The 144179-nt window shown below is 41.4% G+C and overlaps 2 protein-coding genes across 6 annotated transcripts; both read left to right on the forward strand.

The window, feature by feature from the left end:
• Positions 1-467: 467 nt before the first annotated feature.
• On the forward strand, positions 468-91391 carry arih2 (ariadne homolog 2 (Drosophila)). 3 transcript variants are annotated; one of them, XM_072581840.1, is made up of 16 exons: positions 483-609; positions 15755-15851; positions 21556-21897; positions 36018-36085; positions 39572-39635; positions 39756-39903; positions 44118-44239; positions 48687-48796; positions 56640-56757; positions 61421-61471; positions 61572-61593; positions 65620-65771; positions 66240-66383; positions 70971-71039; positions 79741-79824; positions 81880-91391. In XM_072581840.1, exons 3-16 carry the CDS (start codon positions 21664-21666, stop codon positions 81955-81957), a joined length of 1464 nt encoding a protein of 487 aa, XP_072437941.1. In that variant the 5' UTR covers positions 483-609; positions 15755-15851; positions 21556-21663; the 3' UTR covers positions 81958-91391. The 3 variants fall into 3 exon arrangements, with proteins under 3 accessions (XP_072437940.1, XP_072437941.1, XP_072437942.1); XM_072581839.1 differs by lacking the exon at positions 15755-15851 and having other exon boundaries at positions 468-609; XM_072581841.1 differs by lacking the exon at positions 15755-15851 and having other exon boundaries at positions 496-698.
• A 14756-nt stretch (positions 91392-106147) lies between these two features.
• On the forward strand, positions 106148-116735 carry LOC140483598 (cytokine-inducible SH2-containing protein-like). Of its 3 annotated transcripts, XM_072581844.1 has the most exons (4): positions 106148-106352; positions 106721-107001; positions 114990-115231; positions 115799-116735. In XM_072581844.1, the coding sequence occupies exons 2-4, from the start codon at positions 106982-106984 to the stop codon at positions 116278-116280; spliced, it is 744 nt and encodes a 247-aa protein (XP_072437945.1). In that variant the 5' UTR covers positions 106148-106352; positions 106721-106981; the 3' UTR covers positions 116281-116735. The 3 variants fall into 3 exon arrangements, with proteins under 3 accessions (XP_072437945.1, XP_072437946.1, XP_072437944.1); XM_072581845.1 differs by lacking the exon at positions 106721-107001 and having other exon boundaries at positions 106149-106352; XM_072581843.1 differs by lacking the exon at positions 106148-106352 and having other exon boundaries at positions 106387-107001.
• The last annotated feature ends 27444 nt before the right edge of the window (positions 116736-144179 follow it).

The raw sequence follows: 144179 nt of genomic DNA on the forward strand, positions 1-144179 counted from the left end.
TGGGCTGTATGAATCAATCACTGCTGACGGGGTTGCATGTATAACTCCAGAATGATATTCACCTGTATGCATCAACATGGGCTGACACTAGGCTCCATGTATGACTCTGGGCTGTAAGAATTAAGCAGGGTTGCATGTATGACTCTGGAATGACACTCGCCTGACTGTATCAACATGGGCTGACACTAGGCTGCATGTATGACTCTGGGCTGTATGAATTAAGCAGGGTTGCATATATAACTCCGGAATGACACTCGCCTGTCTGCATCAACATGGACTGACATGGGGTTGCATGTATGACTCTGGGCTGTATGAATCAATCACTGCTGACAGGGGGTTGCATGTATAACTCCGGAATGACACTCGCCTGTCTGCATCAACATGGGCTGAACACATCCCTTGGTGTTGACACTGGTTTGCATGACTCAGGGCTGCCTGCTTGATTCGGTTTCCGGTTTGCAGTGCCCCGGAAGTGACGCTGGAGGAGGCGGACGGGCCAGTTCCGCTCGCGCTGCGTTTCCCTAACGGCGGCTCCGAGCGACCGGGAGTCAGTGGAGCCCGAGCCCAGGCCGTGCGTCTGTCACTGCCCCCCCGGGGCCGAGCGGCCGGGTGAGTACCAGGAGCCGGGCTACCCCCCAACCTAGGCCGGAGGGTGGGAGAGGAAACCACCGGAGCCCCGTAATAACCCAGAGGGGGAGGTACTGACTCATAACCAGCACTAACTAGCATAACTAATGTTAACCCAGCAGCACTGGTTCCAGGATGAACCACCCCAATGTGTTCTTTTCCAGAGCAGGAAGCACCTTTAGCTTGATAAATGGTATCCTGTCATTAATAACCAGCCTTAACTAAAATTAAAAATAGCCAAGCCACTAACCATATGCTAACCATTGTGGTAAACTGTTTACCTTTAGCCAGGTGACTTAGCATTTGTATTCATTATTAACTAGCATAATTATCACCAAGGGTGCTAATAGATGGTACACTAGTTTTAATAACCATTACTAACTATGATAACAGAGCACCAGAAGCATTTATAACTAGTTGAAGAGTGTGGTGCTGGACAAGCACAGGCAGTAACCCTCCTGCTCCTCAGATGCCACACTTTTCAACTGATCTGCAGTCCTGACTTTCTCCTAGCATTTATAATCAGCAATGACTTGAATAATGAAGAAGCAGGAGTATTTATAACCAATGTTAACTATGATAATAGAACACCAGGAGCATTTATAACCAGCATTAACTGACGTAATAAAGAATAATAGCATCAATCATCAATTGTTCGTTGGATTTGGCATCAGTAATGTTAATAAATAATGCACAAATGTTAACTAGTATTAATGTAGGAATGTAATTATGTTTATGACAATATTAGTTGTTCACATTGATTACTGCACTGAACAGTTGTAGTTGTGAGAGTGATGGAGGTGCTAGTATAGCTGGATGATAACAATTCTGTATTTAAGTAGACTAATAGCACTGATGCCTGCAAGTGTGTTATGACGAGTATTAGTCATAACCGAAAGATTAATCATCATCAGTCAGAAGTCTGAGGAGACCCACAATGTTTTCAGCTGCAGTGATACTATCACGTTACAATATTGAGAAGAGTGCATGTTGGCAATCTTGGCTAGGTAACGGAGAAAGTGCTTTGTTTTCAGACTGCTTTCTCCAACAGTGGTCTCCTGTATTCTGCTTAATATTGATGTTTTTAACTTTTCCTGTCCTATGGCATTCATGCAGGAAGTACACAGCACAGTCATAAATTAATGATGATATACAGATGTTCTGAAAAGAGGGGCTCAAATTTTGGGATGATGTTTTATAAGAATGTCATGGAAAGTAATTTTGCTGAATCACTACTTTTGGAGAATTTTTAAATGTTTTTGCGAAGAACGTAAATGTGTAATAAAGATTGACTTTTGTGCTCTCCCTCCCACAATTCCATTTTCTTTTTTTCCCCTCCTGTAAGTTTTTCTGATCATAATGATACAAAATCACAGATGCTGTGAGCCACGGTACTAATCTGGTTTCCAGCATCTGCAGTCATTGTTTTTACCTACGGTACTAAGTGTTATCAGGTTATTCAACTTTGCAGTATTACTCCTGCATTTGGTGTTGCATTCTCTTTTTGAGCTGGTTAAATAGCAACAATTTCCTAACACTACCTTTCTCCTTTCCCTGCCTCTATTCACGGTTTAATTGCTGATATAAGGTAATTGGATACATGGAGTCATGCTTGATAGTGGCAGTTTTTTCATTCTCATTCAGAACAAGAGTCCTAAGTGACTGGAGGCAGAGTTGCCAAGGATGCGTTGAAGGGGTGGAATGTGTTTTGAGATATGACACAGCCCAGGAAAGTTCTGGGAGAGGCGATTTGTGGGACGTTAGAGGTCACGGAGAGATTTAAACAAAAGGTTAAGAATTTAAAATATGAGAAATGGGGACACTTGGACCTATGCAGCTGAGCACAAACAGGGTGAAGATTCATTAGCTTAGTGAGATAGGTTAAAGGCTGCAAAGTTTTGAGTATTAGTCATTTACTGCACAGAGGCTATCTGACCCATCAACTGTGTGCTGTCACTCCATGGAGCAATCCAGACAGTCCCATTCCCTTGCTCCATTGTCATTGCTCTGCAAGTTTCCTTCAAATGCCATCCAATTTCTTTTCACCATGATTGATTTCTGCTTCCATAATATCCTGTTCTATTGTAGAAGATTCTGGCTGATAGGGAGAACATTTGATTCTTGAAGTGCCTCGCGCATTTAAGTTATTGAAGTGGTGGATGATACAAAATACTTTGAATTATGCTTCAGGCTGCAAAGGAAATTTGGAGTCTTGTGTGCTTTCCCAGGGCAAAGTGGTTCCAGAACATTAATTTCAGACTGTTTCAAAGAATCATATTCAACTCTGTGTTAACTGTTTTTCTCTTTCTCCTAAGAAGCCACTAGAATTACTGAGTTTTTTGAGTACTTTTTTTTTCGAAAAATTTGGGCTATCCTGGATATAACAGTGATAGTTTGTTCTTAAACCTGACTTTGTATCAGCGACCAGAATAATACCTCTGAGGCAATATTGGCAAATGTACTTGGTCTCTTCTCACCAGAATAAAGAATGCAGTGGGTGTCTCTCGGCTATAAATACTGCATAGTGCTATCCAACCAGACCAGTGTACAGCTTGGGTGGGACTTTATGCTTTTGTATCCTGCTGTTGTTTTTCAGTGCTTGTTCAGTTGGTTTTCTTGATTTTTTTTTGCCCACAGTGGTTCAGCTTTTTGTGTTGAGCCTATTGCAACTCTCAGGTTTTTAATCTGTGTCTGTTTCAGAGTTTAGGTTTTCTTCCTTTGTGCAATTTGTTCAATTTGAATTTGCATTGTTGTGTTTGTTGTAAATTATTTGGGCATGACTGACAACTATGTAAACACTGTCAAAAAGGCCATTTGTTTTGCCGCCCTGGTGTGCAACCTTGATTGTGGTTGAGATTTCGGTTTCACCAGTTAGTTGATGTGCTACTTAAATTTTCTTCAGGGTACTGGAGCTGTTGCAATCTTGGATAAACATAGAATAGTTTTGGCCTTTGATTTCTTATCAGGATATTTGGTTCTGTGAACAGACTTGAAGTCTGAGCACACCAAGTGTTGTGAAGCATAAGATAATTTCTGTTTGGAACATTATCAAGGTCTTTCAGGTGTTTGATTTCTGTGGTTGAGTTGGTGTATTTTGTGCACTTCAGCTGTAATAAGTACGCTGTTGGATGTGAGTTGTGTGGTGCATCTATTGGTTAATAAGCAATTGGTTATACTGTAGAACTATTGAAGCTTTGCTAAACCATGCTGATCGTTAAAGAGTCATACAGCATGGAAATGGATCCTTCAGTCCAACCAGTCCACACTGACCATGTTCCCAAATTAAAGTAGTCCCACTTGCCTGCGTTTGGTCCATCTCCTTCTAAATCTTTCCTATTCATGTCCTTATTCCAATATCTTTTACATGTTGTAACTGTTCCTGCATCCATCACTTTGTCTGGCCGTTCATTCCACACAGGAACCACTGTGTATTAAAACAAAAAGTTGTAACTCACATCCTTTTTAAAACTTTCTCCTCTCACCTTAAAAATATGCTCCCTTGTTTTGCACTTCCCTACCCCAAGGAAAAGACCCTTGCTAATCATCTTATACCCCTCATAGTTTTATAAATCTCTATAAGGCCACCCCTCAACCTCCTATGCTCCCAATAAACTTTTGAATAGGATTTCGTTCCTTTGTAAAATGCTGAGAGGAGATAGATGTGGAAATTCAGCTTGAAATTAAGCTATTTCATACTTTATTTGTATTTTATTCCAAAATTAAACATTGATAATTCCATATGATTTTGCTTGACCATTTGCTTTCTCCTTCTCTGGATGTAAGAGCCTATTTGCAAAAGTGAGAAAGCTGAGGGTTGATCTAATAGAAGTCTTGAACATTCCTCACTCTCTGGGCGGAGCAGGTAACGGCTGTCTGATGGTGTTTTTTTAAGTCACGGTATAGTCCAGTTATTGTTTTCTTAACTGCTAAAATTTAAAGTTTTTTTGAAGCGCCTAGCGGACCCGGAAGCTGGTGTCGCGCTAGCTTACCTGGGAAGGTTTTTTTTCTTATAAAAGCGCGCAGGCGAGGAACCCGAGGCACTACAGGGGTAGAGCCTCCCACCCGCCCTCCTCCTCTAACCTAATAATAAGACCCATTGTGACAAGCAAGTAAGTGCTGCATTTTGCTTGTTTGTTTCTTTAGATCTAGTTTTTAAAGTTTCTCTTTTAGAGGGATGGCAGCGAAGGCAGTGCAATGTTCCTCTTGCAACATGTATGAGGTGAGGGAAGCCATTAGCGTCCCTCCTGATTTCACTTGCAAGAAGTGCACCCATCTCCAGCTCCTCCAAGACCGTGTTAGGGAACTGGAGCTGGAGTTGGATGAACTGTGGATCATTCGGGAGGCAGAGGTGGTCATAGATCAGAGCTTTAGGGAAGTAGTTACTCCGAAAGTTATAGAGAGACGGGTGACAGTGAGGGGAAGTGGGAGGAAGCAGCCAGTGCAGGGACCCCCTGCGGTCATTCCCCTCAAGAACAAGTATACCGTTTTGGATACTTGTGGGGGGGGATGACTTACCAGGGGTAAGCAACGAGGTTCAGGCCTCTGGCACGGAGCCTGTCCCCGTTGCTCAGAAGGGAAGGGTGGAGAAAGGTAGAGCGATAGTTGTTGGGGACTCAATAGTAAGGGGCACAGATAGGCGGTTTTGCGGGGGCGACAGAGACTCACGATTGGTATGTTGCCTCCCGGGTGCAAGGGTACGTGATGTCTCTGATCGTGTTTTCCGGGTTCTTAAGGGGGAGGGGGAGCAGCCCCAGATCGTGGTCCACGCTGGCACCAACGACATAGCTGGGAAGAGGGGTGAGGATGTTAGACAGGCTTTCAGGGAGCTAGGTTGGAAGCTCAGAGCTAGAACGAAAAGAGTCGTTGTCTCTGGTTTGTTACCCATGCCACGTGATAGAGAGTCGAGGAATAGCGAGAGAGAAGAGTTAAATGCGTGGCTACAGGGATGGTGCAGGAGGGAGGGATTCGGGTTTCTGGACAACTGGGGTTCTTTCTGGGGAAGGTGGGACCTCTATAAACAGGATGGTCTACACCTCAACCTGAGGGGCACCAGTATCCTTGGCGGGAGGTTTGCTAGTGCTCTTTGGGAGTGTTTAAACTAACTCTGCAGGGGCATGGGAACCTAGACTGTAGCTTTAGGGTACAGGACCTTGAGTGTAGGGAGGTTAGGAACAAGGCATCGATCTCGAAGGAGGGTGCCTGTAAATAGGAAGGTGGCTTGAAGTATGTATACTTCAATGCCAGAAGTATAAGAAATAAGGTAGGTGAGCTTGCAGCATGGGTTGGTACCTGGGACTTCGATGTTGTGGCCATTACAGAGATGTGGGTAGAACAGGGACAGGAATGGCTGTTGCAGGTTCCAGGGTTTAAATATTTTAGTAGGGTCAGAGATGGGGGTAAAAGAGGGGGAGGTGTGGCATTGCTTGTCAAGGATAGTATTACAGCAGTAGAAAGGGTGATGGAGGAAGACTTGCCATCTGAGGTAGTGTGGGCGGAGGTTAGAAATAGGAAAGGTGAGGTCACCCTGTTAGGTGTTTTCTACAGGCCGCTTAATAGTCCGAGAGAAGTAGAGGAAAGTATTGTGAGGATGATTCAGGAGAGGAGTGAAAGTAGCAGGGTGGTTGTTATGGGGGACTTTAACTTCCCAGATATTGACTGGGAAAGCTATAGCTCGAGTTCGTTAGATGGGTCGGTGTTTGTCCAATGTGTGCAGGAGGGTTTCCTGACACAATATGTAGACAGGCCAACAAGAGGTGAGGCTATACTGGATTTGGTTCTAGGTAATGAACCAGGCCAGGTGTTAGACTTGGAGGTAGGTGAGCACTTTGGGGGCAGAGACCACAACTCGGTGACTTTTACTCTAGTGATGGAGAGGGATAAGTGTGCACTGCAGGGCAAGAGTTATAGCTGGGGGCAGGGAAATTATGATGCGGTGAGGCATGACTTAGGATGCGTGGATTGGAAAAATAGGCTTCAAGGGAAGAACACAAATGATATGTGGAGATTGTTCAAGGAACAGCTAATGGGTGTCCTTGATAAGTATGTACCAGTCAGGCAGGGAGTAAAGGGTCTTGTGAGGGAGCCGTGGTTTAATAAGGAATTGGAATCCCTTGTGAAAGAGAAGAGGGCGGCCTATGTAAAGTTGGGGCGATTGAGAGTTGTAAGGTAGCCAGGAAGGATCTAAAGAGAGAGCTAAGAGCAGCGAGAAGGGGACATGAAAAGTCCTTAGTTGGTAGGATTAGGGAAAACCCAAAGGCTTTCTATAGGTATGTCAGGAATAAAAGGATGACTAGGGTAGGTATCGGTCCAGTCAAGGATAGTAGTGGGAAGTTGTGTGTGGAGGCGGAGGAGATTGATGAGACACTAAATCAATACTTTTCGTCAGTATTCACTCAGGAACAGGACACTGTTGCTGATGTGAATATTGAGTCACAAGTGATTAGAATGGATGGCCTTGAGGTACGTAGGGAAGAGGTCTGGGGAATACTGGAAAGGATGAAAATAGATAAGTCCCCTGGGCCTGATGGCATTTATCCTAGGATCCTCTGGGAAGCAAGGGAGGAGATAGTGGAGCCATTGGCCTTGATTTTTATGTCGTCGTTGTCTACGGGAATAGTGCCAGAAGACTGGAGGATAGCGAATGTGGTCCCCTTGTTCAAGAAGGGGAGCAGGGATAGCCTGAGTAACTATAGGCCAGTGAGTCTCACTTCTGTTGTGGGCAAAGTCTTAGAGAGAATTGTAAGGGATAGGATTTATGAACATCTGGATAGGAATAATGTGATCAAGGATAGTCAGCATGGTTTTGTGAAGGGCAGGTCGTGCCTCACAAACTTTATTGAATTCTTTGAGAAGGTGACCAAGGAAGTGGACGAGGGTAAAGCAGTAGATGTGGTGTATATGGATTTTAGCAAGGCGTTCGATAAGGTACCCCATGGCAAGCTAATGCAAAAACTACGGAGGTATGGCATTGAGGGTGCATTAGAGGTTTGGATTAGGAATTGGCTGGCTGGAAGGACACAGAGGGTAGTAGTTGATGGTATAGGTTCATCTTGGAGCGCAGTTACTAGCGGTGTTCCACAAGGATCTGTTTTGGGACCATTGCTGTTTGTCATTTTTATAAATGACCTGGAGGAGGGGCTTGAAGGCTGGGTGAGCATGTTTGCGGATGACACGAAAGTTGGTGGAGTTGTGGACAGCGAAGAAGGATGTGGCAGGTTACAGCGCGATATAGATAAGTTGCAGAGCTGGGCAGTAAGGTGGCAAATGGAATTCAATGTAGCTAAGTGTGAAGTCATTCACTTTGGTAGGAGTAACAAGAAGATGGATTACTGGGCTAATGCTAGACTACTTGATAGTGTGGATGAGCAGAGGGATCTTGGTGTCCATGTATACAGATCTTTGAAAGTTGCCACCCAGGTAAATAGTGCTGTGAAGAAGGCATATGGTGTACTGGGCTTTATTGGTAGAGGAATTGAGTTTCGGAGTCCTGAGGTCATGTTGCAGTTGTATAAGACTCTGGTGCGGCCTCATCTGGAGTATTGTGTGCAGTTTTGGTCGCCATACTCTAAGAAGGATGTGGAGGCATTGGAACGAGTGCAGAGGAGGTTTACCAGGATGTTGCCTGGCATGGTAGGAAGATCGTATGAGGAAAGGCTGAGGCACTTGGGACTTTTCTCATTGGAGAAAAGAAGGTTTAGGGGATATTTGATAGAGGTGTATAAGATGATTAGGGGTTTAGATAGGGTTGACAGTGAGAACCTTTTTCCGCGTTTGGAGTCAGCTGTTACTAGGGGACACAGCTTTAAATTAAGGGGTGGTAGGTATAGGACAGATGTTCGGGGTAGATTTTTTACTCAGCGGGTTGTGAGTTCATGGAATGCCCTGCCAGTAGCAGTGGTGGACTCTCCCTCTTTATGGTCATTTAAGCGGGCATTGGACAAGCATATGGAGGTTATTGGGCTAGTGTAGATTAGGTAGGCTTCGATCGGCGCAACATCGAGGGCCAAAGGGCCTGTACTGTGCTGTATTTTTCTATGTTCTATGATAGACATAAAAATGTTCTCACTACTATGGAAGACCAAAATTTACATTCAATAAACAAGGTTAGGTAGATTGGCCATGCTAAGTTGCCCAGTGTCCAGAGATATGTAGGCTAGGTGGATTAGCCATGAGTAATTCAGGGCTCCAGGGATAGATTGGGGGGGGGGGGGGGAAGGGGGGAGGGAGCGGTGTGGGGGTGTGGGGGATACATCTGGGTGGGATGCTCTGTGGAGGGTCAGTGTGGGTCCAATAGTCAAATGGCCTGCTTGCATACTGTAGGGATTCTATGAAAAATAGGATAATAATAAATAAATCCAAGAGGGAAGTCGGGGGATATTTCCTTTACTCAGGCTCAGCAGTATGTGGAGATTGCTAGCATGTGACATGATGGTCTAATGCATAGATACTTTTAAGTGGACATTATAAACATAAGGGCGCAAGAGAAATAAAAGGTGGCATGAATAGAAGTGAGAAGAAACTAATTAGAAATGTAAACCGGCCATTTGGACCAAATGGCATGCTCCTTTGGTGAATTTGCGTAATCCGAAATGATGTACTCTTCCCTTGTCTAGGTAGATTGTTCCCAGCACATGCTTTCACTCCTATTTGAAAGTAGCTGTTTTGAGATTTTGAGGCCCAACAAGTCCACACCGATTTTTTGAAGAATAACCCACCCGACCCATTTCCCTCTAACTAATGAACCTAATACTATGGGCAGTTAAGCAAGGTCAATTTACCTAACCTGCAAATCTTTGGACTTTGTGAGGAAACCGGAGCACCCGGAGGCAACGCACACAGACACGGGGGAGAATGTGCAAACTCAACATAGACAGTTGCCCCTGACTGAAATCGAACCCAAGTCCCTGGCACTGTGATGCAGCAATGGTAACCACTGAGACACAGTTAAAGTTCACTTGAGAATGTAACTTTTTTAAAAATCTTTTGCGATTTACATATGAAAGAACTCAAATCAACATGGTCATTCTAAAAGATGAGAGACTTAACAAACAATCTAGATTTTTTTCAATCTATAATTTCAGTTACATCATACTGTAAACTTTTGCTATAAATTCTGTGTCTTACGATCTTATATTCCACAACCACCTGATGAAGGAGCAGCACTCAGAAAGCTAGTGCTTCCAAATAAACCTCTTGGACTATAACCTTGTGATTTTTAACTTTTTTAACCTTGTCAACTGACTTTACATAATGAATGCTTTTTCACCTTGTTAAATGGCTTTACATAAAGAATACTTGTTCTCCTCGTCAACCCACTGCCCTTGCCTCCAGCACCTCATTGTTTACTGCAAGTTCTTATCTGAACCAAGTCATGCTAGCTGAACCTTTTGTCAAGCAACCCTAAACTTAACTCTTTCCCACCTGCTCATATCTTGTACACTTTCTCAGGGAGAACAAAATAACGATGTTATTTAGGTGGAGAAAAACTGCAGAAAGCTGCCACACAAAAGGAGTTGAGATCTACTTGTGCATGAAACAAAAAGCTAGAATACAGATGCAGCAGGTACACAGCAAGGTTTCACTACAGCTTTTCCCACACTGTAGGGATTCAATTCAATGACTCTTTACTCCAATTATCACAACCTTAAAAATAGATTCTTGCTTTTTTTCCCTATCACTGATGTCAGACTAACAGGTCTGTAGCTCCCTGTTTTCTTTATCCCTGCTTTCTTAACGGTGTTATATTTCCAATTTATTCAACTACAGAATTTTGGAAGATAACCATCAACACATCCGCTATCTCAACAGCCGCTTTCTCAGCACTCTGAGATGCAGATTATTAGGTACAAGGAGTTCGAGTTTTTATTCTCAGTAATTTGTCTTCTCTTTTTTCACTCTTACTGGATATCTTTCATTTCCTCATTCTCACTAGTCCTTAGGTTGTCTACTATTGCAGGGAGGTTTTTGTGTTTTTCTTTGTCTAGATGGACACAGTTTTCTTTTAATATATCCACGATTTCTTTATTCCTCATGATTTGTTCTCCTTTCTTCTGTAATGGACCCTTTTTTAAAAAAGTTAATCTTAATTAATCTTTTTTACCTATCCATAAACTTTCAAGGTCCATTTCAAAATTTTTGCTACTTTATATTCTGTTTTCTCTTCATCAGTTTCATGGTTCTCCTCTGAATTCTAAGCTTTTCCTAGTTCTCAGGCTTGCTACTTTATTGGTAACTTTATTAGGTTCTTCCTTTTGGTCTAATACTGTATCTTCAGTTAGGCGAGAGTGAGGTCTGCAGATGCTGGAGATTAGAGTTGAGAGTGTGATTCTGGAAAAGCACCGCAGATCAGGCAGCATCAAAGGAGCAGGCAAATCGATGTTTCGGGTTAAAGCCTGAAAGGTCGGTTTTCCTGCTCCTCAGATGCTGCCTGACCTGCTGTGCTTTTCCAGCACCACAGTCTTGACTCTAATATCTTCAACTGTTGACCATGACTGGAACACCTTTCCTTCTGTGCGTCTCAGGAGTTAAATTAGTTGTACACCATTTGTTAGTTTTTAAAATCTTTATTGTTTGGCTACCATTGTCAATGAAGTTTCTAAATTTATTTCACATTGCGCAATGCAAGTTCTAAAATGGCCCAACTTTGTTGATTCTTCAACATACTTTTCTAGAAAACAGTTTAGTGTACACTCCAGGAATCTGTCCTCCACACATTTAGGTTTGCTAGACTAATTAGGCTTGCCCAGGCTCTATGTAGACTGAGGTCCACCATGATACTGTATTACCCTTGCTACGTGCATGTTTAATTTCCTGATTTATGCCGTGCCCCTCTTTGCCACTACAATTGGGTCACCTTTGTTGCTCCTTTAATGTTACTCAGTTCTGCCTTACTGATTCTACATCTTGATCATCTGATCCTTCTCAGTAATGTACTGATCCCATCCTTTATAACCAATACTTCTTGGCCTCTATTTCTTTTTAGCTATCCTTCCTAGTTGTTGAATCCTCCTTAATGTTTAACTTAGACAAAAATAGAAGTTGCTGGAAAAGCTGAGCAGGTCTAGGTTCTTGTGACCAATAATTATTGCTCAGCCTACATTACTAACACAAATTTTTTGATTACTTTCAAATTGCTTTTAACCTGGCAGTTGCATTCCTACATTACAATTGAGTACCATTCAAAAATATTTCATTATAAAGGATGCTACAGAAATGCAAGAGGTCTGTTCTTTGCATCAACAAATGCCATCCTGAATTACACTAACATGAGAAAAGGATAAAAAAAATTACCAGAGGAAATAATGAATGTGTTCAAAAGAAATTGAGGGAGAAGGCAGCTTGATGTCTTCTGCGTTCTATCTAGGCTTTGTCCCATTTCAAGTTTGCAGCTTTAAAGGAGGTAAAAGTTACTCTTGAGTGGTGTTTCCTGCAGCTGTTGGACTATTGGGGTTATTTTAAAATAATGTTATGGTGAAAGTCAGATATCATAGAGCCACAGTATTTTTACTGTATATTGCATATGGATACAGAGCTCCTTGTCATGTTCAATTAGTGTATTAAGATGAGTTAATATCTCCTTGCCCATTAACAAGTAAATTGTAAGGTTAAGAACAGAACATCATTATGAAAATGATAACTGCTGTTCTGGCACTGTATTGGAGTTTAGTCAGAAAAACAATGAGCAATAGTAATGCAGCTAAGTTTTAAATCCCAGGATATATTTTAGACTTAAGCTTACTTGCCAGCAACATGTTAATTCCTCTAAATGTTTCCAAGTACAGTATTTGTACATGGAGAGTGTTAAATGAGACTTATAAATGAAATGTCAATTTTCAAACCATTCAGTGTTAAACTAGTTGAATGTTAACAGTTGCATCTCATCTTGGAAAACATGTTTTCTACCTGAATCATAAGATTGATATTGAATGCGGGTGTTACTGGCTTGGTATGTCATCAACGTTCATCCTTGACACCAAAGTAGAAAGGGAGAAATGTTGTTTCTAGTCACTTGCGGGACGTGGGGATTGCTGGCTGGACCAGCATTTATTACCTATTCCTAGTTGCCCTTTGAGATGGTGATGGTGAGCTACTTCACTCGATGGCTGCAGTCCATGTACTTTCAGTCGGCCCATAATGCCATTAGGGAGGGAATTCCATGATCTTAACACAGTGGCACTGAAGGAACGGTGATATATTTTCAAGTCAGCATGGTGTGTGACTTGGAGAGGAACTTGCAGGTGGTGGTATGCTTGTGCATCTGCTGCCCGTGTTCTTCTAAGTGAAAATTAGATTAGATTACATTACAGTGTGGAAACAGGCCCTTCGGCCCACCGAAGCTCAACCCACCCATACCCCTACGTTTACCCCTTACCCAACACTACGGGAAATTTAGCATGGCCAATTCACCTGACCTGCACATCTTTGGACTGGGGGAGGAAACCGGAGCACCCGGAGGAAACCCACGCAGACACGGGGAGAACGTGCAAACTCCACACAGTCTGTTGCCTGAGGTGGGAATTGAACCCGTGTCTCTGGCGCTGTGAGGCAACAGTACTAACCACTGTGCCACCGTGCCGCCCACAAATGGCTATGGCTTTGGAAAGTGTATAAGGAAGTACCCTTGGTGAATTTCTGTAGTACAATGTTTAGTTAGTGTACACTGCAGCAATGAGCGTTGTTGGTGAAGTGACTTTTTGTGGATGTGCTAACTTACTTTGTCCATGGTGTAAAACTTCTGATTGTTGTTGGAGGCATGTGAGGAATATTCCATCACAATCCTGACTTGTGCCTTGTCGATAAAGGACATGCTTTGGGAGTCAGATGTGAGTTACTTGCTGTGGTATTCCTAGCCTCTGAACTGCTGTGTAGCCACTGTATTTATATGGCTTGTCCAGCTCAGAATCTGGTTAATGGTAACTCCAACAATATGGATAGTGGGTGATTCAGTAATGATGATACCATTGAATGTCATTGAGTCATACAGCATGGCATCAGACCGTTTGGTCCAACTAGTCCATACTGACCATAATGACAAACTTAACTAGTCTCACCTACCAGCACTTGGCCCATATTCTTCCAAACATTTCTTATTCGTGTACTTACCTAAGTGTCTTTTAAATGTTGTAACAGTATACATAACCACGTTCCTCTAGAAGAAACCTGCCATTCACCTTATCTATACTCCTCATGATTTTATAAACCTCTGTAAGGTTACCTCTTAACCTCCTACCTTTTAGCAAAAAATGTCCCACCTTATCCAATCTCTCCCCTTAAACTCAAAGCCTCCATTCCTGGTGAGAATGTGTATAGGGTATAAGCAGGTAGGGAAAGAGTTAAGTTCTGAGTTTTGTGGGAAAAAGAGGTTCAGCTGAGCATGACTCAGATCAGATAAGAACTTGCAGTTAACAATGGGGTGCTGGAGGCAAGGGTAACTGGTTAACAAGGTGGGAAAGACATTCATTATGTCGAGGTATTTGACAATATTGGAAGCATTCAGTATATCAGATAAGTTAACCAGGTGAAAAGTATTAATTATATGAAGCCAGTTAAGGTTAAGAGCATTCATTGTGTAACTGCAGATGGCTTATCCTTACCGTTGATTGTAACGGTCAACCAAGCAATATTTATGTTGCCTTATCTGGATGCTTGTCACTGTAAAATGACTAAAGTCCTGTGTGCCGGACACAGTTCTGTCGCTCAATCGCTGTCTATCCTACGGATTCCTCGAATGATAATCAGTTCAGTCGAGAGACGCAGTTTGACAAACAAAGATTCAAGTCCTTGGCGCGATATTGGCGTTTGAGTCCCCTGGGAGGGTGTAATTGAGGTTCAAGTTCTCTGTGTGGTTTTGGGGTTTGAGTCGTGGGTGGTGGGGGTGTAATTGAGGATAGAGTCTTCTGCGCGGTACTGGGTTTGAGTCCCCTGGCGGGTTAATTTGAGTTTCGAGCTTTCTGTTTGGTTGGGATTTGAGCCCAACAGGTTCAATCAGCTCCTCTGTCATGAGCACGAAAAGTGAAGAAACTAATGACAGTGAAGAGGCGTTCGGTACACTTTTTGTCAGTAGCCTTCCTATGGATGTTAAACCATGTGAACTTTACCTTCTCTTTCGATCATTTAAGGGATATGATGGTTCACTATTCAAGCTAACACCACAACAGTTTGTTACATTTAACAGCAGAGCAGGAGCATACGCAGCAAAGAATGCTGCGTTCACCTAGCCTGCAGCTGCAACTGCTGCACTGCACGCTCAGATGTGCTGGTATCCTCCATCTGAAGCAGTTCTGGAAGGATGGAAGTCTCATTGGCTTTGTGAGGCGCTGAACTGCCCTGATCCAAGAATTCAGATTTCTCTTTGGAGTGGTGTGCAAGGACAGACTGAATTTTGTTTTTGGGTTGGATTTTATGGAAGGGGAGATTTTGGGGAACTGGCTCATTTAAACTCGACTTGTGGCATGGTCACTAAGGACTGTGTATTTAAAACTTTACTGGTGAATTTTTTTCCACATGGGAGGATTCTTCAAATACTGTTTACTGTAACGGACTAGTAATTTTTGTTGTTATAATCATAGTATGCTGTGTGTCAATAATTTGATTAAATACTAGCTTTTGGAGTCTTCCGAAAGCTGGTAGTTCCATCTAGGTAGTTATCATGAAATGATAAAAGGAGGGGATGAGAATGTGAGTAGGGTATAAGCAAGCAGGGAAAGAGCTAAGTTCCGTAATTTGTGAAACAAGTGGTTCAGCTAAGCATGACTCAGATCAGATAAGAACTTGTAGTTAACAATGGGGTGCTGGAGGCAATGGTAATGGGTTAACAAGGTGGAAAAAACATTCATTACGTAGAGCCATTTAACAAGATGAGGTAGCATTCAGTATGTAATGTCAGTTAACAAGGTGCAAAATATTCATTATGTGAAGCCAGTTAAGGTTAAGAACGTTCATTGTGTAACAGCAGATGGCTTAATCTTTACTGTTGATGCTCACTGATTGAAACGGTCACCCAATCAATATGTGTGTTGCCTTATCAGGATGCTCCTCCCTGTAAATGACTGTATAATTCGTTAAGAAACTGCTGTTCCAGAGAACTCCTGTCTGTGTGCATATGGACGATCATTCTCTCTCCTTCCAGGGTCCGGAATAAAGATGAAGGAGGTGAAACTGCTGTGTCTCCAAGCGTTTTGCTTTGACTGACGGGTGGGAAGCAGGACAACACTGGCAACATGCTGGTAAATCTCTTCTGAACCATCTCCACCTTAATAATTTCTTACCTGTAACAGGACCACCAGAACTGTACATAGTACTTCAAAAGTGGTCTCTCAAACATCTTGTACAGCTGCAACATGATGCCCCGATTCTATCCTCAAAGGTCTGAGCAATGAAGGCAAGCATGCTAAATGCCATCTTATCTACCCTATCTACAATGCAAAGTTCAAATAATTTATGGACCTGAACCCCTCTATTTTTTGCAGCACAACGCAAGGCCCTAATTTTAATTGTAAAAGTCCTGCTCTTGTAAGTTTTACCAAAAAGCAGCACCTCACATTTATCCAAATTAAACTCTGTATGTCACTCTTCACCCAACTGATCAAGATCTCTTTGTAATCTTAGGTAACCTTCTTCACTGTCCACTATACCACCAGTTTTGGTGTCAAACTTGCTAACTGTGTCTTCTATGTTCTCATCTAAATCATTTGTATAAATGAAAACAAAATTGGGCCCAGCACCGATCCCTGTGGAACACCGCTGGTCACAGGTCTCAAGTTAGATTGACTATCTCCATTCAGGAAGATGGCATTGTTTGGCATTTGTGTGGCATGACTGTTAACCTTTCAGCCCAAGGTTGTCCAGGTTTTGTTGCATTTGGACATGGACTACTTCAGTATCTGAGGAGTCCTGAATGGTGCTGAACATTTCCTAGTCATGAGTGAGCATTTCCGCTGCTTACCTTTATGATGGATCTTGTACATGGACCTAAACAGTGAGAATTGGGGTGGTTATGAATGACCACCTGTGCCTGGCATATGTGAGGTTCCTTCTGTTGATACCTGTATTCACTGGTATGAGGATGTGTTTTTTAGACAATATTACTAGTACAGGAACGTAACATTTGCTCCATGAGGTTTATGTACATGCTGTATTTGAGCATCCTACTCCTGATCTCCTGGTTTTATTCTTCCTCATCTCTTACTCCTTCCTCCTCTTAAAAGAAGGTATGCTATTCTCCTCAACTAATCCTTGTGGTCAGAACATGGAACTCATTATGTCTGCATTCTTCTGCATTCCCTATTGGATATAAATGTGACCGCTAGTTCAGATATTGTCTGTTCTCCATATCCCCTGTCAAGCCCTGTGGAGGATATCTTATAAGGTCTTCAGTCTTTCCTTTTCTGGAGAAGAACACACCAAATTGTAAAATCTTCCTTTTGGACCCGTTTGCAATTTTTATTGGTCCTGAAATCATGTGATTGTTGCAGTCAGCTTTCACCACCTAAAGTTCGATTCAACCCGAACCAATTAGATGGATGGAAGTTCTCCTCTTCATCAAGATTCTGAAGAGACTTTAGGCTTTCTCACTCTGGTTGCTTGCAGGTGTTGAGCCACGGCATAAAATCAAAATGACTTTATCTTCCAGTACAGCTGGTTCTTTGCGGTGTGAGCTACTGAGAAGAATTTGGAGATATAGTAAGCTGCTACCCTGGTGTAGGCATGCACCTGTAAGGTTGGAGTTAAAGTAGAGATGGCTTGTGCCTTTCTGGTATGGGTGTGTGTATGCGTGCGTTCTATGTGTATATGGAGGGGAGTTATGTTCAACAGCTGACAATGTTACTCTTGGGTGAGTCATAGAGATGTACAGCACAGAAACGGACCCTTCGGTCCAACTTGTCCATGCCAACCAGACATCTAGTATTGCATCGTTGTGAGTGCAGATGTGGAAATGACAGTGCAGCTGAACCAAACAACATTCAATGATTTTGCAAACTGTTCAATTTCAGCTTAGGTAAAATTGAGTACTGTCTGTAGGAGGGAGACAATTGAAACTTAATTGTGAAATGAAAACTGTCAATATTAAACTATTTTTGCTTTGAGGTTTGGTTGTAAGGGGCTTTTTTTTTGGCATTTGAGCATATCCATGGTATTATCTTGTTCTAACACACCCAGAGAGACCATGTGTCATCAATGTGCTCCCAATGTCCTTGACACCAGAACAGTTCCAGAATTTGGCTTTGTTCCAAAGTCTTTGCCAGAGCAAAGCCAAAAAAACCAGGAATGTAAAAGCTTTGACCCTGCTGTCTTTCTGCCCATGATATAATGTGGTCAAAGAGCTTATCCTGAACCAAATTAAACTGTTTTTAGAAGCAACTTTTTCAAACAAGTGTGTTAAACATGTAGAGGTCCTCTGTCTGTATGCACCCTTCAATGCAGTATTATCTAGACATGTTTTACATCAAAGTTTTAATTTGGTATAAATTCTATACTATCAGCCGTATATTGAAATAAATCTGAGTAGGGCAGGAGTGCTTACTACTGCAGATTTGCATAAATTTTACACAGCCACCATTAACCTGCACATAAGTTTCTGTTAGTGCAAGACTGTGATAAGTAATATCAGCTAAATCTAACTTAGGTGTTTAATTTGCAAGTGCCTGTCTTTTTAGAGTTTCCCATACTGTTCTCAAACTTTTTTTATTTAACTGTGAAATAATTTAATCCAAGTGATTCTACATGGTTTGTTCGGGTATTTAACCAAAATCAGCCCTTGATTGATGACTTCCTCTTGTGATAAAGAACGCAGAATGTCTATCTGATTTTATTTGTCCTTACCTGCACTTAATCAAGAGGTGATCAGTCCAATTGTTGAACATCAACCTACTCTGCCAGGAGATCAGTTAACTCTGCATCTATTATGGCAAAGCATGAAAACTTTGTTGTTATGATCCCAGCTGATGGTATCACTAGACAAGTTAGATCCCAGAATGAAATCCAGCTTCAGTCAACCACTGAAATGCAGATACGAACTTAAAGTTTCTTGAGCAACAGAAGTTTATTACACACAAGAAATAAAAAACATGCTATTTAAATATACCTTTTTTTTGCTGTATTTTAAGATTTGCCTAGCTAAGTTTTCAACCTACCTCCCAACACCTTCACTTAGATTCAAATACATTGAAATTACACCTCTGTACACATCAGCTTGACTGATTTTCTGTAGTTTCTGTCTTGTGAACTATTGAGTCTTGACATGAATATTCACAGAACCGGGAGCTTAAGCTTCCTAGACTTTCCATGACCAGATTTCTAATCAAACACTTGTAGTTTGGAAGATTCACAAATTAATCTGAAATGACTGTGCCCTACATGTGTGAGAAGAGGAAACTAAATTTACTTCTGAACTGATATTTAAACACTGGGGTTTCTCACTCCAGTTGATCCTTGATTATTCTGAACTGGAAACATGTCAGTGACCTTCAACGTTTCCCCACCTGTTATAAAATAAACATCTTTTCCATTAACATGCTTGGGGGTTCCTGATCTGACATAGTGGATTAGAGCAAGTAATGCATTAAATTTTAAATGTTAATAAACCAGAATTAAATCATTGAATGTTTTAACACAAGTGTTACACCAAGGTTGCATTATTTGTCATGAATGCTGACCATAATTGATTGTAATGTATTTAACTATACAGGCCATTGGCCCATGTACACATTGGTGTTCATGTTCCACAAGAGCTGCTTGCCTCGCCACCACATTACGATGGAACCTTGTATCTTTTCTCGCTCCATTATGTTCTCAGCAAGCTTCTCCTTAAAGCATCTGTGTGGTTTACTGCTACTGTATGCAAGAGAGAATTTGAATTTGAATGCATTATCACATCTTCACAATGTGCTGAAGTATTTTACTCTCAAAATATTTTTGGAAGTCACAGTGGGGAAAAAAATGTAGCAGTTAACTTTGCACATAACAAATGAATGACAAATATTGGCCAAGAAATCAGAACACTCCACTCTTTGATTAATACCATGTGACTATGAGGGTCTACCTGATCAACCAGATAGAGCTTTAAGTCAGAGTAACACTTGCATCATCAGCACTGTACTGATGTGTCCTTCAGAGTACATGCTGAGCTAAACTTAACTTGTGATCTCTCACTTTAGGGGTTTGAGTTAATTAATAATCTAAATGTAACTACCACGTTATAGGAAGTATGTGATTGAGTGAGAGATGATGCAGAGGATATTTACCAGGATGCTGTCTGGGCCTTATTTTGATTCATTCACTGCATGTTGACATTGCTGGCTTGGCCAACATTTATTGCCCATATCTAATTTCCCAGATAAGAATCAGCCACATTGTTGAGAGCCTGAATGCGCAGGGAGGCCAGGCCGGGTAAGAATAGCAGGTTCTTTCCCTAAAGGACATTAGTGCACCAGATGGGTCTTTGTGACAATTCGAAATTGTTTCCTGGTCATTACAAGACTCTTAATTCCAGAGTTTTATCAAATTCAAATTGTACCATCTGCCATGGTAGGATTCGTACTTTGTCCCCAGAATGTTTTGTGCATTTCTGGATTAGTAGTTTGGTGATGCAAAGTTAAAAATCTCACAGCACCAGGTTATAGTCCAACAGGTTTAATTGGAAGCATACTAGCTTTCGGAGCGACGCTCCTTCATCAGGTGATAGTGGAGGGCTCAATCCTAACACAGAATTTATAGCAAAAATTTAGTGTAATGTAACTGAAATTATACATTGAAAAATTGATTGTCTGTTAAGCCTTTCATCTGTTAGAATACAGCGATAGTTTCACTTCTTTCATGTGTAAATCACAAAACCTTTTTTAATAAAAAAAGTTGCCTTCTCGGGTTAGCTGTTAACAATGGTGATAGCGAGACAATATGTTGAAGATGTTCGCCCCCTGTGTTCTCTGTCTATGCCATGATGTTTAGATTGATTCTAATCTAAAAAGTGAGATAATGGAGTTCTACATGCATGCAGTTTTTGAGCTCAGAGTTCTACATGAGTGCATGCAGTTTTTGAGCAAAGTATAATGTAACCCTGAAAGTACAAATTCACCCCACAAAATATATGTGTGCATATGGGTCTTTGTCTGTCTGTCTGTCTGTGTGTGTCTGTCTGGGTTGGGGGTTGAGTGTGTGTGTGTGTGTGTGTGTAGTGATTGCAGAGTGTCTTAAGTCTGTGAGGGTGTGTGGGAGTGTGTGTGTGTGTACAGTGCAATGGTGGTCACCTGTAATGTGACATGAACCCAAGGTCCCAGTTGAGGCCCTCCCTATGGATTCATGTAGAACTCTGAGCTCAAAAACTGCATGAATTTATGTAAAACTCCGTTGTCTCACCATTCGAGAGGAGTCAATATCCATGGGAATGGATTAAGGTAAGAGATAAAAGGCTGAGATTAGAGTTGAGAAATTTATTTTATCCAGAGGCTGATGGTAGTCTGGAACTCACTGCCTGAAATGGTGATTGTGCTCAAAATTCTGGTAACATTAAAGCAGGTGTTTAGATATTTATTTGTGTTGCCTTAGTCTCCAGGGCTATGGTCCAAGGACTGGAAAGTGGGATCACTGAAATGACAACTTTGTTCATTTTTGGAATAAATCAGATGGTCTGCCTTGTGTCCTGTAAATGTCTGAATCTATAATAAAAAAAAGGAGATTTATGATCCTTCAAAATGAATATCTTCCACAGCTGTTGTCCTTGTTGACCTATGGTATGTACTTTGTTACTTTTGTAACTGTATCTAATCCTTTGGATTAGAAAATTGGTAGATTGAAAAGGGTTAGATATGATCTGTGAAACCATATCACAGGACGGAGCCATATTTATAAGAGGTGAAGGAAGTTTGAGTTACTACTTTGTTATTAGTAATTTGCATTATTTACTAATTTTGACAGTTTTGATCTTTCTTCTAGTAATCCAAAAAACAGATGAAGAGTGGAAGTGACCACTGACTTTGCAAACACAGTACTATATTTTGTTGGGTTTGGTCAAGTTTGTGGTGAATTCTTGCAGCTGTGACTATGTCGGTGGATATGAATAGCCAGAGTTCTGACAGTAATGATGACTATAATGGAGACTCTGAGGAAGAAGACCAGGGTGATATGAGTACCTATTACGAAGGAGTAGAGTGCGATGTGGAGCAGCAAGGTGCAGATGCCTTTGATCCAGAGGAATATCAGTTCACATGTCTGTCATACAAGGAGTCAGAGAATGTGTTAAATGAACAAGTGGATATCATGGCAGATGCTCTTAAGGTAAGACTTTGCAAGATATTTTGGGCCATTTTTTTGACACCTGCACGTTTGACCATTTTCCAAATACTGGGTGTCTACTTTGAAAGCGCAGAAGAACTTAAGCAAAATTCATTACAGGAACCTATTCTAATTTGAATTTGTGCAAAGATAATTCCAAGCTTCTTCTATTCTTTGTAAATTTTCTTCCTTTCACGAACTCATGGTGTGGTTAAATTGTTTGGGTGGCAGCAGCCCAACTAACACTTACTTACATGTGGACTTGCATCAGTGATTGTAGGTGATGGCACATTGTCCAAGTTAATGTCTGCACTTGGGGAATGGCGACACATGCTTACTTTACAGAAGCTGTCTTTGGAAGATAGCAGTGGGAAAGCTTGCAGTGCAACTACTTTGAACTCTCCTTGTATCCCTTAGAGTCCTGCAATATGAATGAAAATCACAGCCCAATATGCCTGTGCCAGTCCTTTAAACGAGTTCCATGTTAGTCCCACACCTTACTCTTTCTCTGTAGTTAAGTAATTTCTTCCTTTCAAATATAAATTCACTTCCCTTTTGAAAGTTCGTATTGTTGGCTTGCTCCTGACATTGTGAGCAGACAATGATGCAAGTCCCACTAAGTGGAGTTGACCTATTCCGGGTTGCACGTCTGTTGTAACTAGATATTGGACATAAGCAGATTACCAGGTAATAATGAATGTTGACAATTTCATCTTTAGTATAATAGCAAATTTGGACCATTATGATCAGTAATGTTGTTAAGGTTCTGTTTAATTGTACACTAGTTGTAATATGTTTTTGGGAAGAGAGTTCAAAACGGTTTCTTAAGGATGTTTTGATATTCTGCATTGGAAAATCCCAATACAACCATTCAAAAGCTGGTGGAATTGAAGCTTGTACAACGAAGAATATAACCTTAGTCAGGCCTTGTTGATACCAATGTTTTTCTTTTGGATAGAACTCTGTCCTATTCAATTCCTGGTAACATTGAGCTCTCCTTGAAGTTAAGGAGCACCACAGGATGAATTCAGTTTGGATGTTATTTTCGTCATTTGATTGTACATGATTATATCCTGTTGTAGGTTTCTTCACAACAGGCAGTACCAAATATTGGTGTCAATTCCAGGACTGTGGTGATTGAATAAGCTAAATTCTGGAAATCTGGTTTAGTATCATTATTTTCTGTAAGGTGTTCTTGCTTCTTGCTTTGCTCCACTCCCTCCATATGGGCCTAAAGAAAGGGTCACTGGACCAGAAACATTAACTTTGCTTTGTCCGCACAGATGCTGCCAGATCTGCTGTGTTTTTCCAACCATTTCCCTTTTTGTTTCTGATTCTAAGCATCCATAGTTCTTTGTTTTCTCTTCTTATGAGTAAAGACCTTTACTGAGAAACCATAGCTTGAATCTCATGCTTCATTCAGACTCTAGCTCCCTTTATTTTGTTGTTAGCCTTGGGTGCCTTAATTCCTCAGCCCCAATAACCCTTGGATTTTGCTGATAATTTACATCCTCCACACAGTTGGTCCTTTTGGTGAGAACTGTAAGTCCATGAGTCAGTTGACCATTCCTGATCCTCTTTCATGACTGCAGAACCCTGGACCAAGATCCCTATGATTTGGCTGAAACACCTGGAATTCCCAAAAGCCTAGTCCATCTGACATTGATTGTAAATCTGAGAAAGACTGACCAATCCTGATCCATCTGATTACAGGTGCTTCAATTTTGGCCCCTTTATTTATTATTTATATCAAATATTTCATGACCACATTGTCTTGTTCAGAATGTCTGAGAGGTAATGCTACTTGATGTATTTTACAAATAGGTAAAAACAAGGACTGCAGAAGCTGGAAACCAGAGTCTAGATTAGAGTGGTGCTGGAAAAGCACAGCATCCAAGGAGCAGGAAAATCGATGTTTCGGGCAAAAGCCCTCCATCAGGAATGATGAAAAGGCTTTTGCCCGAAACGTCAATTTTCCTGCTCCTCAGATGCTGCCTGACCTGCTGTATTTTACAAATAGTCCAATCATTTATTCGTATTCAAACAATGTGACCCTTTACCACGGCGAAAGCAGTCCAGACAACATGATCAGTTCACAATGGTTCTAAACATTTCTGCTGTTTGGAGATGGAACGACAACAGCACCCAGGCGGACAAAGGTTTGAATTATCCATTTCCTTTCTCAATGGGAATTTGTCATAGTAACACTGGCCAGGTTCCAATCCTATTCTATTAGATGATCAATCTCTGCATTGCGTCAGGTAATGATATTTTCTTGCACCAGTGTTCCATGATAGCAGTCAGACAATGTTCAAACCCTTTTGCTGAGCCACTGATTTTTATTTGCAACAATTTGCATGGGTTTTAAGATTCTTTTTCATATTCATAAAGTCCATTTGAAGGGATTCCGCTCTTACATCTTGGGATTGCACTGTTCAATTTCCTTGCTGGCTTTCTCTGTAGCAAAAATAGTTTATGGAACGGTTTGTTTATTTTGATCACAAATGATTCATTAAAACATTTCAATTCTTCCCCGATTTCCTTCTCTTTTCAAATTATTAGTAGAGGGATCGACTTTCAGAATCTGAGGTCATGCTGCAGCTGTACAAATCTCTGATGCAGCTGCTTATAGGAAGGACATGGAAGCTTTGGAAAGGGTTCAGAGGAGATTTACTAGGATGTTGCCTGGTATGGAGGGAGGGTCTTATGAGGAAAGATTGAGGGACTAGAGGCTGTTTTCGTTAGTGAAGAAGGTTGAGAGGTGACTTAATTGAGACATGTAAGATAATGAGAGGGTTAGATCGGCTGGACAGTCAGAGCCTTTTTCCGAGGATGGCAATGGCTAGCACGAGGGGTCATGGCTTCAAATTGAGGAGTGACAGATGTCAGAGGTAGTTTCTCTACTCAAAAAGTAGTAGGGGCATCTAACGCACTGCCTGAAACATTTGTAGACTCGCCAACTTTACCAGTATTTAAATGATCATTGCATAGGCATATGGACAAGAATGGAATAGTGTCGGTTAGATGGGCGTCAGATTGGTTTCACAGGCGATGCAACGTTGAGGGCCGAAGGGCCTGTACTGCACTGTAATGTTGTGTGTTCTATGTTCTAAGTTGACCTTTAAATAGCTACTGTATATTGAACATGAGGGACAGGAGTAGTAGTGATCCATTCTGTTACTCAGACCTGCTCGCCATGGTTAACCAGGCAAGTTAAGGATAACAATGTGCCACAGATGATTGGCAAACCAGACGATTAAGGAAGTTTTAAAACCCAACAAAGAAGACCCAAAAAAAAGAACAAAATAAACTTTGGGGGTGAGTTTCCAAGTATTATCAAGATGAACAGCAAACATGTCTTTAAATAAAAAGCAAGGGAGAAGCCACAGTGAACATAGGATGGAGTATAATAATGAGGAATCAGGAAATGATGGAAGAGTTGAATGAATACTTTGCATCTATCTTCACAGTTGAAGACTCCATTAATAGTCCAAAATTATGAAATATTCAAGGGTCAAAAGTAGTTGGAATCATACAGCAAACGAAAGCGAGCATCCCATAGTCTTTCACCATCCTATCCATCTGTGCTGACACCTTCAGGTATTTATGGGCTTGTACGCCAAGGTTACTTTATTCCTCCGTATTCCCTAGGGACTTAACATTCATTTTGTGTATCCATCCTTTATTCGATCTCCCAAAATTCAGCACCTCCCACTTATCATGATTAAATCCCATTGCCATTGTTTTGTCTGATTTGCCATCTGATCAATATCAGACTGGAGCATGACACCATCCTCCTCACTATCAATAGCACCACTAATTCTTGTCATTTGTAAACTTACTAATTATACTTTCCACATTCGTCTTCAAGTTATTAATATACGTAACAAACAGTAAGGGTCCCAGCATAAATCCCTGTGGTACACCACTCATCACAGGCTTCCAATCTCAAAATTAGTCCTCCGCCATCATCCTTTGCCTCCTGTTTGCAAGCTAATTCTGGATCCAGTTTGCAAACTTGCCTTGGGTCCCACATGATCTTAATGTTTGGAGCAACCTTCCATGTGGGACTCTTGTCTCAGGCCTTACTGAAGTCCATTTGAGTCACGTCAACTGCACCATCTCATCAATATGTTCAGTCACCTTTTCAAAACAAAAAGCTCAATTAAATTAGCCAGACAGGATCTACATCCAATAAATTCATGTGGATTATTCTTGATCAATCTCTGCCTTTCCAAGTGTTGGTTAATCCAATCCCTCAGAAATTTTTCCAACAACTTCATTACCACTGACATCAAACTAACTGGTCTATCCCTGCTGCCCTTCTTGAACAAAGGAACCTCGTTAGTCATTCTTCAATCATCTCGCATTTCTTCTGTGGCCAGTGAAGTCTTAAATATCTCTGCCAGTGCTCCAACAATCTTCTCCCTTGTGTCCAATACTAGTCTGGGATATATCTCTTCAGGCCCAGGGAATTTTATGCACCTTTATGCTTGCTATAACAAAAAAGTCTAATCTCCCCTCCTTAGTAATTTTAACATGTTCTAGAACTTCACCAACCCAACTGTAAGGAGTAAAGGAAATCAATACAATCATTAGACAATGGTGATGGGGATAAAATAGGTGAACACTGAGGTTACCAACTATCTGGCTCAGCCTTGGACTGTGACAAGGAAAGCTATTATCATTGTTTGGGGAACAGAGTTTAGCCATGGACTGGAGACAATAACTTTGATCTTCCCCATCTTGGAGGAATTTTCTGATGTTGGATAAGAAGTCAGGGTGTTGAGAAAGAATTCTAAGGTTAAGCTGGGTGTTGTAAGCATACATGTGGAGCTGGATATGAATTTGGTTGATGTCTTAAGTGGCAGCATCGAAGTGATAAACAAGAAGGTCTAAGGTTAGATCATTGATATCAGAAGTGTCATTGTGAAAAAAGAAGTGTAGGAGCACAGAATTATAATTGTCAGAATGACAAAACTGCTGAAATACTTTCTCTGCACTAACATGAATTATGCAGCAAATTTTCTTTGCAAATCCTCTTGCAGCATCTCGACTTGAATCTCTGAAATGGGACCAATATCCAAAAATGGTTGGAAAACTCTTTTATCAATTAATAAAATCACTTTGCATTGTGATGCTGGCATATGTGGATTTAAAAAAAACCCAGATCCCTGAATCACAAATTAGCTCACTTTTGCAAAAGCAGCTTATGTCATCTCTGAGCGTGCAGCACAAAAATCAGACCCTGATGTTTCTGCTCCCATTTGCTATCTGCTGTGAATTGTATTATGCACGGGAGATGGGTGTAGGACTAAACTTGGATGTGATGCAATCTATGATTAAATAGTCCTGAGATTTTGGCTAGTGAATATATTTAAAAAAAGAGGCCACATAAACAGAGCATCAGATGGCAGACTTACAGGGCTGTTCCCCAGACTGACCTATTGTCTTTGGGAAAGGAAGGGAGGAAATTGAAGGAAGGAACTGCCAGTGAGTTACCGAGGGAAAGCAGTAAACTTAACGAAAGCTTGTATAAGCGCTGCTTGGCTCTGTGCTAGTTTGAAGGTTGAGTTCAAGTTCAACTCAGAATTTTGGCACACAAATGAAGGTCACATGCTGATAATATAACTGAACTAGAAATCCAAAGGCCTAGAGAGATAGGGGCATATAAATTGAATTGATTGATACATTTGGAATAAAATGGAAGAACTGGATTGTTATACACGTCCATCTCTGGTTAAGAGCTTTCGTCTCCAAAAAAAAATTAACCTTTCTTACCCCGTATAGCCTACAAATGACGCGCAACAATGTGGTTGACTTTTAACTGCCCTCTGAAGTAGCCTGCTCGACAATCAGTTGTATCAAACTACTCCAGAAAAAAAAATCTGAACAGAACACCCAGCGTAGACTTTGGGAATAAAATCAAATTGGAAATGATCAGGAACACTCATGATCCAAGCTGATTGTAATACTGGACAGTTATCAGGAGCAAGACCTGGCTTGATCGACCATATATTTTATTTTTAATTTTTATTCACACTCTCTTCGTCACTAAATGAATTCACAAGATACTAGCAGTACACTTAAAACAAAAAACTAAAATTTACTATACAAGTGAAGAAAAATAAACTATATTACAGTGTACAAGAGCTATTTGAAGCTGTCTCAAACATTATCAGAAAGAAAGATTCAACTATTTTACCCTCTCAAACAACCTTCCAGATACTCCCAATTTTAGTGAAAGGTCAGAGACAAAAGTAGAAATTGCTGGAAAATCTCAGCAGGTCGAGCAGTATCTAGAGAGAAAATAGAGTTTATGATTCAGGTTGAGTGGCCCTTCCTCAGAACTGCTCAGATTCCCAGTTCTGAGAAAGGGTCACTCAACCCGAAACGTTGACTGTGTTTTCTGTCCACAGATGCTGCCAGACCTGTTGAGCTTTTCCAGCAATTTCTATTTTTTTGACATTGATTTTCAGCCTCCACAGTCCTTTCAGTTTTTATTTAGTGAAAAGTCACCCCTTTTGCCATGTCACAATTTCTTGTTCAGGTGGCATGGCTGTAATTTTAATTTTTTTGGAAAGTTTTTTCATTAACTCAACGCTATTTTCTTTAGTTAATGTCTCTTCCTGAGACCCCTTAAGCTACTAACTCAGCTCACCATTTAATGTGTTCCTTAAACTCATGTCTTCAACAATTTGTGAAATGCCTTCCCCTCTATCACCTCAATAGGCTTATGCTGTTGAAGCTTTCTCTTTGTTAATTTCTATGCCACTCAGGACTTCTTTTCAACCCATTCTGTTTATTGGGACCTCCTCTCTTTCAATGACCCTGCATGTTGACTGTTTCTGGATTATTCTGACTTTGTATTATGTGACTTCTGTTGCTAGGTAACAGCAGGTTTTTCCTCTTCTGTCCTGTCTTCCTGAATACACCAAACTGTTAGCCTCAAGTCACTTTGTGTGCAAGTCAGAACGCAATACAGGACACAGTGTAATCATATGTGCAGGAAATGCATGTTCTTATGTTGGGTCTTTAAAATTCCAGTGACGGGGAGTAAGTAAGAACTGCAGGTGCTGGAAATCAGTGTCAAAAGGTGTGACGCTGGAAAAGCATGATGAAGGGCTTATGCCTGAGATATCAACTCTCCTTCTTGGATGCTGCCTGACCTGTGTTTTTACAGCAACACATATTTTGACTCTTTAAAATTCCACCTCTGTATGGGATCGGGTTCATAAGGATGAGTATTTGTAAGTCGGACGTTTGTGAATTGGGGACATCCTGTATGGGTAATGTTTGCATAATTTACTTTTGCAAGGAATTGCAATGTATCAGTAATGAATTAAAATAGATCTACATTTTTCACATGAAGCAAAGTCTGAACTCAAGGAGTGAAAATAAATGTAGTCAGGAATTGGGTCAGGTGATGTGATGAGAGAGCAGAAATAGTGGAAATGTATTTTTAAGGTTTTATTGGTTTTGAAGATGAGTCAGAAAATTTGTTGAAATGGTCATGATAATCATATTGTACGACTGTTATCATTACTTCCTCTTTCTGTCAATGTGAAGAGAAAATTGTTCATTTCTTGGAAGTTAGTACACTCAGTGTTCACTGCTTGTTATGACTGTTTATTGTTAGGCTTATTTCATTAAAACTGTGTTTTTAGCCTGTTTATCCTGGTCGAGCATATCTGGCAGAGAATAGCTTGTCTAGAGAAGCTTAAAAAGAAGCACTGGCCTAAACAAGTTTCAATTGACTGTCAGAGACTAATTTCCTAGATTTGTTCCCACATTTGTTGGCATGCACTTCTGTGTGTTTTCATTTTCCCATGATGTGGAAGTGCTGGTGTTGGATTGGGGTGGACAATGTTAAAACTCCCACAGCACCAGGTTATAATCCAACAGGTTTATTTGGTAGTACAAGCTTTCAGAGCACTGCTCACAGTTTCCTGATGAAGGAGCAGCGCTCTGAAAGCTTGTACTTCCAAATAAACCTGTTGGATTATAACCTCGTGCCGAGTGATATTTAACTTCAGTTTCCCAGAAGAACATTCTATTGAGATGGTGGGGGGGGGGGGGGGAAGATGTGAGAGACAAGCTGGATGATCCAGAAACTGGTTAATCTATTCTTAAAAACTCTTCAGTCACAAAGTAACTTTTGTCTCTTTCTTTTGCCAAAATTATGAAATGATACCTTAGCTTGAGTTATAAGATCTTTCACCAGCTTGAAACATTTTGTAGATTTTTATTGAAATTAGTGCAGGTCAAAGATTTATTGATGAATAAAAATCATGTAGTAACTGGCATTTGAAGGAGGTAAGCTGATTATACTTGTTAGGAACTGGTTTGTTACCTAAGGGCCAACCATTAACCTTTCACATGGTAACAAACATTCTGTTTCTAGTATTTTTATCATAGCATATTTGTGTTGAAATAGTACTCTTTTTGAACCTTTTGAGCAAGGTGCGGCTGCATGTCTATAGCTCAGTTTGAAAGTGTCCATCAGAATACAAGTTGAACCTGTTAACTTTAGAAGTTGATGAAACACTTTTCTTTTTGCCTTTTGGATTAACTGTGTAGTAGTGGTTGCCCTCAGTTTTTAAAAATTGGTTGAAAAGATAGATCTTTGCACAGTACAGCCACTTATTGTTACTAATGAACTTATTTGAAAAGAAAGATTGTGGTTGACAGCAGTTTTTTTTCCCTACAGATTGAATGATCCTTCAGTCACTGGCATCTCACTACACTGTATTCCCATTAAAATCAGTGAAATTAAAAATGGCTTAGGCTGCTGATCGAGTGAAATGTCCTGATGTTTACAGTTGTTGATTTGTCTAAAGTAGAAGTATGTTCTGCACTGTGCTATGTCTTCCAAAAATGTTTTTAAAATGTCCTGTTTATCCAGATGTGTTGGATCCATTCTGTGGGGTGAATCATAATGGCATTTTAATTATGTCATGATCAACTGGGGTCATGCGTGAGAAGTTGAGCTCCATTATTATCAGATTCATCACAAACGTGAAAAGATTCCGTCAACTACCCAAAATTCCCAGTATACCCAACTGACGAATTTGGGATAATGCCCAAGTCCGTTAGAAATCGTGATAACAGAGCATAAGGAGAGCCAGTGCATGTGGTATATTTGGACTTTGAGAAGGCTTTTTATAAGTCACTCTTGAAAGGTTAGTGAGCATACTGAAAGCACATAGGGTAGGTGTAATGTATTGGCATGGATTGGGAATTGATGGACAGACAGGAAACCAGAATGGCAATAAATGAATCTTTTTTTCCTGAGTGGCAAGCTATGACCCGTGGGGTAAAGATCAGTGTTTGAGCCTCAGCTGTTCGCAACACGTATAAATGACCTGGCTGAGGGAACCAAATGCAAATTTCTAAGTTTATTGACAACACAAAACTGGGCAGGATTGAGAGTCATGAGGAGACTTTAAAAAGACTTCAAGGTGATATAGGCAAATTGAGCGAGTAGGCAAACATATAACAGGTGCAGCACAGTGTGGCTAAATGTGAAGTTGCACACTTTGGTGTGAGAAGCCAAAAGGAAGAGTATTCTTTAAATTGTGAAGCTGGGATTTGTGTATGTCCAAAGAGATCTGGGTGTCCTTGTCTGCCAGTCACTAAAAGTAGACAGGCGGGTGTAGGAAGCAGTCAGGAAAGTAAATTATATATTGGCCTTCATAGCAAAGGGATGAGAGTTCAGAAGTTGGAATGTTTCACGATAGTAATGCAGGGCCTTGGTGAGATCACAGCTGGAGTGTTGCATGCAGTTTTGACCATAAGACATAGGAGTGGAAATAAAGCTATTGGCCCGTTGAGTCCACTCCGCCATTTAATCATGGCTGATGAGTATTTCAACTCTACTTACCTGCACTCCCCCAATAGCCTTTAATTCCTTGCGAGATCAATAATTTATCAATCTCTACCTTGAAGACATTTAACGTCCCGGCCTCCACTGCACTCCATGGCAATGAATTCCACAGGCCCAGCACTCTCTGGCTGAAGAAATGTCTCCTCATTTCCATTCTAAATTGACCCCCTCTAATTTTAAAGTTGTGCTCACGGGTCCTGGTCTCCCTGCCTAATGGAAACAACTTCCCAGCATCCACCCTTTCTAAGCATTATCTGTAAGTTTCTATTAGATATCCCCTCAACCTTCTAAACTTTAATAAATACAATCCCGGGATCCTCAGCAATTTGTTGTATGTTAGGCCTACTATTCCAGGGATCATCCATGTGAATCTACTTTCTGAGGTGTGGGGCCCAAATTTGGACACCATATTCTAAATGGGGCCTAACGAGAGCTTTATAAAGTCTCGGAAACACATCACTGCTTTTATGTTCCAACCCTCTCGAGATAAATGACAGCATTCCATTTATTTTCTTAATCACAGACTCGACCTGCAAGTCACCCTTTAGAGAATCCTAGACTAGCATTCCCAGATTCCTTTGTACTTCAGCTTTATGAATTTTCTTACCGTTTAGAAAATAGTCCATGCCTGTATTCTTTTTTCCAAAGTTCAAGACCTCTCATTTGCTCACGTTGAATTTCATCAGCCATTTCCTGAACCACTCTCCTAAACTGTCTAAATCTTTCTGCAACCTCCCCACCTCCTCAGTACTACCTACCTATCCACCTGACTTCATATCATTGGGAAACTTTGCCAGAATGCCCCCAGTCCCTTCATCCAGATCGTGAAGATATAAAGTGAACAGCTGCGGCCCCAATACTGAATCCTGCGGGACCCCACTTGTCACCAGCTGCTATTCCATAAAAGAACCTTTTATCCCAACTCTCCACCTTCTGTCAGACAACCAATCCTCAATCCATGCTCATCCATCCAGTAGCTCACTTCGAATTCCATGGGCCCTCACTTTACTCAGCAGCCTCCTGTGAGGCCTTATCAAAGGCCTTTTGGAAGTCTAGATAGATAAACATTCACTCGGTTTCTCTGGTCTAACCTACTTGTTACCTCTTCAAAGAACTTTAACAGGTTTGTCAGGCATGACCTCCCCTTAGTAAACCCATGCTGACTTGTTCTAATCCGACCCTGCACTTCCAAGAATTTAGTAACCTCATCCTTTATGATAGATTCTAGGATTTTACAAACTGCAACTACTGAGGTTAGGCTAATCAACTTATAACTTTCCATCTTTTGTTTTGATCCTTTCTTGAACAAGGGAGTTATAACAGTAATTTTCTGATCATCTGGGACTTTCCCTGACTCCAGTGACTTTTAAAGGATCACAACCAATGCATCTGCTATTTCCTCAGCCGCCTCCCTCTGAACTCTAAGATGTAGCCCATCGGGGCCAGGAGATTTTTCAATTTTTAGACCTTGTAGCTTTTCGAGCACTTTCTCTTTTGTAATGGCTATCATACTCCACTCTTTCCCTGACTCTCCCTAATTGTTGGGTTATTATTCATGTCTTCCACTGTGAAGACTGATGCAAAGTTATTAACTTCTTCAGCTTTTTCCTTCTCTCCCATCACTAGCCTTCCAGCATCAATTTGAAGCAGCCCAATATTTGCTTTTGCCTCTTGTTTGTTTCTTTATGTATTGAAAGGAACTTTTACTATCATTTCTAATATTGCTGGCAAGCCTACCTTCATATTTGATCTTCTACTCCGTCCTTATTTCTCTCTTTGTTATCTTCTGCTTGTTTTTGTAGCCTTCCCAATCTTCTGATTTCCCAGTGCTCTTGGCCACTTTACAGGATCTTTCTTTTTCTTTGATACATTTCCTGACTTCCTTTGTCAGCCATGGCTGTCTAATCCCCCCAAGATAATCTATCTTTTCTTTGGAATGAACCTCTGTACTGTTTCCGCAACTCCTGCAATTGTTGCTCTCCTGTCTTCCCCACTAGGCTCTGCTTCTCGTCACTTTTCGTCAGTACCTCTCTCGTGCTCCTGTAATTACCTTTATTTAACTGTAACACCATTACATCCAGTTTTCCCTTCTCTTTTCAACCTGCAGATTGAACTCTACCATGTTATGATCGCTGTCTCCTAAGTGTTCCCTTACTTTAAGATCTTTTATAAAGTCTGGCTCATTGCATAGTACTAAGTCCAGAATAGCCTCCTTCCTTGGGGGCTTCATCACAATCTGTTCCAAAAAGCCATCCTGTAAGCATTCCCTTTCTTTGGATCCACCAGCAACATTATTCATCTAGTCCACCTACATGTTGAAGTCCCCCATGATCACCGTGACCTTGCCTTTCTGACATGCCTTTTCTATTTCCCGGTATCTTGTGCTCCTGGTCCTGACCACTGTTAGGTTTCCCAACCAAAGAAAGGATATACTTCCCATAAAGGAAGTGCAAATAAAGTACCTTGACTAATACCAGAATTGGCAGGACTGTCAAAGGAGAGATTGGTTTAACTGGACCTGTATTCATTAGAGTTAAGAAATATGAATGGGGATCTGGTTGGGGAAAGAAATATATTTGGGGAGTCTGGTACCAGTGGACACAGTATCAGGATACAAGGTAGACCATTTTGTACTGAGATGAGAAAAACCTTCTTCACTCAAAGGTAGCAAACCTGTGGAATTCTCTACCACAAAAGACTGTGAAGGCCAAGTCACTAAATATATCAAGAAAGATTTTTTTTGAGACTTTAAAGACATCAAGGGGAAATAGGGTTGAAATAGAGGATTGGCAATGGCCATATTGAATGGCACAGGCTCAAAGAGCCTCCTAATGTCCACAACTGTTTATTGTAACCAAACTGTTTGTAATCTATAGCAATTAGGAAATGTGAATTTTTAACTTTGTACACCCCAGTCCAACACCGGCATTTCCAAATCATTCTTAAATTAACCCTTCACAAATGTCCAGATCACAAGACCTGGACATTCAAGGATCTGTGCAACAAGTATGACAACACCAAGCTGGACCATTGAAGTTGCTGATTTTTCTTTTCGTTTCTACCTTTTCCATTCAATCCTTTGCTATCGACCCAAGATTGTTTGCACACCAGTGTTCTCTTTGATCTACTGGTTGCTGTTTTGTCCCTTCACTATCCTTGAAGTTGTTTTATTCCTCTTTTAAAGGGAATTTGCAGGAAACATTAAAGTAGAAGATAATTACCTGTTACTTTCACTCAGGAAAGAAAGAGTGACATTTTTTTTAATGCTGTTGCATTGTAGGCTTTCTGTTTCTCTACATTTGTCCCATCAAAACCTTGTTTACCTGGTCAGGAGCCAATCAGAACATGTTGTCAAGCAATTACCCTGGTTCAGAAACTACATCCATGGGATCTGCTTTTTTCCTCCCACTTCCAGGAAAATGTGACACATAATACATCTCCCAATGTACTCAAGTAAACACAACTTTTAAAATTGCAGTCATCTCTTTGCATAGTCACCTTGCTTTAAAGCAGTCTTTTTAGCCTGCAGTCAAAATAAAGGAAAATGAAAAATATGGACTTTATAATTACTGGAGACCAAATTGAAGTACTCTACAAGTTTGACATGGTAGTCAAGCTAAGCCTCTGATAGCATGTTCTCAACAATGCCTCTCTCCAACCTTCTAATTCCTAATGTTCCTCTTGATAATGTTTTAATGGTCTCTTTAATTGGAATTTCCACAATTGCTGAAAGTGATTTTTCCAGTTGAATGCCATATTACGGCACTTGGTTTATTTCAGTTGGAAACTAGGTTAAGACTGCATTGCATATTTCACCCAGCACACTGACAGCCAGCAGAACAAAATGGTAATTCCTTTTAATTAGGGCTTGGACGACTGCTGACAAGAACATCTGCTGAATTTTTATGCCAAATAGCTCCCCCTCTTGTATCTATTTGACAAAAAAAAATTGACATTTTGCAGTACATGGGAAAATATTGCAAAGTCATGGGAATAGAGTAATGTCAATAGGAGTTATTTTTGAGTGATGGTATTCATGCCTTATAGTACTATGACAATATACAGTTAAGGGAGTGTGTCTATTAAAATGTTGACAAGTTGGCTGCCCAGTCAAGCTGTATATGGCAGTGCAGAAAGGATTGTTGCATTGGAGCTTTGTGGTACTGGGAGACTTGATTTATTTGTGACCTAGTCTGTCAAATTTATTTGTGTCTCATTCACTTCTGTTTATTTTCAGGTTCAGCCATCTGTAGCAAAGCTTATTTTAGTTAATTTTCATTGGAAAACCTCTGATATTTCAGAAAGGTAAGGAATATCTTCCTCTGTTCTAACATTACTTTGTGTTTGCAACCTGACATGTCTGTACACCAGCCTGACTTTACATCTTGCTCTAATCCATGATTATTTTTTTGCTGACAACTCTGGCTTTATTTAAACTATCCTGACTGCAGCCTGTTTATATTTGCATCTGTGTAAGTTGTGTATAAGATGTGTACATACAGAAAAAATGATGGAATATGTCATAATGCTTCATAATGCTTATTATTTGCAGCAACTAAAAACATTAATGCAGTGCTGTAAGTTTCTAAATCCTGCTCTCTTGGGCATACTGTTGTTTGTTTTCATGAATTGTGTTTTAGTCCATCTTGGATGGAGATGTCACTGAGAGAAGAAGTTGCTTCTAGTTTGAGAAACCTAGCTGAAAATTGTGTGTGATGAAACCCACTTTTTGATTGGTACATCAAACGGTGGGGACTAGGTGATGACGACAACCTTGTTTGTGAAAGGAAGGAAAAGCAAAGGGAGGTAAAAAGCATCGCTATCCTGAAATTTGAAAACTGCAAAATGAATGGAATGTGTGTCTAAGACATGACCACCTCTTGATTGAAGCTCCTGCCAGTTCCACCATTTTCGCAGCAAGCCATTTCAGTCTGAACTCTTTAAGCCTCCTGAGTTGCTGAAACCAGATAGACTGCTCCTGATTTTCACTGTTTGAAGAAAGGTTATTGTTTCTTCCAGGTAACAGGAATGTAACCATTTGAGTGAGGTTATTCTTTAACTGCTACAGTTATTCTTCACTTTTGTATCTGTTAGCTGCACTCCAGTTTTCATAGTGGTGACCTGGATTATGTAGTATTTGTCATCCAATGGTTCTCAATTGACAGGCTTAATTGAAATTTGATCTATTACACTCTGACTGATAATTTTGCTTTCTTCCTTAAATATACATAGTGGGCCAAGTTAGCACCTCTAATGAGAAAAGATGAGTTAATGCTCGATTTGAGAGAAACACATTGGATATGTCATTGAATGGAATTTATCAGGGTATGAAGATAACGTCTCTAGGTGACCTTTTTTATGCAGTAGACTTTCATGGAGTCATAGAACTCTGTCAAACAGAAAGAGGCCCATTGGTCTATTTAGTTAAAAACCACTATCTCATTATTCTCATCCCATTTTCCTGCACTTAGTGCATAGTCTTGGGCTCTTGCTATATCAAGGCACACATCTAAATTCTTCTTAGATATTACAAGGTTTTCTGCCTGTACCACCACATAGGCAGTGAGTTCCAGATTCCCACCACCCTCTGGATGAAAAAAGCATTCCTCATGCCCCCTCTAAATCTCTTGACCTGAATCGAAATCTTTGCCCTCTGGATCCCTCTAGCATTGGGAAAAGTCCCCTCCAGTCTACACCCCTCATTATTTTGTACATCAGCACCATGCTGCACTCCTTCACCACCCCCCCCCTCCTCCCCCCCCAAATACAACATCCTGGTAAGCCACCTCTGCATTCTCACCAGTGCAATCACTCCCCTCCAATAATGTGGATTCTAGAACTGAATACTATGTCAGTTGTGGGCTAACCAACTTTTTATACAGTTCCACCATAACTTCCCTGCTCTTAAGCTCTATTCCTTGGCTAATATAGCAGATTTCTGGAAAGAGAACAGTTTCTGAAGGTTTTGGGTTTGTTGGGGCTGATGAAGAGCTTATGCCCGAAACATTGATTCTCCTGCTCCTTGGATGCTGTGCTTTTCCAGCACCACACACTCAATTGTATTATGTAGTATCCCGTATGGTACCTTAACCACTACATCAACAAGTCCATAGTCATCTGCCTACACACATTGTATGGTTGATCTAGCTTTAGGAGGATTGAATAGTTATGTTACATGCTTGTTTTTGAGCATTTTAATCAGGAAAAAGAGCCCATTTGCTCGGTATCACTATTTCTGATCCCATTGTCTCCTCCCAATGCGTTTCCTCCAATTCAATCCTTCTATTCCTTTAGATTTATTACTTGTTTATCCCTCATGTTTATTACTTTTGTCTGAAATGCATTAAGTCAATGCACAGCACAGAAGGAGGTCTTTCACTCCAGAAAGTCCTGGCTTTCTGTCAAACAATTTAATCTGTCCCATTGTATCATTATATCCACAGTTATGCAAGTTTATTTCCTTCAAGTATCCATCTAGTTTCCTTGTGAGATTATGCATATTTGCTCAGATTTTTCTTTGTTGGCTTGATCTAAACCTTGAACATATCTATTAAATATCCTTTTGTTCTCTTTTGCTCCAAAATGAACAGCCCAAATTCTTCAATCTAATTTCTAACTGAAATTCTTCATCCATGGCGAATCCTCCATCTATGGTAAATCTTCTCTGTAGCCAGTTTCATATGCTCCCTAATGTGGTGGCCAGAACTGGGCACACTGCTGTGGTTACACCTCAATCATAATGATTGGCCAGAAATTATAAAGATTCAGCGTAATTACGTTGTTTTCTACTCAGTGCTTCAGTGACGAAGGCCAAGATTACATGTACTTTAATAACTGCTGTCCATAAATACTGCTACCTTACTGTACATGCTTGAGAATTGTGCTATTTTGTTTATATTCCCTCTGCTTATCCCTGAAAGCGAAAATGTTTCACCTTCCACTTCTCTGTACTAAATTCCCTTTGTCCTAACCAACCTTTCCTTTTGCAATTGGTTCACCTCATCTTTACTGTTTAGCATACCTCCAGATGCTGTCAGCAAATTTTGAAATATTAATCTGTATTCCAATATCCAGCTCATTTTTATATATCAAAAAAGACAGCGATCTGAGCACTGACCTGTGGGAGACACAACTGTCTACCATTCCCAATCTAAAAAAGAGCCATATGCCCCCATGACTTGAAACCAAAAAATGCTGGAACTCGCACTAGGTCAGGCAGCATCCATGGAGACAGAGCAAGCTAATGATTCGAGCTTTACTTGTTGCATTCTTTGTCACCATTTCCTCTCTCCCATCCCCCTCCCCTCCAGCTCCCGTGAGACCATTTGTTTCCAGTCTGGTAGTTGGACACACTACTGTTCTGTCCTTCTCACATTCTTGCCACTTAATCTGCACCTGTATGATCAGCAACCTTTTCTTCCCCCAGCACACCACCCCCACACTAATGCATAAATACTGCCCCTTTCACACTTCATGTCAGCTCTGATGAAGAGTCCTCTCAATTTGAAACGTGAGCTTGCTCTCTCTTCATGATGCTGCCTGACCGACTGCGAGTTCCAGCGTTTTTTGTTTTCAGTACAGATCCCAGCATCAGCAGTAATTTATTCCTACTTTGGATTTACGATGACTTGCTGTCTTCTGTTCTTAAACATTTTTTAAAAACTCAAGCTGACACTGACCTTCTCTCGCATAAGCCTCTGTTTTGTTAATGAGCCTTTGGTGCGGTTAAGTTAATTGAACAAGTATGAATTAGACAAAGTTACTATTTGAGTGTCATCATTTTTTTTTCAGGCACAAATCTAACCCAACTCAGCTTCTGGTGGAGGCCAGGGTTCAGCCGAAAACAGCAAAAAATGTAAGTGCTTGAAATGCACAATTGCATTTAATTTTCAGAAGTTTCAAGAAACAGAAAGCACTGTTGGTATATGTGATGTTGGTGATCAATGCAATTCGTGTATTTCATTTTGTTTTCCAGACGTTTATCCATTCTTCTCATCATTGTGGTGTATGCCTGCAGTCAGTTCGAAAGGAGAATTTACTGTCCTTACCCTGCCACCATCCATTCTGCCGCAGTTGTTGGGAGCAACATAGCACTGTACTGGTGAAAGATGGCATCGGAGTGGGTGAGTCCAGGAGTTGATATTATGATAAATATGAGGATTCATGAAGTCAGGTTTTCTAATAACAACCTGCAAGAATTTTGTCGTCTGTCGTTCAAATAGTCTTCTGTCAAAAATGTCTTTTTAAATTTAGGAACAGTGTGTATCTTTGTAAACATCATTCACACCCCTGTATAGAGCCAGCCAGATAAGGCATTACTTTCGGCCATGATATGGAGGTGTTGGACGGGGGTGGACAGAGTTAAAACTCTCACAACACCAGGTTATCGCCCAACAAGTTTATTTGGAAATACAAGCTTTCGGAGTGCTGCTCTTTCGTTAGGTAGCAAGTGGGGCAGGATCATAGGACACAAATTCATAGGACACAGATCAGTTATCCTAGACCCCTGTTTGAAGGAGCAGCGCTTTGAAAGCTAGTACTTCCAAATAAACTTGTTCAACTATAACCTGGTGTTGTGAGCTTTTTAACTTTGTCTAGCCCAGTCCAACACTGGCACCTCCACATGATCTGTTTGTGGTTTACCCAACCTCTAAAGCTGGTGGAAGGGTTGGTCTTTCAGTTTGGTTTACAGTTGCTTTAGGATGAAAGTATTTGCATCTATCTCAGTGACTGACCAAAGATTATTTTTAAGTAGTTACAACTGGGGCCTTTAGATGAGAAGGCCAGATAGTTAATATCATCAGTGAATGATGACTTAGAAAAGTCTTTCTCTCCCCAAAATGGAAAATAAAAAAAGTGCTCAAATTAATCAGCTGTCTCTCAGGTTCCAACTGTTGTTTGATACCAGATTGTCATCTTGAGGAGCGGGAGACTGCAGGGCTTTTCAGTCCCTCATGTTTTCTCAGTGAGGATTCTCAGTTCCAAAGGATTTTGAAGAAGAGATATGAGATTCAAAAGTGAACTCTGTTTCTCTCTCCACAGATGCTGCTAGGCCTGCTGAGATTCTTCAATAGTTTGTTTTTATTCCAGATCTCCAGCATTTGCAGTACTTTTTTTTTATACAGGATGAATTGAGGCAATTTATGTCCTATTACAGAGTGAACAGTTTACACGTTGATGGCATTTTTTGTCTTAAGGATAAATGGTCATTGTCAGTCTGTTGTGTCGCAACAGGATGCGATAAGGGGTTTGCTATCTGGTTACCCGGGTGGGCTTCAGATTGTAGATATGCTGCAGGTGTGTCGTAGAATCCTAATGCATCTTTTGAAAGAGAAAATTTCAGGAAAGTATGGATATTCTAGAAAATGGCTTGGTAGGTCTGAAGTATCTTTGGATTTGAAAACCAAGTAATAATGCTGGAACAGACATTAAGTGAACCAACATCTGGAAATAAGAAAAGATTACGGTTTGAGCCTCTTGGAAATGTTAAGGAAAGATTCTTTTGGATGGACTGCAATAGAAATCCTTAACGGTGAACTTTGTTCCCCAAAATGATTTGAGGACAGTTTATTCCGAGCATTTACTTTTCCCAAATGAGTCTGAATAGGTGGCTGAAAATGTGTAGGAGCATGCAGTGTGATTTTATATAATCTTTTGGACACAAGGTTAATTTAAAATTAAAAGCTCACCTTTTTCTCAAAGCTTTCATGTAAGGTTCTTTACTGTATTGTTGATGGTATGTTTGTATGTTGATCTTTGATAATAACAAAGTAAGTTAGATATAGAGCAATCTATGTACAAAGAAATGCTTGCAGCATCCAAATGCATGGTCATCTGAAATAGGCAAAAGTGAGGACTAAAGATGCTGGGAACCAGAGTCTAGATTAGAGTGGTGCTGGAAAAGCACAGCAGGTCAGGCAGCATCTGAGGAGCAGGAAAATCGACATTTTGGGCAAAAGCCCTGAAATAGCACAGTAAATCCAGTCTAATGACTGCCTTTGGAATACATCAAGAAGCCTCTTGTAGACCAGTTTTTATTATCATGATCCAGAACTATTGGCTTCTTAATAACAGTATGTTTCTATTTCAAGTGTGTCTCCAAAGATTATAATTTCACCCAGGCAGGAACCACAGGGTTGTTTGACGTACAGTCTTAATTTAAAACTTTGTCATGAAAAAAATGACAGTGTTAAAATTGTGTTGAAGAAAAGCAAACCTTTTTATTGTCTGCATATTTATAAAGACTTTACACCTGGTAAGTTTCCTTACTATTGAATTAGTTTGAAGTGTGCTCCTGATTGCAGCAATTCGACAGAGTGCTCTTGTGAATTGCTAGTGGCATGTACTGTATGTTATTTAGAAATTCATCGGAGGATTGTATAATATTCTGGCTTTAGGTGCTTATAGCTGTTTTGATTCTTTGCTGCTTGTTGCTGATGTCTTCTGCTTTCTAGCTGGGCTGTAATTTCCACACACTTGGGTTGGTTATACTCATTATTTCACTTGAGACCTGTAGCAGACAGAGTCAGTTCAGTGTTTTATTTGTTATATAAGCTTATAGAAATCTTATAGGGTCCTTGGGTTTATGAATAGAGGCATAGAGTATAAAAGCAAGGAGGTGATGCTTCAAATCATTAATCCAGCCATATTTGAAGTATAGTATTTAGTTCAGGGGCACCTTTTTTAAGGAAGGCTGTCAAAGCCCTGGAGAGGGTTCAAAGGATTGATTAATTGTTGTCATATGTACCGAGATAGCATAGAGTATTGTTTTGTGCGCTAGAAAGGCAGATCAGACCATACAAAATGTATCAGATAACTGTGCAGAGTACAGCGTTACAGCTGCAGAGAAGGTGCAGAGAGATCAGAATTAACATTTGAGAGGTCTGTTCGCAAGTCTAATAACAGCAGGGAAGAAGCTGTTCTTGAATCTATTCGTACGTGTATTCAAATTTTTATATCTTCTGCCTGATGGAGGTTTACTTGAATGATATAAGGAATGAAGGATTTTATAAGGAAAGCTTTAAGAAATTGGGTTTATTCTCCTTCTAGAAGATTAACAGGTGACCTTATTGAGCTGTTCAAAATTATGAACAACTTTGATAGGGTAATGTTTCCACTAGTTGGTATGTCATAATTTCAAGGTTGTCAGCAAGAGACCTTGGAGTGAGATGAGAAACTTGTTTGCTTGGAGTTGTTAGGATTTGGAATTTGGAATGTGCTGCCTGTGATAGTAGTGGAGGTGAGTTCCATAGGAGGTTTCAAAAGAGAGTTGGATATACTTTTGGAAGTGGTGAAGACAGAGGGCTACAGAGTTGAGGCTGGAGAGTGGGACTAACTTGATAATTCTTTCAGGAGCCAGTAGAGACAGGATGGGTTGAATGGACGACTCCTCTACTGTAAAATTCTATGATTTTAAATTTAGAATATCCATATTATCTAAATGGTCTGGGCTGTATGTTGATTCAGAATATTGATTTCCCATGTTTCCAAATAGCACCGCCTTAAATGTTTCGAAGGTGATAAAAATTGGGCTATTATCCATAGGCATTAAAAGCTCTATAAAATGCACTTACTCTGGTAATGGCTATTAGAATGTCATTTTCATATATCTTTCAAATTCTTTGTCTCTGTCTCTGCATGCCTGTCTTCCCTTGACAATTCTGATTCTTGGCCAAAGTATATGGCAGCAGATGTTGGCCTGTTTCTGGACTTTTGTCCAAGTGGTTATTGTGTGTGTAGTGTTGAACCATGTGTTCCACAGGTGAACATCGCAACTGAGTCCTGTTCAACATCCACTGAGACACTTCTGCTAATGGCTGATATCTGTTAAATTGGACAATAATTAGAACGAACTCAGTATTATTACACTGTCTGCTAAGCCCTAAGAAGCATGTGTACATTTTCAGTTTGATTAAATTTGAGGGCAAGAAATCTTCCCTTCTCCATTAAGTCTAATGTCCAACAACCTCAAGTACCTCCCTCCCTCAGGCTTTTACAAATATTTTTCAACTGAGCAGGGCAGTTGTTCCTGGTTGAATTTGAAGTCTCCTCAGTTTCTTTGGGATGTGTTTGATTAATCCACAAGGAAGTAGAACTGAGGCCTGGAGCATAGACATGCTGTGATCATGAAACATTATTCGAGGTAAGATTATAGTGCATATAATTGTGCTTCATGAAAGATCTATTATTTACCCCAAATCTCACTTGGGGGAAATATATATCATTGTGTGGTGAACACTACAGATGTGTAAAGATTTATTTTCATAACCTGATTGTCTAAACTGTTGCCAGATTTTGTTTTAATGTTTGATTGTAACAAGGCTGCATGTTTTGCTAGGTATATCCTGTATGGCACAAGATTGCCTGCTCCGAACGCCTGAGGACTTTGCTTTTCCTTTGATTTCTAACGAAGAGCTGAGAGAAAAATACAGGCGCTATCTTTTCAGAGATTATGTAGAGGTGAGTGATTTTTAAACACATTTTGGACTTCTAGCACATTGTGAATGCAATGATTGATATGTTTTCCAGGTGTTAAACCTCGTCAGTGTGAAACATGAGAAGGTGACTAATCCTGTAGCTATCTGTTATTTATAAATTCAAAGCAGAACCTAAAATGTTCTGGATATTTGGAATCGGAAATGGGAATGTGTCTTTTTGAGCTAGGAACGTGTCTGAGATTGTGACCCTGTCGTCATGGCCTATCTCAAGTGAAGCGATGGAATTGCAACTGATGTCAGTACTCTTGGTCCTGACTGAGGTATGAGCTAAGAGTCATTTAAGGTTCCCATTCCAGTTGGCTGTTCATTTACCCTTGGTGCAAAGGATATGCCAGGCAAGAACAAATTGAACTCGGTGTGCCAGAATCTTCCAGTTACTGTTGTGAATAGTCACGACAAGGTGTACCAGGGATTGCTGACAGATATGAAAACGCAGTGCAGGCACTTAACTACTTGTAGGAAGCATTGGGAAATGAATGGGAAATTAAACTAGCAATTTGTGTGTGTTTACTTATAAATGTTATGATTTTGATCTTGAGATTATATTTCTTCTGTATCATTCATTTTTCCATTTTTATTGACCAAATGTTACAAATCTGGGAATAATATGAAATATAATTTAACTTTTAAGTTTTCCTTTGGTGCTACTTCCATACACACAGCTGTCATGGAAAAATAGTTATTCACTCAGCAGAAATTCACTGTACTTGATCCTTCTAATTGATGGCCATTGCATTTCTGAACATTGCCTTGAGACTTGAGTTGAAGGTGATACTGAACTGGCTGATTTACCCGACTGCTTTTTTTTTTGACAGACTAGAGAGAGAAGTGCTTTCAGTAGTGTGGCTCTGACAATTTAATTAAAAGCATCAAATTTGTCTTCTTTCCTCCATCATTCTCCCTTTGTTTGCTTCAAGTGTACTTTCTTTCATGCAATCTCTTTAGTTCAAAACAGGCTGGGGAAATACATTCATGAATAATAAAGTACTTTTTTTTTCCCCAGAGAGGCAACAGGAAAGCAAAGTCTTAGACTTTGAGCAGGAGAATGATGTCCTATAGTACAAATTGCTTTGGTCCAACACAATTTTGAATAATAACCATTATCTTGAACTTGCCTTAAAACAGCACCATTTTTGCTTTCCTTTCTTGTTTGCTTTTGCTGTAGGACAAAATTGAGATAAATGAAAATTATTTTAGCCCCATATTGTGAGTATTGCTAATTCAAAATAGTGGGAATTTCTCACTGATTGAGATCCTTGATTGGGGTTAACCTGGGCCAGTCAGGGTGCCCTGGCTGACAGACATAAAGAGTCATCTTAATCTCGGGACTGGCTTAAACTGGTTGATCAGAGCCCATGTAATGTGCGCAAGTAAATAAAGGGTGACTTGGCATCTGTGCAGTTATTTTGCAGGGTAGAAAAAAGGGCCACGTATCCTCAACATAAGGACTGAGAGTTTGGAAGGGGTTGTGCGACTTATTAATGACTGTGAATAATACAAGATGGTTTTGCTGTCCTCCTCTTTGCTGGATGGTTGTGTATCTTCCTCTGAGTCCTGCTGTCATCATTTCCGAAGTGCCATGACCATTAAAAGATCGTGTGTACAAGTGTTGCATAAAAACTCTTAAAAGCAATGTTAGTTCTTGTTTGTTAATGTTAGTTAACTGAGAAATGGTGAATACATACAGATTTATGCGAGGCATTTAGTAGAATCTTTCTGCAACATAGAGTGGCCGTAAAATAGCTTTTAAATATTGAAATCACTGAGAAGTGGATTGTAGTAACATTATTAAGAGTTGGTTGCATTGACTTGTTTCAGTTAAAAAAACAGAAATTGGTGGAAAAGCTCAGCAGGTCTGGCAGCAACTGCAGAGAAAAATGAGAGTTAATGTTTCAGGTCTAGTCGTCCTTCAGTTGTCAATCAGATCACTGTTTTGAAACCTTGAAGACTGGATTGCTCAAACTTGATAATATTACCCAGAAAAAGGTTTTTTATTTCAAATGGCTAAATATGTCTTAATTGCATTGTTAACGGCATGAAAAAAATGTGAGCTAACTTCTTCATTTAATGTATAAACCTTTAATTATCGTAAGGAAAGAATTGCACATTTCAGGACTGTATGTTGAAATTCGTTTGGTTGTGACTGCCAGCATTTCTCATGTCCATGAGATAGATAGTATCTAATGTCAGAGTGACCTTAAACAAGGACACGGCTTTAACTCATGCATGTAATTCAAGGCAAAATGGTCTCATGAAAACACCTCTGACTTAGTACTTTCTCATTTTAAGTTCCCGTTTTTCAGGTTCTTATTCTATCTTCTCCTGCCTTTTCTGTATTTTTGCCAGTCTGAGCTGATCATTTTAGGTTAATGAATTGGATTCATTGATACAAACACAGAAAATGCTGGACAAATTCAGAAGATCTGGTAGCATCTGTGAAGGGAGCAAGAGGGTTAACATTTTGAGTCAAATATGACTGTTCAGAACTTAAACATATTTGAAAATGGTGTTTTTTACACTTTTGAGGTGAAAACTATGGAGGAGAGATGTCCAGAGGACATGAGGTCAGCAATAGATTTGGAAGCAATTGGATAGTCAGTGGTGAGGTCAGAGTCCAGAGGGGATATAAGAGGAATTGTCTGAGAGTTAGTGCTCAACCTCTGCCGAATAGAAGTCAGCAGACCAGACAACAGCAGGTTTGGATTGGACCTTAGAAAAGAGAGGACAGCAAGTTCAGAGGAAAACAGTTGAGAGTGGTTGAGAGGAGCAAATAGATTAAGGTGGCTGATGTTGAGTCAGCACTTCTTGTCCGTTGATGGAACATTGCTTGTTTCAGTCGTAGTCAGGCCCCCCACCTTCAACTCTCCTCTCACCTTCATCTAATCTGTCTCTGACACACGCACACACTTTCCACACTTCTTCTTGACTTCTTTGCTTTCACTTCTGAAGATAAGCTGTCTACCAATATCCGTTGTAAACCCATCGACTCCCACGTCTTTCTCTCCACTGTCAGCATTCTGCAGAGAGCCGTTTCCTCTAATGACACACCGGTCTTATCCTCCATTGCTTCCAACACTTTATCACTCTACCTCTCTTCCCCCCCCCCCCCCCCCCACCACCACCCACCTCCGCCAACCTCCACCCATGTAATAACAAAAGGTGTAACACTTACACATTCATCATCTTCCCTGTTCACTGTCCAATGCCCAAAATGCACCATCCAGTGTTTTACTTATACTTTTAGTCCAGTCTACTGTATTTGCTTCTGGGGTCAATTAGCTCACTTGGCTGGAGGACTGGTTTGTGAGGTTCTGATGTGGGTTCTGTTCATGAAGGGGACTCATTTCTGACCTCTCCCATCGCCTAAGACATGGTTGCCCCTCTTTAATGAGGGAGCAGCCCTATTGTCCAGTAGGACTATGGAACCTTTACCCTTTCTTTTGCTACTCTCGGTGCGGTTTACTTTAAATTCTGTCTTCAGTCTGTTCCAGTGAAGCTCAATGCAAGCTTGAGGAACAACACCTCATTTTCCGCTGAGAAGTGATGCCTCAGACTGCATTGAATTTCACGATTTCAGAGCCATTCTGTACAGTGCCTGTCCTTAATATGTTTTGCGTTCTCCTCCTCCCACTCTCTTAGAAGTAATCCTATCAAGAGCCTTGAGGTTTGGCGTCGTTAAATACATTTTAGGCTAAGTTAGATAGCTTCTTGACCAAGAAGGGAATCGGGGTTGGTGGGGATATGGAGGTCATAATCAGACCAGCCATAATCTCATTGAGTAGCAGGAGAGGCTTGAGGATCGTATGCTCCTTATTTTTTGAGATCAGTACAAATGATTGTTGCAAAAACAGTTTTCAGTTCAGATAATACTGTCAATGAAATGTAACACAAAACTGCACATGAAAAGGCTTTTGTTTTGAATCTGACTGTTCAACAGCCTAATGCTCATTCAGGCTTGCCTCATGGATTTCTTCTGTCTACAATGATGAGATGGGATGCTTTGATCTTGAATGCTGTTGCCATAGTTTAGTTTAATGAAAGGTGGGAAGTTCTGTTAATGTGTTTTGTAAAATTAGTCTCTTCAATACTACTATTTTTGTTCACTCTGAGTTCAAAATGCTTGCTGTTTTTCCCTTTGCAGGAAGTCCTAGCATTTGTCAGTTATGAATTGTACAGAAAGTGCTTTGAGATGTTTAAAAGTTGAGCCAAGGGTGCTACATTAATGCAAGTTGCACCTATTGGCAACTGAATGACGTCAATTGATGTGGTTTATCAAAGAGACAACTTGTCACTATATTCATTGCATCACTGAGAAGGTTTCTTTCCTATATTTAAAAATGCAATATGAATACAAGTTGCTATTGTCAAATCTAAAAGCCCCATACTACTTTCTCTTTGTTCTTAAATAGAGCCATTATCAGCTGCAGCTGTGCCCTGGTGCTGATTGTCCAATGGTGATCCAGGTACAAGAACCCAAGGCTCGGCGTGTGCAGTGCAGCCGCTGTAATGAAGTCTTCTGGTATGTATCTGACATAGAAATGTAGCTCTTTTAAACAAAGAACTGATGCCATTTCCCGAACTAATGACCCTGGTTACCTGCTTTGTGTGGTGGGTGGATGTTGAAAATCTCAATGCATGTTTTGCAGCTTAGCAGTTCCTTATTTCCCTTGATATCTTGGGTTAAAATTCTTGACTGAACCAATAATGCCAAAAAGAGAAATTGCTGGAGGAGTTGAGTTTTGATGAAGACTCATGAGACTTGATACATCAATTCTGCTTTCTCCCTACAGATTCTGGCAGACCTGCTTTTTGCCAGTAATTTCTAGTTTTGTTTCAGATCTCCAGCATGTGCAATACATTGTTTTATTTTAATGCCAAAAATGATTCATTTTAATACTGTTTGGATCTTGATCTTGCAGAAAATGATTGACACTAGTCTCATCTGGAGATACCCACTACTATTTAAGATTTCACTGTATATTTGCTTCTGACTCTCGTGTGACTCATACAGGTATTTTTTGAAAGTTTAATTTAACACAAAATTAAAGGATATCTAATCTACCCTGAATAATTCTCTAACCTTTTAGTTGTTATGAATAAGTTGACTTGGGTCAGTTTTGTATCTCCATGGACTTAATGTTAGTTGTTTGCCATCTGTAGCTCTGTCACCAAGTAGTTTAGATTAGATTAGATTAGATTACTTACAGTGTGGAAACAGGCCCTTCGGCCCAACAAGTCCACACCAACCTTCCGAACAGCAACCCACCCAGTAGGAAAGCTTCTTGTAAAACAGAAGGTATAGGTTTAAGAGGGGTGTTCTGTGATAGCTTTAAAGTGAGACAGTGTTAGAGTGGCAGCTAAGTTTGGGAAATGAGTCCCAATGAAGAGGTTGATAAAAATGGGGGGCGAGTGGGAACATGGCACATCAGAGTTCAAGGCTCAGACAAAGAATGTGCGCTAACTTTGCCAGAAGTGAGGGATGAATTAGTGCAAAGGTGAACATTCATGTGGAGCTAAGCAGTCTTAGTGATCGGGGATATGATTTTAAAGCTTAGCTTTTGCTCGAATCAGGGCAATTGCATATTGTCTGATTGTATTCATATAAGTTGGGTTAATAGCAGATGAATTGAGTTGATGGCAAGAGCACTGGTGGCACTGGGAAAATCAGAAAGCATTGTTATCAATATTACTTCCAGAAAATTCCAAATCACCTCACTCTGATGGATTGATGTCAAGAAAATGCTGAGCATCATTCGTTATGCTCATTCTGGTGGGACATGAAAGACTGGAACTTTCCAATGCACTTGGGTCAAGAGCCACTGGGAAGGTTCCCCAGTACATTATCCTTCAGCCTCAGAGTCAGATAGCCTCCCTTACAGCACTAGTTTCTCACCTTAAACACAGTGAGATTTGTGCTGATTTCAGAGAGTTTTGATGTTGAAACATTACCTAGGGAATGAATTTAATTTGGCCAGCAGATTGTGAATTCATCCCAATCATGTCGGTTGGATTTCTACCCAAGGTTTAAGATTGCAGTTACACCTCCCACCCCAAAGAAACCTCACTACTTTCACTATCAATCTCTTTTGTATCATTCATTCTAACAGTTTGTCTTGAACTAGAAGCTTTGTAAAGTTCTGTTGTTTGTATTCAGTTGGTACTCTTTCAGGAATGCATCTTCTGGCAGTCTTGAACCTCAATCCTAATCTCTTCAGTGATCTATAGTTATTCTGTGTTGAGACTGAATCGTACTCAGCTGTGAAGCTGTTGATGCATTTGCATGGAGTGGTGGAAAGAGGGTGAAAACTGAGCTCATTTCAGAATTTTAAAACAAGTAGTTCTCTGAACAGTTCATATTGAACATGGGTCTTCATTTTCTTTTACAAATTAGATGCTGTTGGCTAATGGGCAATGTTCTTACAATAAAAAAGGATTTCATTATGAGTGGGACTGGTCTACCTTTTCAATGAACTCCCTGCTAACTGCACCTCCTTGCCTTTTTTTTAAATTCACAGCTTTAAACTGAAATGAATTAATTTACTAGCAGGCCAAACCCCCCAGATATTCCTCTTACAACATGAAGACATTAAATATGGTTTCTGGCTAGTTTGATGTTTCATAAATCTTGTCAGGATTTCTGAGGTTACGTCAGTGATAACCCTGGAGGAACCTTGGGGAGAGAAAGAGTCCTAATAGTGGAGAGCAGCTTGGTCTTTTGTTTAAAAGGAATAATGATATTTTATTAGAGGTAGATGGTCCAGTATAAAGTAGTGGCCTCTCTCCATGCGTGCGAATCTTCTTTACATAATAACTCTTCAGGTGGTATCTTTATACAATATATATATTTTGCAATTATGTGATTCTGTTTAAATGCTATCATAAGTACATGTCAACAGTGGCTGCATTTTAAAAAAAAAAAGTTTGAGTTGGCAGAGAAGAAATGATACTTAAACGATTCCACTGACCTTGCATTGAGGTGAGATCACTGATCTGCTTACGCAGTGATATGACTTACTGAGCTGGTGTAAGGCTAGTTTTTTTAAAAAAAATCTATCCTTTGATATAAACTGCATATTGCAGCAGTTGAAATGAGAGTCTATTTCTGAAATGATGTTTGTTACATTCAGCTGCCTTCATTGTTCACCAACCATTTATGTATGCACAAAAAAGAGATTTTGGACTAGTTGATACAATCAGCTGATTGCTCTTTCAACCCCAAAACTTTGTGTCACCTCCAACAGGGCTGACACAGTGCATCTTATTGGCTGTGAAAGGCGTAATGTGAAATGAGAGACTTTACGTTGTTGAAATAGGCTATGTGCTCCAACTGTTCAATGCTGGTGTTCATGTTTCATGCAATCCTCAGCCAGAATGCTACTTCTCTTACTCAATAAACCTTTTAATTATTTCTCTTTTACATTTGCTCTCAAATGCATCTGTGCTATTTACCTCAATCACTTTGTGTGGTAGTCGGTTTCACATTTTAAGCATTCTCTGGTTGAAAACATTTCTTAACTTTGTATTGGATTTATTAGTTACAATCATATATTTATGATTCCTAGTTTTAGACTACACTCCAAGTAAAACTTTGCTTTTGTCATCCATCATTGGGTATGGTTTCCCATGACAAAACTACTCTTTATTTGCCGTTAATTAACTTTAATCCAGAGTGAAAATAGAAACCATTCATTTATTCTGGTGTTGGGTATGGTTAACGCAGGGGAACTGTAATGAAATGCAGGAAGTAATTAATAACAGTTTATGACATGGTTGTGTGATTGGCAAGGTAAATTCAATGTGTTGCTGGAAAAGCGCAGCAGGTCAGGCAGCATCCAAGGAGCAGGAGAATCGACGTTTTGGGCATGAGCCCTTCTTCAGGAATGAGGAAAGTGTGTCCAGCAGGTTAAGATAAAAGGTAGGGAGGAGGGACTTGGGGGAGGGACTTGGGGGAGGGGCGTTGGAAATGCAATAGGTGGAAGGAGGTCAAGGTGACGGTGATAGGCTGGAGTGGGGGTGGGGGCGGAGAGGTCAGGAAGAAGATTGCAGGTTAGCAAGGTGGTACTGAGTTCGAGGGTTGGGACTGAGATAAGGTGGGGGGAGTAGAAATGAGGAAACTGGAGAAATCCGAGTTCATCCCTTGTGGTTGGAGGGTTCCTAGGCGGAAGATGAGGCGCTCTTCCTCCAGCCATCGTGTTGCTATGGTCTGGCGATGGAGGAGTCCAAGGACCTGCATGTCCTTGGTGGAGTGGGAGGGGGAGTTGAAGTATTGAGCCATGGGGTGGTTGGGTTGGTTGGTCCGGGTGTCCCAGAGGTGTTCTCTGAAACGTTCCGCAAGTAGGCGGCCTGTCTCCTCAGTACTTGCGGAACTGAGAAATTAACTTCTCAGGAAAGATTGAAGTGATAGAAAATCCTTCTTCTAAAAAAGAGCAAATTAAAGTGAGAACTGAAGAAATGGTAGGGGTTAAAGGGGAAACATAGGGAGACTAGAACTAGGTTCCATAAGCATTCTGAGGAAGGATCACTGGACTCAAAATATTAACTCTGATTTCTCTGCACAGATGCTGCCAGACCTGCTGAGCTTTTCCAGAAATTTCTGTATTAGATTGGTCACTACTAAACCCAATATGAAATACAGGGCAAGCCTCTTCACTGAGATGGTAGTGGGAATGTAGACCTCGTTATTGCTGAACATGGAACAAGACAGCATTGTGCAGGCCCTTCAGCTCCCGATGTTGTGCCAGCCTTCTATCATGCTGTAAAATCAAACTAACCTATGTACATTTCCTTGTACTAACTTCCATGCGCCTATCCAAGAGTCACTTAAATGTCCCTACTGATAGCAGTTGAGGCAAATAATATAGATGTACTAAAGGGGCAACTATTTAAGCACATGAGGAACAAAGAACTGGAACATACTATTTAGGAGTGGGAATTGACCACTTGGCCCCTTGAGCCAACTATGCTATTTCAATAATCTCATGGCTAATCTGAATAGATGGTGACATCTTGCAAAATGTCCAGATTACAGAGGAGGAACTGCTGGATACCTTGAAACGGTTAAAGGTGGATAAATCCCCAGGACCTGATCAGGTGTACCCGAGAACTCTGTGGGAAGCTAGAGAAGCGATTGCTGGGCCTCTTGCTGAGGTATTTGTATCATCGATAGTCACAAGTAAGGTCGCGGAAGAATGGAGGTTGGCAAACGTGGTGCCACTGTTTCAGAAGGGTCGAAAGGACAAGCCAGGGAACTATAGACCAGTGAGCCTGACCTCGATGGTGGGCAAGTTGTTGGAGGGAATCCTGAGGGACAGGATGTACATGTATTTGGAAAGGCAAGGACTGATTCGGGATAGTCAACATGGCTTTGTGCATGGGAAATCGTGTCTCACAAACTTGATTGAGTTTTTTGATGAAGTAACAAAGAAGATTGATGAGGGCAGAGCAGTAGATGTGATCTATATGATATGGACTTCAGTAAGGCATTCGACAAGGTTCCCCATGGGAGACTGATTAGCAAGGTTAGATCTCATGGAATACAGGGAGAACGAGCCATTTGGATACAGAACTGGCTCAAAGGTAGAGGGTTGTTTTTCAGACTGGAGGCCTGTGACCAGTGGAGTGCCACATGGATCGGTGCTGGGCCCTCTACTTTTTGTCATTTACATAAATGATTTGGATGTGAGCATACGAGGTACAGTTAGTAAGTTTGCAGATGACACCAAAATTGGAGGTGTAGTGGACAGCAAAGAGGGTTACCTCAGATTACAACAGGATCTGGACCAGATGGGCCAATGGGCTGAGAAGTGGCAGATGGAGTTTAATTCAGATAAATGCAAGGTGCTGCATTTTGGGAAAGCAAGTCTTAGCCGGACTTATACACTTGATGGTGAGGTCCAAGGGAGTGTTGCTGAACAAAGAGACCTTGGAGTGCAGGTTCATAGCTCCTTGAAAGTGGAGTCGCAGGTAGGTAGAATAGTGAAGAAGGTGTTTGGTATGCTTTCCTTTATTGGTCAGAGCATTGAGTACAGGAGTTGGGAGGTAATGTTGTGGCTGTACAGGATATTGGTTAGGCCACTGTTGGAAGATTGCGTGCAATTCTGGTCTCCTTCCTATCGGAAAGATGTTGTGAAACTTGAAAGGGTTCAGAAAAGATTTACAAGGATGTTGCCAGGGTTGGAAGATTTGAGCTACAGGGAGAGGCTGAACAGGCTGGGGCTGTTTTCCCTGGAGTGTCAGAGGCTGAGGGTTGACCTTATAGAGGTTTACAAAATTATGAGAGGCCTGGATAGGATAAATGGGCAAAGTCTTTTCCCTGAGGTCAGGGGGTCCAGAACTAGAGGGCATAGGTTTAAGGTGAGAGGGGAAAGATATAAAAGAGACCTAAGGGGCAACTTTTTCATGCAGAGGGTGGTGCGTGTATGGAATGAGCTGCCAGAAGATGTGGTGGAGGCTAGTACAATTGCAACATTTAAGAGGCATCTGGATGGGTATATGAATAGGAAGGGTTTGGAGAGATATGGGCCGGGCACTGGCAGGTGGGACTAGATTGGGTTGGGATATCTAGTCGGCATGGACGAGTTGGACTGAGGGGTCTGTTTCCATGCTGTACATCTCTATAATTCCTCATCTCTGTCATAGATAGGCCCCCTTATTTTGTTTCTAGATTTTTCCGTAAGAGGAAGCAATTTTTCCGCATTCATCCTGTCAGAATCCCTCTGATTTGCTTCAATCAAGTCACTACTTGCTCTTCTAAATCTCAGTTAATATAAATCTAGCTTATCCAACCTTTCCTCATAAAATGGCGTACTCATTTCATGTATTAATCTCGTGAACTTTTTCTGAATTGCTTGCAACATATTTACATCCATCCTTATAAATAAAAGAGGCTGGTACTGTATATAGTGCTCCAGATGTAGTTTCACCAATCCCCTAATATAACTGAAGTGTAACCTTCCTACTGTTGTGTTCTTTCCTCAAGCTATTACATTCTATTAGCTTTCCTAATTACATGTTTACCTGAATGGTAACCTTTTGTCATTTTTTGCACCAGGGACACAGGGAACACTCTGTATCTCTGAACTCGCCATTTATGTTTCATGTTTCTTTTTTAATCTTCCTGCTGAAATGGTCAAACTCTTATTTTCTCACAATATATTCATCTTTTGTCCATTCAGTTCATCTATCTGGATGTTTCTGAGGCCACCTTAACTTCATTTTCACAAATTACTCCTACCTATCTTTGTATAATCAGCAAATTTGTCCACCATATCTTTGGCTCTTTCATTCAAGTCATTTATATAAATTGTTAGAAGTTGAGGTCCCAGCATTAGGTCCATTGACACACCTAATCTTGCCAATCAAAAAATGACTCATTTACATTTCTCTGCTCTCGGGTAACCAGTCATCTATTCATGTCAATATGTTAACCCCTGCACGATGGGCTTTTATTTTCCATTTGATGAGGAACTTTAGCAAATATCTTCTGAAAATCCAAGTACAGTACAACCACTGGTACCCCTTCATCCAAGGTACCTGTTATTTCTTCAAATACATCAATTAGGTTTATTAAACATGGTTTCCCCATCACAAAATCACATTAACTTTGCCTGATTACCTTGAATGTCTCTAAGTGTCCTGCTGTAATGCTGTAATGACATGGTAATTTTCTTCAAGACGCATGGTGGAGGGCGGAGGGTGGGGTGGGGGGCATCTCCTCTGAGCCATAACATTTGGCTGGGCTGAGTGCTTGTTTCTGAGCTTTAATTACTAAGCAACATCTACATTGTCTTTACAGGAGATAAATTAGTTAGATAAATGGAAATGAAGCAATGTTCTTTTTAATGTAAGGTGAATCTTGTGTGCTGAAATGCAAGCCAAAACATTTTTTTGATCAGCTGAAATGGGTTACATTTTCATAAAAATTTTGAAGACATGTCCATTTCACGAGAGTATCGCTTGGACTGTTGAAACAAGTTGCACTGTAATCGTGCTTGTTCTGTTGCTTTTAAATCTGTGTACAGTGAGTTGCAATCATTGTTGGTATTTTTGTTGTTGTCTTGCACTGTGCAGTTTTGTACATAAGAATGAAAATTGAACGAATACTGTTGGACATCAAACCTCCCCAGTCCTCATTTGACTACTGCAGGGCTGATCTTTGTTCACACTGAATCATCAGAAGAACCATATGGCTCAATGCTGCACTGGTGTCTCAACATGACTTGTGAGCTCTATTTCTGGATTGGATTTTGCACTAAAACTCCTGAAAAAGATTTGATTAAAAATGTCTCCATGTAGTTGCTATCTAAATTAATCTGGAATTAATGTAATTACTTGAATCCTAACCAGCATTTCTTCTCTCTCAGCTTCAAGTGTCGACAGATGTACCATGCTCCTACTGACTGTACCACTATTAAAAAATGGCTCACCAAATGTGCTGATGATTCCGAGACGGCAAATTACATCAGTGCGCATACGAAAGATGTAAGGATGTACCAATATAGTACAATTGTGTTTTGGCTGTGGTACTGGTTTAATTATTATTTTGTTCAATTCCTGTTTCATATCTCAAGCAACTGCACCCAGTTGCCCTGAGAAGTGTCTCCTTTATGACCCCCAGCAGTTTGATACAATTAAGTGGCTTGTAAGGCCTAAGAACAGGGAAGAGTTACGTGATTTTTGAGAGATCAGAGTCATGTCTGTGATTGCAAAAATTCAAGTGCTTCACTGTCACTTTTGCAGATACCAGCTTTTTAACCAGTACCAGAGCAAGTATGAAATTGTATTCAGTTAGTCAGTGAATTTGTGGGTTGAAACAAAAGCATTTTAAAAACTGTCCTGGTACATTGTCCTTGAGTGGAAGGGGCATTGTCAGTACTTCGCAGTCCGTCATGAGTAATTTTACAGCAGTGTATTTGAGATTTCAATGTCCTTTGAAGGGGCCTAGCGAATTGTGACTCATTGTGAAACAGTTACAAAAGAATACAATAAACACAAAGTACTGGAGAAATGCTGTGGTTGACAGAGCTCTCAGCTATGTCAAACTCATTTCCTGCATTTCTGACTTCACCCTTTCCCCTCTCTCCCAGAATAATGCTTGAGGTGCCTCTTGTCCACACTTTCCTCACCACTAGTCTTCACCTTCCAAAAATCATCTTTTGTAATTTTCACCACCTCCAGTAGGATGCTTTGACCAAAATGCATCTTCCTCTCCCCTCCACTGTGAGCATTCCACAGGGGCTGCTATCTCCGTGGCACCCTCTCCCTCCTTCCTTAGCCCTGACAGTCCCACTCAGCAGTGTGGCTTTATTTCTCTTTCTGGACCAATATGATGACCAATAGTCATAGAGATGTACAGCATGGAAATAGACCCTTCGGTCCAACCTGTCCACGCCAACCAGATATCCCAACCTAATCTAGTCCCACCCGACCCATATCCCTCCAAACCCTTCCTATTCATATACCCATCCAAATGCCTCTTAAATGTTGCAATTGTACCAGCCTCCACCACATCCTCTGGCAGCTCATTCCATATACGTACTACCCATTGCGTGAAAAAGTTGCCCCTTAGGTCTCTTTTATATCTTTCTCCTCTCACCTTAAACCTATGCCCTCTAGTTCTGGACTCCCCGACCCTAGGGAAAAGACTTTGTCTATTTATCCTATCCATGTCCCTCATAATTTTGTAAACCTCTATAAGGTCAGCCCTCAGCCTCTGACACTCCAGGGAAAACAGCCCCAGCCTGTTCAGCCTCTCCCTGTAGCTCAAATCCTCCAACCCTGGCAACATCCTTGTAAATCTTTTCTGAATCCTTTCAAGTTTCACAACATCTTTCCGATAGGAAGGAGACCAGAATTGCACGCAATCTTCCAACAGTGGCCTAACCAATGTCCTGTTTCCACAACATGACCTCCAAACTCCTGTACTCAATACTCTGACTAATAAAGGAAAGCATACCAAATGCCTTCTTCACTATCCTATCTACCTGCGACTCCACCTTCAAGGAGCTATGAACCTGCACTTCAAGGTCTCTTTTTTTTTTAGGTGAATATTAATTCCTCTTTTAATGCCTTTTTTGTGAGTGGGGAAGTTTCTGCATTTGTAGACATAAACCTCCCTCTGTCCATGATACTGCACTTTTTGGTAATTCAGATTACCAACAAACTTTGACCACAATTCCTGTTGTGTAAACTGAGTTGGTCTGTGAATTTAAGCTTCTTTAGTTGAATTTCTTTTCAAAATTAATTCACAGAATGAGGGTTTTGCTGGCTAGATTGCATTTATTGTCCATCCCAGAGACCGTTATGAGTCACCCACATTGCTGTGGGTCTGAAATCACATGTAGGCCAAACCAGGTAAGGATGGCAGTTCCCTAAAGGACATTAGTGAACCAGACGGGTTTTTTTCTGGCATGGTCATCATTAGACTCATAATTCTAGATTTTGTATTCAATTCAAATTCCACCATCTGCTGTGGCAGGTTTCGAATCTGGGACCATGGAATATTTCCTGGGTTTCTGGATTTACAATCCAGCAATAATACCATTCAGCCATTGGCTCACCTTCTAATCTCTGGCAACACGTTAATTCTTTATTTACTAAAATGTTGACTGGAATATATCCAGGTACCTGAAATAAACTAAACGGATTAATAATTTGTTATTAATCTATTGTTGGCGGACTGGAGCTGCAGGATATGCCATAACCACTCATCAAGATTTGCAGCCTCTCCTGACTAATTTACCTATACCCCAAGAAGGATCACAGAGGGCTGTTGTGGGAACATGATTTCCTCCAAATTCTCTTATCAAGTTTTGCTCTTGTTCTCATGTTTCTTGAGCACCTCAGTGTGAAAATACTGCAGTTCTCTGTTTGGTGCCCATCATGGAAATGGCACTGGTTCCAAAAACACAGGCTGCTGCCATCACCAGGAACTGCAGCATATGGTTGCGTGGTTGGAGGACTGATTCAGAGGCATAAATTCAAATCCCATTGTGGTAGCTGTAGGAAATTAAATTTGATTCATTAAACAAATCTCAACTGACATTTTAGTACTTGTAATAGTGACAGCGCAACTGATTATTGTTTTTATAGGTGTGATGCAGTTATGCAAATGTGTCATTCTCTAAATAAACATTTTATGTGGATGAGCAATCAGACCACCATTATGCTTAGGTCAGTGTTCTTTGGCACTCCTTTTTATTTGCATGGTATTGGATTTCACTTACATCATGAACCTAATGATGATGCATGTAATAGTGTCTTTAGTGTAGGGATAAAAATCTCAAATTGCCAACCACTTCCCAATAAAAGACCGTTAAAGGCATATTTACAATTGCAGTATTCCGATCTAGATTTTTGCTATTTTGTGTTAAAGCTGTACCATTTTTATCATTTTCATTCTACATAAGACAAAAATCACACCTTGTTGTGTCCACTGCGTTCCCAAGTCGTTGTCATTTTCCAATTATGGCTTTGATCAGCTGTTAGACCTTCTATTTCAAGTTGCAGATTGAGGTATTTTCCAGGACCTGCTCACATAATTGAGGCAGACACTTCAGTGTAATACTGAGGAAATAATTTATCAGAGGTGTCTTTTTAAAAATGAGGTCTTAATCTGGTGGTTGTAAAAGACGTCATGGCATGTTTGATCAGGCAATTTGTGTGCCTCAACAATTACTAATTGCTTATCGTGTACTATAGGGCAATAAATGCTCATAGGTCTAATCAATGCACTTTCACTGGTCACCACTAGTAGGTTCCGGAGAAGTATGAATTGGTGAACTTTGAGTGTTTGATTTTCCTGGTGATTTAGCCTGCTTGAGTTTGAGAGATTTTGTTGCTGTCAGTCTCAAAACTGGTGATAGTTCAGAAGTAATTAATTAGCTGTGAAGTTGTGATGTTCTGGGGATGGAAAAGATAGTGTAAACACAAGGTCTCTGATACCAGTTTCTTAGGGCTATATACTTTTGGGTTTGTTTTTGCCATTTACCATGCTTTTCTGAGAGACGAAGGCTAAGACTAAATTTGATGCAGGTTTGCAAAATCACAAGTAGACTGAATACAGTAGATAAGGAGGAGCTGTTCCTGCTCTTAAAAGGAACAAGAATGCACAGGTGTAGATTTAACATAATGTGCGAGAGAAACAAGGGTGATGTGAGGAAAGAATTTCTTACTGTGAGCAGTTAGGTTAAGGACTGCACAGGCTGGAAATGTAGTAGGGGTAGGTTCAGTTGAGGCATTCAGGAAGGCATTGATTATTTGCATTAAAAAAGTGTGCAAGGGTATGGGCAAAAAGGAGGGGATTGGCACGAGGCAATGATACTCATTTGAAGAGCTGATGCAGGCATGATGGGCCAAATGGCCACTACCTGTGCCATAATGATTCTTTAACTAAAGTGCAAATGTTCCAGTCATATGACCACAACTTGCCTTTACTGTAGCACTAGCTTTCAAAGCGTTGCTTCTTCTTCATGCAACCACTGATGAAAGAGCAGTGCTTCCAAATAAACCTGTTGTACTATAACCTGGTTTTGTGTGATTTATAACTCTGTCCACCCCAGTCCAACACTGGCACATCCAAGTCACAAATAACAGTGCAATAATGACCCTATTGTTTGTTTCAATTATCTTGATTGAAGGATAAATATTGGCTGGGATGTCAGCGTGGACTCCCTGGCCCCTCTTCAAAAACAAATCCAGGATATGAAAAGAAATTGTTGGAAAAAATATTTATAACATCAGTCCCTTGTGCAATGCATTGCACACTATTTCCATTGGAAATCCATGAATAGCTTTTTGGTACATGTCAAGCTGCACTATATTTAGCTGTCAATTTGCCCACAGCAGATTAGCTACTGATGCAACACAACAGATGTTAATGATGTATCTGAAATAAGCTAAAACATGTGGGTCAATGGTAATGTTAATGAGATCCATTGCACTGCTCAGACAAGTCAACTCATCCAAAGTAGTTTTCTAATCTTGACAAGTCAAGTTGAAATTTTTAAAGCATCAACAATAAAAACCAAATTGTAAGAATTGTGAACTTTAACACTGTTACAAGTGCTGCTAAACATAAAGCTGTTTGGTGCATTAACTTATTGTTTGTTGAATTTATTTTAATTTTTTTTCCCCAATCTTGCAGTGTCCAAAGTGCAATATTTGCATTGAGAAAAATGGAGGGTGCAATCACATGGTGAGAGAATGAAGCATAATTCATTGTGTTTTCAGAGATAGTCCGCTGTTCTGTAGACCCGCTTTAATACTGATCAAATGGTTTTAATTCTCTGTTTCAGCAATGCTCAAAATGCAAGCACGGTGAGTAGAAAAATTTGAACATGATGTTGAAAGTTATATTTCTCTCACTCTGCTGTGGGAATGCATATCTGGAACTACATGTACCCAGTCAGTGGTTTTTCATTGATGACAGATATGGGCTGAGAATGTGCAATTAGACTATGGAATCGGGACAGTGTGGAAAGTGACCATTTGGCCCATTGAGTCTGTGTTGACCCTTTGCAGAGCATCCCATCCAGACTTAGACCTCCACCATATCCCTGTAACCCCACACAGGATTTTTACCACGGCTAATCCACCTAATCTGCATGTCCTTGGACTGTGGGAAGACATCAGAGCACCCAGCAGAAACCCACACAGACGCAGGGCGAATGTGCAAACTTCATACAGTCACCCAAGGCTGGAATCGAACTTGGGTCCTTGGCATGGTGAGGTAGCATGCTAACCATTGAGTCACTGTGCTGCCCAAGACATCATTGGCCATTATGGAGATTGAACCCATAACAGTTTATTAATGTGATGTTCGAAACGTCTTGAGTTAATCAGGCACCAGTTCCTCAATTGACTAGGTAGTGCAGAAGCAAGAACTTTGCTCTTAAGTGTACGTTACATTTCACATGGGAAGAATGTATTTTTTTGTTGTCTGATACCCCAGGGCATTACTGTGGGAATGAAATTATATGGAAATGACCATTTCTGAATGAAATGTTTATATATCTGATAGAAAGTAAGAAATTGTGTGGTATTATTTGTGAAGGAGGTAGGGCGTTATTGTTTTTTTTTGCATTTAATATTGATACAGTCTGCAGCTTATATGCTTCTTGATTTAATTTTTGTTTCATATATGCTCATACTCTGGGAAGGTTGCAACTTCGTAGTAATGTCACTGAATTAGTAATCCAGAACTCCAGGGTTTGCTGGTATGGATTTTGATCACAAATGGTGATATTTGCATTTGGTTAATACGTCTGGAATTAAAAGCTAATCTAATGGTAACCAGGAAATCATTGTGAATTATTATTAATAAACAGCTGGTTCACTAGCCTTTAGGGGCACAGAATCATAACTTGCAGACCATATTCCAGATACCATCATCATCCTCTTCAAGCCTTCAGCATCACAAATGCTAGTCTTCAGCCAGTTCAATTCATTCTATGTGATATCAAGAAGCATCTAAAGGCATTAGATGTTGCAAAGACCATAAGACATAGGAGTGGAAGTTAAGGCCATTTGGCCCATCGAATCTAGTCCGCCATTTAATCATGGTTGATGGGCATTTCAACGCCACTTACCTACACTCTCCCCTTAGCTCTTAATTCCTTGCAAGATCAAGAATTTATCAATCTCTGCCTTAAAGACATTTAATATCCCGGCCTCTGCTGCGCTCCCTGGCAATGAATTCCACAGGCCCACCACTCTCTGGTTGAAGAAATGTCTCCTCATTTCCGTTCTAAATTGACGCCCTCTAATTCCAAGGCTGTGCCCATGGGCCTTAATATCCCCGCCTGACGGAAACAACTTCCCAGCGTCCACCCTTTCTAAGCCATGTATTATCTTGTAAGTTTCTATTAGATCTCCCCTCAACCTTCTAACTCTTCAGCCATTCATTGTATGCTAGGCCTAACATTCAAGGGATCATCTGTGTGAATCTCCGCTGGACACGCTCCAGTGCCACTATGTCCTTCCTGAGGTGTGGGGCCCAAAATTGGACACAATGTTCTAAATTGGGTCTAACTGGAGGCTCATAAAGTCTCAGAAGCACATCACTGCTTTTATATTCCAGCCTCTTGAGATAAATGACAGCATTCCATTTGCTTTCTTAATCACAGAATCATCCTGCAAATTAACCTTTAGAGCACTCCCGGATCCCTTTGTACTTTGGATTTATGAATTTTCCAACCATTTATAAAATAGTCCATGCCTGTATTCTTTTTTCCAAAGTTCAAGACCTTTCATTTGCTCACGTTGAATTTCATCAGGCTGGACCACTCTCCTAAACTGTCTAAATCTTTTTGCAACCTCTCCATCTCCTCAGTACGACCTGCCTATCCACCTGACTTCATATCATCGGCAAATTACACCAGAATGCCCCCAGTCCCTTCATCCAGATCATTAACATATAAAGTGAACAGCTGCGGCCCCAACACTGAACCCTGCGGGACCCCACTTGTCACCGGCTACCATTCCTTAAAAGGACCTATTATCCCAACTCTCTGCCTTCTGTCAGACATCCAATCCTCAATCCATGCCAGTAGCTCACCTCGAACACGATGGGCCCTCACCTTACTCTGCAGCTTCCCGTGAGGCACCTTATCAGAGGCCTTTTGGAAGTCTAGATAGATAATATCCATTGGTTTTCCCTGGTCTAACCTACTTGTTATCTTTTCAAAGAATTCTAATAAGTTTATCAGGCATGACCTCCCCTTAGTAAATCCATGCTGATCTGTTCTAATCTGACCTTGCACTTCCAAGAATTTAGAAATCCCATTCTTAACGATGGATTCTAGAATTTTGCCAACTATCAACGTTAGGCTAATTGGCCTATAATTTTATATGTTCTGACTTGATCCTTTCTTGAGCAAAGGGGTTACAACAGCGAATTTCCAATCATCTGGGACTTTCCTGACTCCAATGACTTTTGAAAGATCACAACCAATGCCTCTGCTGTTTCCTCAGACACTTCCCTCAGAACTCTAGGATGTAGCCCATTGGGGCCAGGAGATTGGGAAAAATACTCATGTCTTACACTGTGAAGACTGACACAAAGTACTTATTAAGTTCTTCAGCTATTTCCTTATATCCTATCATTAGCCTTCCAGCATCAAATTGGAGCTGTCCAATGTCTATTTTTGCCTCTCGTTCATTCCTTATTTATTGAAAGAAACTTTTACTATCATTTGTAATATTACTGGCAAGCTTACCTTCATATTTGATCCCCTCCTTCCTGATTTCTCTCTTTGTTATCCTCTGTTTGTTTTTGTAGCCTTCCCAATCTTCTGATTTCCCAGTGCTCTTAGCCACTTTATAGGCTCTCACTTTTTTCTTTGATACATTTCCTGACTTCCTGTGTCAGCCATGGCTGTCTAATCCCCCCAACCACCCACCCCAGATAATCTTTCTTTTCTTTGGGATGAACCTCTGTACTGTATCCTCAATTGCACTCAAAGGTTTTAGGGCTTGGCAAAGTCCTGCATTAATACTGAAAACATTTGCTCCAGAACAAGACTCACTCTTCGCCAAGTTATTCCGATACAACTACAACACTGATGTTGGAAACATTGCTCAGGTATGTTTCATTCACAAAAAAAACCAGGGCAGATCCAGTCGAGTCAATTACTGCCCTAACCCTGTTGATTTTGTGTTGACCATCCATAAGGTGATGGAAGGTGTTGTTGATGGAACTGGAATAACAATATTTGCTTAGCAAAAGCCTGTTCATTATTTCTCAGTTTTTGCCAGGGCTGAAAATGTGTTGCTGGAAAAGCGCAGCAGGTCAGGCAGCATCCAAGGAGCAGGAGAATTGATGTTTCGGGCATGAGCCCTTCTTCATGAGCTCCTGAAGAAGGGCTGGTGAATGCTAATAGGTTGAACTTGGAATTTAATATTTTGATTGTTCCTCAGTAGATAAGCCATTTAGCAGTTGATCCAGGTTGTGCGTTTTAGCTATTCTTTGGAGTTGGTACTTGAAGCATTGAACTTCACACAATTCTGCAGCAGGAAAATAATTGAGTTGCCAGCTCTAAGCATGTTAGGTATTACTGAGATTGAAAACTGTAGCAGGATTAGGCCATTCAATCCTTAAAGCCTGTTGTGCCATTCAAACGCCAATAGCTGATCAGTTCCTGTTTTCTCTCTTATATCCTTTGATCCATTTAACCTTAAGAACTATACCTAGCTCCTCCTCTCAAACATTCAATGTTTGGGCATCAACAGTTCTCTGTGGCAGAGAATTCCACAGGCTCACTACCCTCTGTGTGAAGAAATTACTGCAGAAAATAAATTTACCACGCCAAGCTTTCCATTATAAAATTGTCAATTTCTGTTCAGATTTTTGTTGGATGTGCCTGGGAGATTGGAAAACCCATGGAAGCGAGTACTATGAGTGCAGTCGGTACAAAGAGAATCCTGACATTGTGAACCAGAGCCAGCAGGCACAGGCCAGGGAAGCTTTGAAGAAATACTTATTCTACTTTGAAAGGGTAAGAGCTATATTTCCTGGGTAGATGTTAGAAACATTAATTTTTCTTTCCATTACCATTGAAATTTCTACCTCTTGGTGATGGCGATCCTGCCTGCAGCCTCAAATGAACATTGATCACATTCAGTTCACATAGAGTGTTAGCTGTTTAACTAGACAAACTTGAGACCACACCTGACCCTTTGTTTTAAGCATTAATTTTTGCACAGTCACTCTCTGCTTCCTTTGCCATTTAAATTATTGCACTCATTATTTAGGAAGTAGGTGTTTGAATTACATTCTTGCTGAAGAGTCAGTGCCAAGTATGGAACTCCTTTAATGGCCCCCTGGAAGAAAGGAATAGAAATCAAGTGAATATTTTCTGGAATCCTGTCAATGTGGAAGTATTTTGTTAGCCTGATGTTGGGATTTTGTAACATGTATATGAGCTTAACCTTCATTTTTTTTCTGTCTCATTTATTCTTTTCAGTGGGAAAATCACAATAAGAGCCTGCAGCTAGAAGCACAGACATACCAGAGGATTCAAGAGAAAATCCAAGAACGAGTTATGAACAATCTGGGAACATGGATTGATTGGCAGTATTTGCAAAATGCTGCCAAGCTCCTTGCCAAGGTATTTTCTGTTTATTGAGTTGATCATCTATGCTAACAGACTGATAAAACTGGGGCATAGACTAGTTCTGAAAGATGGCCAAGTTCTCTTGAAAATACAAATTAAACTGAGTTAACAGGGCTCTACAGTGGCTTCACTGTATTGCTTTTGTTCTTAAAGTTCAGTCCTAATTTGTCACCTATTGGAATCATCCAGCAAATAGGAATAGGGAAGAGCCTTGATTCAGACTTCTCTAACCGTGTGACCTCCTGCAGCTGTTACTGGACAATCCTCCGAAATACCTGTGCCCCTGGTGTGTCTGATTTTCATCATTCAACCAGTGGTAGTGGTACCCTCATCTGGTTAGACCCCAAGCTGTGGCATTCTCTCCTCTCTGCCTTGATTCTGCTTTCTCTTGCAAGGTGTACTTAACCTATTTTGATTTTTGTATTCGTATCTGTTTCTGTAGCTGATCAAATTTGGTTTGACAGTGCTTGTGAAGTGCCTTGGAAATATTTATTATGTTCAAAGTACTGTGTGAGTGAGTGTTGTTGTGCTCTTCTAAATTGTGGTCACGTGTTTGATCAGACACAATGGGATTATCCCAGATTTGTGACCTGTATGCTGAATTAGTCTTATCCAAGGATTTCATTTGATTATCTTGTCACTTTGTTGGAATGTTTCTACGTGCATGTGTCTGGTGAGCACAAAATTAACAATGTACGCTGGATAATTAAAAGAATGTAACTGAGGAAATCATATCCCCATGTTTGGCTGGGTTGCTGCTCAGATTTAAGATATGAAAAAAAGGCACTTCTAGTTACAGTCTAATCTTGGTGTGCTAGGAATTGACCATAAAATCAATGTAGCTGACAACAGGCTATTTTGCTCATCTACCTCAACTTTCCATGGAGATATTTCTCTTCCTCCTACCCCTTGTTGAAGCATCCACTGTTTTACCAGTGTAAGCGTTATTTAAACATATTTGGTTCATGTATTTTGGACATTGCTGGCTTGACTGCTATATTGTGTAACATGCAAATATTTAATTCTACTTATATGGTGAAGTGTAGCAATAACTGCCTTTTAAATGGCTGCAAAAGTATTTGGATTAGTCATACTGATTTTCTGCCTATTCATTACCATGAATTAGAATAGAGGTGAGGTGTGCAATTTTTGTGTATTCCTACTTGGGGAATTTCTAAGTACTGTAAGATTGTGTTCAAGCCTGATGCAGGTTTAAGAATCTCAGATATTCAAAAGGATTTTTTCCCCCAGATGTATTATGACTTGTTGCTGTGGTTAGTTGATTCTTTTCTTTTGTTGGGCATTAATGGTAATGGACTGTCCCTTGCTGAAGGGAAAAGGGGCTTAGGGTGTGCAGAAGGTTATTGTCTGGCTGTAGTACTAGTGTGACTAAATAACTTGCTGCTATATACCAGCTTGAGTGACTGGCTCCAAGGGTGGAGATGAAGTTTGCATGGGTCAGAAACAGAAAACATTGGAACACGTTTGCACGGCCAGGTTCACAGAATAAATTAGATTAGATTACTTACAGGCCCTTCGGCCCAACAAGTCCACACCGCCCCGCCGAAGCGTAACCCACCCATACCCCTACATCTACATCTACCCCTTACCTAACACTACGGGCAATTTAGCATGGCCAATTCACCTGACCTGCACATCTTTGGACTGTGGGAGGAAACCGGAGCACCCGGAGGAAACCCACGCAGACACTGGGAGAATGTGCAAACTCCACACAGTCAGTCGCCTGAGGCGGGAATTGAACTCTGGTCTCTGGCGCTGTGAGGCAGCAGTGCTAACCACTGTGCCACCGTGCCACCCATGTGTTGCTGATTCTGGAAGGTGAGTCTTTTTTTAAGACACTGACTGGTACACTAGAACATTCAAAAGAAATGCAGCCAGTGTATTGATGTTCTCATCAGAGGTGAAAGAAAGTGAGGCAGACATTGTCTGCCATCTGTTTGGGAAGCCTGACATATTTGTGGTTGGCTTGTCAGCTTTAACAGTTGAACCACTCTGTGACTTGGTAATTTTGACGTTATATTCTTTGGCTGATCATCTACAGTTGGTCATCTTATTTTTAATGAGTACCTCTGCAGAGTTCCAACTGAATCCAATCTCTCCTGCCCACTCGCTGAAAGCACAGCATCTCCCTCATGCTGAGAATGAAATGTAACCAGTTAGATATCTTCTGACACATGCCTTTTAACAAGTGAATGGGAATATTTTCTTCAGTCAGTAAGAAGTAATTTTCATGCACTACTGTTCTCTGGATCAGAGACCGTTCTGGTTTACATTGACTAAAGCCTTGTATCACAAGTCCATTCCTCGTTCTCCTTTGTTAAAATATCTGAACTTGAGTTCTTTAAATGCTGCAGGCCTGATTTCTGTTGGTGTGCAATTGGTGGTCAGTAACAAGCTACTGCTTAGGCCAATCTAAAGGTTCCTTCCAGTCAGTGTATGATTGTTTAAGGTTGCTTGTTCAGTTTCTAGATGAATTGACAGGCTTTTGTAAATTCTCTGATTTATTTATTTTCATGTGAACTGAAGTACAGTGAAAAGCTTTTTGTTTGCAAGCAGTACAGGCAGATCATAGTCAACAATGATGTACAGAACAAAAAAATGTTCCATGAGATTAGGAAAACTCAACAGAAAATTACTAGATTTGTGATTTATTTTCTCTTTCCATTACTCTTGTATGTATAACACCTTGTATTATAACGACATCTGTTATGTCAATAACTATTTTTAAAATCTCGCTATATAAAACTTTCTTTACAATAGAATTCCTGCAAATTGAAGTTAATCTCCTGCAAAAGAATGGATGAAAACTATCTGTTGAGAACACAGCTTTCTTATTCTGTGTCCTTTGAATTTAGTCCTGCACTATCACATCTGACAAGATGAGTTGATTCAAAACTTCCTGAGTGCATTTGCAGCACTCTTTTCAGAAATGTGTGACTAGTAACTTCAGAGTGGAATTCTTTTGCAGTCTGCCCTGGCTGTGCCAAGTGTCTCTGGTTTCCCCTTGCATCAGAAACTTGTGTAGAATGTTGGATTAAATCCAATTCCATCAGTCATTAATAAAGAACAACCGGGCTAAGTAAGGCAATTGACCTTAAAATAGGCACAGGCTAAACTCTTTGTCAGAGTTTGAACTTGCTTTAACTTGGCCTACCTTCATTGATTTATACCAAGAGCAAACCTTACCTTCTACTTTAAATAAATATTCTTGGTCGACTTAGCTATCAAATTATGTCATTTATTTCTAGCATCTGTAATGTTTGAAATCAGCCATGTGCTTGCTTTTTAATAAAAGTAAGAAAGTTTGATCATTTGAGGCAATAACATGTTTTTAATCAATATCTGAATCGGAGACCATATACGTTGATCAGTGCAAGCACTTTGGAAACTTTGTGAAAAGTGTAGAATCATTTGTGTAGTTTTATTATTATATTGTGCAAAGCATCGCTTTGTAGTAATTGATATTTTGTAGGAAAAAAAAGCATTATTGACCTTATCATTGAATTATGCAAAATTTTCCACATTGAGTGGTCAGTGAAATATTTTTAGAATGAAAATGTATAAAGGTGTGAAGTATTTGCAGCGCAGAAACACTGTAGGGCCAACAGGCTTTACCCATGTCAATGCTTAACAAGAGCCTCTCCTTTTTCTCTAATCCCGTCAATATATTCCTTTCATCTGTATGTTTATCATATCTTTTTATATCTGAATCTATTCTCGTTGCCTAAACTATTTTTGAGACTAAGTAGATTCCACATTCTCACTGCTGTCTGGATTAAAATGTTACTCCTGAATTTCTTATTGGTTTAATTAGGGACAAGCTTATATTTATGTCTCCTCGTTCTAGTGTTGCTGGTAAGGAAAATACCTTTATTGTGTTTTTTTTAATCAAACTCTCCCTTTATCAGGTCAGTTCACATTGCCCCTCCATCATTTTATTTTGACAGACGAACCCCAAGGTGATCAGTAATTTAAATAATCTTTGGGTAGAAATGGGACTATTCCATCTTTGGGATGTATAGATTTAATAGCTATCCCCATTTTCTCTCTTCTATATTTATTTTGACCTATTTTATCACATGCATCTGACAACAATCCTGCCAACAATCAAACTTCTTTGTTCCTTATTTGAACAGCTATGCTCATCTAATCTTTGGAGTTAGCTTGTGGCAGTTGATGCTATCACCAGCTGCCTAACACTAGCCAGTTGAGTGAGATGGGGACCATTCACTTAGGACCTTCCAGTTAACTTGTAAAGGCAAGCTATCACACTAGAGAACTTTGACAAAAATAGGAGTTATTCATATTCACTTAATACTTATTGGCATTGTCCATGAGATGTTGTTTCAACTTGGAATCATCTAATATTAAAGTCAAAACAAGCTCTGCCTGTTGCAGTCTTACCATATGTCAGCTGTCTGGATTGTACTTGGAGCAAAATAGTAATTTCTCCTTCTCCATCTTTCGTCACCAAAGCATAATTTTTCTTAAGTTGACGTAAGATAACGTTTGAATATACATCTTCTGCAATAATTTCTTTCTTTGTTTTCCTTCCTCTAGTGTCGGTACACTTTGCAATATACATATCCATACGCATACTATATGGAATCTGGGCCTAGGAAGAAACTGGTAAGAGCCTCAGACAAATTAAATTGTTATCTTCTCTCTCAATAACAAATTCTTGTCCAAAAGGTAATTTGCAGTTTTAAGTACAACCTCAAACTTTCCCAAAAGGTGCATGCTAAGGTATTTCCCGTCCTTTACAGCACTGACATGACATGGACTGCAGTGTTTTAGGGTGATAGCTCACCCCTTTTTGAGAGGTAATTAGTGATGGTCAGTAAATGAACTGCCAAAACACTTCGATCCCAATAATGGGAGTGGAAAAAAAAATTCATGTTGTAATTTGTTGTAGCTATGCAGGTTTCAAATACAGATCTATACAGTATAGATTTATTTGGGTCATTGATTTAGGTTAAGCTTTCTTGATTTATTATTATTATTTAGAAAGTAGAGTTCTAAAATGGGCGAAGCTCCATGTATACTTAAACTAAAACAAAATGCTGGAGAAAATACAGTGGGTCCGAATGTATCTCATAGAGTCATAGAGATGTACAGCATGGAAACAGACCCTTCGGTCCAACCCATCCATACCAACCAAATATCCCAACCCAATGTAGTCGCACCTGCCAGCACCCGGCCCATATCCCTCCAAACCCTTCCTATTCATATACCCATCCAAATGCCTTTTAAATGTTGCAATTGTACCAGCCTCCACCACATCCTCTGGCAGCTCATTCCATACACATACCACTCTCTGTGTGAGAAGGTTGCCCCTTAGGTCTCTCTTATATCTTTCCCCTCTCACCCTAAACCTATGACCTCTAGTTTTGGACTCCCTGACCCCAGGGAAAAGACTTTGTCTATTTATCCTATCCATGCCCCTCATAATTTTGTAAACCTCTATAAGGTCACCCCTCAACTTCCGACGCTCCAGGGAAAACAGCCGCAACCTGTTCAACCTCTCTCTATAGCTCAAATCCTCCAACCCTGACAATATCCTTGTAAATCTTTTCTGAACCCTTTCAAGTTTCACAACATCTTTCTGATAGGAAGGAGACCAGAATTGCACTCAATATTCCAACAGTGACCTAACCAATGTCTTGTACAGACGCAACCTGACCTCCCAACTCCTGTACTCAGTACTCTGACTAATAAAGGAAAGCATACCAAATGCCTTCTTCACTATCCTATCTACCTGTGACTCCACTTTCAAGAAGCTGTAAACCTGCACTCCAAGGTCTCTTTGTTCAGCAACACTCCCTAGGACCTTACCATTAAGTGTATAAATCCTGCTAAGATTTGCTTTCCCAAAATGCCGTACTTCGCATTTATCTGAATTAAACTCCATCTGCCACTTCTCAGCTCATTGGCTCACCTGATCAAGATCCTGTTGTAATCTGAGGTAACTCTCTTTGCTGTCCACTACACCTCCAATTTTGGTGTCATCTGCAAACTTACAAACTGTACCGCTTATGCTTGCATCCAAATCATTTATGTAAATGACAAAAAGAGGACCCAGCACCTATCCTTGTGGCAAGCCACTGGTCACAGGCCTCCAGTCTGAAAAACAACCCTCCACCACCACCCTCTGTCTTCTACCTTTGAGCCAGTTCTGTATCCAAATGACTAGTTCTCCCTGTATTCCATGAGATCTAACCTTGCTAATCAGTCTCCCATGGGGAACCTTGTCGAACGCCTTACTGAAGTCCATATAGATCACATCTACTGCTCTGCCCTCATCAATCTTCTTTGTTACTTCTTCAAAAAACTCAATCAAGTTTGTGAGACATGATTTCCCATGCACAAAGCCATGTTGACTATCCCTAATCAGTCCTTGCCTTTCCAAATACATGTACATCCTGTCCCTCAGGATTCCCTCCCTCAACTTGCCCACCACTGAGGTCAGGCTCACTGGTCTGTAGTTCCCTGGCTTGTCCTTACCATCCTTCTTAAAGTTGCACCACGTTTGCCAACCTCCAGTCTTCCGGCACCTCACCTGTGACTATCGATGATATAAATATCTCAACAAGAGGCCCAGCAATCACTTCACTAGCTTCCCACAGAGTTCTCTGGTGCAACTGAGCAGGTCCTGGGGATTTATCCACCTTTACCCATTTCAAGGTATCCAGCAGTTCCTCCTCTTTAATCTGGACATTTTGCAAGACGTTACCATCTATTTCCCTACAGTCTATATCTTCCATTTCCTTTTCCACAGTGAATACTGATGGAAAAAACTCATTCAGTATCTCCCCCATTTTCTGTGGCTCCACACAAAGGTCACTTTGCTGATCTTTGAGGGTCCCTATTCTCTCTCTAGTTACCCTTTCTTCCTTAATGTATTTGTAAAAACCCTTTGGATTCTCCTTAATTCTATTTGCCAAAGCTATCTCATGTTCCCTTTTGCCCTCCTGATTTCCCTCTTCAGTATACTCCTACTTCCTTTATACTCTTTTAAGGATTCATTCGATCTATCCTGTCATATGACATATGCTTCCTTTTTCTTCTTAACCAAACCCTCAATTTCTTTAGTCATCCAGCATTCCCTATACCTACCAGCCTTTCCTTTCACCCTGACAGGAATATATTTTCTCTGGATTCTTATTAACTTATTTCTGAAGGCTTCCCATTTTCCAGCCATCCCTTTATCTGTGAACATCTGTCCCCAATTAACTTTTGAAAGTTCTTGCCTAACACCGTCAAAATTGGCCTTTCTCCAATTTAGAACTTCAACTTTTAGATCTGGTCTATCCTTTTCCATCATTATTTTAAATCTAATAGAATTATGATCACTGGCCCCAAAGTGCTCCCCCACTGATACCTCAGTCACCTGCCCTGCCTTATTTCCCAAGAGTAGGTCAAGTTTTGACCTTCTCTAGTAGGTGCATCCACAAACTGAATCAGGAGATTGTCTTGTACACACTTAACAAATTCCTCTCCATTTAAGCCTTTAACACTATGACAGTCCCAGTGTTGTGTTTGGAAAGTTAAAATCCCCTACCATAATCACCCTATTATTCTTACAGATGGCTGAGATCTCCTTACAAATTTGTTTCTCAATTTCCCACTGACTGTTAGGAGGTCTATAATACAATCCCATTAAGGTGATCATCCCTTTCTTATTTCTCAGTTCAACCCAAATAACTTCCCTGGATGTATTTCTGGGAATATCCTCCCTCAGTACAGCTGTAATGCTATCCCTTATCAAAAACACCACTCTCTCTCCTCTCTTGCCTCCCTTTCTATCCTTCCTGTAGCATTTGTATCCTTGAACATTAAGCTGCCAGTCCTGCCCATCCCTGAGCCATGTTTCTGTAATTGCTATGAGATCCCAGTCCCATGTTCCTAACCATGCCCTGAGTTCACCTGCCTTCCCTGTTAGGCCCCTTGCATTTAAATAAATGCAGTTTAATTTATTAGTCCTGCCTTGCCCCTGCCTGCCCTGACTGTTTGACCCACTTCTGTTCTCAACTGTACCAGTCTCAGATTGATCTCTTTCCTCACTATCTCACTGGGTCCCATCCCCCCCACCTTACTAGTTTAAATCCTCCCGAGCAGCTCTAGCAAATTTCCCTGCCAGTATATTAGTCCCCTTCCAATTTAAGTGCAATTCGTCCTTCTGGAGAGAAAAGCAGAGTTAACGTTTTAAGTCCAGTGACTTCCTGTCAAACTCTTATTTTATTGTCATGTATACTTTAAGCTTATGTATTTTATATTGTTTGGGATAAGAAGAACTTAGTTTCGTTTATGAAAGGATGTCTGGAATCAGTTCCCATACTCTTAAATGAGGGCTTTTAAAACTATGAAGCTAAATAAATTAGCACCTTGGAAAGGGAGCAGCAGGAAAAAAAGGCTCTTGCTGAGCTGCTGGATATTACATACTACTGGAAGGGGTTGGGGATGTTGGGAGAGAGATGGATAGAAGCATTTCCTGCCAGGAAGAGAGAACCAACTGGAAGGTTAGGAATGTGAAAGTTTCTGTTGGACAGAGCAGGTCTCTGACAGCGATGGTGGTGCTACTTAGCAGTCTCCAAAGCTGTCTGGGTTGAAAAGAAGCCCTGAGTGATTTAAGAGGAAGCTTCAGAACCAGAGGGCTGTGGAAGAGGAGTTTCATAGACTCCGTGATAAGAAATAAGTGAACTGAGTTATTGCTTGTCTCAGAATCTCATGAAAAGACATTGATACTTGTTAGCTTTTGTGAATGCGGAGGTTTGCTGAAAGATAACCAAATAAAGTTCTGTCACTTGAACAAGAACCTTGCAAATGGAAGTTGATCCTTGAGTATCTAAGATTGCTGATGAAGTTGAAAGGGTTGAAACTTTATTTGACATTTTGGAATAAGATTGTATCAACTTGTTCTTGTATAGTCTTTTTTTTTCCCTTTTGGTCTTACAAACTTTGTTCTTTTGTTAAAAATATTGCATCGACGATCTCTAATTCGTAACAAAAACAAAACTTAGTATCTATAAAGCCAGGTTTCACTTTGGGATCTGACTTAATCAGTATCTTCATCAGCTGAGGTTGTGGACAAACATCTTTTAGAAGATGATTGTTGTTAGGCAAGGTAGTTGAAGTTTGTCGGGGGTAAATGGGAATTTGGAATTCAATACACAAACAGGCTTCATCTTATTCAGTGGTCAAGCAGGTGTGAGGTGTCCATTAACATACTTCTCCCAATTCATGTGTTCACATAAACAGAAAAAACTAGAAATGCACTGCATGTCAGACAGCATCTGCGAGAGAAAAACTGTTCAAATTGCAGATTATCTTTTTGTCAAAATGTCAACACACTTTTTCTGTCTCTGGTGCCTTATCTGCTGAGTAGTGTCAGCGTTTCCTGTTGTCTGTTTCAGATTTCAAACATCTGCAGTATCTTGTTTTTATTATGTTAAAATTGTCAGGCTATGTTCAAATGATTCTGCCCTATAAAACATACTTATTTTGGTTCTATGATTATGTTCCTGGTCCTACTGTGATGTGCTGCATCCACTGTGCTCTTTACTGAAGCGTTCATGATCATTTGTTTGAGAGGCAGCAGGCATGGATTCTTTGGCTTATTCTGCTTGATATTTTGTTGCAAGTTAAATATATAATAGTCGATGAGTTTTATTTTATTCAAGGAAAAGAGCAGCCCAATGAGAATGTAATAGAGACACCATAGTGCACACAAGATATGAATTAGAGGCAGGAATAGGCCATTTGGCCCCTCAAACTTGTTCCAACGTTCTAGAAGATCATTTCTGATTTGATTCCAACCTCTCCAGAATTCACCTGGGTTCTCACCATGTCCAAGTCCAAGTTGTGTCTTAACCAGATCAAAGGTACTGTTCCAGTTGAAGCTAGATGAATTTTTCAGCATCATTTAAATTGTTGTGAAACCGGTCTTTTCAATCCAAGTGAGCGTTTGCCCTTTCATTCTTCATAATAAAGACAACCATTTCTCCTCCTCTTGGATTTCTCTGTCAGAACCTGAAATCCGATATCTCATTTTCCATTTGTTGCTCCATATAGCAACGTGAATCTCATGGGCCTTGAATGGAGGTAAAAATGTGAACCGGCTATCCTGTGGAACACACTTTCCATTCCATTTGGAATTAGTTCAACAGCTTTAAACATTGCTTAAAAACCTAACATCCCTAATGCTTCCCTGTCTGCCCACATTCAAGAACCATGGTCTTGCCATTGATGACTTTGCACTTCTTGATCAGTCAAACCATCTTTCATTCCCTCACTTTTCCCTAAATACTGAGGCAGACCCAAAACATAACAATCTTATATATTTCATATTTCTAACAAAGCTGTTTATAATAACTAGTTTGACCAGGGCTCGTGGAAAGAGATGAGAAGTTTTGGACAAAGATACAGGGGATTGAGAGTAGGAACATTTTACACAGCAAATGGGAATGACCAGGAACTTGTCCACCCTATTTTCTTTTCATTATTCCTGCTTCCACTATCCTCATGTGGTGCATGAGGGAAATTAAGATGCAGCGTGATAGGGATCAAGTTGAGGAGTGGGACTGATGAGATTGACTCCATATCTAATCCCCGCAAAGCAATGTGCCAAATGCAGTTGTGTTGGAAATGACTATAAGCACTGCACTAATGTAAAGATGCCAGTTAAAAGAAGGCTTTCTTAACCCATCAATGACCAACCATTTCATCATCTTAGGTCTGCTTCCAAACTGTTCATTTATGGGAGGGATTATCTGGGATAAGCATTTTTGATGAGGTCTGACCCAGCTGCAAAATGTTCCAGACCTGTAAAGCACTAGGAAATTGTCATGTAACAAACGGTTTTAAAATCTTATTGTCCATGAGTAAATGAAAGGCTATGGGTTGTAGATGTTAAATTGTTGTTGGTATGTGAGCATCCCTAGATAGACTAGCTTTTATTGCCCAGACCTAATTGTCCTTAAAGTTGCTGGTGGGAATGAGCTGAGCTGCTTTCATGAACTGCTGCAGTCCATGTTCTCTAGGCGCAGTCACAGTGCTATGAAGGAAGAAATTGCAGGATTTTAATCCAGAGTCCATTAAGAATAAAAAAACAAAAGTACTATGGATGCTATCAATCTGAAACAAAAACCATTTGCTGGAAAATCTCAGCCAGCCTAACAGCATCTGTGCACATGAATCCGTTAACACTTTGGGTCCAGTGACCCAGAAGATTAAGCCTAATTTTTCTCTGAAGATGCTGCCATACCTGAGATATTTCAGTGATTTCTGTTTTTGGTCCATTTGAAGAGCTATGATTTATGAAGCATATTGATAGAGAGGTATTTGCTTTGGTGAGTGTCATTAACCAGAGGACTTTTTTTTAAACAATCAACGATAGGAGATCTAGAGATGAAAATGATGTTTCTATTTTCCCCCAGAGTTGTCAGGGTTTGGTTAATTCCACCTGAAAACTGGTTGAAGTATTAGAGTCAGAGTCATATCATATGGAAATACACACTTCAGTCCAACTTGTCCATACTGACCATTTTTCTCAAACCAAACTAATCCCTTTTGCCTGCATTTGGCCAATAATTCTCTAAACCTTTCCTATTCACATACCTGTCCAAATGTCTTTTAAATGTAGCTGTCCCTGCACCTACCACTTCTTCTGGTAGTTCATTCCTTTGTGCATCACCCTATATGAAAATGGTGCCCCTCCAATCCCTTTTAAATCTATCTTCTCTCACCTTAAACATATGCCTTCTAGTTTTGAACTCCTCTACCGAGGGAGAAGGTCGAGGTGTACTTTGTTGTTCGCCTTATCTCTGATCCTCATGGCTTTATAAACCAGCATAAGGTGTTGTGAAGTTGATGTGTGTAAAATAGTCAAATGGGGAAAACATTGTGTAGTCCCTTTAAAATATGGTTGTTTTTTTTTTGTGTTTAGAGATTAGATTTAAACATGGATGTCTGAACAGCAGCTTTAAAGTTTGTAGGAACAGAGAGCACCTGAATTGAAACATTTTGTGTTGAGGCGCTAAGCAGCAGTTTTATCAAGATACCAAGTTTTAAATTTGGCCCTTAGCTACCAAAAACCTATCACTTTTAAATCTGATAGTTTTGACAACATAGGACCAATCCAATTGTAAGAAATTGATATATTATCATGGGTATAAAAGAAGGGGGCTGTTGAATGGAGCCCCAGAGCTAACTGCCATCTGCTTAGAGAAAGCACCGTCTATTTACCACGTTACCATGGCACACCATCTAAATTCCTGAAGAATTTACAGAGTAAACATTCCTGACACAAGGATCAGCGGAGAAGCCGCTAAGTTCGGGAAGACATGTAACCTGGCTATAATTTTGAGAGACTAAATTCTATTGTTTTGTTACATAAGTGGAAATTGTATTTATTGGAACAGCATACCATTAGAATCTTGTTTTATTTGGGAGTAGTTAGTAGTCAGAAGGGAATTATTCAGTCTGTAAATAATTAATTTGTTCACTGCTAGACTTAAATAAATAAATTGTTACTAGTGGATTGTAAAGTGAGCGTCAGGTATTTCTTTTACTTAACAGCTTGAAGTTGTTGCAAAAAGTGGATTGTATCCCTTCTCACACGACTTTTAACAGATTAAAGGGTGAGGTGCTCCTCTTTGGGTGATTCAGTTTTAGTTCTCAAGGTGGGAGGTCAACCTCCACTTTATAGTAAAGGCCACTCCTCAATCTCCTATGCTGTATGGAAAAAAGTCCCAGACTATTCAGCTTCTGATATCTCAAGCTCTCCAGTCCTGATACATCTTTTCTGCACCTTTTCCAATTTACTAATATCCTTCCTGTAGCAGGGTGACTAGAATTGCAAGCAGTATTCCAAAAGTGGGCTAACCAATGTCCTGTACAGCTGCAACATGATGTCCCAACTCCTAGACTCGATGTTCTAACCAATGAAGGCAAGCATGCCAAATGCCACCCTGTCTACCTGCAACTCCACTTCCAAAGAACTGTTCCTGAACCCCTCGGTCTTTGTTCAACAACACTGCCCAGGGCCCTGCCATTAACCGTCTTAAGTCCTGTCCTTTTCTTACCAAAATGCAACATCTGGCATTTTAGTCAGTATTTATGAATGTAAAACGAGTGGCATTATGGACACAAGCTGTTGCACTGGGTCTCTGTATAATAAATTTTACAAAGATCCAGCGTATGCATGACAGGCTTTTGGTCTCTTCATGTACTGTTAAGTTTTGATCTGTAAATCAAAGAAAAGCAATCCGTTTTGATTCTCTATGGGTTTTTTTCAAGTACTTTCACTAACTCTATTAATTGTCCTTTCCAGTTTGAATACCAGCAAGCACAGCTGGAAGCAGAGATTGAGAACTTGTCTTGGAAGGTGGAGCGAGCAGATAGTTATGACCGAGGGGTAAGTAGTGTACTCGAGTGGACTCATTTATCCAAATGCCTCTGAGTGCAAGAACTATGTGTACAGCGAAAACCAATAATCAATTAACATTGAAACATGGGGACTCAATAGTGAAAGTATGAGCAATGTATCATGCTGGTGTGGAGTTTGTGTAGAAGTTGCTGGACATTGATCTGTTGTTGATGTGGAACAGGTTAGTACAAACAGCTTAATTTTGAGACATGGAACATTATAGCACAGTACAGGTTCTTCAGCCCTTGATGTTGCGCCGACCTGTGAAACCAGTCTGAAGCCCTATTCCATTATTATGCATATATTTATCCAATCACCATTTAAATGCCCTTAAAGTTGACGAGTCTACTACTGTTGCAGGCAGGGCATTCCCCACCCTTACTGCTCTGAGTAAAGAACCTATCTCTGACATCTACCTAATGTCGATTATCCCTCAATTTAAGGCTGTGTCCCCTTGTGCTAGCCATCACCATCCAAGGAAAAAGGCTCTCACTGAATACTTTAATGAAGCTAAAGCCAAAATGAGCATCAAGGTGATTCCTCTGGTAAATGATGGGCCATGGTATGGCCATTCAAATATTTTACAGGTGTACTTGAATTAGTAAAACATAACATTTGAAGACTGTTGTAGCCCATCTGCTTTTTGTACTGTTCAAAAGCTTAATTATATTAATTATATTCCTTAAGCTAGGTTTGTGAATCTTGGAGTTTAATCTTTCCTAGCTTGTCCAGAAAAATCAAACTGTTTATTGAGAGTATATTATACACAAGTGTGAAAGCTCAGTTTCAAGCCTGCTCAGTCACTCAAAAGGTTCATATCTGATCGTCTTTCTGTATGGAATCTATAGTTCAAAAACAGGCCGTACAATTCCAATTTGTTGACCTAGTCCTGTATTCCTTGATTTCCTTTGTGTCCCAGAATTTGTCAATCTCAGCCTTGAATATACTTAATGACCAAGTGTCCATACCTCTCAGCTAAAGAATTCCGAAAGCTGATCACCCAACTGAGTGAAGAAATTTCTCTTCAGTCCTCAATAGTTTACTCCTCATTCTGAGACTGACCTCCAGTTCTAAACTCTGCAGCTGAGTAACATGGTACCAAAATATGCTTGAAATCAACCTTAGAAATGGGAGTCTTTAGATTTAATTTTCTCATAGCGTATGAGGTGAATAAAGAGCATGTCAAGCATTTCTGGGATTCCATATTCCCGATTTCTCTGGGTTCTCTTAAATCCAGGTTTGAGTTAAATTTGTAGTGTATATTCGGCATTGTAATTTTTCTGGAGAGTTCTTGAAGTAATTGTTCTGTTCTTGCAGACTAGTAATAATCCAATATTGATCACTCTAATAAGGCTTATTATACCATAATTTTCCAGTAGAATAATACAGTACTTATTAAACATATACAATATTTATTATACATATTTATGTATATTTAAATCATTTAAGATGTGGGGATACAACCCAAAGTTCTGAACTTTAATCCACCAGTATTGCTTTTTAAACATTGTATTGCATTTTACTAAAACATAAACATTTCCGATGGTCAACCATTCAGCCATGATGTCTGTATTGCTGCTTGGTCCACAGGAGAATTAAAAATGGTATATCCTTGGCTTTTCCCCATTTGCTTTAGCAAATTTGTCTGTATCACCATGTTCCTTCACAGGTCTAAGCGTGAAACCTTGTGTTTGATTAGCTAATTATAATGGGATGAGAGTTATCTGAATATTTTGGCCAAAATAATTTCTCAGTAGTCTCATCAGAATGGACTAATTGGTCATTCAGTTCCATTTGTTATTTCTTGGATCTTGTGTGCAAAGTAACATATGTCTTTACTAGCAGAATTGACTGCATTCAAAAGCAGAATTTAGGAATAACCCACATACGCAGTAGGTAGCTTATAATTCAAAGCGCATTGTTCCTTTTGAAACAACAGAATTCGGTGGAGAAAATTCAGTTATATGTTTTAGTTTAGGTTTGTGCATTTATTGGAAGCATTTGCCTGTACATTGAATATTTTTCTTTTATTTTGCATTTCAGGATCTAGAGAATCAAATGCATATAGCAGAACAGAGGCGTAGAACACTGCTTAAGGATTTTCATGACACGTCAGACTAAAGGAGTCCTGTGGTTGTGGTGCCACATCGTAAAAGGCGTTGGCTGGGGAAGAAGACAAAATATCGTTTAGTTCCTTGTTTTTGTTTTCATCTGCCGTTCCTTTGATTTTCTTTTTTGTTTGCTGGAATAGTCAGCAATGCTCGTGGGTAATTCCCTTCATGAGCTGCAATAGTGTTAGACTTATTTTTAGAAGAAAAAATGTATTTCTTTTTTTAAAGAAAGAGAAAATAATATGTGCTAACATTGAAAAATGAGATTGTTTAAACGTTTTAAGAAACCTGGGCTTTTACAAATGCTTTCACAGAGACTGGAAGGATTGCAGAAGCCTCAGCTTCCCCACAGACTTTTATGTATATTTTCACTCGAACAAAACTTTTGGGGCATTCGTGGCACAACTAATTATAGTGCATACTGGCACCAGGGCACTCTGCTTAGGCGTTTGTTGGGAAAGCGCAGACAGCTTCAAAAGAAGTCATTTGGGAATAATTTGGCTTTCTGGTATCTTGTGTTAATGTGTGTATGTAGCCAGCTTTGCGTGGGAGCAATTTTTTCAGTCTGATTTAAGGTAGGATGTTGATGACAGATGATGATCTGTCGACATGAGGTGCTGTATTCTGAGGGGTGCTTCTCTAATGCCTTTTGTAGAACAAGTCTCTCCTGCATTTCTGGTCACTGGTGGGAGGGAGGAGAAAGCAATAGTTAAGTGTGTGCACGCTGTTACTACCTCTACTATGAATAGAATAACAGCTGGTTTACACTGCCTTGCAGGCAGTGAGATTTGTGAAGAATTAAAAGGTACATGAAGTACCTGACTTGTATGGCTCCTGCCCCTGTCCTGAGCATTTTGTTGTGACTTTGTTATCTGATTTTCAAAAATGATTTTTTAAATGCTTTATACTTTTTTAAAAACAAGAGTGATTTGAGTTTCTATCCCCACTCCCATCTTGTAATGGTTTAGTTGATGTACTTGCTGTTGTTGAGATGGGACCCTGGTTGCATTTAAGGATATATAATAAATGAGTTTTTATACATTTCAAATTTGTCATGCTACCTCGAGTGCAGTCAGCACTCTGATCTGCAATGATTAGACTCAATACATTTTTTGGGGGCTATTTATGATGTGTATCTTTTTTATTTCCGAAAGATTGCAACAAGAGGTGATACAACTTCTGTAATGTTTTCAAATGCTTGTGCTTTCTGCAGCGTTAGAACCACTGTATTGTTCATTATTGATATATAAAAGAAAGTTATTTAATTCCACTTGCTTGCCATTGTCTGAAACCTTCCTAGATTCCCTTCCCTCTCACTGTGACAGGAATACTGTGCACCTGCACTGAGCTGAATTTGCTCCTAGTGTTTTTATTCTTTTTGATTGGTGTTCTTTCTCTGGCCAAGTGCCGTGAGAACTTAGCTTGCTCCCAGTATTGGGTGACTGTGATACTCCAACTGCACGCTAAGCTGATACTTAGTGCCATAGCCAATGTCACACGGATTGGATTAGCTGCTGCAGACTCTGATGATGATAATTTTTCTTCCTCCTAATGAGGTAGAAGTTGGAAGTTCGGTGGCTAAAGAATCAGACCTGTGATTTTGCCCTTCCTTTGCCCACTTTCCCCCAGTGCACCTAACGTTAATTTCATTCATTTTTTTTTCAATTCTGGTAGTGCACGTAGTTGGATGTTTTGACGAGAGTTTAATCTTGAGCTTGTTACTGTGCATGCTCAAGGTTTGCAGTGTCACCGAAGCCCTCTGATTGATTTATTGCCTTGTAGCTGCTGCCCTCTTAACCCTGATGTTATTCCAAGTGACTCCGTTCACATTGAATAAATCGCATCCTTATCTACATTAAAGACCCTCTTGCTTCCTGTTTCTATTTTAATTTCACGTTATGCACGGCTTTAGGGGACGATCTCTCAGAAACAAACTTGCAACACAGTGGCTCAGGTTCTGACTGAAAGTTACATTGGCCAACACAATTTTGAAGGTTGCATCTCATGTTTGTGTTTCCAGCTCCCCAACGATTTCATTGATTGTCTAAGATACTTACTGCTGGCCCCCATGCCACTTGAAAGCAAACAGACTGTTCATTCCTGAATCAATAATTCTTAACTGTCAAACCTTTTCTCATTATTTAATCTAATTACGAAGTCGATGTTCCAAGAAACTGGCAGAGGAAGGAAAGCCTTCATTTTTTTTGAGGGGCTAATGATTTTTCTGTCTAGTTTGCTGATAGCATCATCCTATAAATTAAGTTCCTAGAGACTCCAGGGCAGTTCTGAAAGGTTGGCACCCCCTGCTAAAAGCTTGTTATTCTGTGGCAATTAAGTGTTTGTGGCTGACTTCTGTAAACGTACCATCCAAAATGAAGTATTTAGGTTATGATTTGGAGGTGTTGGACTGGGGTGTGCAAAGTTAAAAATCGCACAACACCAGTTTATAGTCCAACAGGTTTATTTGGAAGCACCATGATTTGGAGGTGCCGGTGTTGGACTGGGCTGTACAAAGTTTAAAAATAAAGCTGTTGGACTATAACCTGGTGTTGTGATTTTTAGCATTTAGGTTAAGTAGCTATAATTGGCTTTCAATATTTTGTCTTATATTGCCTGTTAACTAAGACATAATGCTACATATTCTGTAAAAGCATCAAGTTGCCTGTTTGTTTTCTCTGAGCTGAACTTATTACTTTTCGTTTGGAAATTTTCAAATTAACACAATCCTTTCATCTTCAAATGTTTTTACAGGTATTATAATTGCCAAGCAATAATGCTAACCTGCAGGTGCATGTCAGCCCATCATGTAACACATATGGAATCATAGAAGATCATTTGTCCAATGCACCTGTGCTAGTGATATCCAATTTAGACCCACTCCTCCTCCATTCCTTCACCAACGTTGTGTAAATATTTTCATTTGTTTTTCAGTTTTACATTCTCCATTAGTTTTCCAGTTCTCTTATGAAAGTTAATGTTGAATCTGCTTCTACACCCCCCTTTCAACCTGCACATTTATAAGTAGTGGCTTTTTCTAAAACAATCAGATATGTAACTGTCTGTCTTTTGCTCTTTATCTTCCTCGAGTAAAGCACCCACCCCACACTTTTATTTTGGAAAATCTGTATTGATAACCTTGAGTCCCGTTCTTGTTGACCTACCAAACAATGTGTTTGTGAGCTGAGCGCATGTTTAACCTCACTGTCTGCTCATTGCTTGCCTTCCCTGTGTTTCTGAATAGCTTCTGGCTGTGAGTGAATTTTTTCCACCAAGATCATGGTAGACTTTTGGGAATATCTCCTTTTCAAATTCACCACCCTGAACTTTAACTGTTGTATTCAAGACCACCTTGTAACTACTTCTGACATATGTGAGTCAAGATTGAGTTTAAGTGCATGAGATGTCGTTGTGGATGGTTTCATTTATCCTCTCAGATAAATATTGAACATTATTGTGTCAAGTTGCAGCTACTTCTTAACACTAATTTGATAGATTTATTGACCAGAGCTGTTGCGTTTTGCCTGTGCCTTAGGAGAATTCACTTCCTCTTGTGGCATTTTCAACAAGGATAGACGAGCAAATTTCTAATAATCCAGCATTGTAGCCAAGCAGAAGGGAGTATAATGCGGATCATTGTTGGAGCTGCAACGAGATTATTCCAGGCCTGTCAAATCGCGTGAAAAGGTGAGGCAGGTTTGTCTGCAAGGAGTAGGAACTGTTCTACTTTTTAATTTTGAGGTTTTCTTTTAAGATTATGGTTGATGTTGTGTCATTCAGTATCCTCATCCTAGAATTGTTGGGTGCAGAGGCCATTCAGATCACTGTACCTGTGCTGTCCCTTTGATAGGGTCATCCAGATAGCTCTTCCCTTTCTTCACTGTCTTTCTGTAATTTTACATCCTATTCCTAATCTCACCTTTTGCTCGCTCATACACTGAGGGAAAGGTTAACTCTTAAATTGAAAAGAAATAAGAAGCAGTTTTCTGATCAGACCTTGTTGTCCTCCATTCTGGGTGTGTTTACTGCTTCCTGAATTTGTGAGCAGACTGTTAATGTCCATGCAGCATGCTGAAGAAGATTTAAAGATCTGAAGATCGTCTTTATTGGAACAAAAATACCACGCTTCACAAATAAGATATTCACTCTACTAAAGAATTCAAATCTGCCAATACTGTTCTTTCATTCTCAGTGGCCATTGCACCCCCTCTAATTTTATATTAGCTTTACTTCCTTTTTGATTCCAGTATATTGGAACCTAACCTGTTGAATCCAACTTCTTTAACCCACAGCAAAGCTGTAGACCCAAGGGAATAATGGCCACCGTTCACCTGATATGGGGATGGGGTGCTGGATTCAGTAGTGCTGGTGCCAGAAGCTTGTTCATGAGTATTGGACAAATAAAACTGCAGGTGTTGATGGCATGTCATCTTCCTCAAAGAATTTGAGTTAATGTTGTTGTTGAGTCTATTTAACAAATTGGCACCAATACGTTTAGGCAGAGGTGGTAAATTCGTGCTCCTTCAGATGTAGTTCGTTGCGGGTTGCTCATCGTTTCCAAACACATTCCAGTATTTGTGTGTTGGAGTGCAGAGAACTTCTGGTACTATTTTGAACAAAAGCAAGATTAGTTTTTAATTGTTCAGTACTGTAGCCATGCCAAAGAGAATATAATGCGGATCAGTGGAGTTTCTTTAGGAGCTTATTCCTGGTTCAGTGGATTATATGGGCATGTATTTAACTCTTGAACTAACTCTTGTTCCATTAGGATTCAGTGGCCTCCAAATGTTTAGAGACAAGCTCTATAATTAAGAGCAAGCTACTGCAGGTATTGCTGATCTGAAATACAGACAGTATTGGAGAAACTTTTCAGCCAAAGAGGCAAGGTGAGAACTTCTTTTTAGCTCAGAGGGTGGAGGGAGCTTGGAACTCTATGCCTGAAAGGATATTTGAGTCAGCAGCAGTCCTAAAATTTATTCATTTGTGCTGTCATAGCCTCCAGGGCTATGGGTGAAGAGCTTGAAAATTGAGAGCAGTGTAGTCAGATCTTTTACCAGTACAGATACAATGGCTTCCTGTGTTGTAAATGTTTGCGTCTGTGACGTCTGGTTACATCTGTGGAGAGAGAAATAGAATTAACATCTAGAGTCCAGTGTTACACTCTCTGCAACTTGATAATTGTTAAGTCGATTGCTTATTTTCAGTTTTCTGGCTTTTACAATTCTGTGCACACTTCCATTTTTGATTTGTTGATCTTTGATTAGTGAAATAGCTCCACTGTCTGCTTTCTGATTAATCTCCTTCAATGTGTAGACCCAGACCATAATCAAGCCTTAAAATATCTTTCCAGGGGATAACTGCACATCACAGCCATTCACTAGTAAATTTTGCAGATGTATTGCCCTGGTACTTTTTCCTAAGCGCACTTCAAATGTGCTGAAGACATCAATACCATATGCTTGAATCCCTAATTCTGAAGGTGCTGTTCTATTTCGCTGTATGCTGTAGCTATGATACTTGGAAGAAAATGTGACGTGTTGTTATACATTGAAATAGAGTAGTTCTGTGGCTATGCCAAGTGATCTGTTGCCACTTATGAGTTGGAATTGAGAATTTTCACTGCCGTTATGAAAAAAAACTGTGAGAAGGCAACCAGTGACGTTTTATTCCTTTATGGAAATGTGGGCGTTATGATTGCCCATCCTTAATTTCCCTTAAGGTGGAGAGTTGCTACCAGAATATAAAATCACTTGATATGACATCAGTATTGATTTAACTTTTTCTTTCTTTTTAAGTCCTAGTATACTTTTGACTGAGGGAGAGGATGTGTGAACACTTGGATCCCAGTGCCTCTTCAGTCGGTCTACATTTTTTATTCAGTAACTTACATTTTTAGGTGCTATGCAAATGTATCATGATGTAAAATAGCATAGTCTCCTAAGTCACTCACAAGAATTTCAGAGCTTTCAAGAGAGACATTAGTGTTGGTGAATAACGGCTTTGTCAAAGAGACATGTTAGGGAGTGTCTTAAAGGAGGTAGGAGAAATTTTAAAAGAAAATGTTTGAGTTTAGAGCCTGAGTAGCTGTAGACATGGTCATCGTTAGTGGAGGGATGAAAATCATGAATGCTGAGGAGGAAGGGACTGGAGGAGTACAGAATTTTGTGGGGATAGAAGAATTTAAAAGCTTTATAAGACAGACACTTTTGGACAAAAATTTAACAGTTAACTAATAAATATCACTAATAGCATAGTTCCAATCAAGTTAATTTAGTACTGCTTGTAGGTCAGGCAGTAGTAAAGGATTATTTGAACAAAGCCGCTCACTTTAACAAAAACCTCAAATTACTTTTTCTAAGTACAGTACAAAATGTTTAACAGGCTTAATGTGTTTACCTCTTTAAATCTTGATGTTTCTTCCAGCAGTTGGAAATATAATTTAAATGTTTTATGCAGGACAAAACTTGGTGTATTTGTCTGCAGGTTCCTTCTAGCGGTTTTTTAAATTTGGAATTTTTCTACCTTTTTTAAACTTTCATGTGACAGAACAAAAAAGATTTGTTGTTTTGGGTGGACTGTATGAAAGGGTTCCTGTCAAGTTATTGAACATCTGAGGTCAACGTATTTCACTGACTTAGATTTAGACATGATTCAAGCTGCCTTGCAGCTACCTTTTTGTTCAGCTGTGGGAATGTTTCTCTTTTCCCTCACCCCTTCCTCTGCTTCACCACCCAGGTATAACCCCATCTTGTGCGTGGGCATCAGTTCTGGCTCAAGTTAGGAGCACTTCCTCCACTGTCTGTGGGATTGAAGGTTGTGGGATTGGAGTTCTTTTCCACGTACTTCAGCACAGTATCTAGTACAGAACTGAGGAATACTAAGTTTCTGATAAGATGCCATGCTGGGACCCATGTGTGTCCTAAAAGATCTCAAGGTTGACTTTGAAGTGGCTCAGGGAAGTTCATCTGCTTGTCCTAGCTAATGTTTATCATTCAATCAGCATCATTATAAAGACCACCTGGCCATTATCACATTGCTATTTAGGGAGCTTGGTGTGTTTGCTTCAATAAAACAATGTTTACACTTCAGAAATAAAATGCTTTTGCGATGCCTTGAAGTTGTAAACATTGCTCCAGAAATGCAAGTCTATTGTCTCCTCCAACACCTTTGCTACCCTGTCTGACACTCAAAAAAAAATTCTGATATTTATAAATTGCAATGCTTTGTGACTGATCATAGATGTTTGTTACTTTGTCTTTGACGGTGGGGTGGTATGGCAGGGAAAGCTGTTGCAAATATGTATTTGTATTTTCATGAGCTTCGCTTTTGAAGGTGTTACTTTGAAATCCAATGTGAAAGATTAATTCCTGAAAGTGGTGGAGAATTTTTGTTTTGCTGTTAACTTTCAGAACTGGAGTTGCCCCTCTCAGCAATCTTGTCTCTCACCCTTGATGTTAACTTGTGCAGGTCTGTAGAACTGTGTATATCTCAGGCAATGCTTTCTGTTCACAGGTCTGTACATTTTTTTAAGAGCAATACTTGCTGGTATGCAATATTGATGTGTTGTACCACGAAATCCTTACCCCTTTGCCCCCTCCACTCAATGTTCACAATCATTATACACCTGTAGTTATGTTACTCTTTATCAATGATTGAAGAGGGCACTGATGGCCCTTTCCAGATTTTTAAAAGTTTAGCTGCTAGATTAATACAGATTCAACTGGAACATGTATAATTCTTTTCCTGTTGAGTATTTTAATCCTTTTTGGTGGGGAATGGGTGATAATCAGTATTGTGCATTAAAAAAAAGTTTACTCATCCAAATTGGAACAATATTTGAGCCCAGGAATCTTGTCTGCTTTGTTTCTGTAGATTTGTTTGACTTCTTCTCCAGAATGTGATTTATTTATTGTGAGGGGGAGTGCATGTTGTACTTGTTCTGAGCTTTAGTTTGTAAAGGACAGAGCCCTTTTTGGATTGTGGAAACCAGCATTTAGAGAAAACAAATATTTTTGAAGAAACCAAATTTATTCTTTGGCTGAGCTATGATTTAACGCCATTTTGAAAATCCATTGTGTTGAAATCTGTTGCATGACCGAGCATATTTGAGTATTTTCAAAATTAACTATTTGAAGGGGAAAAAGTCACTAGGGTTTTTGGGAAAGAGCAGAGATGTGGGACTCACTGGGCAGATGTACCAAAGAGTTGGCACAGACATGATGGGTCAAATGGAAGCCTTTTGTGCTGTATCTGTCTGATTTTTCTTAAGTGCAATGTCTTGTCCGTTTCCAAATAAGATACAAGATTGAAGGATTTTCAGTTGTAAAACCTATTTACAATTCCAGATAACCTGTTGCCCTGGCTCCTGTCCCTTTTTTTACATGCTCAACTTCTGTTTGGGAGCATGAGCTGATTCAGACCTGGGAACACGCATCATCCTCACACTGATACTGATGTTCTCTCATGGTCTGACAGCAGTGTGGGACAAGCAGCTTTCCCCAGTTGGGTCCTGGCGGTATCTGCTTGTGCTTATTTTTCGGAGGCTATATAGTTTAATTAATAACTCTTTCTCTATTGGGGTCTCTAGTGTTTCGAAGCTGTCCTTGTTCACAAATGTATTTGAAACAATTACAAGTGTGTTTACTTTTTCCAGATGGTTACTGTGTACAATGAGATATTAAGAGGTATGCTTGGAGCCCTGCTCTTCAGTGTGCTGTGTAGGGCTGCTTAGATTTGGTTTTTTTATATATAAACCAAGGATTTTAAGTTCATTATCATTAAGTGCATTAAATTCATTATGCAGCATAAATATTTAAACATGCACCCAGTGTAAATTTATAAACGTCATTTTTTTTTCAGCAACTCAACTTTTATTTTTGAAAAATCATTTGCACTCCTATTTTTTCTGATGTAGGCATGTTTTGCAGTTGTTTTCAAGTTTGCATTCTCATGAGATCAAACACTAGAGAATTCATTTCTAATTGCTAATTAACTTCCCAATATTTGTCACTGTATGAGAATCAACAGCTGATTGAATAAGGCTTGCACAGATTTGGCTATTTCAATGCACCCATTTATATCCCCAAGACGTGTGAAAGGCGTGCTCACAGTATGGAATTGACTGTCTCCTTCACACTGAGGAGAGTTATGCATGAATGCTGTTCTACCTTGAACTTTATATAGAGAACTAGATATTTATGACAAGTCACAGATGTAGTAAGTGAAGTTTATTTGAGGTTTCACTTTTTTTAAAAATGTGGCTAGCTGGAGAGAATAACCATGTTTTTGGTTACCTGTGTGTTTTACTGAGGCTCCACTGTTTAAAGTTTTGTTCCCACTCCAGCCTCCAGCTTGGCTTGATTGAAGAGACTTCTCCTTAACTGTCTCTGCACACACTGATGTTTGAGCTGGATTATTTGAAATAAATAGTTTGAACAATTTCTTAAATACTAGTGTCCTTCGATTTCCTGCTTACTTTGTATTTTCTTTGTACGATAGTTTTAAGAAAAATTAAATCTGAAATGTTTTCCATATAATTGTGGTGAATACTATGGATTTAATTCAGGAGAAATGGGTCAGTTTACAAGGGAAAGAGAGGGCTGTTCTTGTGCAGTGGTTGTTTCCCTAGTGCTGCTATAAGGTGGTTGCAAAAGAAAGGCACGGTAAGAGAATAATCCATTTTGGATCGATCATGGATAATTCTAGATGGTATAAAGTACAGTGGATGTCCAATGAGACTTGAGTTAAGGTGTATAGGTGTTTAAAATGCCACAAGCAGATGCTGTGAATAATCAAGGTGATGAATGGAATTCTGGCCTTTATGCACCAGTCCCCTCGATATAAGGACACAGATGTTATGCTGCAATTATACAAAATCCTATTTTGGGGTTTGGTATATGTGAGCAGATCTGGGGACTGCACCTTAGGAAGGGTATATTGGTCTTGGAGATGTAGTGTAGTTTTGCAAGCATGATGTCTGGACTTCAAGGGTTACATTATAAAAAGAGATTACACAAACTAGGCCAATTTGTTTTAGAACTTAGAAGGAAAAGGGGTAATCTCATTGAAGTTTTTCAGGTATTAAAAGGAAAACACAGGGTGAATAAAGCTTATTCCCACTTGTTGGAGATTCGAGAACTAGGGAGCATGAGGTCAGAATGTTCAGGAAAGTTGTTAGACACACACAAAGGGTGGTAGATGTTTGGAACTCTCTTCTGTAAGTGGTAAAGGATGTTGGATTGGTTAATCTTAAATCCATCTCTGTTAAGCAAAGGTATTAAGGGTTATGGACCAAAGGCAGGTAGCTATATGGAGTTAGGCCACAGGTCAGCCATGAATGGCCGAACAGGCTTTGAGGGGCTGAATGACCTACTTATCAGTTCAAACAGAAAAAAAACCCAGTACATTGTGATCTGCAGTGCATGGTCTGAAAGGTTGCTAGAAGTAGGAACTTGATAAATGTGTAATCAGGGACAGTTTTCTTTAAAAAGTAGTGGAAGAACAAGAGGTATAACTAATTTGTTCATAAAAGCTACCACAGACATGATGTGATGAGTGGCCACCTGCCACACTAAGATTCCATGCAACTTGAAAAGCAGTTCCTGGCAATACACAAATTTGGTTATTTTGTAAAATCTGAAGTGGCTCTGCAAGCGCTTTAATATTTTGAGTGAACTTCTTTTAGAGGGTTGTCCAGTAAAACCATAACTTGGTAAGGTTACTGGTTTTCATTTGATTTCCGAAGTCTCCAGAGACAGGATCAGATAGGACTATTTTTACTGGATTTTCGAAAGATGAGGGAACGATGTTTCTGATAACTGGGGAGTCAAGAACCAGGGGTCACAGTCTAAGGATACTGGGTCGGTCATTTAGCGATTCTTCACCCAGAGAGTAATGCGCCTGTCGAGTTCTCTGCCTCAAAGTAAATGAGAATCAAGCGTTAAATATTTTTAAGGAGTAGTTAGATATAGTTCTTAAGGCTGCAGGAATTGAAGAGTCTGGGGAGAAAGTGAGACAAGGTAGTGAGTTGGATGATAAGCCATGATGATATTGAATGGTAGAGTAAGCTGAAAGGACCAAATGGCTTACTCCTGCTCCTATTATTCTGTTATGGACTTTTTTCATTATCTGTCAGATCAGAAGGTTGGATGAGCTTTGCCTTTTCTGGATCAACAGAACTGATCATTCTTGAGGGTTTATCATTTAGGTTCTTTCTCGAAGGTTTAGCAATGTGATTACAGTACAACAAAAGATAGTTAGAAGGGAGCTTCCAACAATCTGATCTTGTCCGCTGTACGTGAAGCTATAATAGCACAAAGAATAATTATTGCTGTGAATGTTCATGTGTTACCTTTGTGTAGTCACATGAGATGATGATTTGGTGCCAGGCAGGGTTTCTCGTCATTGTATTAGAAGGTTGAAGTACCTTTCCAGTAGTTGAGTATATTCTCCAGCCCTGATGCTCCAGTGCTAGTTCAGAAACAGAAAACCTGGTTTTGATTTTGAGTGGACAATGGACACAGTTTTGAGGATGGTACAAGCAGCGTAGCACCAGCAACAGATAGAGTTTCAGCTTTTCCAAACTGCCCACAATCCCACCCTGGTACTCTCCTGGGACCTAGGTTGTGGCATCCACCAGATAACTCCGTCAACCCAGCTTTCTTTATACAGATCAGATAGGCAGGCACACCTTCCTTGCAATGGTTGTGGGCTCCTGTCAGAAAGACAGATGAAATGTTGTGCCCACATATAGCATCTAGTGGGCTCATTGTTTAGAAGGGGGTATCTTACAAGTCCCATGTGGAGGACTGTGCTGGCAATCTGATAGGAATACAAGGCCACAGGTCATATACAATAACTGCAATAGGAGATCCCTATTGACTGGGAATAAACTCAAATCCTTTCCAAACACATCAAACTTCTGATTTTAATTTGTTTGTTATCTGTGCTATGAGGTCCCAAAATGGCAATCCCCAGCATCTACATAAGTACAGGAGGAGTCCATTCATCCCCTCTGGATCTGTGCTACCATTTTATTAAATGTATTTAGATGTACACTTGTGATGTCAAAGCTATGGGCCAACTGCTAGAAAATGGGATTAGAATAGTTGAGTTGTTTTGACTGGTGCAGACACAATGAGCTGAAGGGCCTTTTTTTCTGTGCTATAGGCCTTTGTGACTCTCTGGCTGATCTACATCTCAACTCTATTTAAACCTGCCTTGATTGCAAACCCTATGATAACCTTATTCCAAAATAAACACATTCATCTATCTTTATGTTGAAAGCTGCGATTGAATGTCCACAGTCTTGTGGCACAGGGAAGTGTTTGAGATTTCTATTACAAGGGATGGGGAGGGATAGTGACTGCGGTAGTTGCCAGCACACAAGTTATTTTCTCCAGTGTAATTGTAATTTACACAGTGGTTTAAATGTGATGTTTAATTCTACCAGGTGCAAATATGTGCTGTTGAAAAGTGATTTTCTGCAATTGTGATTAAGCACTGCTTCAGAAATGTATGGAGTGTGCACTCTGATGGTAAGAGTGAGAAATTATAAACTCAAACGTTAAAGGAAAGTGGGGTTGTTGAGTATTTTAACCTCTAAGGTGGGAAGATTTGAGTTGGGATGTGGTTATTTTAAACAGTCTGAAACATGCTTCCAGACTGCCTATTACCCATATCAATGGAGGACAAATAATGCAACCTCTAAGAAGGTAGTTGGAAAATGGGCCTTCCACTTTGCAGCACCTTGAATGTTTTAATTACTTCACCTCCATTGGGAACTGTGTGTTTGGTTGCCAAAGCCCAGGCTCTGGAGTTGCTGCTTTGATTGCTGTTTTACGTCCTCACAGTATCAGCTTAAAACCTAGCACTTCTCATCTAGACTTCTGGTTACGTGTCCCAATATCTCCTTATGTAGGTCTGTTGGATTTTATTTGCTAACGAGCCTGTGTGAAGCAGCTTGAGATGTTTGGTTATAATAAATGTGGTCAATACATTTGGTTATAATAAATGTGATGTCAATACATTTGGTTATATTGAGCGATGGCAATAATCCAACACAGCAGATTGCTGAAGGTTTCTGAAAACTAAGAAGCCAATAGGAAAACATTTTACTTGCTGATGAGCTGTCGCTGTCACTGTCACTGGCTGGGCCAGTATTTATGGCCCATCCCACATTGTCTTTGGTGACCTGCCTTCTTAAACCACAGCTGATGATGTGCTGCGGCTGCACACACACAACTTTTCAATCATAAGCTATAGGAGCAGAAGTATTTAGGTCGTTTAGATCATTGAGTCTACTCCCCCATTCAATGAGATCATGGCTGATCTGATAATCCTCAACTCCAGTTTCCTGCCTTTTTCCTATAAACACTTACTGATTAAAAACCTACCTATCTCAGCCTTTAATATACTCAATGACCCAACCTCGACAGCCCTCTGCAGTAAAGAATTCTCCAGGTTCACTATTCTCTGAGAGAAGAAATTCCTCCTTGCTCCTGTCGTAAATGGGTGACCCCCTTAATCTGAGATGATGCTCTCTGGCCCTAGACACTCCTACAAAGGGAAACACCATTTCTTTATCTACCCTGTCAGGCCCTCCTTTTTATGGAGAGGTAGTTTTGGCAGTATGTTGCTGTTCACAATTCTAAATCAGGTTGGTGTGGGGCTTGGAGCAAGGTTTCCAGGCATCTAATGCTCTTAACCTGCTAGGAGGTTGAGATCAGGTGTTTGGAAGGTACAGGCTGAGGAGCCTTTGTGAATTTCTGCAGTGCAGTTGTGGATGGCACGCACTGCTGCTAATGTTTGTCAGTTGGAGTGAATTGTGAAGGTGGTAGTTGCAGTACTGAACAAGTGGAGTTTCTAGCTTCTTGTGTTGGGTCTGCACCCATCCAGGCAAATGCTAAATATTCCATCAGACTCCTGACTTGTGCCTTGCAGATACAGGTGAGTTACTTGCTGTAGTATTCCTAGCCTCTGACCTGCTATTGTAGCTACAGTATTTACATGGCTAGTCCAGCTCAGATTCTACTATGCTGCCTGAACTGCTGTGCTCTTCCAGCACCACTAATCCGGTAACCTTCAACATGTTAACTCAGTGATCATAATGTCATTAAGTGTCATAGAGATATAGACATATACAGCATGGAAACAGATCATTTGGCCCATATCCCTTTAAACTTTTCCTATTCTTACACCCATCCAGATGCCTTTTAAATGTTATAATTGTACCAGACTCCACCAATTCCTCTGGCAGCTCATTCTATACACGTACCACCCTCTGCTTTAAAAAGTTACCCCTTAGGTCTTTTTCAAATCTTTCCCTTCTCACCTGAAACGTATACCCTGTAGTTTTAGATTAGATTAGATTAGATTAGATTAGATTACTTACAGTGTGGAAACAGGCCCTTCGGCCCAACAAGTCCACACCGCCCCGCCGAAGCGTAACCCACCCATACCCCTACATCTACATCTACCCCTTACCTAACACTACGGACAATTTAGCATAGCCAATTCACCTGACCTGCACATCTTTGGAGTGTGGGAGGAAACCGGAGCACCCGGAGGAAACCCACGCAGACACGGGGAGAACGTGCACCCTAGGGAAAAGACTTCGTCAATTTACCTTATCCACACCCTTCATTTTATCAATCTCTGAGGTCACCCTTCAGTATTTGGCACTCGAGGGAAAATAGCCCCAGTCTATTCAGTGTCTCCCTCCAACCCTGGCAAGATCAGTGTAAATCTTTTCTAAGCCCTTTCGGGTTTCACAACAACCTCAGTGGTTATTGTCTGCTGTTCGTGTGGTGTGAATGTTGCTTTCCAATTATCAGCCCTGATATAAAGGTCCAGCAAGTTTGTCTTATGCATCCAAAAACTGTACCTGAGGGATTACAAATTGGAATGAACCCTGTGCAATTATCAACAAATATCCCTACTTCAGAAGCCATTGAAATGGCTGGCCTCCAACAATCACACCATCTTTCTTTTGTGGTGGGTATGACTACAGCCCATGGGGAGTTTTCTCAGTAATGTCTATTGAAATCAATTTTACTCTGGCTTCTCAGTGCCAAAGTGAGTCGGTCTCACCTCCTTGCTGAGCTTTAGCAATTTAGGAATGGCTGTGATAACTTTCCCTTTACATTATTATATCTTTGTGATATTTGTCAAATCCACCAATCACCACCACTTGCAAGTTCTCCTCCAGTTCCCACCCGATCCTGGCTGAGAACAATACCACTGCTGCTTTACTGTTTAGACAAGTCCTTGTGACTCTTCTCCCCGGAACTGTGCCTGCAGTGCATGGACTGTATCAATTCAAGAGGACAGCTCCCCACCACCACCTTCAAGGCAGCAAGGAACGGGTAATAAATGTTGACCCAGCCAGTGCCACCCATGTCCCATGAGCAAATAAAAAGAGATGGAATTCTGGACTAGATGTTAAATTGAGGGGGCGCGTTGGCCTTTTGAGGTGGCTGTAAAAGATCCCATTTGTCATTCTTTGAGGAGTAGTAAGTGTCTTGGCCAGTATTTACCTATCAATCCACCCTTTAAACTAATGAACTGGGCCTGGTTTCATGGATCCGTGAAAGAGTTTTGGCTGTTAGATTTCTCCTATGTCATAGAGTGATTATTCATGTTTCCTTGGCAGTAAATCAGTGTGTCTTTAACCTTTTCTGTCAGTGATTTCCCCCACCCCACCACCACTTTCCATTTTTAAGTTTTGCAAAGTATTGTGACTCCTCTATCATTATCGGAGCAGAGAGGAGGCAGACCCATTTGAGCCTATTACATGGAGAAGAATGGCCGTTGATCACAACCCGCAAAGTTTCAGCCTATGACCAGACTTGGGGTCCTGGGTTTTTGCTTCAGGAAGCCCAGTTTATGTAATAAACATCATGTCATTGTGATGGGCCTTATTTAAGAAAATAACTGATGGGAGCTGGAGTTTGTAGACCCTCAAGTGTGCCTCACCTTTCAATGAGATCTTTTCGAACATGTGTATTCCCATAGTCCAAAGATGTGCAGGTTAGTTGGATTGGCCATGGGAAATACAGGATTAAGGATGCTTTTCAGAAGGTTGGTCTGGTCTCATGGGCCGAATGGTCTGCTTCCAGACTGTAGGGATTCTGTGATTCTAGTATATTGTACTACACGGGCTCTTCCCAATTTAATGAAAAACAGGAAATTTTGGCTCCTTAGGACCGTGATGGAAATGCAGAGACCTGGAACTTGTTTAAGCTAAGATAATGGAAATATATGTTGTTGTTCCTGAGTATTAGTGTGGGGGAGTCTGTCGCAATTTTAATTACGTTTAGCAGAATATTGCAAAATTGGAGACAACTTAAATGATGTTATCGGAGACAGATCAGTGTGTGGTTTAAGATGTGAAGCAATCTGGAAGAAATTGCTCATAGACAGGAGTCTAGACTCAAAGAAAGCACTGAAAATAGCAATCTCAATGAAACTAGAATCATAGCATCCCCACAGTGCGGAAGGAGGCCGTTCAGCCCATCCAGTCTGCACCAGCCTTCCGAAGAGCATCCCACTCAGATCCATGCTTTCAACCTATCCCTTCATTTCCAATGACCAATCCACCTAGTCTGCATGGAGCCTCTGGGAAATTTAGCATGGCCAATCTACCTAACACGCACATCTTTGGATTGGAAGGAACCCGGAGCAAACACACGCAGGCGTTGGGAGAATGTGCAAATTCCACACAGTCACCCAGGCCTGGAATTGAACCTGGGTCCATGGCGCTGTGAGCCAGCAATACTAACCAATGAGTCACCATGCTGCCATTAGCAGCTGAAGAAACTCAACAGCTAAGCTCAAACATCACAAAATGGCTGCAGAGAGAGGAGCTTGATGCAGACTCAACTGCCCTTGTTGGGAAAAGCTGAAAAGTACAGGTTTGTTGGACAAGGCAACATTCCTTAAAGGTGACTCGTGAACAAGGATTGTTTTCCAAAAAATCTGTACAAATTTTTGTTAACGTATTGGAACATGACCTACTCGATGACTCAGAGATCTCTGGCCCTGCTCGTGGTACGACATCAGTTGTGCCCAGCATTTGATTTGGTGAAATTACCCATGACAAAAGGCATTGAGCAGAAATAAGTAGTCAGGAATCTAGGTCTCTCTTCCCTAAACTTATTCTGCATCACTGCCTTTTGAGGAAAGGAATTCCAAAGACTCTGAACCCTCTGCTTTTATATTTTCTCCTGTTTGAACCCTATTTTGAAACTCTGCCCCAGTTCTAGATTCTTCTACAGGATGAAGCATCCACCTGGGTAAATCCCCTCAGGATCTTATAAGTTAATCGCCATAGTCCTACCTGACTGAACGGCTACTCTCTCTCTCTAGACAACAACGACTGGTGGTTATATGTTTCAAATCAGTCTCCTGATACTTCTGAACTCCAGAGGGTGTTGGTCCAGACTGCCTGGCCTTTGCTTGTCAGGCCAGTCTAATGATGACTATGGGACCACAACCAGTTGTAAATACCTACTGGTTACTAATGTGGGGAAGGAACCCTGCTCTCCTTACTGCATCTCGCCCACATGCAACTCCACACCCACATCATTGAGGCTGACTCTTAATTGTCCACTCAAATGACCGAATAAGCCGTTCAGTTCAAGGTCAAAGTCCTGCCAGAGATGTCATAGAATCCCAACAGAGTGGAAGCAGGCCATTTGGCCCATTGAGTCCACACTGATCCTCCAAAGACCATCCTACCATCTCTCTTTTCTCTTTTTCCCACTCCCCCCATCCTCTCCCTGTAACTCTGTATTTTTTGTGGCAAATCCAGTAGCCTGCACATCCCTGGGCACTACCCACTCCAGAGGCTCTGAACAACAAAGTGGGATTTCTGCAGGGCAAAGATGGAGGAGCTACTATGGAGGAAAGTTGGCTTTTGTATTTATATTCCACTTTTCACACAACCTCAGGACTATTTCAGCACAGCCAATCCACCTAACCAGCGCATCTTTGGACAATGGGAGTAAACCCACACAGACATGGGGAGAATGTGCAAAAATCCACCCAGATGTTCACCTCAGTCTGGGATTGAACCTAGGTCCCTGGTACTGTGAGGCAGCAGTGCTAACCACTGAGGCACCATGCTGTGTCATGAGAACATTTTTAAAAAACTAATTGTTGTGAAAACGTGAGTGGATCACCACTACCTTGTCGCTCTTTACCCTGGTCAGGTCCTATATGTGACTACAGCAATTCCGTCTGGAAAGCCTCACCTCCCAATTCAAGATGAAGGTCCACCCTCCTTCCTGGCACCAAGTAGGGCTGCGAGTGGACATTAAAGCTGGCCTTGTTGGTGAAGCCTATAACCTGAGAATTGTTTTTTAAATGTGGTTTGCTGGAGCAGAGGGGTGAGAGCAGGAAAAGAACATTTCACAATGATCATAGTGACTGAGTATTGTGCAGATAGATAAGGACTGAAATCCTTCCTAATTCCTGTCCCCATGGTTTACTTCTAAGATGCATGTGGGGGCTTAACACACTCTGGCTGAAGTAGAGTGGGCTGGAATACTAGCAGCAAATATCCTGATTAGCTCATCTATACTTGCCCCAGAAGGGAGTTAAGAATCAACCACATTGCTGAGAGTCTGGTAGTCACGTGGGCCAGACCAGGTAAGGATGACAGATTTGCTTTCCTGAAGCACATTAGTGAACCAGATGATTTTTGTTTTCTTCCCAATGGTTCAGCTAACTTTTTATTCCAGCATCTTTTTTCATTAGAAACAAATTCACCATCTTCAATGATGGGCTTCAAAACCAGGTCACCAGAGTGTTAGCCGGAGCTTCTGGATTACTAATCCAGTGCCATTGGCATTATGTCAACATTCTGCCAACATGCCACCAAAGCTAACTTGCAACTTAAATATTGTTCTACATTATGAGACTTTACATCTGTTCAGCTTCTAATTGCTTAACTTTGAAGGTAAGTTCAGGCTGCCAAAAGCTGCAAACAATCCAGGTTTTATCCATCATCTAGTTTGAAATAAGCTCCTGTGAATGTAATATCTTCGGCTGTGCTGCCAAGTGTGTTTGGTAACTTTGTAGCCGGACTTAATCAGAACTACCACAAGGTGGCAGTGCATCCCACCTTCTACCCATTGAACAATCAAGTGGGTGTTTCCGCAGGGCAATGATGGGATTCAAAACCAGATCTCCAGAATATTAGCCTGAGCTTCTGAATTATTAGTGGCCTCCTAACTTCCATGTGCTGTAACCCTAGCTCATTGGAAAGCTTTAGAGAGAGTGCAGAGGAGATATACCAGGATGCTGCCTGAACTGGAGGGCAGGTCTTATGAAGAAAGGTTAAGGGAGCTTGGGCTTTTCTCATTGGAGCGAAGAAGGATGAGAGGTGATAGAGGTGTACAAGATGATGAGAGGCATAGAGTGGATGGCCAGAGACACACTCTCATGGCGGAAATCTCTATCATGACGGAGCATAACTTTAAGGTACTGTCAGAGGTAGGTTCTTTACACAGAATGGTGGGTGCATGATTTGCACTGCCAGCGGTGATCGTAGAGTCAGATGCATCAGGGACATGGAAGATAGTACAATGAAAGGTATGTAGGTTAGTCTGCTCTTAGAGTAGGATAAAAGGCCAGCACAACATCGAGGGCCAAAAGGCCTGTCCTGTGCTGTAATGTTCTATGTTTTGTATAGAAGGCCAGCACAGTTAGCATGCTATATTTGGCTGCAGAACAAATGTATATAAAAATTATTTTCCAAGATCCTGCTGAGTTTTTTTTTGGTAACATTCTTGGGGATTGTTTTTCTTCAGAGCGTCAAAGGCTGAGAGGAGAGGCAAACTAGAAGTACATAAAATTATGAAGGGACATGCATTGGGTGGATTGTCTCTTTCCCAGGATGGAAGTGTCAAAGACTAGGGGTCGTAAGTTTAAGGTGAGGGGGGGAAAGTTTACAAGAGACATGCAATTTTTTTTAAAAATACAGCTTTGTAGGTGCCTAGAACACATTGCCAAGGGAATTGGTAGAAGCAGATATGATAGCAGTGTTTGAGTGTTCAGACACACACATGAACAGGCAGGGAACAGAGTGGTATGGACATTGTTCAGGCATATGGGATTAGTTTAGCATGGTATCAAGCTTGCCCCTTCACTCTGCGGCTGTGCCCTCGAGTCTTAGTCTTTCCTACTAGTGGAAGCATCTTCTCCATAACCACTCTATCCAATATTCTATACGTTTCAATGAGATTCCCACCCTCATCTTTCTAAACTCCAATGAATACAGATCTAAATTTCTCAACTGTTTCTCATTTGACAAGCCCTTCATCCCTGGGATCATTCATGTCAACCTCCTTTGGACCCCCTTTAAGGCCTAAAGCATATCCTTCCTTAGAGCTCAAAATATTCCAAATGTGGTCTGATCAGAGCTTTATACAGCCTCCGCCTTACGGCTCTGCTCTTGTACCCTGGCCTTCATGAAATGAATGCTAACGTTGTATTCCTAACTGCCAACTGAATCTGCATGTTAACCTTAAGTGAATCCTGAACTAGTCCCTTTGTAGCTTCAGATTTCCAAAGCCCTTCCCCATTTAGAAAATGTCTACACCCCAATTTTTCCTTCCAAAGTGCAGAACATCTCGTTTCCCCACATGGTGTTCCACCTGGTGTTTGTCCACTCTTCTGGCCTGTCCAAGTCCTCCTGCAGAGTCAAAAAATGTGGTGCTGAAAAAGCACAGCCGGTCAGGCAGCATCTGAGGAGCAGGAGAGTCGACGTTTTAGGCATAAGCTCTTCATTGGGAATGTGGAGGAGGAAGGGGGCTGAGAGATAAATAGGAGGGTCGAGGTGGGTAAGTTATGTGGGATGGCAATAGGTAGATGTAGGTGGGGTGTGATGGTGACAGCTCACTGGGGAGGGTGGGAAGGAAGATGGGCAGGTAGGACAGGTCAAGAAGGCAGTGCCGAGTTAGAGGGATAGGTCTGGGATGAGGTGAGGGGAAGGGGATATTTGGGAAGTAATGAAGTCAGTGTTGATGCCATGTGCTTGAAGGGTCCCAAGGCAGAAGGTGAGATGTTCTTCCTCCGGGTGTCGGGTGGCTTGGATTTAGCAGTGAAGGAAGCCCAGGATTTGCATGTCCTTCAAGGAGTAGGATGGGGGAGCTGAAGTGGTCAGCCACACGGTAGTGGGGCTGTTTGTATTGTGTACAGACCAATGATGTTCCCTGAACTGTTCCACAAATTGGAGTTTTGTCTTCCCGATGTAGAGGAGACCACTTCGAGAGCAACGGATGCCGTGGGTGAGGTAGGTGGATGTGCAGGAAAATCTCTGCTGGGTTTGAAATGATCTTTTAGGTCCTTGGATGGAGGTGAGGGGAGAGATGTGGGTGTAGGTTTTACACTTTGTGCGGCAGCAGGGGAAGGTGCTGGGTGTAGAGTGTGGGTTGGTGGGGGGGCCTTCCTCAACACTACCTGTCCCTCTACCTATCTCTAGTTCTTTCAGTGTTGTGATCAGAATCCATCCAAGACAAAAGCCTTTGTCTTTTCAGGCTCAATCTCTGTTGTTTTTCTCTTTAATCATACATCATTTTAATTCTAAACTAAAATCCCTGTCACTTCTGAATGCTTGATAGAATTGATCATCGACCATAGTGACCTTGCTGTATCATTAATCTGATGTTTACTTTTGATTTTTACTTTCAACAATATACCAATTGATTATTGACCAAAGCCTTTGTGAAAGAATGGAAAGAAAACATAAAGTGAAAGGATTTCCCCCGTCACCAATATTCAACACTTTTCACATTTCATCGAGTGCATCTCATCAATCAGTTTGCATTTATATAGTACAGTTAATGTAAAATGCCAAAGTATTCAAGGAAAGATGACTAGTGGCTTAGTGGTAGATATGAGTTTTAAGCAGTATCTTAGAGAATAGCAAGGCTACAAACTTTGGGCATTATAGTGATTAAGTGGTTAGCACTGCTCCCTCACAGAGCCGGGGAGCTGGGTTTGGTTCCAGCCTCTGATAACGACGTGGAGTTTGCGCATCCTCCCCGTGTCTGTGTGGGTTTCCTCTGATGCTCCGGTTTCCTCACGCAGTTCAAAGATGTACAGGCGAGGTGGCCTAGCCACAGGAAATGCCGGGTTACAGGGATAGGGTAGACGGTGTGCGTCTGGGTAGGTTGCTCTTTGGAGGATTAGTGCGGATCCGATAGGCCGAATGGCCGCCTCCCACACTGTAGGAGGATTCTATGAATGAATCCCAAATCTTAGGCACTCAGGCACGGACACCAGTGAATAACATTGGATGAGGGATTGAATCTGATGGTAGTAAGGTGCTTCTGGTACCTTTACATCAGTGCAGCAGGAGCCAGCCGATGAATAAGGAACAGTTTTGTTTCATGTGACTCAAAATTATTGCGTTCAGGCCAAAGTCAGAAGTCATATGACACCAGGTTATAATCCAATAGGTTTATTTGAAATCACAATCTTTCAGAGCACTACTCCTTCGTGGAGAGAAGCGCACAGGCGCAGAATATATAGGGAGAGAGGTCATTCATTGCAAGATAGTTCCAGGTAATTATGAGTGTTGAAAGATAATACAAATGTGTGAGTGGAGTGTTAACAGGATGACTAACAAGTCTCAGCAGGTGATCGATAGTGTCAGACAGTGTCAACAGCTGAAGGGCTTTTGACCGAAACGTTGATTTCACTGCTCGTTGGATGCTGCCTGAACTGCTGTGCTCTTCCAGCACCACTAATCCTATAATCTGATCAGTTCAGGCGGGGAGAAAATTGCAAAATATCAAAAATAAGGTGGTGCTAGAGACAAACCAAGTAACTGGAGTAACATGATAGGTATAAGTGTTCCCTCCCAGTCAGAGAATATATCAGTAATCCAGGACATTTAGCCTCCGATCTTTGGGTAAGTGTCCTCCAAGGCGGCCTTCAAGATACACAACGACGCAGAATTGCTGAACACAAACTGAGCCAAGTTTTATACCCATGAAGACAACCGCAATTGTCATCGAGGATTGATGTCGCGCTACATGTAACCCCACTGCACTGTTCTGTAAAATCTTCCTTTACTGTCTGGTTTTGACACCATCGCCTTGATAATTTACGATCTCTCCACCTTAATTAGTTTGTACAGTTTTGGATTACCTGTTACTTTGGTTAGACCCTGGGCATGCAACCCTTATAACCTATCATTTATTTCCAGCCATTTGGTTTGTCTCCTGCCCCATCTTATTTTTAAGTTTTTTTTTTGTAGCTATCTCTGCCTTATTTAATTGGATTCTTGGTCATCCCTTCACTTACTCTTTAACTGACTTTACTCACACCGTCTGAACTTTTGATCACCTCCAAAGACCTGTTATGCTGTCTTTTGGCACTCCACGCACACCATTTGTACCACCTTTGACACTCGTCATTACCTGGAATTATCTTGCAATAATCTCTACGCTTATAAATTCTCTGCCTGTTCACTTCTCACCGGTTCACCTGAGGAAGGAGCAGAGCTCTGAAAGCTTGTGATTTCAAATAAACCTGTTGGACTGGTGTCGTGTGACTTCTGACTTTGTCCACGCCAGTCCAACATTGCCACCTCCACAAGCCAGTTAAGCTATTGGCCACGTTTCTTACTCTCTACAGTGAACTGACACCAGTGGGAGAAACCATTTTGAAGAGTAACTAGGGATTCTGCCATTCCACAAGATTATAAATAATATAATTTATTAAGTTAAAAATCACCCAACACTAGGTTATAGTCCAACAGGTTTAATTGGAAGCACTAGCTTTCGGAGCGCTGCTTCTTCATCAGGTGGTAAGGAGCAGCACTCCAAAAGCTAGTGCTTCCAAATAAACCTGTTGGACTATAACCTAGTGTTGTGTGATTTTTACCTTTATACACCCCAGTCCGACACCGGCATCTCCGAATTATGACCAACATAATTTATAAATGTATAAAATGGAAATAAGGTCTGCAATAGATCCTAAACAGCATGATGCCAATAGACATCTCTGACAGAAAGCCACCAAAAAAAAAATCCACCCTCCCTATCGAGGAGTCGGCAGAAATAAACAACAGGAACCACTTGAGTTAATGGTTGGGTGATTTTGTTTGTTTGTTTGGGTGGTGACACAGTGTTGTATAACCAGGAAGAAGATGCCATTTATTTGGCTCTTTTTGCTGATTGGCTGTTATCTCCCTTCTTTGCATCTGCGGTGGTATTCCTGGAGAGTTCTTGGAAATGTATCAAAGGCATTTCCGCCGTAATTCGTGACACATTCTTGGCTCTGAGCCCAATTAGAATTGGTTGGTGCTGGGGAGCAGAGAGAGTTGAAGCGGCGCTTGCAAATGAGTTAAAACGCACCGAGACGGAGCGATTAAAAAAACCCCCAAAAGACCAGGTAACAAATGTCAATTTCTTCGGGAACAGACTGATTATTCCAGAGTTCTTTGTGTTGAGAGGAGCTGGCGAGTATAGTATTAATTCTAGGAAATTCCATTCCTGGAAAACTTATAATTGTGACAATCAAGTGGCAACTGTCTCCTCCCCCTCTCCTATTTCTTGTGCGCTCTTCCCCCTTACACATTTAGTGTGTTTAAAGCCACGAGTCTGTAATATCTCCTTGAGATGATTTACCAAACTTAGTGTTTAGAGAGGGCAAGGCCAGGTCGATAGAGCTGCGTGCCTGAAGTTATTTTACTGAGTCTGTGTTTTATTTTCTCTGTTTGTTTGTTATTCCGCTGTTATTTATTTTTTCTCTCTCTGCAGCAGCAAGGAGACACGGATTCGACCAGTCTCTGCAAACCCACGTTTTACAATAAGATTGGAACACTTGTGTGTGTTTGTGGTGTGTGTGTGGGGAGGAGGTAAAGGGGGAGGTTTTTTTTAAAAAAAAAGTTCCAGAGTAAGCTGTACGAAGGCAGAGTTGAATTGACCCGGAAAATCCCGACAGTTTCCCCGTGCTGTCTAACTTGAAGGGAGTTTTATAACAAGATCTGTCGTTTCCCAAGGTTGACATTACTGTCTGACATGGTGCTCTGTTACCAGCGGTAAGTCAATTGTGTGTGTTTCACTTAGATATCGACTTTTTTCGATCTTACTTTGTAACGATAAAATTGTGTCTTGTGAATCCGGAGGGGGACGAGGACTTTCGACCCTTCTAACGTGTAGTACTGCCTAGGCTGAACCTCGACCGCACTCGGTCTGTCTCCGGACTGGACCGAGTCTTGTTTTAAAAAAAACAAAACAGTAGTTTTTTCGTCCATGGATTCTTTATTATCCCGAGTGACTTCATTTATAATTCTGGAATATCTTTTATCCTGCGTTCAGCAGAGACCTGATGAGCTCTTAAATGTTTCTAATAGAAAATGAAATAATTAGTGTTGTGTGTGAAGAAACACATATTCAGATAGGGTTTAATAAAGGGACACAGGTTTAATGTCAATTAAACACTTTAAATGGTTAATGGTGGATCTGAAATCAGTCGAGAAAAAATGCATCTTTTAAAAACGAAATTAATGTTTTAAAGTGAGAATTGAAGTGAAATAATTTTAATCTGTTTTGTTTTCGTTTGACAAATGGAAACAATGATAGAACAGGAGTGGGGTGTTAGCGACTGAGAAATACTGGAGCCACTTAAACTAGCTTTTGTATTGTCTGCTTGTGGGTGTGGCGTTAGTTTCTGTTTCTGTCCCAGTATAAGTGCCAGCCCAACACCATTTACCCAGGGGAAGCTAAAACAAAAAGCACAGGATTGGCACCAAGGTCATACCCAGGTGAGCACTGTTGCTGAAGATGTGAAAAAGCCTCTCGAGTACTGCCGATTACAGCTGTACTCAACCGCCTGGCGTTACACACACGCACACACCTCCAACGACTAAAGCTTCTTTCTGCTCATCCTGCAATCTCCTGCCCCACTGCCAACTTCGTGCAGAATCTCCACAGATTTGTACCTGACACCCTTCAGAGAAGTGAAACAACAGAGGACCAGTATAAACAGAATACATGATAAGGGGCTCTTGTGATGTAGTGGTGGTGTCCATATCTCTTGAACCAGGAGACCTGGGTTCAAGCCCCTTCCTGGTCTGGAGGCATGTTTCTGACCAGGCTGATTGGAAAATATCACTATAGATAAGGACATGCAATGTGAGGTGAGACCATACCAGTTTTTAAGCTGGAGGCAGGTTAAATGAAAATAATGGTCGTGGTTTAACCATTCTCTGAATCTGTAGTTCATGTGCAAGGCAATCCGAGCAGTTCCAGGTCTTGTGTTTATCATCATTTATTTTAGCCATAAAGGAGCAGGCGTAGACGATGATATTCATCAGCCAGCTTTGTTCAATTCAATCAGGGATGTCACCAGATTGCCCATCTCTCTCTAGTTAGCCTGGAGAAGCAGGTGGTGAGCTTGCAGCCTTGAACTTTACCCCAGGGAATGGGTCATATGGAAGGGAATAGAGGGTAAATGTAGAGGTTTGAGAGAAGGTGGTAATGGAGGATAAGACGATAAGCACTAGGTGTCGTCTGGTTGGTCCTAATGGTAAACCATCATTTTCACATCCTCCGAAAGGGGAGTTGGCTACCCGGAGCAACAATATCTTTTACACAAAAGATCAAGGGAAAAGGGAAATACTCAGCTGGTCTGTGGGGAGAGAGAAAAACAGCTCATGTTTCAGGCTTGTGAACTTCCTAAGATCTCTTTTGTTCCTTTACTTATTGCCCACTTTTATCTCGTTTTGTTTTTTTAATATTTTGGACTCGTCTTTCTTTCCATCTTCTCTCACACCTCCCCTGCATGGTCCTGCCTCTTATTCTCACTTTAAACCTGTTTTCTCTTTCATTTCTTCCCGTTCTCACGGAAGGTCAACGATCTGACCTTTATCTCCCCACAGATGCTGCCTACCTTCAGATATTGCAGGTTTCCAGCATGCTTTTGTGTCAGAAAAGTCTCCTGGTCTCTCTCTATGCCTCACTGTCATCACTCCTCTGCCCTCCACACACACCCCCTCTGTCTTAACCCAGCCATGATTGTATTCCTGTTTGTGGGATCTTGCTGTGTGCAAATTGGTTGCCACATTTCCTGCATTGACTGTACATAAAAAAAAACTAATTGGTGCTTTGGGTCAGGAGCTAAAGAAATGCAGGTATTTCTTCTCTCACTTCTTTGCCCCCTCCCCCCACCTTTCCCTTTCTCTTTACCCTCAAAGTTTCAAGAGTTGGAGGTGAGGGTGGGAAATGAGTGAGTTATAACTCAGTATCAAAGGGTAGGGTTGAAAAAAAGTTATAAAAAAAGATTAATTCCTATTCAAATAGAACAAAGATAAGGATTTTGACACAAATACTTCAAATCTAAAAGACAATACAGTATGTGACAGCATGATTCCCACTGTCAGGGCAAATTATCACAACAAAATGCTGACCTTGTCCATGTTGTGCTTAGAAAAGACTATTTGTGCATTGGAGCAGATGCTGTTAATTAAATCTGAGTTGGAAGGTGCATAGTACAAGGGTCCATTAGTGCAGCAATGATGCACCAGTGTAATCTCACCCTAATATTATTTATTCAGCATGTTTAAAATATTGGAGAGCTGGAAGTGGTTTTTGCATTTGTCATTTCCCGTCCCACTGCATGCACCGACTCCCAGCTCGGCAGCTGCAGAAGGCAGAGACTGAAAGCTAGATCCTTGCTCTCAAGGATAAAAGTAAAAATGAATGGATTTCTCACATCTAAGCTCACACCAGGGATAGTTGCTTGGTTGCATTCCCAGGTGGAATTTACTGATTGGTTCTATGCTGGTAATGATTGGAAGAAAGGGTGTTCAGAAATTTTAAAAAAAGTCACGCAAGTGGAGAGGGCCGAGATGCAAAAGGCCAGATGTAGTTTTGCAAGTTTATTTAGGAAGGTTTGCATAATCCCAGGATATCTGGAGGAGCTATGCAATCCATGGAGGGCTATTCCACCTGTGGCTGTTCGGCTTATAGCACTCTTCAGGTGAAATCATTCTGAAAATGGAGGTAGTGTGCAGCCAGTTTGCTTGTAGCAAGCTCCTACAGCATGTAATGAACTATGTGGCTAGATCATCTGCTTTAGCAATGAACAAACATTGTCCTGGACATCAGGGAGAATACTTTGGAATGGTATCACAGGATGATTGGAATTCACTTGAGGGGGGAGGTGGGGCCATTATTTAATGTCTCATTTGAAACGCAGCACCTCTGGCTGTACAAGTCTACATCAAGACTGTGATGCACTGTCAAACATGTGTGCTCAAACATCTAGATGCACTATATATATAAATACAATGTTGTCTCTTTGGGAGCCATTGGCCAATGTTACTGTGTTATTTCTTGGCACACTGCACTAAAAGAACACTCCCTCATTCATCCTGGGGTATATCCAGGCTTATGCCCAAAATGTTGATTCTCCTGCACCTCAGATGCTGCCTGACCTGTGCTTTTCCAGCACCACACTGTCGACCCTTAATATTTCAATTGATGATCAGCTCTTAGGATTACATTGACACCTAGTAGCAGTGGTAGGCCATTCATCCCATTGAGCCTGTTCTGTCATTCAGTAGGATCATGGCTGATCCTCCAATTTAATACTGTATTCCTGCTTTCTCTCCATACCCCTTAATGGTTTAAGTGTCTATCCCTTTCTTGAATGTGCTCTGTGAGCCAGCCCCCACAGACTTCTGGGATAGGGGAATGTTCAAATTGGATTAGTGGTGCTGGAAGAGCTGGAATAAACTTATTCCTGATGAAGGGCTTTTGCCCGAAACGTCGATTTCGCTGCTCGTTGGATGCTGCCTGAACTGCTGTGCTCTTCCAGCACCACTAATCCAGTATTTGGTTTTCAGCATCTGCAGTCATTGTTTTTACCTGAATGTTCAAATTGGCCACACTCTGAGTGAGGGACATGTTACCCCATCTTATTCCTAAGCGCTCTCCAGACTGAAGAAAAATGCACTCTCCAACCGTCCCGTCACTGAAATCATTTTCAAACAAACAGGTTTTACTTTGTCACGAGCTTCCATAGTATCAGGTGACCAGCACGGAAGTGAGCCGGTTTTTTATAAATCCCGAAGCTGTCAATTGCTGCTTGTGAATCTTTCAGAACAGGTTCAGATGCTTGAAGGAATGCGCAGCCAGTTAAATGAGTCCTGTGGATTTGTGTGCATAACCCTTGGAATTCCCCGGTAGTGAGCACATTCCAACGTTGAAACCAGCTGAACCAGAAACTTTGTTATTTTTCATTGGCTGAAATTCCTGGTCCCCTGTTTCCTACAAATGGCTAAACGTAGACAATTGAGTTGAGAGCAGCTTCTTAAATAAATGTTACAGGGAAACAAAATGCAAAAACAAAAAAAAAACCTTTGCTCTAGTCATCAGCAATGTGATAGAAAGCTGGGGTGAGAAAGGACCATTGGGCCCATCCAAGTAGTCCATTACCACTCCTGTCGTTCTCCTGATACAGCAATCCTTCCCGTCCCCTCCCCCCCCCAATCCTGATTCTCAATCAGCAACATCCCGTCAGCGCCTCGGCTGGTTGGCTCATTCTCAAGTTGTGGCGGTGAAATCGAAAAATCAAAACCGAGCCCGATCGTGACTCACAATCTCTAGTCATAAATGAACGTTTGTGAACCCAATCGTTTTCAAGGATTCTGAAACATTGTGCAGAGTTTGGTTGCGGTATTGGCTCTGACACATTCAATCTCAGGCATTCCCCTCAGCTTGCATCGTCCAGTGGAATGGTCTTTTGGAAGAGGGGTAGAACTTTCCTGTAGTAATTTTAAAAAAAAAATCATTTGAGCACTGAGATTTATTCAGATTTTGTTTCTGGCTTGGTTGAATTGAGGTCGGTGATGTCTGTTAAAAGCAACTTTTAATTAACAAAGTGCATTTAATGGATCAAAACATCTCCAATGCGTCTTTCTAGGAGTGCTCTCAGGCCATGTTGAGTCACGTGAGGCAATAATGGATCAGGTGACCAACACCTTGGCTAAAGAGAAAAGTTTTAAGGAGCATCTCAAAGGAGGGAAGCATGGTAGAAATTCCAGAGTTTAGGATTTTTGGAAACTGAAGGTAGAGCAACCAATCGTGAATTGGTTAACATTGGTGGATGTACAGAGATTAGAACTGGAGGAGCCAATGGGTTTGAAGGGCTGGAGGTGATTACAGAGAGGCAGGGCCATGGGTGAGAATTTTAGCATTGGATCATCGCTTCAAGGTTGGAACAATTTTTGGAAGCCATCCAGTTGGTTGTTGACTCCTGCCACATCTGCTTCCTCCTTCAGCATCACAATTAGTAATGTTTCATCGCAGTTGTTAATCAATTTACTTTCAACTGATTCATGCCAATGCAATGGTGTGAGCCTGCGCTGGTGAGTTTAATGGGTAGGAATGTGTGTTGCAGATTCTGTGATGACTTTCAAAGGGTCAATACTTGGTAGAAGATGAAATTGCAGGGCTGTGCAGAAAGAATGGGATTCATTGGATAGTTCCAGCAAAGAGCAAGCACAGCATAATGGAACAAACAGATTTCTTTCTGTAATAGTCATGTTTCAGTGCTACAGCAGTTAATTTCAGTTCCTGTGAATAATAATGATGCCAGCATAGTTTAGTGGACAAGCCTCTTGCCTCTGAACCATAGAGGGGTGTGTTCCAGGTATGTGACTATAAAATTCAGGCTAAAACTTTGGTGTAATATTTGGGGAGTGCTACAGCAAGTTGGCTCCTCTGTTCCTCATCTTACATCAGTGACTGCATTCCAAAAGTGCTTCATTTGGCTGTAATATGCTCTGTGATGTCTTGAGGTCATGAAAGACATTGGGTGAGTCATCAGATGAGGCTCAGCTGTGATGACCTCCTTGTTGAATCGTGAATGACCACTCGCCTGTTTAAAAGGGGGTGCCTGGAAGGGCCCCTGTCGAGTGAACTAGGTCTCTCGTTCAATCATATGGAAACCTCTGAATTCGTTTGTCCACCTGTTTGCAGTTGTCTTTTGCTATATGAGGTCTTGCTTTTGCTATGGTTATGAGAGCCAGTGTAGCTTACAGTATGGCACTCCCTTGCTATGGCACTGGTTTGTCAACTAAGTGCTCACGGCTTGCTCGTTGGGCAGTGAGAATGTCACTAACTGAGTCATGTTAACCCCACAGGATTGGTAGAAAATATTAGGCCCACCCCCACAACGAACAAATATTGGCTCTTCAGACCGTTTCCGTAAACCCCTCAAGTTGATGAAATATCCTGATTTGTGACTGCCGAAAGCAACACTTCCTTTATTTGAGATGGGAAAGAGGCAGTGGGGCAGAAATGACTTTGGTCAGCGATTTACACCGCCTTGAAAAATCACAAAGAAGCTTCTCGCAAAGCTGGTGACTGCTGCAATAATGAACCTTCCGTGTGTAATCGAAACAGAATTGTAACAGCTATCTTAAATCCCAGAAAGTAGATGCCTTTTTAAAATCCCGGCAAAGTGGTTTCTGGAATGCAGTTTCAAATGCATATGAATGTAATTTTAAAAATGTTGTATAGTACACGTGCAAGGAATTATGCCAAACCTTGGGACAATTAGGGTCTATCTAAAGGGCAGTGTCCAGTTCCGAGCACCATGTTTTAGAAAGCATATATCAAGACCTTGGAAACCGCGTGTGGAGGAGAAATCTGCGCGAGATTAGAGATTTCTGTTAAAAACCGAAAGAACTGCGGATGCTGTAAATCAGACAAAAATAGAAATTTCTGGAAAGGTTCAGCAGGTCTGGCAGCATCCATGGAGAGAAATCGGAGTTAACTTTTTGGGTTTGCAGCAATTCTTATTTTTGTCAGAAATTTCTGTTATATGTGGGCGGCACGGTGGTTAGCACTGCTGCCTCACAGCGCCAGAGACACTGGTTGGTTCAATTCCCGCCTCAGGTGACTCTCTGTGTGGAGTTTGCACATTCTCCCCGTGTCTGCGTGGGTTTCCTCCGGGTGCTCCAGTTTCCTACCACAGTCCAAAGATGTGCAGGTCAGGTGAATTGGCCATGCTAAATTGCCCATAGTGTTAGGTGAAGGGGTAAATGTAGGGGTATGGGCAGGTTGCGCTTCGGCGGGGCGGTGTGGACTTGTTGGGCCGAAGGGCCTGTTTCCACACTGTAAGTAATCTAATCTAATCATAGACTTGAGACCCTGGAGTGGTTCACTTGGAGCAGAAGTGTAATGGCGGTGTTCAAAATCATAGAACATAGAACAGTACAGCACAGTACAGGCCCTTCAGCCCTTGATGTTGTGCCGACCTTTTATCATACTCTAAGATCAAATTAACCTACATACCCTTCATTTTACTATCATCCATGTGTCTATCCAAGAGTCATTTAAATGTCCCTAATGTATCTGATTCTACTACCACTGCTGGCAGTGCAATCCACACACCCACCATTCTGTATAAAGAACCGACCTCTGACACCTCCCTAAACCTTCCTCCAATCACTTTTCAAATTATGACCCCATGTGATAGCCATTTCTGCCCTGGAGCAAAGTCTCTGACTATTCACTCTATCTACACCTCCCATCATCTTGGGACACCTCTATCATGAAAGATTTAATTGCTCATGTTTCAGTGGTTGAAGCCAAGCCTTTGAATGTTTTCAAGAAAGGGTTTGATGTCGTTTTTGAGACTATAAGGATCAAAGTGGGAGAAAGCCGGAACAAGGTTCCTCATTGGATAATCAACCAAGATCACAATGAATGGCAGAGCAGGTTCGAAGGGCTAAATAGCTTACTTTTGCTCCTATTTTCCCATTACAAAATGCTGTTCCACTCTGTTGGCTTGGTCAAGACCTTGAAAAGAAGCTGAGATGACAATGTTTGTAAGTCATAGCAATGAGGTTAGTAAACAAGTGCCTTGCTGTTTGTGGAGCCAGGCTCGGTGACAGTATTTTACTGTCAGTGTTGATGTGAGTTGTACAATTTTGTATTCAGTGAAGTGGTCTATTTTATTGTCATGTTCCTATCAAACTAAAAGGAAACCTTTTTCCTTTTCTCCCATTTTTAGGCATTTACCAACACAGCAAGGAACGCGAACCATCTCTCTGACACCAGCGAGCGCTGACTTTATTGTAATCTCGGAAACACAGGAAAGTCGGGCTGTGAGGAACGTGTCCCTTATGACGTTTCAGGAGGAGAATTCTTCACTAGTGCCAGTAAGCCATCGAAGCCAGGAGTCCACTGGAAAAAGAGACCCAGAAGCAGATATGCAATGTATCACCACCACCCTTAGGCAACTGGATCTGTCAGGTGAGGGAACACATCCCAAACAAGCCCATGTTTTTACCTTTTTCAGGTATTGACCCAACTCCTTTGTAAGCATCCCGATAGAATGTGCTTCCACCTGTCTTAAGGACTGTTGCGAGGTGGAATGCACCAAGTGTGGTGGCAAGGGAATTCCTCATCCCTTCCCTCCAATTCTTACAATTATCATCAATCTACTTCTTTATTGTAAATCTAAATCTATGACCCTTTAGCCAGTTCACTTTCTGCGTATCTGCTCACACCAAATCCTTTGAAAGGAGGATCTGAGGTGAACAGTGTGGATGTATTTAAGGGGAAGCTAGGTAAATGTACAAGTAGGAAGGGGATGGAGTTTAAACCTCGTGACCGCCAGAGGGAGAAGCAGCATGACCTAATGGGGCGGGGTGGCCTCTTACTTTGCTTTTTACATAAGTTGTTGGTCGCTCCTCCTTTTGGTTTGTTCTCAGGGTGGTTTTCATGACTAAAACACTACCAATAAGCCAGCACTTAGTGGGGAGAGACTTGAATACCCAACCAATTCTAAAAGTGACCTTTTTACTTTTTGATCTTCAGGATGGTACTGGGGTTCCCTCACAGCCAGTGAAGCCAAGCAACAACTCAACAAGATGCCAGAAGGGACCTTCCTCATCCGAGACAGCTCACACCCCAGCTACCTGCTGACACTTTCGGTGAAGACCAATCGTGGTCCTACGAATGTCCGGATAGAGTACAGCAATGGCAAGTTCTGCCTGGATTCGTACTACTTGGCCAAGCCCAGGATCTTGGCCTTCAAAGAGGTTCTCAGTCTCATCCAGCATTACGTCACCTCCTGCATCGTGGACCGGTACGACAAATCGACAGACTCAGTGTCCCTGCCCCCCAAGGATACTGCCATCCACCTAAAACTCATCAAACCACTTCACCGAAAGGATTCATTTCCCTCTCTTCAGCACTTGTGTCGATTGACTATTAACAGAATAACACACCAAGTGGATAAGCTACCATTACCAAAAAGCGTCCAGGGATATTTAGAAGAATACCCTTTCCTCCTCTGAGATAGTATTGTTTCTTTTTGTGGAGTGATGGGGATGGGCAAGGGTTTTAGCAGAGAAAGCGCAGGCAGTTTTGTGGCCACCTGTTTCTTGGCTGAGAGATGGCCACTCAATGGGTCTTTGAGAGCCATTGAGTGATGATGTGGTGATGATTAATAACAGACTTTTATGTTTGAAAGTGTGCGTTGCGTGCTGGACAATTGAATATACTTTCTTGGTTTCACTGTACTGGAGCAGGTCCTGTGGACTTTTCAAAAAACTAAAATGTGAATTAAGAGCTAAGGAAGCAGACTGGAAAGATTCCTTGATGAGTAACCAAGATATAACCTAGATATGCAAAAAATAACTCTACAGCTTTTATATTATTTGAATGCACTTTGACTATTTTTAGAAATACTTGTTTTTTTAAAAAAAAGACCAAAAATAGAAAACATTTTCTAATAAAGTATTTTAAAACACATTACTATTTCATTTCAAGGGATATTCAATGTGAAAACAAAAGTGATGTTGAAACCGCAATCAGAATTTATCAAATAGCTGCCAAGGATTTGAGGGGCCAAATGGCCAACACCGTCTCTTAATTCTTGAGTGGAACTGATTGACAGAGGGAAAAAAGGTTTCCCTGAAGATGTGGGGGTCTCCTCAGAGGGAGATTTGTTGAATTTAAACAAAAAGGGATAACTCAGTACACAGCGAGAAACCTCCCAGTGGCAGATGCACCAGTATCCAAAGGACACAGATGAAAAGGAAGGAACAAAAGACAAGGAGAGAGATGAGACCACTTTCTCCCCCACCCCCAGTGAGCCATGAGATGGAAGCAGACTCAACAGTGACTTTCAGCACTGAAAAATGTGTTGCTGGAAAAGCGCAGCTGGTCAGGCAGCATCCAAGGAGCAGGAGAATCGACGTTTCGGGCAGATTCAGATTCCTGAAGAAGGGCTTATGCCCGAAACGTCGATTCTCCTGCTCCTTGGATGCTGCCTGACCTGCTGCACTTCTCTAGCAACACATTTTTCAGCTCTGATCTCCAGCATCTGCAGTCCTCACTTTCTCCTAAGTGAGTTTCAGCAGCCAATTAGATAAATAGAAAGGCAAAATTCACAGGGCCTTGTAGAAACAGCAGGAAGGTGGGACTAAGTGGGTTGCTTGACCAAGTGAGGATGGCTCAAATAGCCTCCAGCTGCAGACCAAGATTTTTAAAATATCCTGCAGGCACCTTCAAATTTTGGGTGTAGGTCTGCTTTTTAAAAAACTTTTCTTGGAATGTGTGTGGCACTAGCTTGGCCTGCATTCATTGTTGAGAATTCCTGGGGTCATTTGTAGGCCAGGGCAAGTAAGGACAGCAGATGTCCTTCCCTAAAGAATATTAGTGAACCAAATTAGTTTTTACAACAATTGACAATGGGTTGTTATTAGGTCTAGCTTTTAATGTGTGATTTTATTGCATTCAACTTTCACCATTTGCTGTGGTAGGATTTGATTCCATGTCCCAAGTGACGTTCTGAATCCGTCTTCAGACAATCACTTCCAGATTTACCTCCTCACCATTTAGGATCATAAAATTCCTGTAATGCAGAAAGAAGCCATTTGGCCCACCGAGTCAGCACCGACCCTCCAAAGAGCACCCCACCCATCTATGTAGCCTGCAGAGGGTTTTTCCCTGTGGCTAACCCACCAAGCCTGCACATTCCTGGGCACTCCAGGTCAATTTCTAATGTGGCTCATCTACCTAACCTGCACATCTTTGGACTGTGGGAGGAAACTCACGCAGACATGGGGAGAATGTGCAAGCTCCATGCAGACAGCCGAAAGTAGAATCAAACCTGGGTCCCTGGGTGCTGTGAGGCAGAAGTACCAACCATGCCACCCTTGCCTTGATGTCCATAGTCGCACTCTTCCTCTGTACTGATCCTTTGCTATGTTTTGTTGTAGTCAGTATAGATGTCTGTCCATTACCTTTTCTGCCATCCACAATATCTTTCTATAACATTTTACACTATACAACTACTTTGATCATCTCAAGGCCCACAAGATAGATAAAGTATGTGCTTTCAGCTGGTTAACACCCCACCCTGCCCACACACGAGTCTGAAGCCAAGATTGTATTTTGAAGGGTACCACTCTACACCAATGGTTGACCAAGGGTTTTTGGTCCGTACTCCTGTAATTGGCATGTGATAAAAAGATTTACAACTGACATTCAACCTGTTTGGCTTCCATCCATGACCTGACCATCAAGTGGAATGAAACTTGAACCTACAGCTTCTGACTATTCTGTAGCACCACCCTTGTTCTAAGTGGGTTTAGATTTTCAACAGGATGCAGCACTTCAAAACTGGGTGTCCATGAGATGCTGTGGGCCATTAAATGCAGCAGATCTGCAATCTCATAACCTGACATTGTCCCCATCTATCATCAAGCCAAAGGGTCAACCCTTGTTCAATGAAAAGTGAAAGAAGGTATGCACTGGACAGGTCTAAAAATGAGATGCTGACCTGGTGATGCTGCAATAGTCTATTTTCATGCCAAAGAGCAAAATTAGCATACACCAGAGGTAAGTAGTCCCACACGAATGGTCTGTCATTCTGTCATAGTGGGATGTGAGTAGTGATGGACAATTAACTCACTGGAGGGATAGGCACCACAAATAAGTCAGGCAAAAACAAGGACTGCAGATGCTGGAAACCAGAGTCTAGATTAGAGTGGTTCTGGAAAAGCACAGCAGGTCAGGCAGAATCCGAGGAGCAGGAAAATCGATATTTTGGGCAAAAGCCTTTCATCAGGAATAGACGCTGGAAGCCTCCAGGGTGGAGTGATAACTGGGGGTGGGGAGAAAGTAGCACAGAGTACAATAGGTGAATGGAGGTGATAGGTCAAAGAGGAGGGTGGGGGAAGGTAGCAAAGGGTACAATGGATGAATGGGGGTGGGGATGAAGGTGATAGGTCAGAGAGGAGGGTGGAGTGGATAGGTGGAAAGCAAGATAGGCAGGTAGGACAGGTCATGGGAACGGTGCTGAGCTGGAAGTTTGGAGCTGGGGTGAGGTGAGGGAAGGGGAAGTGAGGAAACTGGTCAAGTCCACACTGAGGCCGTGGGGTTGAAGTATTCTGAGGCTGAAGATGAGGCGTTCTTCCTCCAGGCATCTGGTGGTGAAGGAGGCCCAGGACCTCCATGTCCTCGGCAGAGTGGGAGGGGGAGTTGAAATGTTGGGCCACAGGGTGGGGTGGTTGGTTGGTGCTGGTGTCCCGGAGATGTTCCCTAAAGCACTCTGCTAGGAGGCATCCAGTCTCCCCAATGTAGAGGAGACCGCATCAGGAGCAACGGATACAATTACTGATATTGACGGATGTGCAGGTAAAACTTTGGGGCTTTGGATGGCGGTGAGGGAGGAGGTGTGGGCGCAGGTCTTGCAATTCCTGTGGTGGCAGGGGAAGGAACCAGGAGGGGAGGGTGGGTTGTTGGGGGGTGGGGCTGGTGGGGGTGGGGGGGGGGGTGGTTGCGGGGTAGGGGCTGAGGACCTGACCAGGTAGTTATGGAGGGAACGGTCTTTTCAGCCTCAATGATGGGGGAACACTGCACATCAGCGCAAAAGGTGAGTCTAAAATGTTGCAAAGACTTTCAGCTTGAAATGCTGAGTGGGCATTCCATCCTGGCTGCCTCCTCACCTCCCTGGCAGCTTGTGAAAGCAATTCACAAGGCATACAGAATCAGGGCTTTATAAATTGAGTACAAAAGCAAGGAAGTCCTGACGAACCTTTCAAACTCTGGTTCAGCTTTTGCTGGAGTCCTGTTTGATGACAGTACCACATATCAAGAAGGTATGAAGGCTTTCACCATTTAAAGGGCTCAGCCATGGCACTGGGCCTGTGATATTGTGGAAACACCACAGGATGTTGACTGGCATGAGGACTGGACCATGGGACTTGGGAGAGCCATGTAAAGGTAAGCTATGTGTCAGGGTGGTGAATTAGGTTGTTGGTAGCTGGGAGAAGGGACGCTACCCTGAAATCAACTACTCAGTTGTTTGGGTTCAGAAAAGTCCTGAGAATCAGTAGGTGCAACTAAATAGAGTCATAGAGATCTACAGCATGGAAACAGACCCTTCGGTCCAAACTGTCCATGCCGACCAGCTATCCCAACCCGATCTAGTCCCACCTGCCAGCACTTGGCCCATATCCCTCCAAACCCTTCCTATTCATATACCCATCCAAATGCCTTTTGAATGTTGCAATTGTACCAGTTTCCACCACTTCCTCTGGCAGCTCATTCCATGCACAAACCACCCTCCGCATGAAAAAGATCCCCCTAGGTCTCTTTTATATCTTTCCCCTCTCACCCTAAACCTATGCCCGCTAGTTCTGAACTCCCCCACCCCAGGGAAAAGACTTTGTCTATTTATCCTATCCATGCCCCTCAGAATTTTGTAAACCTCTATAAGGTCACCCCTCAGCCTCCGACACTCCAAGGAAAACAGCCCCAGCCTATTGACCCTCTCCTTACAGCTCAAATCCTCCAAACCTGGCAACATCCTTGTAAATCTTTTCTAAACCCTTTCAAGTTTCACAACATCTTTGCAATAGGAAGGAGACCAGAATTGCACGCAATATTCCAACAGTGGTCGAACCAATGTCCTGCACAGCCACAACGTGACCTCCCAGCTCCTGTACTCAATGCTCTGACCAATAAAGGAAAGCATACCAATGTCTTCTTCACTATCCTATCTACCTGTGACTCCACTTTCAAGGAGCTATGAACCTGCACTCCAAGGTCTCTTTGTTCAGCAACATGCCCTAGGACCTTACCATTAAGTGTATAAATCCTGCTAAGATTTGCTTTCCCAAAATGCAGCAACCTCGCATTTATCTGAATTAAACTCCATTTGCCATTTCTCAGCCCATTGGCCCAGCTAATCAAGATCCAGTTGTAATCTGAGGTAACCTTCTTCGCTGTCCACTGCACCTCCAATTTTGGTGTCATCAGCAAACTTACTAACTATATCTCTTATGCTCACATCCAAATCATTTATATAATTGACAAAAAGTAGTGGGCCCAGCACCGATCCTTGTGGCACTCCACTGGTCACAGGCCTCCAGTCTGAAAAACAACCCTCCACCACAACCCTCCATCTTCTATCTTTGAGCCAGATCTGTATCCAAGTGGCTAGTTCTCTCTGTAGAGATCTAACCTTGCTCACCAGTCTCCCATGGGGAACCTTGTCGAACGCTAAAGTCCATATAGATCACATCTACCGCTCTGCCCTCATCAATCCTCTTTGTTACTTTGAGCTTCAGGCTCGGGAACAGTCCTGGCAGGTGTCCAGAGCTATAGTGACATATAGTGCCCATTAACAATCCAATGCAGCAGAGAGTAGAGGTGAAGGAAGTCCACAAGTGGTATTGCTTGGTGCAGTTAAGAAATATTAGAGTATGGAGAAACCCACGGGCAGCACTAGTTTAGTGAAGATAGCTGCCTGAGAAAAGGCTGAAATTGTGTCTGTGAGTAGTTGTTGGAGTGTGGCCTCAAGAATCCATGGAAACACAGCGCACTCAGGAGATCAATCTATGAGATTGTGAATGGTCATTGAGAAGTCTGTGAAGGAATAGTTTTCAAGGGAATTCCAAGGCTGAACCTATCAAAGTTAAGAATTGGTATTCCTTGTAAAGGGAGGCAGAGATTTTACATAGTGGTTTGGAGGGTCCCTTATCATTGATGTCAAACAGGCTTGTGGAGAAATCTATGGGATCAGTCTTGACCACATTTACTATTTGCTGTGCTTTGTGGGGATTTCGACCACAGTGTGTCCATTACACATGTTGATCTCATGTTTGGATTCTGGAATATAAGATTTACATTTATATTGCTGATTGTTTTACTGTTCTAATTTTGTATTAAATTTGTTTGTTCAAAACTGTGGTATATTGCGGCTTTCCCCTGAATTTCATACTTCGTCTACTTTTGGAAAAATACTGGTCCCTAATCAGACTATAATATATAGTTAAGATTAGAGTAGTGCTGCAGGTCAGGCAGCATCTGAGGAGCAGGAAAATCGATGTTTCGGGTAAAAGCCCTTCATCAGGAATTCCTGTTTAAGGACTTTTGCCTGAAACGTCAATTTTCCTGCGGCTCGGATGCTGCCTGACCTGCTGTGCTTTTCCAGCACCACTCTAATCTTGACTCTAATCTCCAGCATCTGCAGTACCCACTTTCACCGATAATATATAGTTGTCAGTCTCATCCAGGACCATAACAAAATAATTCATAATTCCGAATCATTTGGGGTGTGTACAGAAGGAAACAGTTGCCATAGCAGAGGACAACAATAAGAGGCAATTGGCTAAATAAAGAATTGCAGAATGAGGAAAATCTTTTTTCACAGTGATTGGTAAGGATTTGCGTTGCAGTGCCCAGGAGAGTGGTGGAGCAATATTCAATCACAGCTTTCAAAGTTCCTGGGGAGAAAAAGCAAAGGGGAAGGGAGTAAGGTTATTAAAGGAAAGTCTCTCCATTAGAGAGACAATTGATTATGTATAGCCTGAGGCTAAGCACTCCACTAGCATGGGATAAGGTGAGGAGACACACTCTCTGTGACCTGCCATAGCTGGTATGAGGATGGAGCTTACGCTGTTGGGCTTTACTCATGGGATAAGGGCTGGAGGATGGGGGCATTAGCAGATTCACAAATCACACTGTCTCCTTTAGCGCTGTAATCATTCTGGGATTCAAGAATTCCTAACATTGTAGTCAGTGTGGTTTCCTGAACTGGTTTAGATTGCCGGAGGAGGTCAGTGAGGGATTTTCCAATTATTTTTCCCCTCTTACAGTTCCTGTAATTTTGTTTCTGTCCCACAGGAATTTGTGGTTGTGGTGGTGGGAGGTTACATAGTGTCACTTCGTGGTGTTCTAGACAAGTACCAATTCCTTGGAAAGTACTTTACAAAATACCGTACTGTCAGTCCATCATGTTAGGGAGGGTTACTTTGACATTGCACAATGGTTTGAAATGTGCTGTAGTGAATCAGCAACCATGGTTCACACCGCGGTCAAACTGAATTTCCATTGGCTCCAGCAAACAAAATCAGCAACAGCTTACATTTACTTAGCACCTTTAATGCAGTGAGACGTGTCAAGGTGTTTTACAGGAGCATTGACACTGGTCCACATCAGGTAATATTAAGGGAGGTGGCTAAAGGCTTTGCCAAAGAAGTATATTTTACAGAGCATTCCAGAGGATAGAGAAGGGGATACATGGGGAAGGAATCCCAGACAGTCAGAGGCATGGTCACCAATGTTATTGTGCAATTAAATTTGGCCATAATTCCAGGCTTTGTGAGTACAGAGAACTTAGGGGTTAAGACTGAAGTCCCCACATAAACACAATGGCTAAAGGAACAGACTAGGAATCCTGCAGAGAGTAACCACCTTCTGATTCCCCAAAGTCTGTCCACAATCTACAAGGACTGTGATGAAATTGTCCCCACTTGCCTGGATGGGTGCAGCTCCAACAGCATTCAAGAAACTTGGCACCAACAAAGACATAGCATCTTGCTTGTTTAGCACCAGATCCACAAGCATTGATGCCTTTCACCATTGTCACTTGGTAGCTGTTCTTAGTTTGTTATCTATAAGATGCACTGCTGATAGTCACCCAACATCCTCAGACAGCACTTTCTAAACTCACGAGCACTTCCATCTAGAAAGACAAGAGCAGAAGATGTAAGGGAACACCACCCTCTGCAGTTCCCCTCCAAGCTACTCACCATCCTGACTCGGAAATATCTCGCCGTTCATTCACTATCACTGAGTCAAAATCCTGGAATACCCTCTAATCTAAGGGCATTGGGGGTCAATCTACAGGAGGTGGTTTGTAGTGGTTGAAGAAGGCAGTTCATCGCCACAATCTCGAGGGCAACTTAGGGTCAGGCCATAAACGCTGACCTAGCTATTGATGCCCACGCACCCCCCACTTCCCCCCCACCAAACGAGTGAATTTTAAAAATGCAGTGGAGGCTAATGGGATCGCAGAGGTGGGGGGAGGGGAGATGGTGGGGATGAGACCATGAAGGGATGTGAAAATAAATCGAGAGCTGTAAGATGGGCTGCCTGATTGTCCATTTTGCACAGTTTCATCATGCCAAAGTTACTGACTGGAAAAGACATCGAACACTGGAACTGGGAACTTGTGGTTTCTTAAACAAAAGAAAACAGAAATCAGGATCAAAGGATTCAAAAAGTTAACTCTGCTTTCTCCCCACAGTTGCTGCCAGACCTGCTGAGTTTCTCCAGCAATTTCTGTTTTTTATTTGTCTCAGCTCTCCAGTTCTTTATTGTAAGGCTCTTGTGGTGCACACTAGGAATCGCTTTGCCAGAAATTCAATTCCCAAACTATTGAATGAAGCTCCCAAAGTGAGGGATCCAGTCAAGGAAGTTCCATTCCAGATTCAAACCATGCAAACAGTGCTGAGAGGTGTTAGCAGTTATAGAATCCCTACAGTATAGAAGGAGGACATTCAGCCCATCAAGTTTGCCCTCTGAAGGGTATCCAATCCCCTTAATCCCACACATTTATTTTAAGCATAGCCAATCCACCCAATCTATAAATCTTCAGAGCGTGGGAGGAAACTAGAGTAGCCAGCAGAAACCCACACTGACATGGGGAGAACATGCAAACTCTATACCATCATTCATCCAAGGTTGGAATTGAACCCAGGTCCCTGGGTACTTGTACTTTCAGTCAGTGAGGCTCAATATTGGCAGATGAACTTTACAAATTAACATCTTTTCACTCTTTATCTCATTTTAATCAAACAAGGGAGAAAATTTACACCGATATTTAGGACCACCAGCAGGAATGTTTCTGTCCTCATTGGTGTAACTGGAGCTACTGGAGACGCTGCATCTGTGACATTGTTCCTTCCCCACTGTCCCACTTTCACACAAGTCTTTCTCCCGGAATCTACGACATACGTATTCATTCAGACACTGAGAATGTAAAGCTTACTTCCCAACAAGGTGCACCCATAATCCTTATGTGCTCTCTCTAAGGCCTTGCTCTCTTTTCTAATGTATATCTCTACTTACACCACCAATCTGCTCTCTCAATACATGCCTGAAGCCAATGAGGTGATCCTCAAAAGTTGGTTTGTAAAAATTTCCGGTAGTCGTTTCTGATCTTATATGTTCCAAAGGGAGGAAGTACACTTGACTATTGCCAAGCCATTGTCATGCAGAAATAAGGTAAAAATGAATTATTTGAAGAGAAATGAAGTGAAGAGTACATTTTCATTCTTCCTTAGGCCAAGTGTGATGAAAGACGTTGATATGTTGTGTTATTTTTAGAGTTTGCATTTTAAAATAGTGGCAGTTCTGACTTAAGAACTAATTAGGTTAGACACTCTTTCTGGAAAAAATGACCTAACGCAGTATGTGCCAAAGACAGGGACCCCCTGGAATGCGAATGGAAAATTATTTTTACTGTTGTGATTTATGGCAGGTGAGGGAAACATTGAAACCTTGTCCTTAGTTCAGGATAATTAAGAATTGATGCTTGCTTAGAAAATCCAGAGACTGAAATATAGCAGTTTGGATGAGACATGATGTGAAGGGGCTAGTGTTGAACTGGGGTGGACTAAGTCAGAACTCGCACAACACCTGGTTATCGTCCAACAGACTTATGTGAAATCACAAGCTTTCAGAGTGCTGGTCCCTCTTCAGGTGAAGTGGATGAGACATGGGTGCAGTCAAGAACAAAAATAGTTTCTCTCCTCGTAAGGAGATTAGGACAATTCAAGGGAAGCCCTGTTATCCCAGTGTAAAAGCTCAGTTTGTGAACCTTCCAAGCCAGGATATTTGGTTCAAATAAGGTTATTAAAAGCGGAGAAAGTTTAAGCTCTCATTTTTATGAGTTTTCATGGCAGAAGACTTCAACAGTTTACAGAAAAGAATTGGGCAGAACTAGTTAAGTCAAACTTAAATGTATAGTGCAGAGGGTAATTTCTCTGGATTTGAGTGTCTGTAATGGATAGTGTTGGAAAATAGGATGAGATTTTGTTTTGCTGTGTGTTTTAAGACCTTCCAAACTACATTATATGTTTAGATAGTTTTTTTTCCTTTGCTTAATAAACTTCTGTTGTTGAAGGAACTGTATTTGATTATATAAATGTACTCACTGTATAGGTCAATTGTTAGGACACAGCTAGAGTACTCTATGCAGTTCTGGTCAACACACCATAGGAAGGATATGACTGCACTAGAAATTCACCAGGATATTGCCTCAGCTGGAGAACATCAGCATTAAAGAGAGACTGGATAAGCTGAAATTTCCTTAGAGCAGGGAACGCTGAGAGGTTGCAGGATTGAGTTGAACAAAGTTATGATGGACATCGATATGGGTAGATAGGAAGAAATATTTCCCTGTGATAGAGGGGTCAATACCAGGAAGCACAAATTTAAACTGAGGAGCAAGACGTTTAGAGGGGATCTAAGGAAGACTTGTTTTCACCTCGAGGATGGTGAGTATCTGGAACGCACTGTCTAAAAAGGTGGTGAAGGTATTACCCTCAAAACGTTTAATGAGATCAACACTAGAGACTCCAGTACATACAAGATAATGGACCAATGGCTGAAAACATTGCCCACAGTGTTCATGGGTGTGTTGGTTAGGTGGGTTATATAATAGGGTATGGGGTGGGCCTGGGTGGGATGATCTATGGAGGATCAGTGTGGACTCAAAGGGCTGAATGGCCTGCTTCCACACTGTCGGGATTCTATGATCCGAGTGCATCAACTGTTCCATATTCTGCTGTTGACTGTGGGTGGGGGCTTGAGCACTTTTTAGCTGCAGATTTCTATCCAAATTGCCTACCAGCCATAACCTAGCCTCTCTGGGTAGCCTGAATGACAGAGATACAAGGGAACCTGAGCAACCAATGCCCTGGATCTCATTTCTCTGAAAAACTAGAGCACAGTAACAAAGTTCTGATATCAGCACATTAATCAGATGTTAAACTTTGAACCCATAACTTGACTGTAAAGTCTCAAGGTATTGATTAGAAGTTCCAATGAAATTACTTTTCATAGCGGAACATTTCCTTATCAATCTGAGCTTGATAGTTAAACACACTGTAAATGCTCACTGTAACGCTCCCATGGAAGTTAATGAAACCCCATTCAGCTCATGCATTAACATGGTGCCTACATTTTGTGAGTGAACACAGCCTTTAGTAAGCATAACTATTTACAAAGCACGATAGGATAGGACAAACACAGAAAATGCTGGAGAAATTCAGCACCTTTGGCAGCATTTATGAGAGCGAAATAGAGATAACATGTTGAGTCCAAAGGACACTTCTCCAGAATTAAAAGGGGGTTGGAAATATTTTTAACTTGCGTTTTGAGAGAAGCAGAGGAAGGGCAAAATGGTATTGAGGCCAGATGCAAAAAACAAAGGAGTTTTTAATCGTGGTGAAAGAAAAATAAAGACTCAGACTGGGTATAAGTTAAGTGTGAAAGGTGGAGAATGGATCCATCCAACTGGAAGCAAAGAAAGCAAGACAAGACTGTGGGGGTGGGGTTGGGGGGGGTGGGTTGTTTGGCATAGGGTTGTGGGTGCAATGAACATAAGAGAAATGGAGGACAGACATCATACGGTTGAAGTTGTGGAATTCAATATTGAATCCTAGAGACTGTAAAGGTACCAAGTAGAAAATCCTCGAGTTTATGATTAGATTAGATTCCCTACAGTGTGGAAACAGGCCCTTCGGCCCAACCAGTCCACACCGACCCTCCGAAGCGTAACCCACCCAGACCCATTTCCCTCTGACTAATGCACCTAACACTGTGGGCAATTGAGCACGGCCAATTATGTCTGCTTAGTTGGAACATGTCTGCTGTTCTCACTTTGTCTTAGTTGGAACATTGTCAAGAAGCCGAACAGAAATGTTAGTGCGGGAGTAAAGTAGTTTATTGAAATGGCAAACTGGAATGGAGGTGTCCCCAGAAGCGATTACCCGGCCTGGGTTTCGTTTCACCGATGTGAAAGAGTCTGCACTGTGAGCAGTGAATACAGTGGACGAGATTGAAGTAAAGATTGCTTCACCTGGAACGTGTGTCTGGGGCCTTGCACAGAGGAGGGAGTATCTAAAAGGGCAAGTAATTTTTTTTTGTGATTACAATAGAAGGCACCAAGGAGAAGTGAGGAATGTTAGGAATGTTGGTGGAGTAGACCAGGGCATCACCGAGGGAATGGCCCACACAGAATGCTGACAGTGGAGGAGAGGGGAAGATGTATTTGATGGTGGCATCATGCTGGAGGTGGTGGAGGATGATCTTTTGAATGTGGAGAATAATGGGTGGAAATTGAGGACAGGGGCAACCCTATCGTTGTTCTGCAAAGGAGAGGAAGGGGTAAAGGCAAACGTGTGGGAGATGGGTCAACTGAAGGCCCTGACAACTACCGTAAGCAGGAATCCTTGGTTGAATAAGGCAGCCCGGTGGAAGGTGGTGTAATCAGAACAAACACAATGGAGAAACAGGGAGAACAGAATGGAGTCCTTTCTGGTAGCAGCGTGTGTAACCATGTAGTTGAGGTAATTGTAGGAGTCGGGTGGGGGGGGGGGTGTAGTTTGTGTTAGATATCGGTGGGTAGCCTATCCCCAGAAATGGAAACAGTAATGCCGAGCAATGGAGAGGAGAGTCAGAGATGGATCCTAAGACCATAAGGTATACGAGTAAAATTAGGCCTTTTGATCCATCAGGTCTGCTCCACTATTCAATCATGGCTGATTTCTCAACCCCATTCTCCTACCTTCTCTCTGTAACCCTTGATCCCTGTTACTAATCAAGAACCTATCTATCTCTGTCTTAAAGACACACAATGACTTAGTCTCCATGAAGAAATTCTTCCTCATTTCAGTTCTAAAGAGTCATCTTGTCATTCTGATGCTGTGCCCTCAGGTCCTAGTCTTTCCAAGGAAACATCTTCTCCATGTCCACGCTAGCCAGGCCTCTCAGCGTTCTGTAAGTTTCAATCGGATTCCCCTCATCCTTCTAAACTCTATTGATTACAGACTCCAAATCCTCAACAGCTTATCATAAATTAGCCCCGGGATCATTCTTGTAAATCTTCTCTGGATCCCCTCCAACACCAGCACATCCTTCCTTAGATAAGGGGCCCAAAACTGCTCATAATATTCCAAATACCTAAGCAATGCATCTTTGCTCTTGTATTCTAGGCCTCTTGAAATGAAAGCTGATGTTGCATTTGTCTTCCTAACTCCCAACTGAACCTGGATGTTAACCTTAAGCAAATTATGAACTAGGACTCCCAAGTCCCTGTGTGCTTCAACTTTGTGAAGCCTCTGCTTCTATTCTCCCAACAAGGTGTACAACCAAACACCTCCGCACATTATATTCCATCTGCCACTTCTTTGCCCACTCTCCTAGCTTGTCCAAATCCTGATACAAAATCCCCACATCATCAACACTACCTCGCCCTCCACCTATCTCTGTGTCATCTGCAAACTTAGCAACAGTGCCCTCAGTTCCTTCATCCAGTTTGTTAATGTATAACATGAATACTTGTCCCAACACTGACCCCTGTAGAACTCTAATCGTCATGGGCTCCCATCCAGACAAAGGCCCATTCATTCCTACTCTCTGTCTTCTGCCAGTCAGCCAATCATCTATCCATGCCAGTACCTTCCACCCTAACACCATGGGTGCTCATCATACTTGAGCTAAAAATGTGTTGCTGGAAAAGCGCAGCAGGTCAGGCAGCATCCAAGGAGCAGGAGAATCGATGTTTCGGGCACGAGCCCTTCTTCAGGAATCATGCTCATGCCCGAAACATCGATTCTCCTGCTCCTCGGATGCTGCCTGACCTGCTGCGCTTTTCCAGCAACACATTTTCAGCTCTGATCTCCAGCATCTGCAGTCCTCACTTTCTGCTCATCATACTTACCAGGTTCCTATGTGACGCCTTGGCAAAGACCTTCAGGAACAAAACAGTCTGCCGGTTTGGCTCCAACCCTACCCCCACCCATGACCTTTAACATTCACTCCTTCACCACCAATGTCCATTGGCATCAGTGTTCACCATCTACAAGATGCAGGGCAGGAGCTCACCAAGGCTCTCTTGAAAGCATCTTCCAAATCGATGACTCTGCAATGGCAGTAGGTACATGGAAATACCACCACCTGCAAGTGCCCGGCCAAGTCAATCACCATCCTGACTAGGAAATATATTGCCATTTCTTCACTGTCACTGGGTCAAAATCCTGGAACTCCCACCCTACAACATTGTGGGCCTACCTACCTAATATGGATCACAGCGATTCAAGAAGACATACCACCATCCTTGCCATGGCAACTCGGGGTAGGCAATGAATGCTGGCCTAGTCAGCCACAATTAATTCTCATGGAAGAATAAATTACAAACAAAAAATTGCAAAGTTAGCTTGGAAAGGTTAAGGAAATTGCATTTGGAAATGCAAAAGCTAAATAGGTTGGGGCTCATTGGAGTTTAGAAAAACGGGAGATGATCCCATTGAAATCTCTAAGGTTCTTAAGGGGTTTGAGAGGGTAAGTGCTGAGAGGATGTTTCTCCTCACTGGGGAGTCTATGAGCAAAGGGCACAGTCTCAGAATAAAGGGATGCCAATTTAAGGCTGAGATAAGGAGGAATTTCGTCTTTCAGTGGGTTGTGAGTCACTGGAACTCCTTGCCACAAAGAGCTTATGTATTTTTAAGGCTGAGATAGTTAGATTCTTGATTCATTGGGGGATCGAGGGTTACAGGGAAAGGGCTGGAAAATGGAGGTGAGGAACGTTAGATCAGCCATGATCCTACTGAATAGTGGAGCAGGTTGGAGGGATCTAACAGCCTACTCCTGTTCCTATTTCTTACAGCCATATAGTTCCTGTTCTGGGCTCTGTAACGTCAATGGGTGTTCAAAGAAACAAACCAACGTCATGGACTATTTGAAATGCACACAAAAAGAATGGTTTACAAAGCAAGATCTCTGCAAGAGTCTGAGAAAGTGTAGCTCCATTAATTTGTTTGCCTATTGAAAACCACTCGTGTGAAAATGATGATGTTCTGCTTGGGTCAAACTTGCAGAGTTTCTTACATCCACCCCGTCTGAGTACATCAGAATTTGCTAATGTCTTTCAACTCTATTCTACAGAAAAACCACAGCTTTCTCTGAGAGACTGATGGAGGTTATTGCATATTTGGTGCAAATCAGCAGACTACCCACAATCTCTGAAAGACTTTTAGTGTGATAAACATGTGAATAAAGCTCACTTGTGGATCGTGTTAGCTTTTTATGATTCATCTTCCCGAACAATGAGGTGTTTTGTCACTCATGTGGGCCACTTTGCAGCAATTCACTAAAACTGCCGCAACAACATCTTCTTCAACTGTGACCTCCATCATCTGGAAGGACAAGAGCAGCATGATTTATCCCTGGTTCCCCTCTAAAGACACACACAGCATCCTGACTTGGAGCTTCAAGCTGCATTTCCACTGTGGTAAAATCTTGGAATTTCCCAACCTAAAACCACAGGACTTCCACTGTATGGGCTGCAATAGCTTCTGGTGAAGTCTTTACCACAATATTGTCAAAAGTACCTATGGACGGCCAAGATAAACAGCCTTATCAGCAGCACTGAGGTCAAGGAGAAAACATTTTCTAGATTCGATACAAGAGTTTAGGAATATGGGAGCACATACTGAGAAACTGATCCCACTGGCAGAAGTTGGGTGGGGTGGGGGGGAGATTTGACTAATATTATGGATTTAAGGCAATCTGTGAAGGAACCATCGGGAAAAGGCTGTCTCCCCTCCCTACATTACCTCACAAAGTCTTCTTTGACTAAGTCCATGACATGTACTTCCTTGAGGGACAAGCTGAGGATACTACCAACTGCAGGTTGTTTTTAAAAATCATTCTTTCACAGGACATGGGCGTTTTTCTACATTCTGACAATCTGGATTGCACTGTCTGCAAGGGAGTGCAACAAGCTTATGCAGTCATTCTCAAAGAGAATTTAATAAATCCTTAAAAGGGGTAAAACAGACCTTTCATATATTATGCTGACGAAGGGCTTTTGCCTGAAACATTGACTCTCCTGCTCCTCGGATGTTGCCTGACAGGCTGTGCTTTTCCAACGCCACACTCTCAACTCTGATCTCCAGCATCTGCAGTCCTCACTTTCTCCTTACATATATTAGAGTTGACTTTTTTCTGCACCTTCTCTGTAGCTGTAACACCACATTCTGCATTCTTATGTATTTATGTAAGGCATGATTGGTCTGGATTGCATGCAAAACCATATTTTCCACTGTATCTCAGTACATGTGGTGATAATAAATCAAATCAAGTCAATTGGCAAGGTTATGGGGGTAGAGCAAGGAGGAGTGGAATTAGTTGAATTCCTTTTTTGAAGAGCTTTCATCAACATAAAGGGTGAAATGATCTCCCTCTGTGTTGTACGGTGCAATAAGTAAGAGGTGATTTGATTAAAACATATAAGATTCTGAGAGGTCTTGACAAGCTAAATGTGAAATGGATCTTTCTTCAAGCATCAAGAACTAAGGGTCATCGATTAAAAATTAATGGCCACACATTCAGAAAAGAGATTGGGCAAAATAATTCCTATCAGTCTTTGGACTCACTTCCTGAAAAGGCAGTGAAAACAAAATCCTTGGATATTTTAAAGGCAGAGATAGATAGATTCTTGTTCAGCAAGTAGGGAGCAAAGAGGGGAGAGGAATGTCAATTTGAAATTACCATCAAGATTGGCCATGATCTTATTAAATGGCAGATCAGGCTTGAGGGGCTGAATGGCCTCCTCCTAGTTTGTGTGTGGTTAGTTTTCTATGTCCGATTTCCCAGCCTGTGTTATTATTGGACTGTTCAATCTGAATTTCATCACTGACCTTTCCTTTGTGACCAACACATTTTTTCTTTATGGGTTACAGTCACCAAAGAATGAGATTGTCTCTTTCACCCTTGTCAGTTCTGTCCATGTCTCAACTGGATTACCGACCAAATAAATACCTAAAAATCCACCCTGTCACGCCCGACAAGATCGGTGTAAATTTCAATAAACTCACTTCCCATTTGTCCAAAGTCTGGATTATATAAACCCAGTTTCCTCAGTCTCTCCTCAAAAGACAATTCCACTATCCCAGGGATTGGTCTGGTGAACCTGTTCCTCTTCCTCAATGGGAAGTATATCCTTTCTTTGATCTGTCGACCAAAACTGGCCGTGATACTCCAGATGTGTTTTCTCTGACAATGACAGAAGGACATCCTTATTCCTGCACTCAAATCCCTTTGCAATTAAAGCCAACATACCATTCTCCTTCCTAATTGCTTGCTGCAGAACTGGAGGAACTGGCTCAGTTCTGAGGAAGGGTCACTCAACCCAAAACGTTAACTCTGTTTTCTCTCCACAGATGCAGGCAGACCTGCTGAGCTTTTCCAGCAACTTCTGTTTTTGTTACAGATAGAGGCTGCAGTTGTCCCCCACATTCTAACTAACAAGGACATTGCCAGGGCTGGAAGGTCTGAGCTATAGGGAGAGGCTGAAAAGGCTGGGGCTGTTTTCCCTGGAGCGTCAGAGGCTGAGGGGTGACCTTATAGTTGTTTATAAAATCATGAAGAGCATGAATAGGGTAAATAGACTAGGTCTTTTCACCAGGGTGAGGGAGTCCAAAACTAGAGGGCATAGGTTTAAGGTGAGAGGGGAAAGATTTAAAAGGACCTAAGGGGCAACCTTTTCACACAGAAGATAGTGCATTTATGGAATGAGCTGCCAGAGGAAGTGATGGAGGCTGGTATAATTACAGCATTTAAAAGGCATCTGGATGGGTATAGGAATAGGAAGGGTTTGGAGGAATATGGGCCACGTGCTGGCAAACAGGACTAGATTAATTTAGGATATCTGCTCTACATGGACAAGTTGGACTGAAAGGTCTGTATCAATGCTGTTTAACTCCACGACTCTATTACTGTTTAACATTTCATAATGTTCTGCTGGACTGAGCTCCCATTTACTAGACTCAAGAGAGTGCTGCTGGAAAAGCACAGCAGGTCAGGCAGCATCCGAGAAGCAGGAAAATCAGCATTTCGGGCGAAAGCCCTTCATCGGGAAGCCCTACATTCCTGATGAAGGGCTTTTGCCCGAAACGTCGATTTTCCAACTCCTTGGATGCTCCCTGACCTGCTGTGCTTTTCCAGCAGCACTCTCTTGACTCTGATCTCCAGCTCCTGCAGAACTCACTTTCTCCCATTTACTATAACCAGATGCTTTCCTTAATCTGTAAATTTTCTGAACTTTCTGAAAGTCTAACAGTTATTCCCAAGTGTAAGTTATTAATAGTTTAGTTTCAGACATTCGTGCCATTAAGTTGTTCATGAGAAATCCAAAGGGCGGAGCTCTGAAACGTGGATATGAAGGACAGATTCAACAACATGCCTGCATTTAGATAGAGCCTGGAATGTGATAAAATGTTCCAAGGCACTTAAGGATAAGTTTTGACACTAAGTCAAAGAGGGAGATTTTTGGACAGCTGACCAAAGAATGCTTTCAAAGAACCATAGGGGATTTCTCCTTGGTTACCTGGACAGTATGTATTCCTTATCTGACCCATCCTGTCAGTTATTTTCTTGTTGTTAGATGCAGAAGTCACAATGGTGCCTGTCCTTCAGTAGCATTTATTTGGCTGTAAAGAACTAGGGAAGTACTAAGGTTATGAAAGGTGCTATATAAATGTTGTATTTTCTTTCTAGAGTAGAGATAAGCCATTAGAGAACTGGCCAAATTGAATTTAACCACTTGAAGTCTGGTCACATAAATTAACACCAAACCACAATGTGATTTTGAGATGTAGACTGACATCTAGTCACAAGCGATCCTCTTGTGTTTCCGTTGATCCTTATACTGGGAGAAAGCGATACCATTTATTGATAATGTCCTTTGCTATCTCTCTGCTTAAAAAGAAAGAAAGACTTCCAATTATATCAAGCACTTTGCAGTCACAAGATGTCCCAGAATGCTCTCCAGCCAATGGCATACTTGTAATCACTGTTGTAATGGAGGAGACAGAGCACCCAATTTATACACGGTAAATTCCCAAAACTGATGTGAAATATCCAGGCAAGCTGTTTGTGTGTTAAATATTGGTCGGGAACTCAGGGATACCATTCCTGCTCTTCCTCCAACTTGTGACGTGGGATGCGTCAGAGCGTGTCTATGGGCCAGAGGTTAACACAGTGGCCAACTCCAAAGGAATAAATGAACAAACATTTGGATGTGGAAAGTGTGAGGGTGTTCCTGGATGCTGCCAAATGTGTCATGGAGAGATGGGGTTGGGGGGTGGTGGGGGGTGGTGGTTTCTGTTGATCCTGTAGGATCTTGTATATAGGATCTTGTATGTGGTATGGATATGGGATGTTCTGCCTAAGTGGTAGGAGCTGCCCACAGGAAGCACAACACTGGGAGCATGGAGATACTGTGCATATCCAAAACCTGCATATCAAAAAGATGGGACAAACATGTATGTCGATTACAAGACAAAGGTGGTGTTGGGTGTCTTGAAAAACATTAAGGTACTTAAGACCCTTGTAAAGGTACTTTACAAGATTATGCATGGCTTAGAAATTACAAGATAATGTAAGACTTAGAAAGGGTAGATGCTGGGAATTTGTTTCTGTTAGGTGGGGACACTAGGACCCGTGGGCACAGCCTTAGAATTAGAGGGGATCAATTTAGAATGGAAATAAGGAGACATTTCTTCAGCCAGAGAGTGGTGGGCCTGTGGAATTCATTGCCAGTGAGCGCAGTGGAGGCCAGGACATTAAATGTCTTCAAGGCAGAGATTAATAAATTCTTGATCTCGCAAGGAATTAAGGGATATGGGCAGTGTATGGGTAAGTGGAGTTGAAATGCCCATCAGTCATGATTAAATGGCGGAGTGGACTCGATGGGCCGAATGGCCTGACTTCCACTCCTATGTCTTATGGTCTTATGGATCCCATGGCCTGATGGGATCTATCCCAGAATAGCGAGGAAGGCAAGGGAGGAGATTGATGGGATCTGTGTAACTTTATATTTTACCTAGGCTGGGGAATAGCCAATGTCATTCCATTACTTAAGAAAGGAAACAGGGATAATCCAGGAAATTATAGGCCAGTGAGCTTTACATTAGTGGTAGGGACATTATTGGAGAAGATTCTTAGGGACAGGATTCATTTGCTTTTGGAAAAGAGTAGACTTATTTGGGATAGTCAGCATGGCTTTATGGAGGAGAGGCCTTGTCTCAAATTTGATTGAGTTTTTGAGGAGGCGACAAAGATGATTGATGAGGGTAGAACAGTGGATGTTGTCCTTATGGACTTCATTAAACCATTTGACATGGTTGTAGTTTAGTCCAGAAGCTAAGCGATATGGGATTCACGATGAGTTAATAAATTGGATACAAAGATGGCTTGGTCAGAGAAGACAGAGAGTAGTTGTGGTTGGGTATTTTTCTGACTAGAAGTCTGTAACCAGTAGTGTTCTGCAAGGACCAATGCTGGAAACTCTATTTCCAATATGCAGAAATGATTTAGATGAAAATCTAAAATCGGGTGGCCTGATTAGTAAGTTTTCAGACATTACAAAAATTAATGGAGTTGTGGATAGTGAAGAAGGTTGTCAAAGGATGCAGCAGGATTTAGATTGGTTACAGATATGGGCAGAGAAATGGCAGATAGAGTTTAATCTGGGTAAGTGTGAGGTGCTGCATTTTGGAAGGTCAAATGCAAGAGGAAAGTACACAATAAATGGCAAAATCCTGATGCACTGAGGAACAAGTCCGTAGCTTCCTGAAAGTGGCAAAGCAAGTGGATTAGGTTGCTTACAGTGTGGAAACAGGCTCAACAAGTCCACACCAACCCGCTGAAGTACAACCCACCCAGACCCCTACATTTACCCCATCTCCTAACACTATGGGTAACTTAGCATGGCCAATTCACCTAACCTGCACACTTTTGGACTGTGGGAGGAAACCCACGCAGACACAGGGAGAATGTGCAAACTCCACACAGTCAGTCGCCTGAGGCAGGAATTGAACCCAGGTTGCTGGTGCTGTGAGGCAGCAGTGCTAACCACTGTGCCACCGTGCCACAAGGTGGTAAAGAAGGCATAAGGCATGCTTGCCTTCCTCAGTCAGGGCAGTGAGTATAAAAGTTAGCAAGTCATGTTGCAGCTGTATAAAACTTTAGTTAGGCCATATTTAGAGAACTGTGTGCAGTTCTGGTTGCCACACTGTAGGAAGGATGTAGAGGTTTTGGAGAAGTTGCAGAACAAGTTTATCAGGATATTGATGAAGAGTTACAGACTTAAGATGTTACCTCTGCTTTCTTCCTACAGATGCTGCCAGGCCTGCTGAGTTTCTCCAGCAATCTCTGTTTTTGTTTCAGAACTTCAGCATCCGCAGTTCTCAGTTTTACTTAACCGGGATGTTGTCTGGATTGGAGCCCATTAGCGATAAGGAGAGGTTGGACAAGCTTGGATTGTTTTTGCTGGAGTATTGGAGGCTGAGGGGGACCTATTGGAAGTATCTAAAATTATGAGTGGCATAGGTAGGGTGGATAGTCGGAGTCTCTTTCCCAGGGTGGAAGCGTCAAATATTAGAGGAGGGGGCGGCATAGGTTTTGGGTGAGAGAGCGAAAATTTAATGGAGATGTGTGAGGCAAGTTTTTTACACAGAGGGTGGTAGGTGTCTAGATTGTACTGCCAAGGGAAGTGATGGAAGTAAATATGATAACAACGTTGAAGAGGCACTTAGACAAACACATGAACAGGCAGGGAATAGGGGGATATGGACCATGTGCAGGTGGATGGGATTAATTTAGAATGACATCATGGTTGGCATAGACACGGTAGGCCAAAGGGCCTGTTCCAATGCTGTACTGTTCTATGTTCTCTGTTCTAACAACATCCCAGCAACAGTCAATCCAGGGCCTGGGACAATCATTAAATATGGAACTGTCCTGGAAAATCCAGGACAGTTGCTCGCTCAGAGGATGTTGAACCCAGGTCCTCATGACATAGGTAGGAGTGCGATGAACTGAGTCACGGCTGCCAGCAAAATAAAACTCCATCAAAAAAACATGAGATTAGTCTTTGAACTCTATGCCAGCATCTGGCTTATCTCCCAACACAGAAAAACACTTACTGGAACTTAGCACATGAAGCAGGAGTCTGGCCGTTAACAGTCAACTGCTTGCAAAATGATGCTGCAGTTGTTGCTCCTCAAACAAAATTTCTGAAAACATAACTTAAAAACTTAACGAAGCGAACAAATGAGTCACACAAAGCTGGGGAGGAGGGTTACAAAACAGATGTTTAATTCAGGAACATGGAGCAAGGCTTCAGGGGAGGTGATGATGTTGTGGTAAGGTTAACAGGCTAGTGGTTCAGGCTCCCCGGTTAATGGTCTTGGGATATGGGTTCAATCCCCAATACAACAGTTGGTGGCACTTAAATCCAATGGATAAATATGGCTGATTCCAACAATTGAAACTACAGTCCAATGTCATAAAAGCTACTCTTTGCTTATACTGTTTAGGGAATCCTTAATTGGTCTGGCCTACATGTGACTCCAGACCCACATCAACATGGTTGACTCCTAACCACTCTCTGAAATGGCCTAATCAGCCCTTCAGATCAAATAGGGATGGGTAACAAATGCTTATCACCTCATGAAAAGAGGGTAAGAAAGAGGTTTTGCAGCTCATGATGTATTTCTCATGGTGAAGAAAACATAAAAGTTAACAACTTTTATATCCTTAGGACCTCCCAGGGTGTTCACAAAACAATGAAGTACTTCTGAAATATAATATATTGGAGCAAAATGTTCTATTGATTGGACGATCAGCCATGACTATGATGAATGGTGCAGCAGGCCTGAAGGGCCAAATGGCCTCCTTCTGCTCCTATTTTCTATGTTTCTGTGTTTCAATATAAACTGTACAGAAATGGTTCACTGAGCTGTGCTCTCACCCCAAAGGCATAATATCATGAGTTTAGATCACACGCCACAGAGTAGGGCAGCAACTTTAGGCTTTCACCCCCACTGTGAATGCTGAGGGACTGGAGATGGTCATTGCCTCGCCTTTGTACATTGTGAATGTTATTTGCCACTTGTCATCCCAAGCTTGGATGTTGTCCAGATCTTGTTGCATTTGGACATGGACTGCTTCAGTATCTGAGGAGTCGTGATGGTGCTGAACATTGTGCATTCATGCTGCATCTTCAGCTTGGTAACACATCCCACAGAGTGTCACAGGAGGATGGGTTACACTGAACTACTGTAAAGAGATATTAGGACTGGAGACCAAAAGCTTGGTTGAGCAGGTAGGTTTTTAAGGAGCAGATGAAAAAAAGAGGAAGTTTGGGAGGGAATTCCAGTGTTTAGAAGGGACTTTCCAAACCACGGGTTGCAATCCTCTGTGGGATCCCCAGATGAAACTTTGGGATCATGAGCTCCTGGCCAGTGTCGACCATCATCGATCTCCAGCTGAGCACTAATGACCATGGTGCCCTTTTAAAAACCTTGTGGGTTATTTATAGCTGGTATGGCTCAACCATCCGATCCTCAAGACCTGATCACTATCTTAGAAAATCTCGTGATAAAGTAGGCGCCATCAACTGAACTAATCTCAGCTCCAAACTATCCCTGACCTGTGCTCACACAGGTCTCTCTCAAAACAACGCCACCACTGTACATGGTGTCACACCCCTTGCTGACAAATCACATCCTCCCCATTCTCAACAACACAAACACGCATATACATGCTCGTGTATACAGAAAAACACAAGCAATCATGCACAAAACTACACACACTCGTATACACACACACGTGTACACACTCACATACAGAAAAACAAAAACACACATGCACAACACAGACACAAACACGTGTGTCCGCGCGCACCCACACACACACACACACACACACACACAGACGCTTCACCAGAATCCTCCCTCTTCTCCTCTCACTCCCACCTTTTCATGGGTCAATGGGGGGTCACAGCAATTGTTAAGTGCCAGGACCAGATGGCAATGGGAACAAGACTGTGGCACAGCTGGAGACTTATGACTGAAGTAGTGAAAAAATGCCCACCATATGATATAGGAGACACATTTTTAGCTTGGTAAAAAGGCTGCTTGCTTACCCTGTGCAGTTCTGATAGAGACTCTAACTGGAAAATTGGCTCTGAACTAGTGGCTAACAATAAAGTAATTTATTAATCCCTTGGCGCTTTGAAAAGTTCCTGGAATTAAACTGCCACTATCATGAAATGCGTTGTCTGAATCACGTATTTAAACAATCTCTTGTGTAACTGGAATGAAAGGAAGTATAGTGCAATTCTTTGTGCAATGCGATGGAATTTAACTAAAGTGAGCTATAACAGTAACTAAAGAAAACTATTCATCCAGTTGACCCGTGACATTGGAATTAGAAGAATTATAAACTGTAAAGAGGTCAGTGTGAAATTCTAAATGGAAATTGCCACGTTGGTGGAGTGGGTGAAGAGGGGGCAGATGAGTCCAATGTACAGAAGTGTAAGGTGATGCACTTTGGTCAGAAGAACATGGAAAGGCAACATAAAATAGGGAGTACAATTCTAAAAGGGGTGCAGGAAGCAAAGACACCTGGGTGTATGTGTGCCAGGACAGGTGGACAGAGCAGTAAATAAAGCATACAATGTTTACTAATGAGGGCATTGAGTACAGGAGCAAGGAGGTAGTGCTGAACTTGTACAAAAACACTTGTTATACCTCAGCTGAAATGTTGTGTACAGTTGTTATAGGAAAGACATTAATTCATCAGAGATCATGCAAAAGCAATTTACAATGGGGTAATTTCAAGAATGAGAAATGTCACTTATGATGACAGATTTGTGAAGCTGAGACTGTTTCTCTTGGACAGAAGTCGACTGAGATGAGATCTGATGGCGATTTTCAAAATCAGGAGCAAACTGGTCAGAGCAGATAGCGAGAAACTATTCCCATTCATCAAAAAAAAGAACAAGAGACTATAGTTTTCAAGTGATGTGCAAGTAAAGATAGAATGGTGTGAGAAAAATCTTTTTCACACAGCGAATAGTTAGGATGTGGAATGCAGTGCCTGTGGAATGTAGTGGGGCTAGGTTCAGTTGAGGCATTCAGGATGGCATTGGATGCTTATTTGAATAGAAATAATGTGCAGGGAAAAGGCAGAAGACTAGCTTTAGGTGAGAGAACTGGTGCAGGCATGGTGGGCTGAATGGCTTCTTTCTGCACCGTAACAATTGTGTGATTCTGTGAGTGCAAGTTAAAGGTTTTGGCAAAATTTGTCAGCAATACTTAACCTTTGTAGCACTAAATGGCTATCTCAATAGCTTCTCAATCACTCTGATCTGTCTCAATAGCTGCTCAATCACTCTAACCTGTCTCAGTATTTCCTCAGTCACTCTGATCTGTCCCCGTCACCAATACATTTCACATTGGCTAAATGATGATCACTGTAAATCTGAGTGACAGGGAATTGTCTGTCCTGGGAATTCCATAACAGAGGAAGTGATATCTCCAAAAATAACGAAACAATCAAAAGATTTGTTCAAAGAAAGATTATTTTAGGGTTTTCTTAAAAGTCTCAAAGTAGGTTTGCTTTGTAATAATATCCATCAACCTCTACCAGGAACTGATTCCGTGTAATGGTGTTTGGACTTTTGAGAACGTTTTGTGCTAAAGGGTGTTTCAGTCAGAAGGACTTTTTTTCCCAGTTTCTCACAGAGAATAAGAGCTAACGTCAACTTGATTTCCTTCAAAATTGTGCTTTCCACAAATGCTACATCAAGAGGCACAGTCTCAGGTGGTGTCTTGTTTAAGAATCATGCTCCCTCCATCACAAGCTCCTGACAATGAGGCCATTTTGGGGCATAATTCCATAATCGCAAGGAATTTCCTACACAGGGACTGGCCCATTGGCCTTGAATGCAGTTCCTGTTGTCATTCTTTAACTAATCACAACAATTTCTTCAAAGAAAGTAGTAACAGTCAAGAGAGTCAGGAGTGAAAATTCTATTAAGATGGTCAGACTTATAAGGTAAAGTTGGCTGATGCGTGAGGAGGGAAGGTTCCTACAAGATCGCCAGCTGTCGTTGGAGTAATTATCAACAGGTGTGAAACAACAAGCCTGTCATCTCCTTGCCATGAAGACACTCCTACTTCTTCCATACTGCCATGAGCAAGTTTTTAAGAGATTTATAAAACCCCACATTTGGGGAAAAGTAGCTGTGTTTAATTAGAACGTTCTAATTCTTATAACCTTGATAAGAAATGTGTTCATTGAATAGATCTCTCACATGTATGTTCTGTTATTATCTCTAGACTTAATGATTCCAATGTTCGGCCTGTTATGTTCTACCTCTGTAAATTAGAGTTCGTTTTATAACTCTGCAGTCTATGACTTAACTTCTCGTCCACATCCCGCACCTCCGCCTTCAGACCCCACCCCTCCAACCGTAACAAGGACAGAACCCCCCTGGTGCTCCCCTTCCACCCTACCAACCTTCGCATAAACCACATCATCCGACGACATTTCCGCCACCTCCAAATGGACCCCACCACCAGGGGTATATTTCCCTCCCCACCCCTTTCCGCTTTCCACAAAGACCATTCCCTCTGTGACTACCTAGTCAGGTCCACGCTCCCCAACAACCCACCCTCCCATCCTGGCACCTTCCTCTGGTACCGCAGGAATTGCAAAACCTGCGCCCACACCTCCTCTCTCACCTCCATCCAAGGCCCCAAAGGACCCTTCCACATCCATCAAAGTTTTACTTGCACATCCACCAATGTCATTTATTGTATCCGTTGCTCCCGATATAATCTCCTCTACATTGGGGAGACTGGACGTCTCCTAGCAGAGTGCTTTAGGGAACATCTCTGGGACACCCACACCAATCAACCACACCGCCCTGTGGCCCAACATTTCAACTCCCCCTCCCACTCTGCTGAGGACATGGAGGTCCTGGGCCTCCTTCACCGCCACTCCCCCACCACCCGACGCCTGGAGGAAGAACGCCTCATCTTCCACCTCAGAGCACTTCAACCCCAGGGCATCAATGTGGACTTCACCAGTTTCCTCATTTCCCCTCTCCCTACCTCACCCCAGTTCCAACGTTCCAGCTCAGCACCGTCCCCATGACCTGTGTAACCTGCCTATCTTCCTTTCCACCTAACCACTCCACCCTCCCCCTGACCTCTCACCTCCATCCCCACCCCCATTCACCTATTGTATTCTATGCCACTTTCTCTACCTCCCCACCATGCCCTCATTTATCCCTCCACCCTGCCTCGATTCCTGATGAAGGGCTTTTGCCCGAAACGTTGATTCTCCTGCTCCTCGGATGCTGTCTGACCTGCTGTGCTTTTCCAGCACCACTCTAATCTAGACTCATGTTTTTAACCTCGCACTAAACCACATTAAGCCTTGATCCCTTTTCTCGCTGACTTTGGTTTCCAGTTAATAAAAAAACTCTGTTTTAAAATTCTCATCCCAATTTCAAATTCTACCATGGCTTCCCTTTTTGGCTAAGCTCCTCCAGCCGAAGAACCCTCCAAGATCTCCGTGTTTCTCTAATTCTGACCTCCTGAGCATCCCTGATTTTAAGTGCTCCATCATATTGACCAAAACGTAGACTGCCTGTGCTTAAATTTCTTGGATTCCCTCCTCACATCTCACTATCTTACCCTTTCCCCTATCGTTGACTAAATGTTTGGCCATTGCGTATCCCAGTGTCACATTTTGCTTGGTACTGCTCTAGTGAAGCACCATAGGGCATTCTATTCCCTGAACGGTG

The sequence above is a fragment of the Chiloscyllium punctatum genome, chromosome 12 (assembly GCF_047496795.1).
Source record: "Chiloscyllium punctatum isolate Juve2018m chromosome 12, sChiPun1.3, whole genome shotgun sequence".
NCBI classification, from domain to species: Eukaryota; Metazoa; Chordata; class Chondrichthyes; order Orectolobiformes; family Hemiscylliidae; genus Chiloscyllium; species Chiloscyllium punctatum.

Bases quoted from the DNA above. Each gene is read 5' to 3' on its own strand.
- arih2 (XM_072581839.1), top strand. From the start codon at position 21,664: ATGTCGGTGGATATGAATAGCCAGAGTTCTGACAGTAATGATGACTAT. The intron at 44,240-48,686 runs GTGAGTGATTTT...GTTCTTAAATAG, and splicing joins TTTTCAGAGATTATGTAGAG to AGCCATTATCAGCTGCAGCT. The intron at 71,040-79,740 runs GTAAGAGCCTCA...TGTCCTTTCCAG, and splicing joins CTGGGCCTAGGAAGAAACTG to TTTGAATACCAGCAAGCACA.
- LOC140483598 (XM_072581844.1), top strand. From the start codon at position 106,982: ATGGTGCTCTGTTACCAGCG. The intron at 107,002-114,989 runs GTAAGTCAATTG...TCCCATTTTTAG, and splicing joins ATGGTGCTCTGTTACCAGCG to GCATTTACCAACACAGCAAG. The intron at 115,232-115,798 runs GTGAGGGAACAC...TTTGATCTTCAG, and splicing joins TAGGCAACTGGATCTGTCAG to GATGGTACTGGGGTTCCCTC.